General features: G+C 42.1%; 1 protein-coding gene and 1 long non-coding RNA gene across 2 annotated transcripts; both read left to right on the top strand.

The window, feature by feature from the left end:
• The first annotated feature begins 38,656 nt into the window (after nucleotides 1–38,656).
• LOC133052214 (uncharacterized) lies at nucleotides 38,657–48,199 on the top strand. Its single transcript, XR_009692000.1, has 4 exons — nucleotides 38,657–38,734; nucleotides 45,707–45,851; nucleotides 46,437–46,564; nucleotides 46,774–48,199. It is a non-coding gene; the product is annotated as an uncharacterized LOC133052214 (long non-coding RNA).
• A 521-nt stretch (nucleotides 48,200–48,720) lies between these two features.
• Nucleotides 48,721–98,070, top strand: SMS (spermine synthase). Its single transcript, XM_061137448.1, has 11 exons — nucleotides 48,721–48,889; nucleotides 68,627–68,747; nucleotides 72,375–72,465; nucleotides 73,019–73,083; nucleotides 78,718–78,893; nucleotides 79,738–79,892; nucleotides 80,328–80,417; nucleotides 88,500–88,614; nucleotides 89,585–89,664; nucleotides 96,174–96,289; nucleotides 97,556–98,070. The coding sequence occupies exons 1-11, from the start codon at nucleotides 48,841–48,843 to the stop codon at nucleotides 97,593–97,595; spliced, it is 1,098 nt and encodes a 365-aa protein (XP_060993431.1). The 5' UTR covers nucleotides 48,721–48,840; the 3' UTR covers nucleotides 97,596–98,070.
• Nucleotides 98,071–103,422: the final 5,352 nt, after the last annotated feature.

The following is a 103,422-nucleotide window of genomic DNA, read 5'->3' as shown; positions in this document are numbered from 1 at the left end:
GTAATCTAAACATAGCCGTTGGGAGTGTTATCCGAAAAACTGGATTTGCTTCTTGGTTAGGGTCAAGCCAAAAGACAAAACCAAGCCAAAGAGCAGAGAAAGGAAGGATTTATTTGTTCTGCCCGTAGTCCGAGTCCCCGGTCGGGAAAGAAGACTCCTCGAAACAATGCAACTTGCAATAGGGGAATTTATTACTGACCAAGTGTGTGAGGACGAAAGGCCCCGAGCCCCAGTTCTCTCAGGTATTTATTAGGTCAAAAAAGCAGCAGGTAGTTGGTGCAAGCGGATTGGTTACACAGTTGCAAGGTAATTTTTGTTGGCCCAACGTGGGGCTTTCAGCTTTCCCTTGATAGGTTCCCTTTTTTCTTGCTAGGCATATGTTGATTGGCTAGCTCCAGGAGGCCTGATAATTATGTTACCCCGGGAAACCAGGCCTACTCCTAATCTAGGCTGCCTGTCATGGCATTAGCCGTGACAGCCTCACATTATTACTTGCAGCAAGTAAGGGTGCAGGCATATTCGTGAAGGGGCTTGAGTCAAGGAGAATTCAGCATAGAACTGGGACAGAAGTTGACAGAGTCCAAGCTTTATAGGTGGTTGAAGTCATGAAGGTCAGTAAAGGTCAATTATCATCATCCCGTAGGTTCCATTTGATCCAGTGGTTGAGTGCTTCAGGGTAGTCTTTACCATTGAAGCAGAACTGGGAGTCTTCACAATCAATTTTTATCTTTGCTATTTTTATTTCTCTTCTCTGTTAACAGCTTGTTCTTCTATTCTCTTAAGATCATTGTTCCTGAGACCTATTCAAGAACAAGCATTGTGAATGACTCAAGCAAAACTGGCTTCTCTTTTGTCAAGGAAGCCATGCCTGGTTTTCTTTCTCTGTGGACTCCATACCCTATCTGCTTAGAGAAGTAAATGATTTAAGTAAATGTAAGTAGGATAAGTTTATAGTTAAACTTTTTAGAAACAATTATATTTTAAGTATACTTAAAAATAACATCCAAAATCTTTTTGGTAACTTGAAGCTTTTGCATTGTGTTAAATTAACTGATAGAAGTTTATTAATTATCTAGATTATTTCCAAATAAAATAATGAAACTTTAATTACTGAACATAGATTTATCTACTTTTGGCTTTCTGTTGCTGAAAAACTAAAGATAAAAATTGAATCTCTTTGTAAACATATTTGGTGCCAAGCTGAGAAATTTTCTATGAGAAAGTGCATGTTTCAAGAAATTATAAAAAGTGTTTATGTAAGTTTACCTATCTTCAGAATGCTAATATAAAGGATAGTTCATACTTGCTTACTTATTTTTTGGTAGAAATCAAGATTTCTAAGGGTTAAGAATTCTAATTAATATACATAATAAAACTATTAGAAATAATAAAGGAAACAACTCTTTATGCAAGGAAAGTACTGTGTGTTTTTGGTTTTAAAAAAAGGTATGAGGAATAAATTTGTTAAGGGAAATGAGAATTTTGTTTAAACTAGAACTTCTGGTTATGAAGGACAAACTAAATGTATGCAGAAAGTTGAAGAGAGGAAAGGAGAAAATTTTGCCTTCTGTAATCAAGCTGGCTAAAACAATAAATATTGTAAGAATGCTAAAAGTAAGATTTAGTATCAATAGTATACTTATATAAAACTAAAACCAGGCTTTCTTTCATCTGCTAAAAGGACAAAGTGTTATTGGACCACTGGTGTGCTCTTGATAAGAAATTGTAAAAAAAAAAAATTGTTACCTTTTCAGTGATCTGCCTAGAAAACAAAAATTCTGTTTTATCAGAATGATTTGCTGTTTCCTGTGTTCATCAGCTTTTTGATTACTTATGAAAACCAAGTCCTAAGTTTTGCTAATAGGTAATTAAGTATTAAGTTTCAAAATAATCTGTTAAGGCAAGTATTCTAAAACTGTTTTTAAAATATTTTTTATAAACTTCCCAAAATCAAATTCCAAATGAAGTCTTTTGACCACAAACCAACTTTGAAAATTTCCAGAGGGCCCTTAGGACATTCCAAAATTTTGTTAAACTCCCAAGTTGGCTTCAGTCGTGTCCAACTCTTTGCAACCCCATGGACTGTAGCCTGCCAGGCTCCTCTGTCTACGGGATTCTCTAGGCAAGAATACTGGAGTGGGCTGCCATTTCCTTCTCTGGGGGATCTTCCCAACCCAGGGATCTAACCCACATCTCTTACATCTCCTGCATTGACAGGAGGGTTCTTTACCACTTCAGTTCAGTTCAGTTCAGTCACTCAGTTGTGTCCGACTCTTTGCGACCCCACAAATCGCAACACGCCAGGCCTCCCTCTCCATCACCAACTCCTGGAGTTTACTCAAACTCATGTCCATCGAGTTGGTGATGCCATCCAGCCATCTTTACCACTAGTGCCAACTAATTAGGCTTATTTCATATATTAAACTGCATGGAAAGCATTGTCAAGTAAGAAGTAGTACTGAGCTTTCTTTATGTTGTACAGGGATATCAGTGTTCTAGAAATTTTGTGAGATCCCTAGAAATCTGATATATCCTGGTATAAAGTAACTTTTAATCATAGTCATTATCTTAAAATATTGTATGATGTCCTCTGCGACCCCAATCAAAAATGGACAAGTGAGAGATCTTATTGCTGTTCTCTTACCTCCTGATATTGCTGCTGTCAAAATTGAGGCTAACACTAAAAGGACTGAACCTCATTACCAGAGCATTGCGATAACTGACTTTCATGCAAAGGTAGCAGCAACAGAATCTAAAAAGATTTTGGCACATGTGGATGCAGTCCAATCTTCTGCAAAAAATGATCCCTCATTGCCATATTTTTGTCATTCTGATGTCCTCGTAACAGCAGCAGTCTGCTCCTGAATCAGAGAAACTAATATGAGTAAACAATAGCTGTGAATTAAACAAACAATCAAGGTTATGGGAAAACAAAGACAGCCACTTGCTTCCTCCTGGCTCCTGGCAAACCAGATTTTTTGGTTTTTGCATTCTTTCACCCACCATAGTGCATGTAAGAAAAACTATTTTTGTACTACAAGCCTCAGACCTCCTCCCACTAGACCTTTTAAACACCTGCAAGGGGACGTTTTTCAACTGTCACTTATTGTGGGTTACCAATATGTTCTTGTTATTGTATGTCTGTTTTCTGGATGGTCGAAGCTTCTCACTTGCTCTTAGGGAAATGCTCTGACAGTGGCAAAGAAACTATTAGAAAATGTGTTTACCACTTGGGGTATACCTTCCACAGTCTCCAGTGATAAAGGCACTGGGCAAATCATACAGGCCTTAACAAAACTTAGCAAGCTTCTTGGAATTATCCCTTTCCCTATCACTTGAAATTATCAGGCACGGTTGACAGAACTAATGGAAAGCTGGATTCAAGCAGAATAAGAATTAATAACATGAAACTTAACTGATGGGGATAGTTATAATTTTTATGACTGTGTTAAAATATTGCTGGTCCTGTAATGTGTTTTCCAGCTTTAAAGATATATTAAAAAAAAAAAGATATATTTTCTCTTAAGCTACTCAACAATTAGGTAAGATATACTTTTCTAAGCAAATATGAAACACTTACGTTTTCTCCCTCCCCAGTCCCTCCTCTCAAAGAGTATTATTTTCATACAAGATGACACAATAGCGCACAATTGGAAACACTACCTAGACTTTGACTATAATAGTATTACAGGTGAAGTGTGAGACTTCTTACAAAAAATTCCAGCAAAGTCATCTTAAAAAGAACTTAAATATCAGTCACTTTTTTTGCTCACTTTACTTACATAAATAACCAGGCAAAGTTTATTACAAGCAGGTTAGTTTTACTGTGATGATCTTTGGGGGAAAAATGGGGGTAATTGTAGGAAGAAAAATCATGTTTATATCTATGTATAAATTAGATTTCAGTCCTGTTAGTTGTCTTTGAGATTTTGTTATATATCTGTAAACTGAACTGGATCCTGAATTCTTCTGATTTCCTCAAATATCTGGCTACAACTCACCAAACTAGCTTTTCCAGGTTTCTCTTGCCCTTCTAATTTAGAATCACTAAGAACAAAGACTGCCCTTGAATCTGCTTGGAAGGGACTATATCATATCTGCTTCACTACTCAGCTGGCAGCCAAACTTCAGGGACTTGAGCCTTGGACACATCTCACAGCTGAAGAACACCGTACCTGATCCTCTGCAAATGTTGGAGACCTCCAAGTGAGATCTATGAGGTTGAGAAGTAGCTGACATTGATGTGGACTGCTTCTTCCCAAGATGCCAGGTGAAGACTTCATGCTTTAACTAAACATGAAAGTGTTCTTTTCTTTCTTCCCTTTACTCTGGCATTGGCCTGGAAAGATAATGTCCTCATCTGTATCTCCCAGGTCATTGTTAAGGGAAGAGTGAACCTCTGGAATTTAAGGCTAGGAGATTCTTTTCCCACATGAGTTAAAAACCTGAGTGACCTCTGAATCTAACAGCTAAATGCAGAAGTCCCTGTGAATGAATCCATTAAGGGTATTTTCTTAACAAGAATGGTTTGTGCCCACAAGTCTCATCTTGGTCTGTGATAGTTATCATCCTTGGGCCTATGAATACCTGAATGGTTGTACACAGCTGGGCTATGCCTCTGGGTTATCTAACTGTGCCTTTGTCTTTGCTTAAAAGGACCTATCTTTAACTCTTAAAAGTATTGTAGAATTCACTGCTAAAACACTGGCTGCTTAACAAATTCCTTAGGTTCACTGTCCAAGATTGTTTTTGATAATAGAAAAACCCTTGATTATCTTTTAGCTAAGCAAGGAGGTGTCTGTGCTGCGGCCAGTATTGTTATTCCCAAACTGAGTTCACCTCTTGGTGAGTGTCGTCCAAAAAAACCCAAAAATCCAGAAGAAGGAAGTGATGCCGAAAACTCAGCCTCTGTGCACCAGTGCCAAATCAAATCTCGGAGACGAGGTTTTGGGTGAAGTAGAAAAGAACAGCTTCATTGCTTTGCCAGGCAAAGGGGGTCACAGTGGGCTGATGCCCTCAGAACTATGTCCCAGGGAGCTCCCAGGCACTCCAGTGGTTAGGACTTGGCGTTTTCACTGCTCTGGGCCCAGGTTCAGTCCCTGGTCAGGGGAACTGTAATCAAACAAACTGTGCAGCATGACCAAACAGAAAAAATTTTAAAACAAAACTGTGTCCTAACAAGGGAGTATTTGGTGAGGCATTTATAGCCATGGTTCAAGGGTAGGATTGCTGATAAGGAGCAGTGTGTGTGAAGAGCCTGCATTTCTTTACTCTGGCCTCAGGTAGTCTCCCGATGAGCATCTGCATATCCTACTCTCTGGATGAGGAGTGTTTCATCACGTAGTGGATTTCTTACAGGTTTTCATTCTGTAGAAAAGCTCAAATATATTGTTATGTGTATCGCTTGAGGTGCAACCGGGACTCTGCACTATTTTTTCTTGACTGCTCCTCCCTTGTCTCTGCATTCCCTCACTTACCTGATTAGCAACTGTTTGACCCTGCCCTTCGGCCTCAGGGAAGGTCAAAGATGCTGAAGTCTATTCTGTACAAATGAGAAGTGGGGGACACAGAAAAGGCTTCCCTGGCCAGGAGCCCTACCAGGTCCTGCTCAGTTTTAGAAGGAGTTGTTACTTGCACCAAATAAGCAGAACCCTGGGGATCTTTTCCAAAGCAGTGTCTCCACAAACACCAAAATTGGAGAAGTTTAAAGCTAAGGGTACATGCATACTCATGAAGTGGCTTGAGCAGAGGAAAATTTAGCATAATATTAGAGCAAAGGTTGACAGTCAAAGCTTTAGTTGATTGACATTCTGAGGGTCAAAAAATATCACATCCTCATTCCATCCTTCACCTGGCTGGGGGCGTTTGTTCCCACAGAACTCAAAGATATGTATCAGGTTGTTATGTATATCCCTTAAGGCAAAACTAGTACTCCGTTTTATCTCTGAACTATTTATTTATTTTTTTGGCTGCACCAGGTCTGGGTCTTAGTTACAGCACTCGAGATTTTCTATCTTTGTTTTGGCATGTAGGGTCTTTAGTTACGGCATGAGGGATCTTTAATTGCAGCTTGCAAGCTCTTGTTTGAGGCATGTGGGATCTAGTTCCTGACCAGAGATAGAACCCAGGCTTCCTGCATTGGGAGCTTGAATTCTTAGCCACTGGACCACCAGGGAAGTCTATGAACTCTTGTTTCTTGACTATTTTTCCTTTGTTCCTGCATTCCCTTACTTTCCCTTGAGATCATTAATTACTGAGGTCTGTTCAAGGGCAAGCTTTGTAGCCAGGCTTAGGTCACAAAATGGTTTAGGCCAAAAATGGCTTCTCTTATGTCAAGAAAGCCATGCCTGATTCTCTTTCTCTGGGGACTGCCTACCCTATCTACATGTACCTTGTCCACTTTAATGAAATAAAATGCACAGTCTGTAAGTTGAGAATTAAGTTTTATCCTGTGGACTTTCTGAACTTAAGCTCGGAAAACAGCCTCTCAGCACTGAAGGACTGCTCTGAAGAGTAAGGGAGCAGCCAGAATATATAGGAGTTTTTGCAACAAAAAAACAGGTAGTCAGAATATCAAAAGATTACTGTTTATTAAAGAAAACGAGACATCCCAAGTTAACAAATTTAGCATTTTTCTATGTAGGAGAAGATGAACGAGTCTAGGCTCTTTGAAATCATTCCTTTGGTATGCACCTTAACTATCTAGGGCCAGTATCTTGCTTTTCTCCCTCCTGAATCCCCTCAGGGTGCAGAGTCCGAGGGGCTGCAGTGGCAGTTGTTGCCTGGGTGGCCTCAACATCCTTTATTTACTGATAAGGCAGGCAACATTCTTTTTTGTTTTTTCGTCTGTTTGTTTTTTGGAATGATAATAACTGTTTAATCCAGGAACTGGGTGTATGGGTTCATTATATTTAGTTCATTCTTCTTTTCTGCGAGAATTTGACATTTTTCACAATAAAAACTTTGGGAAGTTCAAAAGCACTGTGATATCCTAAATTGAATCCTGGAATTAAAAAAAGGTGCATAAGTGGAAAAACTGATGAACTCTGAGAAAAGTCTGAGATTTAATTCATGGCAATGTACCAGCGTGGGGTTTCCCAGGTCACTCAGTGGTAAAGAATCCACCTACCAAGCAGGAGATGGGGGTTTGATCCCTGGGTTGAGAAGGTCCCCTGCAGAAGGAAATGGCAACCCACTCCAGTATTCTTTCTTAGAGAATCCCATGGACAGAGGAACCTGGTGGGCTATAGTACATGGGCTCGCAAAAGAGTTAGACATGACTGAAGCGACTGAGCACACACCAGTGCTCATCTCCGAGTTTTAACAGATGTACCTTGGATAGGAAGTGTTCAGAGGAAATTGTGCAAAGGGTATATGGGAACTCTCTGTGCTAGCTTTGCTACTTCTCCGCAAACCTAAGATTATTCCAAGGTCAAAAGGTTAATTTTTTAAGTTAGGTAAGAAACAACCAAGGGAAAAAAAAGGCAAAAAATGCAAAGCACCCAAACATACTTGTAAAAGTCTTCATAGAATCACCCCTTGTGATCCTGCCTAATTGAGGCTCAGTTTATTTCAGGAAATTCATCAAGAGATTTTGCACCATAAAAAGCCCTAGAAAACAGAACCACTGCTACCTCATGATTGCAGTTCTTCTCCTTCCACTTGGTAAAGAGATCAGCAAGGAAACCATTCACAGCTTTCTCAAAATACAGATCTCCATAAATACCAAAATCCCACATTTCACAGCTCATCTGAATAAATATGTAAACCGTAGCTGACATAGAATGGGACACCACCCTGGTATCTTCGCTTATATAACCACACATGACCTTCTCATTCTTGACCCACAGCTCACCAGCCTGTGCCCTGATGCCAGCAAATTCTACTTTCTGAGTGACATAGGCACATGTGCTGACCAAACTTTTCTTTAGTCGTCACATATCCCCACGGTCAATATATTGATCCTTAAAGGTTAATTCCACAAGGTCAAAGGTCACATCTTTAGGATCTCCAACATTCACATACACATCTTGATTAGGTCTTAACCGGAACACATAAGTCATGGTCTGGTCCACACTAATAGTTTCTTTCTGCAAATCCTCCTTAAGTGACTTGACCTGCAAAAGCAGAGGGCTGTACTCATCGTTGGGGTGGGCAATCTCCACAATGTCTCCAAGCTTGATGTGCAGAAATACTTTGGGGTTCACAACCAGCTCATCGTCACTGCCCCCGAAGCCCTTCTTGGTGATGATGAGTTTGTAGACCTTTGTTGTTCTCAAGCTGTTCCAAATTTGGGGAAGAGAAGTCATCTTGCCTCCCCACAACTCCGGAGCCCCTTCCCTCTTGAGGACGGGGTTCTGATGACCGGACTCTGGCCGGGTCCCCGCACCTCCTCCGGACGCCCCTCCTGCGCCCGCAGAGTCCGCGAGGACCCGGTGCCAGATCTCCAGGAGCTGGCCGGCCGGCCCCGGCCACAGAGCGCTCACCTGGGAACCCGTGCCACTCCGGTGACCGCAGGCAACATTTTTTATGCACAACCTGCATCACTATTTCTGGGAAAGTTGAAATTCAGTTATGTAAGATCACTGAAGAAACCATGTATCTTAAAATGGGGTCTTTCAATGGAGGCTTTCTTTGGTTTGGGTCTTGGGGATGTCAGTGAAAAACGTTGCCTCAAGCCATCAGCTATTTCCGCTGCCCCTGAATATGAGTGAGCCTGAGGAAACTCAGGATGGAGACAAATGGGTTGCCCACTGCCAAGCCGTCAGCCATTGCAGCCACCCCCAGTGGTGCACCCTGAAGGGATTCAGATTGGAAAAGAACAGGGTACTGGCCCTAGAGAGCTGAGGTGCATATCAAAGGAAAAAATTCAAAGAGCCCAGGCTCTTGCATCATCCCATATATAAAAGCACTAAAATAAAATGCATTAACTTAAAATTTCTGATTTTCTTCAATAGTAATCTTTTGATGTCCTAACTACCTGGTTTTTGTTGCAAAAACTCCCACACATCCTGGCTGCTCCCTTACCTCTTGGGAGCAGTCCCTCAGAGCTACCTGACAGGCTGCCTCTAGGGCTTGGGGCCCTCAGAAAATCAGCCATATAAAACGTTAATTCTCAGCTTTTAGGCTGTGCATTCCACCACCACCCCCGCCCCCCACTCAACAGGGACTATGGCTCCAAAGTAAACTTCAAATATTGGGAATTATCCTGCTTATGGTTAACTTCCCTCATAGCTCTGTAAGTAAAGAATCTGCCTGCAGTGCAGGAGACCCTGGTTCAATTCCTGGGTCAGGAAGATCCCCTGGAGAAGGAAATGGCAACCCACTCCAGTATTATTGCCTAGAGAATTCCACGGACAGAGGAGCCTGGCAGGCTACATACAGTCCATGGGGTCAAAAGAGTCGGACTCGACTTAGCAACTAAACAACCAACAACCAACAACCAATGGTTATCATAATGATTTCCTTGGCATTGTGTCCTCACAAAAGCTTCAAATGCATGTTCGCAGCCACAGACCACCAGGCAAATGATCCCCCTATGGTAGGACTGTCAAATAGGAGATGAAAAGAATGACCAGTTAAAGGATTATGACCTGTGACTGTCATGGGGATTAAACAGAAAGTCACGACCTATGGGTCATCAAGGATCAACAAAGCTGTGGGAACTACAGAGCGGAAGCTGAGAATGGTGCTGATGCCTTAAATTTTGATCACTGTTAGGGTGAGTTTGATGAAAAGGGAATTGTTAAAAAGAAATAACTAGACCCAAATGGAATCATTTGTCGCCAGGGACGACAGCAGACCACGTTTTACTTGCAGTTTCAACCTCTCCCAGGAATGTGACCAGATGATCTGAAATTTCCTGATCAATAGTAGTGAGGTAATCTTCATGATAAAGGCCCGTGCTGTTCCCTCCCCACCCCCAAAAAAGACGTTGGCCCCGCCTGAAACAATCCTTTCTTTTCTTTTGTTAATACCTTCCTGTCCCACCCTCCTTCTACCTATAAAAACCTTCCATTTTGTACAACCCTTCAGATTGCCCTTCTGTTTATTAGATTCGATGCTGCCAGATTCATGAATCATTGAGTACAGTCAATTAGATCTTCAAATTTACTCAGTTGAATTTAGTTACTTAACAGAGCTTAGATGAAGCCTTCCTTCCTGGAACTCCCTCTTTAAAAATATTGTTGTTTATCTAGTTTTTCTGGATATGAACCTGAACTTTACTAGGATTGTAAAAATTCCTCCCCACAGTGTGGAATATAGATGTGCATTTGATGTAAATTATGTGGCTATTAAAAAAAAACTACCCAACAACCAAAATAGTGGAATGGATAGATTAAATTATGTTCACATAAGGCTATTAAAAATTGTTTTTATAGAACATGTGGTAACATAGGGAAGTATTTCATTAAAAAAGAGAACAGGATATGTGGCCACTTAAAAACTCTTTGGTGCCTCAGTGTTTTCCTACACATAGAATAAGCACCTACTTTGCTTGTAGAGATAATGTGAAAACATTTCACTTGGAAAGAAAGTTACTACCCAAATCTAAGATCTGATTTAAGAGAGAAGGTAAAGAACACCAAGTTCATGTTAACCTTCCTGGTGCTTATAATTTAAATGTCTTTTTTTTAAATTGAAAGTTAGCAACCCTTTCTTATGTCTTTGAAAGTCTGACCTAGAACACAGATAAGGAAATTTGTTTCCTTTTTAAGAACTGACTCATTGGAAAAGACCCTGATGCTGGGAAAGATTGAAGGCAGGAGGAGAAGGGGACAACGGAGGATGAGATGGTTGGATAGCATCACTGTCTCTATGGACATGAATTTGAGCAAGCTCCAGGAGTTGGTGATAGATAGGAAAGCCTGGCATGCTGTGGTCCATAGGGTCATGAAGAGTCAGACACGTGGTAATAAGGGGAAGTATTTCATTAAAAAAGAGAACAGGATATGAAACTTTGTTCACTGCATGACTATATTTAGCATAAGAAAAGAAAGCAAGCAAAATCCTATAAAAATGATATAATTAAAGCTGCTTACCCAGAAATTCTACTACTACTTCTTTTTTTTTTTAACATTTATTTATTTGGTTACACCCAGTCTTAGATGTAGCACTTGTGATCTTTGATCTTCATTGCAGCATGTGGGATCTTTAGTTGTAGCATGTGGGATCTAGTTCCTGGACCAGGGATCAAACCCAGGCCCCCTGCATTGGAAGCATGGAGGGGAGCCATTATAGGACCATTGGAAATCCTAGAAATTTTACTTCTAAGAGACAATCCTAGGGAAATGATTGGCTGTAACAAAATTAATCACCGTGCAAAAAAAGAAACAACTTTAATGGTTGTTTAGTGAAAAAGTAGAAACAACACACATGTCCAACAACTCAAACATAAAGGATTAGTGAAGTTAATTATGATACAAATGTATAATAGAAAAATGAGCAACCGATAAAATGATAGAATCATATTTGTTGACTTAACAGTATGTTCACAATGTATTAAGTGAAAAAATGCTGGTTAAAAGGACTGCATACATTAAAAGTCCCTTAAAAGAATAGGAAGAGATAAGAATGCTTGTATGCATAAATACAAGTCTACAAGAATATTTTCCCCAAAGATGGCTGGTTATCTTTGAATGGTGGGATTATAGTATGGTTTTCTGAAAACTTTGCTTATAGAGATTTTTCATATTCCTATAGTTAATTTATAATCATGGTGGTTGTACGTCTGGCACCTTCTACTGGAGTCTGTGGCCAACTTGGTCTTGTTAAGATAGAAGCATTGTAGAAAGTGCACAGATGTGTCAGGTGGAAGCCAGAAATCGCAAGAGAATAGGACATGCTCTTTGTAAAATCAAAAAATAGTAATGCATTTGTTAATTGTGTATCGCAGAAGGAGGATAGAAAGCATGCCATACATATACAGGAGGCAACCTTTCAGATTTACTCAAGAGCACTCAGCTAGGTTATAAATGTAGTGTATTCCTCTAAGTCTGCTCTGATTTACTGTACAAGCTCCCCTCTTGTAGGTAGAAGAGGGGAAGGAGGGACAAGATCAAGTCCAATTCATTAACCTCAGTTCAATCCCGTAATTGAAAATGTCTTTGTAGGTAAAAGCCTCTACTTGGATAATTTAGCTAAGTGCTCAGCTGGTCAGTTACGCCCCTCCCTCTGCTCCTCTCCTAGAAGGCATCTGGGTGTTTGAGGGAGGGTCGTGGCTTTCTTGACCTTAATGCGGCAAAGGGTAGATGTTAATCCCGCCAAGGAAGAGCAGGCTCCAGACCCCGCACCTCTTCATGTCCTCTGCTTGCCCAGCAACCTTGCTAACAGACCTCCCGCCCTAGTGCTTCAACCTGGAACAAGGAGATCAAGACAATCGCGCCATGCCCTGTGATCTCTCTCCCAGACTGCACTGCCCCTTTCTTTTCCCTACAAGTAAGCCCAGAAGGACTGGGGGCATACTTTTTCCCCTTCTCTTCTTTACAGCCTGGGAAGTCTTCCTTCTATTCTGCACACAGAGCCTATGCATTGAAAAGGAGGCTTTGTTATTTAGAAATCCCCTTCTCCAAAAAGCCTGGGGTTTCTGTATATGTCTTACTAAAAAGAGGTCAAGAAAATCAGCTTTGAAATTCAAAGCTGATGAATGGCCACTCTGTTCTGGGCAGCACCTGTCTGTCCTGTCTTTCCTGGGACAATAAGCTTGATGACTTTGTCAGAAGGCTACTACAAAATAGGATTTAAATGGGGGAATCAAAATGCATTGGTTTAATTCTTATAAAATGTGTCAAAACTGAAAAACTAGTCACAACCTGAAAGTAGAGAGTTATTTTATTTGGTGGGAATGTTAAGGACTCCAAGCCCGGGAGGCAGCATGTCAGTTGCCCTGACAAAGGGAGTCAGGCTATATACAAGTTTGCAACAAAGGGGGCAGGCAGTCTGAACATCAAAGATTATTGTTAAGTAGTAGGGAAAATCAAATATCAAGCTAAGGAATTTAATATTCTTCTATGTATGGGGAGATGCAAGTCTCTGGGCTCACTGAATTCATTCATTTTATAAGCACCTCAGCTATCTGAGGCCAAATCCTGGTTCTGTACCATCTGAGCCACCAGGGAAGCCCCTAAATCCTGTTTCTTGATTGTTTACATCCTTAATTCCTTGTTCACCATAAGGAGTGGCAAGTGTGGCAGTTGGCTACTTCTTGCGTTCCCCACTTCCCCAGCTCCTCAGTAATCACTTTGCGGGTGGGAGTGGCAGCATCTGCTGGATCGTAGACATTGTGTTCCTATTTGGGAGTCCTCATTCACATCTGGAGACCTGACATCGCTGATGGCTGTGACATTTCTTGCCCATCGATATGGCAGGAAATATTTCATTTCACAAATGCGATCGCTTGAGAGGTGAAATTAGATGAGCTAAAGTAATGAGATTCATTTTCTTGGATGTCTTGTGAGATGCACCTCTTTTCACCATAGAGACAAAGTGTAATTTTAAAAGACATGACCCTGATGAAAATATAGAGTGAATACTTGTCACAGGGTTATGCATTAATGGAAAAACCAGCAGGATAGTAAATCTGGTACAAAAGAGAATTCAGAACAGAGAGATGTATATGTTCAAAAATGAAAAGAATGCTAAAATAAGTTTTCTAAACTAGAAGCAAAACAGGACAATAGAACCATAATCTTTGGGACTGTCACTTCTGCACAGAAATCTTTTGTATCTCTACTGCACAAAAATCTACAAGTTAACTGCGTCTGAGCCTTAATCAAGCCACAGGGCATTCCCATGGAAAACTGAATCCTTGGGTGGGCCTGTTAGAGAAAGAACTTTAAATGAAGCTTCAGTCCCACGTTGAAAGGACAAGCAGTCATCCTTTTGCCTTGTTTTCAAGTGTTAGGTAATTTTTTCTTAACACGGTCAAATATATCCTGTCATATACATATATCTCACCCTCCTTAACAGACACGAATCCAGTCTGGTGAGAGCTACTGGAACAAACAGCCTTGAATGAATTTATAAAGAGCCTACAAAAATAAAAGATAGGTGTTTAAGAAGTCTAGGTTCTGCTTCAGAGACACAAGTGAGTAGGTATCTTTAAGAACCTAGAATTGTGATATTGCTCCAAACCTACAGTTTTACAGATATTTTATTACAAAGTACCCTTTCTGTTTTTAGATTCATATCTAGATTTAATTAGGCCTAAATGATTCCATTACCAAAGCAGATTAATCTGGTTAAATGAAACCATAAGGGCACGTGATAATTTTTTAGTCATCTTGCTTTATGTATGTCACCACAGCCCATGAAATGTATGCTGGTCTATTAGGTTACTGAACCGACAAACATTATTTCATGGATAAGGGATATTCAGAGTTGGCTTAACTTTAAGAAATTTAGCCCAGTTCACATTTAAACCACTCTCCAGCTGATAATAGTTTCCAAAACATTCCTGATTTTTTTTTAACATTTCTGATTTTTAAGAAGCTCATAACAGCTCGTTTGTATACCATCCTCCATATCCAGATGGTTTTTGAAGCAGAAAAATAAAAGAAAACAAATATTATAAACAAACAAAGCCAGCTCTGAGTAGCAGTTTCCCCATGGGATTTCATTTTCTGAGAGTAAGATCATCTGATTAAAAAGCTCAAATTCTCTGAAACTTTCTATTGAAGTCTATGGTGTGTAATGTGAGCACATTTCAATAGCAAGGTTATTCAGCTCTGGAAAACACAATAACTCACTTAGCGCTTTTCCTTTAAAAGTTGATGAAAGCTAAGACACTACATGTTGGTGCAGAAATGAGAAATATAAAGGTGTTTGTCACTAGCTGCTTGGCTGTGTTGTTTTTTATTTTTTTTTCCCACTGCAAGAAAGCAAAAACAAACATTTGGGAAGGCATTGGAACTCAAAAGCATGACCAAAGCTAAGAAACTTAAGTAACTGTGTCACAGAAACATGGGAACACAGATTCTGTTGGCTTATCCAAATAGATAATTAATCATGTTCTTGACAGTGTGGAATGCAGATTTGCCTGCTATTTGCAGAGACTTTAGCAATCAGGCTCTCTTGAATACTGGTGCCTGGAGTGGTTGAGAAATTCTAAGTCAGTGATTCCAAAATCTGCAGATTCTGGGACCAGTAAACTTTGAAAATGACATTGAAAGCTAACATGGTGTTAACTTCTTATTTTGCCAAAAAAATAATACTTGGGGGAGGGGAAACCTTTTTATTTACAATTGCTGTCATTTCATGGAAGATAGGGCTTCACAGGCTACTTCATAATTGGATTCATCAGTGGATTTGGGGTCCAGATATCTTTGGGTAACTTGTTTCTCAAACCTTTCATTAGCGACTAACAGGCACATTGGAGTACGTGTCATCCATGACTGATCAAAACGAATCCTACTCAAAATGATCAAAATGAGACAGGTGATTGTGACAGGATTAGACTTTTTCTCCAGATAAGGACTTGGTTCTTGAGAGTTTTTCTTTAGGATCCTCTTGTCTTAAGCAGGAGTTTTTCAAAAGGTGAGGAGGTAGGAGATTTAAACATTGACCAAAATCTGCCCTGCCTAACATTTATTTATTTATTTATTCATGAAAGAAACGGGAAATTTTATTCAAGCCAAATTTGTTTGAGGATTATAACCCAGGAAGAGCATATCAGAAAGTTCTGAGAACTGTTCCCTTCACCTGCCTACTAAATAAGAATCAAATCAATTCCTTGAATGCCTGTTACTAAGAATGTTGGGTTAAACGTTGGGGCAAAGTTTCTCAAACTTAAATCTACATAATTACAGCCTGAGAACCTATCAAAACAGCAGATTTCTAGGTTTTAGTGTCATAGGCTGTGAATGACATCGATACGGCAGCACCGAAATCTCAATTTTTAGCAAGCAGAATGTAATTCTGATGCACATACTCCATGGACCCCCGCTTCTTGAGAAACATTGTTCTAGGAGCTATAGGGAAGTAACACTTCCAGTTTCAGTAATGTCACACTAGCTAATTCAGATCAACCTTCTTGCTGAACATAATTTATTAAACATTATTTTAAAAGCATCAAAAAGCTAACAAAATACTGATAAATTAACTGAGGTGAGATCCAGAAGAGAATAGAAATTGAGGCATGAACTTGGCTAATTTTGAACTTTTTTCCCTTAGGGTCATGAGCTGATTTTGAAAAGACAGTTGAGAGGGTGAGCTGTCTTTGTAACAATCTAATGGGACTAAGGGGACCAAAGTTGGATCAGGAGCTGTCAAGGTGGAGATCAGTAATACGTTCCCCATGACACACACACACATCCCAGGAGTAAAGGTGAATTGGAAGTGGCTTGCTTAGAAAATCTCAAATCTTGAACTAAGCCGGACCTGGAAAAAGCAAATGAATGTCCTCTCTAGAGGAAGATAACATCAACCTGGGTATCAAATTATCTCTACAGATAATTTGTACACAATCAAAGATAACTAAAGCCTTAGTAGACAGAAAACCATAAGCAGGAACCAGGAGGAAAAATGAACAACAAAACAGATACAAAGGGATTCCACTAGGTAAATCAAAATGATCATTGACTCTGTGAAACAATTATTATAATGTCCTGTGGGATAGATAGATGGATATTTAAAGTGCATGACAATAATACCATAAAGGTTCAGGAGGGCTTTAAGTGGTATTAAATGTTCTAAATTTCTCACATTTGGAGGAGAGGAAAGATACCAGTGAATATTAGGTACTTATGAGTAAAGAATACATGCTGGAATTCTGGAATAACTACCCAAAAGAATAGAAGAAGAGTACATGATTTGTAAGCTAAAAGAGATTTTTTAAAATGAATGATAAAGGGACTTCCCTGGCAGTTGAGTGGTTAGGACTTCACCTTCCACTGCAGAGGATGCAAGTCCAATCCCTGGTTGGGGGACTAAGATCCTGCATGCCTCTCATCCAAAATAACAAAACATAAAACAGAAACAATATTGCAACAAACTCAATAAAAAAACTTTAAAAATGGTCCACATAAAAAAACTTTTAAAAAGTGAGTGATAAAAATGATCAACCCAAGAGAAGGTATAGAAAAAAATGAAAAAGGAACACAGGACAGACAGGAAAAGAGATATATGTAATAAGATGGTAGATTTAAACAAAAATATATCAGTAATTACATTGAATGTAAATGAACTCAATTTTCTCCCCCCCTTTTTTTGATCCATATATCTATTTGTTTTCAGATTCTTTTCCCATATAGATCATAACCGAATATTGAGTAGAGTTCCCAGTGCTATACAGTCGGTCCAGGAGCTACCCCTCGCCCAAGGTCAGGGGCGGCAACCGAGAGTGCCAGGCTGCAACGGCACAGGAGCGGCCGAGAGGAGCTACCCCACGTCGGAGGTCAGGGGCGGTGGCTGAGAGGAGCTACCCCACGTCCGAGGTCAGGAGGAGCTACCCCACGTCGGAGGTCAGGGGCGGTGGCTGAGAGGAGCTACCCCACGTCCGAGGTCAGGAGGAGCTACCCCACGTCGGAGGTCAGGGGCAGTGGCTGAGAGGAACTACCCCACGACCAAGGAGCGGCAGCTGCACGGGCTCAGGAGGGCCGAGAGGAGCTACTCCATGTTCAAGGTCAGGAGGGGCAGCCTGAAGAGATACCCCACATCCAAGGCAAGAGAAACCCAAGTAAGACGGTAGGTGTTGCGAGAGGGCATCAAAGGGCAGGCACACTGAAACCATAATCACAGAAAACTAGCCAATCTGATCACAGGACCACAGCCTTGTCTAACTCAGTGAAACTATGAGCCATGCCATGTAGGGCCACCCAAGACAGACGGGTCCTGGTGGAGAGGTCTGACGGAATGTGGTCCACTGGAGAAGGGAATGGCAAACCACTTCAGTATTCTTGCCTTGAGAACCCCATGAACAGTATGAGAAGGCAAAATGATAGGATACTGAAAGAGGAACTCCCCAGGTCAGTAGGTGCCCAATATGCTACTGGAGATCAGTGGAGAAATAACTCCAGAAAGAATGAAGGGATGGAGCCAAAACAAAAACAATACCCAGTTGTGGATGTGACTGGTGATAGAAGCAAGGTCCGATGCTGTAAAGAGCAATATTGCATAGGAACCTGGAATGTTAGGTCCATGAATCAAGGCAAATTGGAAGTGGTCAAACAGGAGATGGCAAGAGTGACCATCGACATTCTAGGAATCAGCGAACTAAAGTGGACTGGAATGGGTGAATTTAACTCAGATGACCATTATATCCACTGCTGTGGGCAGGAATCCCTTAGAAGAAATGGAGTAGCCATCATGGTCAACAAAAGAGTCCGAAATGCAGTACTCGGATGCAATCTCAAAAATGACAGAATGATCTCTGTTCGTTTCCAAGGCAAACCATTCAATATCACGGTAATACAAGCCTATGCCCCAACCAGTAACGCTGAAGAAGCTGAAGTTGAATGGTTCTATGAACACCTACAAGACCTTTTAGAACTAACACCCAAAAAAGATGTCCTTTTCCTTATAGGGGACTGGAATGCAAAAGTAGGAAGTCAAGAAACACCTGGAGTAACAGGCAAATTTGGCCTTGGAACACGGAATGAAGCAGGGCAAAGGCTAATAGAGTTTTGCCAAGAGAACACACTGGTCATAGCAAACACCCTCTTCCAACAACACAAGAGAAGACTCTACACATGGACATCACCAGATGGTCAACACTGAAATCAGACTGATTATATTCTTAGCAGCCAAAGTTGGAGAAGCTCTATACAGTCAGCAAAAACAAGACCAGGAGCTGACTGTGGCTCAGATCATGAACTCCTTATTGCCAAATTCACACTTAAATTGAAGAAAGTAGGGAAAACCACTAGACCATTCAGGTATGACCTAAATCAAATCCCTTATGACTATACAGTGGAAGTGAGAAATAGATTTAAGGGACTAGATCTGATAGACAGAGTGCCTGATGAACTATGGATGGAGGTTCGTGACATTGTACAGGAGACAGGGATCAAGACCATCCCCATGGAAAAGAAATGCAAAAAGGCAAAATGGTTGTCTGAGGAGGCCTTACAAATAGCTGAGAAAAGAAGAGAAGCGAAAAGCAAAGGAGAAAAGGAAAGATATTCCCATTTGAATGCAGAGTTCCAAAGAATAGCAAGGAGAGATAAGAAAGCCTTCCTCAGCAATCAATGCAAAGAAATAGAGGAAAACAACAGAATGGGAAAGACTAGAGATCTCTTCAAGAAAATTAGAGATACCAAGGGAACATTTCATGCAAAGATGGGTTCGATAAAGGACAGAAATGGTATGGACCTAACAGAAGCAGAAGATATTAAGAAGAGGTGGCAAGAATACATAGAAGAACTGTACAAGAAAGATCTTCATGATCCAGATAATCACTATGGTGTGATCACTCACCTAGAGCCAGACATCCTGGAATGTGAAGTCAAGTGGGCCTTAGAAAGCATCACTATGAACAAAGCTAGCGGAGGTGATGGAATTCCAGTTGAACTATTTCAAATCCTGAAAGATGATGCTGTGAAAGTGCTGCACTCAATATGCCAGCAAATTTGGAAAACTCAGCAGTGGCCACAGGACTGGAAAAGCTCAGTTTTCATTCTAATCCCAAAGAAAGGCAATCCCAAAGAATGCTCAAACTACTGCACAACTGCACTCATCTCACACACTAGTAAAGTAATGCTCAAAATTCTCCAAGCCAGACTTCAGCAATACATGAACCGTGAACTTCCAGATGTTCAAGCTGGTTTTCGAAAAGGCAGAGGAACCAGAGATCAAATTGCCAACATCTGCTGGATCATCGAAAAAGCAAGAGATTTCCAGAAAAACATCTATTTCTGCTTTATTGACTATGCCAAAGCCTTTGACTGTGTGGATCACAATAAACTGTGGAAAATTCTGAAAGAGATGGGAATACCAGACCACCTGACCCACCTCTTGAGAAACCTATATGCAGGTCAGGAAGCAACAGTTAGAACTGGACATGGAACAACAGACTGGTTCCAAATAGGAAAAGGAGTACATCAATGCTGTATATTGTCACCCTGCTTATTTAACTTATATGCAGAGCACATCATGAGAAATGCTGGGCTGAAGGAAGCACAAGCTAGAATCAAGATTGCCGGGAGAAATATCAATAACCTCAGATGTGCATATCACACCACCCTTATGGCAGAAAGTGAAGAGGAACTAAAAAGCCTCTTGAGGAAATTGAAAGAGGAGAGTGGAAAAGTTGGCTTAAAGCTCAACATTCAGGAAACTAAGATCATGGCATCTGGTCCCATCACTTCATGGGAAAGAGATGGGGAAACAGTGGAAGCAGTGTCAGACGTTATTTTTTGGGGCTCCACAATCACTGCAGATGGTGATTGCCACCATGAAATTAAAAGACGCTTGCTCCTTGGAAGGAAAGTTATGACCAACCTAGATAGCATATTAAAAAGCAGAGATATTACTTTGCCAACCATCTAGTCAAGGCTATGGTTTTTCCAGTGGTCATGTATGGATGTGAGAATTGGACTGTGAAGAAAGCTGAGTGCCAAAAAATTGATGCTTTTGAACTGTGGTGTTGGAGAAGACTCTTGAGAGCCCCTTGGACTGCAAGGAGATCCAACCAGTCCATCCTAGAGGAGATCAGTCCCGGATGTTCATTGGAAGGACTGATGCTGAAGCTGAAACTCCAATACTTTGGCCACCTCATGCGAAGAGTTGACTCATTGGAAAAGACCCTGATGCTGGGAGGGATTGGGGGCAGGAGGAGAAGGGGACGACAGAGGATGAGATGGCTGAATGGCATCACCGATGCCACTCGATGGACATGAGTTTGAGTAAACTCTGGGCGTTGGTGATGGACAGGGAGGCCTGGCATGCTGCAATTCATGGGGTCTCAAAGAGTCGGACACAACTGAGCGACTGAACTGAACTGAAAGTTTATATGTTAATCCCACCCTAATTTATCCCCCCCATACCTTTCACGTTTGGTAACCATAAATTTGTTTTCTAAGTCTGTGAGTCTGATTCTGTTTTGTAAATAAGTTAATTAGTATCATTCTTTTAGATTCCATACATAAGTGATATCATATGATATCTGTCTGATTTACTCAATTTTCTAGTGAAAAAAACAAAGGTTGTGAGATGGAAAATAAGCAAACAAAACTCAGCTATATGTTATTTAAGAGATACATTTAAAACGTAAGAATAAAAACAGGTAGAAAGAAAAGAAATGACATGTACCCCACAATTGCTGACTAAAAGAAAGCTGATATAGGTATTAATCTCACCAAGGTACTCTGTACATCCCACTTTAGGTATGATCGTGGAAAACATTGGACAAGGACAAAGCCAGAGTTCAGAGAGGACCAGGTACAGACCCTTCTTCCAAGAGAACAGACCCAAGTCCTGACGTGAGAACTTCCTTCACTCAGAGGCAGGGAATGTGTACTTCTTGTCCAACATGGTTCATTTTTTCTATGCACCAATGACTGCTAAGTGATTTCCTTTCTTCTCTTTTCCAAATGGAAGTTTTCACTGTAGATAATTTGTTTTGTTCCACATTGCATACTGAAAGTTGAGTAGTAGTGGGGGGATAACGTCCTGTTATTAGATAGATAGCTGAAGTTAGACTCGATGGAGAAGGCTGCCCATTACCCAGAGATATTAGGCTTTATTTTGTACTCAGTAAGTGGATTGTACCTTGGATTATTTTCTGAGGGAAGGGATAAATGTATTTTATGCCTGGAAATAAGGGTGTGCATGGATTTAGGCGGCCAGGGGTTTAGAAGTGTCAGAGTTTGCTAATTATTTGTGGTGTCCATTTTCCCTTTCTGCATTTCAGTAATAGAGCCTTTCTGAGTGTGAGCTTACCACACAACTGCCCAGCAACTGCTACATTTCCCATCTCCCTCAAAGGTAGTTGTGGCATGTGATCAAGTTTGGGCCAACGGGATGTGAGCAGAAGTGATGTGTATTATCTCTATAAAGATGAAGCTGCCCTGATTTTTTTCCCTCCACCAATTGGGAAATGGCGGTGATTGGAACAATCACTTCAGTGGTAACAGAGATGCTGAAAGGGACAGAACTGCCCACCAGCTTAGGTTCCTGTATGTTGTGAAATAGAGCTGTCCTGCAGCCCTGGACTGTTATGTAAGAAAGAATGCAACGCCTATCATATGTAAGCTATTGTACTTTGGGGTTCCTTTGCTACAGCAACTTTACCTATACCCTAACTAATACAGAGTTGTGTTATGAAGTAAGAAAGGGGAGTTAGAAAGGTGGGAGTGAGGAGGAAGCAATTGTTTTGAGTCTTAAAAACAAGCCCAGGCATCCTGATTGGAGAGGCTTGGAAAGGTCTCTCTCCCTGAAGAGAGACCAGGCAGATGGTGGTGCCATGGTGTAGCTTCCTTGTGTGATGTTTATAATTCTGTATAATTCTCTATCTCTAGACATACCTTTCCCCAGAATTCCATGACCACGTTTCTGAGAGCTGGCCAGAATTTCTCCCTGGAGGTCACATAGGCTCTTCAAACTCAGCCTTTCAAAGCTTCATTTTTTCCCACAGAGAGCCTTTTCTTCCTCTCGTGTTCCCTATTCTGGTTAAGTTGGGAAATAAAGATCTTGCATGCCACAGGGCACAGCCAAAAAGAGTATGTGTATGTGTGTGTGTATATATATATATACATGCTAAGTCACTTCAGTCATGTCTGACTCTGAGCAACCCCATGGACTATAGCCTGCCAGGCTCCTCTGTCCATGGGATTCTCCAGGGAAGAATATTGGAGTGGGCTGCCATTTCCTTCTCCAGGGGATCCTCCCGACCCAGGGATCGAACCTTCGTCTCTTACATCTCCTGCACTGGTAGGCAGGTTCTTTACCACTATGGCCACCTGGGAAGCCCATATATATATATATATATATATATATATATATAGACTGAACTGATATGTATATGTACATACATATCAGTTCAGTTCAGTCGCTCAGTCGTGTCCAACTCTTTGTGACCCCAAGGACTGCAGCACGCCAGGCCTCCCTGTCCATCACCAACTCCTGGAGTCCACCCAAACCCATGTCCATTGACTCGGTGATGCCATCCAACCATTTCATCTTCTGTTGTCCCTTTCTCCTCCTGCCCTCAATCTTTCCCAGCATCAGGGTCTTTTCCAGTGAGTCAGCTCTTCGCATGAGGTGGCCAAAGTATTGGAGTTTCAGCTTCAACATCAGTCCTACCAGGGAACACCCAGGGCTGATCTCCTTTAGGATGGAGTGGTTGGATCTCCTTGCAATCCAAGGGGCTCTCAAGAGTCTTCTCCAACACCACAGTTCAAAAGCATCAATTCTTCGGTGCTCATCTTTCTTTATAGTCCAACTCTCACATCCATACATGACCACTGGAAAAACCATAGTCTTGACTAGACGGACCTTTGTTGGCAAAATAATGTCTCTGCTTTTTAATATGCTATCTAGGTTGGTTATAACTTTCCTTCCAAGGAGTAAGCGTCTTTTAATAAAATAAAAGTTACACATATATGTATGTTAAGAAAGTTTTATATATATATGTTAAAGAAGTTTTATATATATGTTAGAATTTTATTTATATATATATATATCTCCTGTGATAAACTATAATGGAAAAGAATATCAAAAGAATTTATATATGTATAACTGAATCACTTTGTTGTACAGTGGAAGTTACCACAACATTGTAAATCAACTATACTTCTATAAAATAAAATTTTTAAAAAAGAGCTATACTTTTCAACATCATCCTTCAGCAGGTTGTCCTCACTGGAAACTAGGGTTACCCTTGATTCCTCCTTTGCCACCACACCCAGTTTCTCATAAAGATCTGCTACTTCCATTCTTTGCTTTCATTTTTATATTCCCATGGCCAGTGCCTTGATTCAGATCTCCATGATCTCTTACCTCAAATGTTGCAGTAGCCTTGTTTATAACTTATCTCTCTGATTTTGATTTCTCCCACGCTTCACATTCAGGGCTGTTTTTCTAAAACACATACCTGACTATGTCATATCACCTGTATATACACTTTCCTTCCACCTTTTCCCCAGACTTGCTACAAATCTGGTCTCATCTGAACTCCTAGCAAGCCCCTCAGTGTGCTGTGGATCTGAGCACACTGGGTATTGGCAGTGTCCTCTCTGCCTGTAATGTCCTAGTCTTCTCTTCACAGACTCCTACTCAACCTTTGATGCTCAGCTTAAATGTGACTCATGAGAAAATTTTCCCAGAATTCTCTTGCTTAGTTGCTTAGTTATCCCCCCCACAATATTTGATAAGTGAATGAATGAATTAAAGTTTGAATACTAAGAAGTAAATCCCAAAGAATACACCCTGAAGAAAGGCAGAAAATTTCAGAAGTATAGAATTTTACTGTATTTTATACACATAGTAAAAGGAACTTAAAGATTTTTTAAATTAATTTTTATTGGAGTATAGTTGACTTACAATGTTGTGATACTTTCTACTGTACAGCAAAGTGAGTCAGTTATACCTATATCCACTCCTTTTTTTTTCTTTTTGGTCACACTGTGTGGCATGCAGGATCTTAGTTCCCTAACCAGGGATCAAACTCATGCCCCCTGCAATGGAAGCACAGAGTCTTAGCCTCTGAACTGCCAGGAAAGTCCTATCCACTTTTTTGTAGATTCTATTCCCATGTACGTCAGTACAGAGTATTGAGTAGAGTTCCCTGTGCTGTACAGTAAGTCCTTATTAGTTATTTGTTTTATATATAGTATTGTGTATATGTCAATTCCAATCTCCCAATTTATCCCTCCTCCTCACCCCTGTGAATTTATAGATTGTAAAGCTCATCTAAATGTGTTTATAGATGAGGTTCAGAGAACTTAAATGGCTTTCCTAGGATCAGACAGCAGAACTGGGAATAAGACATGGATTTCTGGTTCTGTTTCTGGTGGTGTTTTCCTACATTTTGCCATGAAAGTCCTAAAGAATAATTTTAAGAGAAAGGTTTGTCTGGAAGGTTGAATTTAACCTGTAGAAGTTTTAGCCTGAGGTTGCACTTCAAATCACATATGGAATGATCAAAATGTCACTGTAATTTTGTCATAGCAATGATTATCTAAGTTGTGAGTCATTTTCAGTAGAGATCTTGCATATGTACCAATGTGCATGTTGAAAGCCAGAGAACATTCAGTCCAGGGGCTCTACATGTTTTTTTTTTTTTTTGGTGACCCAGGGGCCCTTTCAGTCTAACTTCTCAGAATAATGTTTCTGAATGCATAAAACTTTGTACACAGGAATACAAAGGAAAACTACATAAAAAATGTGATTATCAAGTTATTAAATATCATACATGTGTGATAGATGTACTTCTTTATTTAATCTATTAAATAACAAGATCTAGGAGCAGTCTAAGAACTACCCATGATTTTGAAGTGGCCATGAGTGTAAGTGATATTTCAAGGCATCTGTGACAACTGTCATGTGATAGGAAAATACTTGTGCTATCTATTGGTGACAAGTCACAGGTCCTTCCAACACAACTGTGCTTTAGTACTTATAACCGTAGTTGACGGAAACCCTTAACTTTTGTTGGAGATCACTGAAAGTGAATCTTTCTCTCTTTCAAGTTTACTGATCTGCTAAACCCCAAGTTGAGAATGCCTGGGTTAATACACTCTCTTCATTTTAAAGGTGAGGAATCTTTTATGTGAAATATGTAAGATAGGTTCAAATAAAATTAATTCAAAGAAAATCACTGATTGTGTCTATGCAGTTGGCCTCCCTCTACTTAGCATTTCTCCCTCAGGGAGCGTGGGCTTAAAAGCAAACTTGGAAAAGGGAAGTTGCTTTCAAACCATTTCTGCCTTCTGCTCGTGGTTCCTAGTCCCTAGTCTTGGTGCAAAGGCCCTTGGGGAGGGGAGATATGAGAACCACAGGCAAATTAGTATCTCAATAAATTATCCTGCCACTGTGCTAAGAACAGGAAGAAAGGTGACATAATTAATTTTTGAATGAATGCCAATGATATGTATCCAAGTAATATGTACAAATATGGGAATCGAGTTGTAAACTGAAATTCGTCTAATGTTATATGTCAATTATGCTTCAATACTTAAAAGAGAAGGATGTGACTGTAGGTTTAGGATACAACTTCATCTGAATTATATTATTTTCTGTTTTTTTTTTGTTTTGTTTTGTTATTTGCTTATTTTCCAATTTGTGTTACTGACACGTGGATGCTCAGGCCTTGACCCTGCTGGAAGTACTTGTACAGACTTTGCTTCTGCTGCTGCTTCTTGTTTTCAGGTCTTCTTTGTGCTTGTTGAGCCGTCCGCACATGCCACGTGTTTTCTTGGGCTGAAGATCCAGGGGCTTGTTCCTCTTGTCCGTATAGAATTTCCTGAGGTTCACGTTCTGAGTCTGATTAATGACGGTGAGTACAAGGCAATGGATTTGCCAACAACTTGAATCTTACAGAGTTTGGAAACTGTGCCACCTGTCACTTTAGCCACCCACTTCTGGGACAGCTCTACTTTCAACTCCATCCTCAACTGTTTCGGTAAATCCTTCTTTTTGCCAGGAAGGTCTCAAGCCTTAATCTTGGCCAGGGCTGTACAGTCTGCCTCCACCACTTTCCCAGAGGGAAAGAGTTCCGTTTTTGTTTTTATTTCTTTTTTTTAATTTTGGCCATGCTGCCTGGCATGTGGGATCCTAGTTCCCCAATCAGGGAATCAAACCTGCACCCCTGCATTGGAGGAGTGGAGTTGTAACCTCTTGACTGCCAGGGAAGCCCCTATTCTGGTTGTTTTTAATTTGACTTTTAAAAAACATACATTTTGTAGGGTGTGGAGTAAGGCTCTAAAATATTTTGAAACCAAATAATTAACTAAATATGTCAAAAATTTACTGAATTCATGTCACTACCATTGATTTATGGTGCCTCCTTTATCATGTATCAGATTATTACATGCACTAGTGTCTACTTCTTGAGCATATAAATTTTTAATTCTTGTGCCACTCCACTCACGGGCTATACTGGCTCATTTAATTACATCTCTGAAATTTGTAGTATTTGAAAAACAGTAACAATAGCAAAAAAGCAATAATACAAAAAAGTATTCAAAAATGCCTGTTATAGAATAGAATGCCCAACCTTGAATTGAACCGATATTGTCCAGTGGTCCTGAGCAGCTGAATCTTTCAAACCTTTCTAAGTGTGACCCATGATAAGAAATAGATTCTTTTTATTTGAATTCATCACAAAAATGCATGTATACACATATATGCAATTCAAACAAAAATTTCTCCAGACAGACATCTCTTAGTAAGTGATGGGGCCCACTGATATTTCTTATTCTATGCCATTCCAGTCCATTCAAAGAAATGCTGGCCAGTGATCTGCTATTTATGATGAAGGAACGAGTTGAAACAGTTTGATAAACATTGGACTGGATGAATTCCAAGGACTCTTGAATTCTGAGATTCTATGATTTATTTGTGGATCATATAAATAAGTACAGTATTAGGGCAGATGTTTTCAAGAAATGCTCTTATTTTATTTTTAACTCCAACTCTTATTTTGGGAAATTTCAAAACTACAGAAAAGCTGAAAGAATAGTTCAACCAATGCCCTTTACCATTTACCAAGATTGGCAGTTTTTTTTAACCACATTTGCTCCTCTGTCCAAACACATACACACACAAACATACACATATTTGAAGTCTGTTCTTTTTTCGTTTTCCCTGAACTTTTTATTTCTTCAGTCATTTCTATTTATTGATTTATTTTTGGCCTCCTTGAGTCTTCGTTGCTGCACACAGGCTTTCTCTAGTTGCAGGGAGTGAGGGCTACTCTCTAGTTGTGGGTGCACGGGCTTCTTGTGGTGCTTCTTTTGTTGTGGAGCACAGGCTCTAGGGCTCGTGGCATGTGGAATCCTCCTGGACCAGGGATTGAACCCATATCACCTGCATTGGAATGTGGGTGCTTAAACCACTGGACCACCAGGGAAGTCCTGTTCTTTTTTTAATTTGAATTATAGTTGATTTACAATATTGTGCTAGTTTTAGATGTACAGCATAGTGATTTTTTTTCAGATTATATCCCATTATAGGTTTTTGCAAGATATTGGATGTAATTCCCTATGCTGTACAGTAAATCTTTGTTGCTTATCTATTTTATATATAGCAGTTTTTAATCTGTTAATCCCATTCTCCTAATTTATAAGTTTATGGGTTTCCCAGGAGGCTTAATGGAGAAGGAAATGGCAACCCACTCCAGTATTCTTGCCTGGGAAATCCCATGGACAGAGGAGCCTGGCAGGCTGCAATCCATGGGGTTGCAATGAGTCAGACATGACTTAGCTACTAAACAACAACATAAATGTGTTCTTCTTACTTTTGCTGAACCATTTGAAAATAAGTTGCAGACATTCTGATACCATGGCTGCACTGAGTCTTCATTGCTATGTGCAGGCTTTTTCTCTAGTTGTGGCGAGCGGGGGCTACTCTCTAGCTGCAGTGCACAGACTTCTCATTACGATGGCTTCTCATACTACAGAGCTCGGGCTCTAGAGTGTGGACTCAGTAGTTGTGGGGTACAGACTTAGTTGTGCATGTGGGATCTCCTGGACCAGGGCTTAAACCTGTGTTTCCTGCATTGGTAGGTGGATTCTTAACCACTGGACCACCAGGGAAGTCCCTTCCCAGATGTCACTTTTATAGCTATTTTTCTCCCAGGATCCAATCAAGGACCATGCAGTGACTCTTCCATATGAGACCCTAAGAAAGAACTACTCAGCTGAGCCCCGTCAAACTACAAGACAACTAAAGATAATAATGTACTTAAAATTTTTTATTGACCTACTTTCAGATTTACAGAAAAGTTTCAAGAATAGTACAAAGAATTCCTAGCTATCAAGTCTCCAAATGCTTTACTATATTTACTTAATTCTTCTCTCAATATCTATCATCTATCACTCTCTATATTTCTCTCCCTAGTTTTTTTTCCTCAACTGTGTAAGAGTAAGTAGCAGTATGATGCTCCTTTATCCTTAAATATTTCAGTGTTTCCTAAAAATAAATTATCTTATGTAATCATGTTGTTCATTGTTTTGTTTTGTTTTTGTTGTTGTTGTTGTTCATTGTTAAGTCGCTAAGTTGTGCCCTACTCTTTGCGACCCCATGGACTGTAGCACACCAGGTGCCTCTGTCCTTCACTATTTCCTAGAGTTTGCTCAAACGCATGTCCATTAAGTTGGTGATGCTAACTAACCATCTCATCCCCTGTAATCATATAAAACTGTAAAAAGCAGTTAATTAACATTGATGCAATAACACAGCCTGATCTATATACCTGATTAAGATTTCACCAATTGTCTCCAAGATTATTTTATAGCAAAAAACAAACAAAAAAAAACCCCAGAAAATTCCAAGATAATGTGCTGTTTTCAGCTATCATGTATAGTTAGTCCTCTTTAATCTGGAAGACTTCCTGAGATTCTCTGTATTTTGTAACACTGACATTTTTTAAAGAACACAGTCCGGTTATTTTGCAGATGCTCCTTCACTTGGAGTTTGTGCACTGTTCCTCATTATTAGATTCAGATCATGCATTTGGGGCCAGAATCCTGCAGGAGTGATACTGAGTTCTTCTCAGGGCATCCTACCTGGAGGCACATCCTATCAACTAGACCTGTTACTGAGAATGTTAATTTTGATTGGGTTAAGCTGGTACCTGTCAGTAACTATAAAGTTATTGCTTTCCTCCTTGTAATAAATATATTTCTTCTGAAGAGATGCTTTAAGACTCCGTAACTATCCTGTTACTACTTCAAATTTCACCTACTGGGTTTAGCATACATTGATAATTCTTGTCTGAATCAGCTATTATTATGATAGTGGCCAAATGGTGATTTTTATATTTTCATCATTCCTTCTACATTTATTATCTGACTTTCTACTGTAAGAATGATCTTTCTCTTATTTATTTACTTGTTTGTTTGCTCATTCAGTTAAGTGTGGACTCATGGATCCTTACTTTATTCAATAAATTATAACTTTTAATGCTATTATTTACTTTTATGCTCAAATCGTTCCAGAGTTAACCAGTAGAAGTTCTTCAGGCTGGCTTCTGTGAACTTTTAACATGTCCCCATCATTTTTTGAGCTCTCCTTTACTTTTTAGCACAGATAATCTGCATTCAGTTTGTATTCTCCTTACTCCAGTCATTTCTCCAAGGATTCCTTGTTCCTTTTAGTGGAGAATACTATTTGGAAACTATGATCTAGGTCCTAGGTATGTTTATTGTTACTGGAATCATTACTTCTAGACCATCTCAGCAGACAGAGCTGAGAAATAGATCTATAAATGTAATGAATACATATACACAGTCACACACAACTATATCCATTTCTGTATCGATCTATCTGATATCTCTACTTCCAATCCAACACAGCAGTGTTCAGTCTACTTCTCCCTCTTTTCCATAATTGTGGAAACAGAAAAACCTGGATCCCATTATGCAGAATATATTTATTTATTGGCTTAATCCTAGAATGCATAGAAAGTAGTTTCAGAATTGTGAACTTTTGCCTATCTAAAAGAAAAACTTTCTTACTAGAGAGTTCAGTATTTGTTTAGAGTTTTTTCTCTTTAGCCTGAGGGCATGTGGTGCAAATTCTGTGCCTCAAAGTTACTAGGATTAATACTCCCTCCCCAATGTTATTATGTTATTTACTTGAAAAACGCTTTAGTTCATTGGTTTCTGTTTGTATTCAATTTTAAGGTCCCCCTCAATCGTTATTTTAAGCCACTAACTTCTGAGGTGGTTTACCAGGTAGCAATGGATAACCCAGACACCCATGGCATCATATCATAGGCATATGATGTCGGTTTGCCCTATTAACAGTGATGAAAAGTTGTATCATTGGGCTAAAATCTTGTCTACCCAATTGCTTCATTATAATTAATAAGTAATCTGTGGTGGTGTCTCATCTTCTTTCTTCAATAACACTTGCTACATGGATTTAAGACCACCATAACAGTAATAATCAAGGGACTCTACTTCAGAGTTACATTTTTCTCTGTGGAAATACCTGCCTTAATGCCATTGGAATACAGACAGAAGGTGAGCTCTGGTCACTGATTACCCAGCGAGTGGACTCCACAGCCATCATAAAAAGGTAGAAATCCAGCTGTGATGAAAACATTCGAGTCTATTTGTAGTTCAACAGAGTCTGTGCTTAGAACAAACTCTGTGTAGGTTTGCCAACTGGTGATTCTGACCCTAAATCATGAGATTTGGAGAAAGAAGAAAAGCAAAGAGCAGTCTTTTTATTTTAAGCTGTCTAAGTAGAGTTAGGATCCGGTGCCCACTGAGAGAAAGTCTATTAAGGACCTTGCTTCTCTGTTTCACAGCAATGCAGGTATTTCCTAGTCAGGATGAACAACCCACTGTATAGAACTAGCTGGGCCTACATTGCCTTCTTGGTTCCATGTCTCTTAATTTCTGCTTTTGTGTGCTAAGCTGCTTCAGTCGTGTCCAGCTCTTTGTGACCCTCTGGGCCGTAGCCCACAAGGCTTCTCTGTCCATGGGTTTCTCCAGGCAAGAATACTGGAGTAGATTGCCATGCCCTCCTCCAGAGGATCTTCCCGACCCAGGTGTCGAACCCATGTCTCTTAATTCTCCTGCATCGGCAGGTGGATTCTTTACCACAAGCACCACCTGGAGAGCCCCTGATGTAAGTGTAAATGTGTTAGTAGTTGTATTTATTTTATAAGGCATTGTCAAAATATTCACAATTTAGGTACACTGAATAGGGAAGGGCAAAAAAAGCACAGCATGTCAGTAAGCAGCCAAAAGAACCTAACACAGTTATAGAAAACTCAGAGAATTAATTGCACAGGCTCAGTGTCATTGCCATCATCGTCATTTTTATTTTTTTATTTTTTATTTACTTATTTTACTTTACAATATTGTACTGGTTTTGCCATACATTGACTTGAATCCTCCATGTGTGTACATGTGTTCCCCCTCCTGAACCCCCTCCCAACCTCCCTCCCCATCCCATCCCTCTGGGTCATCCCAGTGCACCAGCCCTGAGCACCCTGTCTCATGCATCGAACCTGGTCATTTTTCAAAGTAGCCCTTGAATTGGGACTTCCCTGGTGGTCCAGTGCTTAAGAATCCACCTGCTAATGCAGGGAACATGGATTCGATTCGATTCCACGTGGAACAGGAAGATTCCACATGCCACAGGGCAACCGAGCTCATGTGCCACAGCTATTGAAACCCCTGCTCCACAAGAGGCAAACCACCACAGTGAGAAGTCCACACACTGCAACTAGAGAGTAACCCCTGCTCACCACAGTTAGAGAAAGTGGGAGCAAAATAACGAAGACCAAGCGCAGCCAAAACTAAATAAATATATTTTTTAAAAAAGGTGGTACTTGGGACTTCCCTGGTGGTCCCATGGCTAAGACTCTGCCCTCCTAATACAGGGCACCCAGGTTTGTTCCTTGGTCAGGAAATTAGATCCCACATGCAACTAAGACCTGGTGCAGCTAAATAAATAAATAAATAAATGAATAAACAAATAAATAAATAAAGAAATAAATTTTTTAAAAAGTGATACTTGAATTAACAGACAAGTACCTGGGATTACCAGTGTTAATAAATAAATAAATAAATTTTTTTTAAAGTGATACTTGAATTAACAGACAAGTACCTGGGATTACCAGTGTTGCTAAACCGTGGTAAGAAAAGGCCTCCTGCAGTGAAACTGTGTTAAAATTATGAAATACTTTGAAATTTCTCTTTGTATAAACTGTAGTTTAAAAAAAAAGACAAAAATATTTTATTTTCTATTATTACAATTTTTTTGGCCTTGCTGCATGTGGGATCCTGGGTCCTAGATCAGGGATCAAACCACACCCCCTGCAGTGAAAGTGTGTAGTCTTAACCACTGGACCACCAGGGAAGTCCAAGAAAAAATGTTTTATTTTTTTTTATTTTTAATTTTTTTTAGTTCTACCATTTTATTGCTACCAACCCATTTCCCTCCACCCTCGTGCACACATGCTCAGTCATGTAATCCCATGGACTTCAGCCCGCCAGACTCCTCTGTCCATGGACTTTTCCAGGCAAGAATACTGGAGTGGGTTGCCATTTCCTTCTCCAAGAAAAAACATTTTAAAATCATGTATAAGTCCACCCATAGGTAATGGTAAACATCTTTGTTTACATCTTTACTCTTTTTCTAGAATGTATATACTTAAAAATATATGAAAATAGGACTGATCTATATTTTCTTTTGTAACCTTTTTTTTCTCACTTAACAGTACTTTATGATCATCTTTCTACATCATCACATATTCTCCCAGGATATAAAATTAAAAGGTAGCACTATATGTAAAGAACGTTGGAATAAAATTGCTGACTAAACTACAAAGTTACATATAAATGCAACTATTAAGGTTATTTTTATTGGGCAGAAATTCTTTGCAATTGTACTGGACCAAAATATATACAGTTTACTCACAAAGGTGGCACTAGTGGTAAAGAACCCACCTGCCAAAGCAGGAGATATAAGAGACGCAGGTTTGATCCCTGGGTCAGGGAAGATCTTCTTGAGGAGGGCATGGCACCCCACTCCAGTATTCTTGCCTGGAGAATCCCATGGACAGAGGAGCCTGGCGGGCTATAGTCCATGGGGTTGCAAAGAGGCAGACATGACTAAAGTGACTTAACACGCACACATCACAATCTTACCAATCTTTTCTTCAAGTTAACATGTAAATATGTAACTTCATAGAGTCTGGACCCTAATCAATAGTAATTAATAAGTTAAAATCACACTTTTTCTTGGCTACACTAACCAATACGTAGCTACTAGCCACACATGGCTACCGAGCACCCGACAGGGTAGTGTGACTGACCAAGAAACTGAAGTTTTAGGTTTTTAAAAAAAATTTTACTCAGCTTTAATTTATATTTAACACTGAAGCAATGTAAAATATTTTTCCATTAAATTCAACTTTGTTTCAGTAGGACTACATTTCACTTTGTTACATCAGGTGAATGTTACTGTACTGAATTCTGAGAATCGTCTCCAATATTGCATGTAAACTCATCATATAACTAGTTAGTGTCAATGAATGTAATCCATTTAAATTATTTTTTCTATATATTAGGTTTACACTGAAATGTGTTTATTTGAACATTTTATATAGACAGCACCGTTTACAGTGACGCCTTTGTGAAATACTTTAGATGATAATTAAGCTATTTTTAAATAAAAAAAATATTATGGACTAATTTTTAAATTTAAAACAAAGATATACTACTGAGGCAGAATTTAATGGGGACATGGATACTAGCATTAATATCAGAAGAGGAAAAAAAAAACAGATTAGAAGAGGATATGTTGTAAATTTCATGTAATTTGCTGCAGCAGACCAAGATTTAAAAGCTGTTTATTATGTAAAAATTGTTTAAAGATAGTAAAGTGGATAATATTAAGAGACATTTTCAGTAAGTACAGAGTGAGTTTGATGAGAGCAGTCCATAGTCCAAAAAAAGTCAATAAAATTAGTTGCCTGCATTCAAAATGAGTGTCCAATAAAAACTGTTTAAAAAAATGATCACAGGCTCTGAACTTGTAACTTTGGCCAGCTATTTTTTTTTTAATGTTGGCTAGGTTTATAATGGGTTGGATTCTTACACATGAAAGAAAACAGTTTTAGATAGTGATAGTAAAGTAAATTATTTCTGTTATGGAAATTCTGTTTTAAAAATATAAAGGGAAGACTGAAAAAGATATTCTGAAAAAAAGAGAATGATCTTCAATTAAACTGTAAAATAATTGTCTGTAGAATACAAGAGCTTTCTAACAGTATCCAAGATTAGTTTATTCAAAAGTTGGAAATATTTCAAGTACTTTTCTTTAGTTTTCGATGATTCATGTGATACAGGACACTGTCTTATTAATACTTTGGGTGTGTTTTGTCTCACAGTGCTGTTGTGTTTGTAAAAAAATACCAATCCGTCACCTAAAAAATTATGGCACAGATATTTTTGAATCTTTTACATTTGTCAAAGAAGAAATTCAGTTAAATATGAAAAAAAAATATCAGTACTCCAGCTGTTAGGTCAAAATTTTGGATCTCTTGGAATTTTAAAAACAAGAGACTGATGTTTTTCTGGTGACTTCATATCAGTGTATGATACATACTGAAAATATTTGTGCTCCATTCTCTGAAACAGACTCTATGAAAAGCGTCATGGATACAGTTGTTACAACTGTTCAGCATATACATGCAAATGCTGTGACTCACCAGTTCATGGAAGTGTTGAAAGAAGTAGACAGTAAATTTAATGGTCTTGTATTTATTACCAACGCTTCTTGCTTAGCCACAAAGAGTTTTACAAAGTTTTACTGTGCTGTTAAATCCAATTCAAGATTTTCTTGAAACAAAAGTAGTTCTTGCCAAATATTCATTAATAATAATTAAGAAAAGGCAATGTGTCTTATATGTTTTCTCATGGATTTCACACTGCATATGAACAAGATAAATTTGAAAGTCCAAGGAAAAGCTTCTGATTTAGCTAGACAAGTATAAGAATTTATGTTAAAGTGGAAATTTTTTCACGGTTCTAAGCATTAACAGTAATTTTATACACTTTTCTAACATGAATCAATGTATAGAAGATTTTAATTGTAATAGCATTCTGTAAATAGACTGTAAATACTGGAAGAAAATTTGAAGAATGCCTCATTTATGTTGACGAATGTAGAATTGCTTCTCAAAAAGCACAGTACCCCTTGGGTTTAACTTGGGTTAAGAATACTAAGTTTAAAAAAAAAGAATACCAAGTTGACACAAATTAGTGCATTTGCTTAACTTGGACAGATGTGGTTTTGAAAGTGACATGCTTTAAAGTCAAATCAATTCTTAAATAAACTAGTTTTATCAGGGCAGATGCAAATGTTGAAGGAAAATGCTTTTTGGTACTCTTTTCTAATATATTGAAAGGATAATATCTTGTATATATTGGGTAAAGTGATATGCATTATTAACATCTATTTTTCTAGTTTCTTTTTATTTATTTTTTATTATGGCTACTAGCAAATTTTAAATTGCATATGTGGCTCCACTGGACAGCACTGCTCTGCATCAGGTAACACAATCATACTTATCTGACATCCTCCAGTATGACATTGAAACAGCAAAGGATAGTTATTTTATTATTTGATAAATAATCTTATTCTCAAATTTTGGATAATTTTTCTTAACATTATTGGGTCATGAAAGACCTTGACATGTCTGAGACTTGCAGTAACTCACCAGGTTTTGAGCCTGTGTCTCTGGAAGAATGATAGCAGTTGAGTCAAAAAAGGAAGTCTACAGCCAGACTGTAAGAAGTCCTTTTTTTTTTCTTTAAATTTATTTGGCTGTGCCAGTTGTGGCATGTGGGATCTAGTTCCACTAACCAGGAAGTGAACCCGAGCTTCCTGCATTGGGAGCGCAGAGTCTTAGCCACTGGACCACCAAGGAAGTCCCTGTGAGAAATATTTAAGCATTTGATCTTTAGTCTGTAGGCAATTGGCAGCCATTGAAGAGTTTTAGCAAAAGGGTTTTTTTTCATCATTAGATATGTATTCCAGAAAGGTAACTGTTGAAACCTGTGGGGCACGAATTGCAGGAAGCCAATTATTACTATGCCAAATAGAAAGAATAAAGACTCAAATGTAGGTAACTGGGAATAAAGGGTAGGGGAAATGATGAGATCAATTTAAGAAAAATTTGAAGATTTGTAGAGTGTGGGAAGTGAAGGTAAAGAATCAAGAATGAGTCTGAAGTTTTTGATGTGCTCAGCTCAGTGAATGGTGATGGTACAGACCATCACTATTTTCTGACATGTAAATATCTCAAGATTGAGATTGCTTGAGAAAGATCAAGTTGGGGATGAAGGTCAAGAGTTCAGTTTGGTCATTTGACTTTGACTCTGTAAGGTGTGAACATAACCAGTAGACATGTCCAAAGTTCGAGGGAAAAGGTGGGAGCTAGGAATGGAGATTTAGCAATTTTCTGCATCTACGTGGCTAGAATTGTAGGAGTAGATGAGATAACCTTGATAAAGAAGTTCTCCACCTTGGCTGCACCTTGCAATCACTTAGAGGGACTGAAAAATCCCAATGCCCAGGCCATACCACCAACCAATCAAATCAGGGATGAAACCCAGGCATGATAACTTTTTTTAATTTCCCAGGTGGTTCTGTTCCCAGTGAAAGGCTCTTGTCTCAGAAAAAAATCAGAAATGATACAGGGAGGTCAGGTAAGTAAGTAAAGTAAGGATTTAATTGATAGTACACTCTGGAGATGAAAGTGGGCAGTTTCAGGTGAATAGCTGCCCTGAGTTTCTTTGGCAAGCTGGTTATGTGGGGTGTACAAATGAAGGGGTGGAATATTCATTGGGGAGGGTGAGTTTGGGGGGGTTATAGTCCCTGATTTTCATCCCATTGCCACCTTCCCAAAGGGAGGAGGGGTTTTTGTCCTTATTTTGCTTTGATTGGAAGTGTCATGGCCTCGGTGCATGATAGGTACTTCTTATCTGCGAGGTTAAGTATATTGTAATGACAACATAAGGGCAAAGGTCAACATTCAGATGCTGGAGATTCTCACCTTTGCCCACCTTTCTTTGTCTGCCTCCAGGACACCCCGAAATGTGTGCTTTCCTAGTCTGGAGGTCCTGCTTTTCTTTTCTGCCCATGGACCCCTGCTGTTTACAAGCCGTGTCGTTTCCTGCCATCTGGCTCATACACCCCTTTCTCTGCTCATACCTAGCTACCTGTAACAATTCTCATATGCAGCCAGGTTTGAGAACCAACTTCAGGGTAAGGAAAGAAGACATGCCAAGGTAGAACCCTGAAGAAACTCAACATGTAGAGAGGCAACAGAGAGCGGGGCAAAGAAGCAGTGGAAACCCAAAGAGAGTAATGTCATGGAAACTATGGGAAAAGGAAGTTTCAACAATATGGAATAATTTCAAGGAATAAAAGAATCAAGAGGAACATCCCTGGTGGTCCACTGGCTAAGTCTCCACGCTCCCAATGCAGGGGGCCCAGTGTTTGATTCCTGGTCAGGGAACTAGATCCCACATGCCACAAATAAGAGCCAACACAGCCAAATAAATAAATATTAAAAAACAAACAAAGGTGAGAAAAGATTGCTAAATAAGGTGGAAGCCCAATCATGTTGGGGGAAACACTCCCATAATCATATACACGTGTGTGCAGGCACATACCAGTCAGCACCAACATGAGCTTTTTCCCATTATCCTGAGCAACAAGTGGGAAGGACCAGAAGAGGCAAAAGGCTAGACTGATTCAGGGTTGGGAGTTTGCAGGGACAAAGTACAAGGGCTTAAGAGGTTGAGGATGTGATGACTAACCATAAAGAGAAGAAGGTGAGTGATACAGTGAAGGGAAATTGGGTGGTTTGGGGACTGAAGGTCTTGATATGATCAAAGAATGGGTGCAGCACACATATTCCGAGTGGCCAATGGCCTTTCCAAGAAGCTGCTTCCTCCTCCTGCCCCGCCCCAAGTATCCGGAATTACTGGAGTTGAGATTAAGGAACTGAGGCAGGGCGTTGGCTGAATCTTCCACAGAGAAGCCACCCAGGATGAGGCAGCATGGCATTGAGGTCACAGAGGTGTCAAAGTTGTCAGTGAAGGTGAGCTGAGGCCTGGAGGCCTGGTAGAGAGTGACTGGGTTAGATGAGGCATGTACCTCTTGGGTGGTGGTTGTTTTTTCATTAACTCTGTGAACAATGGGTTGTAAGTATCAAAAAGGCCCCCTTCCTGTTTTCCTCAACCCTGCACTTTAAAAGGCAGACTGTTTCCCTGAAGTCAAGCTTGTCTATTACTGAGAGATTTAAACGTCTTGGATGCTGTGTCATATATAATTCAGGAGCATTGCTTTTCTCTTTTCCTTCTTTGTATATTCTTACATTATCTACACATTCGATGTTTTTGGTAACTTTTCATTTTGATATAATTTTTTTTATATAATTTTAAATGCATGCACTAAAAAGCTGTAAAAAGAGTACAAGGAATTCTTTTATACCCTTTATCCAGATTCGACCATTGTTGATATTTTGCTCCATTTATTTATCAGTCACTCTTCTTTTCTTTATTTTTATGTTCATTTTTTTTTGTTTTCCTGCAAACCACTGGTTAGGTGGAGATCTTATAGCCCTTTACTCAAAATGGTTCAGTCTGTAATTCCTAAGAACAAGGACATTCTCTTATGCAACCACGGTATGCTGATCAAAGTCAGGAAATTTACCACTGTGATAAAGCTGTTGTTCAATCCACAGTCCTTGTTTCACTTTTGTCAGTTGTCCCAATAGTGTCTCCTATTTCTATTTTTCTTTCCTGGTCCAAGATCTAGTCCAGACTAACAAATTGTGATTTAGTGGTCTGGTCTTCTTAGTTTCTTTTCATGTGGAACTGTTCCTCAACTTGATTTTGTATTTCTTGACCTTGACATTTTTTTGAAGAATATAAGTCATTCATTTTGTGAAAGGTCCCTTAGTTTTAGTTTATCTGATGTTTCTTCATGATTAGATTATTGGAAAATAATAATATGGTCATTTGTGGCAAAAATATGGTCATTTTTGGCAAAAAAGACCATAGTAAGGATGTTGAGTTCTTCTCAGTACATCCCAGTGGGAGGCATATGATGTTGGTTTGGCCCGATTGGAGATCTTACCATTGCTTTATAACAGCAATGGAACGTTTTTTGAGCTTTGTTTTTCCCATTTGGCAGGCATCTCGTATTGCAGTATGATTTTCTATTTCGCACAAGCATGATAATTGAAGTTTCTGAATTAGTTTTGATTAATTGCAAATAACCAAAGTGCAATAACCTGTTTTTTTTTTAAAGGAAGCAAGTTTAAAATAATACCCATTCATTTTTACTTGTGAAGTTTTAATGACAACTGGTATACTTAGATCAAAACAAAATATACTTAGACCCAGCAGGCAGGAGTAGGAGTAAAATATATACATATATACCATTTCAGACAAAAATGAGAAAACTATATATTTGTAAATCTATTTTTAAAATATTAATTTATCCTTAAAGTCCAAGACCTTTATGATTAACATGGTGCTACACCATGTAATATACTGTAAAACCAGAAGAAACCCCTATGGCATACTGGAGAGAAGTGAGTTATTTTTGTAGCATGGATCTTAACAGTAACTGCTGCATAATGATTTTAGGCAGATTCTCAGAGCCTGACAGAGGGGAGTCATGGGACTGGTTGTGCCAAGGGAAAGAAGCTGAAAACTGAGCCAAAGAAGATTTTAAAATAAGAGCTGTGTCAACATGCATAAATTCACTTGCTTTGAAGAAGCTGTAATGGGATCCAGGAACAGGAAAAAAGAATATTTATTGTTTTGCCTTTGCATGCCAAACTGTAATCTCTCCTTTTCTTCTCTCCTTTCCTTAAAACAACACTTATCTGCATGTAGAATGAGTGAGTTTTAAATGAACCATTCAGTGCTCTTTCCTGCTCTCACTTCCAGTACTGAGAGGCAACATCATAAACTAGAAGTCTCCTGACTTTGGAGTCAGACTGACCCCTGCATGCACTTGGCCTCAGTGTCTATGTCTTTCTTTTTCATTTTTATATTTTAATAACAATCCCTTTTATTTATTTATGTATTGGCCATACCACAGGGAATGTGAAACTTCCCCGACCAAGGATCAAACCCATGCCCGTTGAAGTAAGCCAGAAAGATAAAGAACATTACAGCATACTAACACATATATATGGAATTTAGAAAGATGGTAATGATAACCCTATATGCAGTGGAAGCACAGAGTCTTAACCACTGGATCACGAGGGAAGTCCCAGTGTCTCTGTCTTTAAATAGGGGCTAAACCTTGTTGGGTTGCAAGGATTAGAAATGACATATGCTTCCCTGGTAGCTCAGATGATAAAGAATCTGCCTGCAGTACAGGAGACCTGGGTTTTATCCCTGGGTTGGGAAGATCCCCTGGAGAAGGGAATGGCAACCCGCTCCAGTATTCTTGCCTGGAGAATCCCATGGACAGAGGAGCCTGGCAGGCTACAGTCCATGGGGTTGCAAAGAGTCGGACATGACTGAGCGATCCAAACTTGAGTCAGAAAGAACCCACAGTACTTTACAAATACTATGGTCCATAGTGGACATTCAATAATGAAAGCTGCACACAAGGAAAATGGAGTTTAAAGAAAAGAACTCTGGCCTGTGAACTGGGGCACCAGAGTCCTGTTACCCAAAAACTAGTTCATCTCTTGGTGGGTGTCGAGTCAAAAGACATAGCCAAGTCAGAGATTGATCAGGAGGAGGAAGGAGTCATTACTTGGAGCAAGTAAGGAGAACACCCACTGGGGATCTTTCCCAAAGCAGTATCTCCCCAAAGAGCAAAACTGGGGAAGTTTGAAGCTAAGGGTACATGCATATTTGTGAACTGGGCAGAGAAGAATTCAGGATAGCATTGGGGCAAGGGTTGACAGAGTTCAAGCTTTAGGTGACTGAAGTCTTAAGGATCAGAAAAGGTCAATATCTTCATTCCATCCTCCACCTGGCTGCGGGCCTTAGTTCCCAAAGAACTCAAAGATAATGTATCAGATTGTTGTGTATATCCCTTAAGGAGGAACTAGGACTCTGTTTTATTGCTGAGCTATTGTTTCTTGACTGATTTTCCTTTGTTCCTGTATCCCCTCACTTCCCTTGCAATCATTAATTACTGAGGACTGTTCAAGGGTAAGCTTTGTGGCCAGGCTTAGATCATAAAACAGCTTAGGCCAAAAATGGCTTCTCTTCTTTCAAGAAAGCCATGCCTGGCTGGTTCTCTTTCTCTGGGGACCCCCCCTACCCTATCTGCTTCCAGTCCTGTCCCCGAGCCTTCATTTCACTAACAAGCATCTACACTTGGGCTGTGCTTTTTTTGGATCGCTGTCTCATTTGAGAAGTGATGGCTGGAGAGAAACACAGGTCTAGTTGGAGGAGCACTAGCATGCTGCCACTAATGCAAGATGGAAAGTTCTTCACTGGAGGGCTGACTGATGAGCTGTGGGAACACAGGTGAACAAGCAAACGAGCAATCAGCTCTGCCTAGATCGGGGTGGCGTTTGAGCTGGCCCTTGAATGCTCATGTGTGGGCTTTTCCACTGGAGAAGGGAGGTGTTTCAGGTGAGGACAAAGACTCAAACGCCCAGCAGGTGAAAGGGCATGGTGCTGCAAAATGGTGGCTTATGTCCAATCCCAGTGCAGTCAGCTTCTGAGACTACCTCTGACTGCTGAGTTGTAGCAAATACATTTAAGATAAGTGGACCCTCTGTGAGCTTTGCAAATCTTTTGCCTCTCCTCTAGGGAAATGGTAACTGAAATGGGAGTTGCCCTCTAAACCCCCAGGTACTCACCGTTTGGACTGGGGCGAAGGAAACTCCCCAGTTAAACATTAGCCTTAACTCACTAATAACTGATCATTGCATGGGGTGTTCTATGTGCCAGGCACTGTTGAAGTGCTATTATACTTCTACTAATTTATTTAATCCTCAGAACAATCATGTGAAAGAGATGCTGTTGTGATACCTCCTTCATAGTTGAAGAAACTTAGAAAGATTAGATCATTTGCCCAAGGTCACCTGCAAGCAAATGGAAGAATCAAAATTAGGATCCAGGGTGGTTGACAAAGGCTTTGATCCTAACCATTCTGCAAGGTACCTCCCTAGAGACAGAGGAAGCAAGGAATCAATGTTATAGAAAAGTATGTATCTGTTGTTTATCACAATTTTTTTATTGAAGTATAGTTGTTTTACAACAGAAATGTACTATATATATGTAACTAGTGCTAATAGTGGAGAATTTAGTTACATCTTTGAATATAGCTGTGTGGAGGAGGAAATGGCAACCCACTCCAGTACTCTTGCCTGGGAAATCCCATGGACAGAGGAGCCTGGAGGGCTCATAGTCCATGGGGTCGCAAGAGTCGGACACGACTGAGCAACTGAGCAGGCACTGAGTATAGCTGTAGTAAATGCTGCATTCAGATGAGAAGCCAGGGCATTACTTTTGGGACCAAAACATGTTCTATTATTTTCTTGGTAACAATTTTGATTGTGTCATTATTTGAGCATCGGCACTTAGGTATTGCCTTACAACAGTTTAATCTCCCCTCCCCATAAGGCATCATTCTTTGCTGGAAATGAGAGGAAAGGAGGAAATGGAAAAAAAAAAGGAGGAAATGGGATGGGTTGGACAGCATTTCTTCTTTTTTTTTTTTCCCAGATGGTAATTTAAGTATTTATTTATGGCTACACCAGCAAGGCATGCAGGATCTTAGTTCTCTGACAAGGGGTTGAACCCATGCCTCCTTCAGTGGAAACGCAGAGTCTTAACAGCTGGACCACCAGGGAAGTCCCTGGATAGCATTTCACTTGGAGCAATGAGCACTTTGTAAAGAGTCTCAAGGAGGTTCTCTTTAAAAAGTCTGGTCCTGTGTGTCTTCTCCAGGCTGAGCGACGGAGCCTCAGGCTTCCAATTTTCCCTCTAAGTCAGGCTTTCTCAAACTGGAGTAACGCTGTGGGGTGGTGGAGGGGAAGAGGAGGCAGAGAGAGAGAGGTTGATGAACCTGTCCACTGTCACACAGCTAGTAGGAGGTTTGGTAGGAATTCACCCCAGAAATTGTTTTGTAGAGATAGGCGATGGCTCCAGAGAGGAGGGAGACAGGACACCTTCTCCAATTGCATACTCTGTAATGGAGAGGGAGCGCCTGCTGGTGGGAGGTGGGCAGACTTATGCCCCTCAGCTTTGGGGAGTTGTAAGAAAAATGGGGATGCTTTGAGACAACTGGCAGGATGATCAAAGCCAGCACCATAAAGGGCTGAATAGCCAGACTCTGGAGCCACCTGCCTGGGTTCAAGTCTTGGCCCTAGCACTTACAGCTACATAACCTCTTTGTGCCTCAGTTAATCCATCAGTAAAATGGGGATAATTGTACCTATCCCTTAAGGCTGTTGTAAAGATTCAATAACTTAGCCTTTGAGGCTGAAGGATGCTCTTCTCTGGGAAAACCACACCCGTGAGGCTGGTTTCACAGCAGCCTTCAATTCGGCTCCATTCTGCAAACATCTCACTTTCTCACTTCGAGTCCACTCCATTGGGCATTTACTTAAAATTTGCTATGGGTGATGTAGTTCACTTAATAAAAATTTCTATAGAGCTTTACCTTACAAATTTGGTTTAGTCTTTTTTTTTTCCAAAATTGAAGTAAAATGTACATAACATGGAATTAGCCATTTTACAGTGAAAAACTCACTGGCATTTAATACATTTACAATTTGGGCACCTGTATGTAATTGCAAGACATTTTCATCCCTCACCAAAGGAAACCCTGCACCCATTAAACAGGCACTTCACTTCCCACCTTTCCCCAGCCCTTGGCAAGTGCTAGCCCTGTTTCTGTCTGTATGGATTTACCTATGCTGGACATCTCAAGTGGAATCATACAGTGTTTGTCTTTTTGTGACTGGCATCTTCCACTTAGCATAATGTTTTCAAGGTTAATTTGTATTGTGCCATGTATCAGTACTTCATTCCTTTTGTATGGCTGAATAGTATTTTGTTTATCCATTCATCTGTTGATGGAAATTTGGTCGTTTCCACCTTTTGGCTATTGTAAATAGTGCTGTTGTAAACATTCGTGTACATGTTTCTGTTTGAACACCTGTTTTTCCATTCTCTTGGGTATATATACCAAGAGTGGAATTGCTGGGTTGCATGGTAACTGTATGTGTAGTGTTTTGAGAAATTGCCCAACTGTCTTCAACAATGGCTCTGCCATTTTACACTCCCACCAGCAATTCCTCCACATCCTTGTCAACACTTGCTATTTTCTGGCTTTTGAATGTCTTTATTTACTTGTATCAGAGCCATCCTTGTGGGTTTATCTATTGGGGTTCACAATGCTTTGGGATCTGGCAGTGTCACACTTCACTTTACATTAGAATCTCCTGGGTTTTTATATATTTATTTTAATAACCCAATGCCTGAGCTGCAGGCTCAGGGAACAGCAAGAGCTTCTAAAGTCCCCTAGGTGATTCCAGTGTACAGCCCAAGTTGAGAATCATTGTATCAAGGATTCCAGACCCCTCTCGGATAATATACTCTTTTTAATCAGAAATTTAAATAAAAAACAACAACAACAACAAAAGAAATTTAAATCATGTTTAACTAGCTAGGCGAGGCCCACATTCATCTGAGAAATGGTGGGGGAGTGATCCAGATTTCTGTCAGCCATTGTAACCCTAACAGCTAAGGCCAGTTCTTCTTTTTTATTTTTAAGAAAGGAAGTGATTTCACCACAGCTGTACACAGGAGGGAGGGAGGCAGAATGTCTCCAAGGGTCCCAAGTGAACTGGTGAAAAAGCAGAAAACAAAACAGTAAAACAAAGGGCTACTGGGGAGCGCTCCCCGCTGGTCCCCTACCTCTCTTCACAAGGAAGGTTTGGACTGTAAGCCCAATAGGTGGCCTCTGGGTTCTTACAGCCCCAGGAGGTGTCCAGTTAGCACCCCCACTTCCCTGCCACCACCACTGCCTTCTTTTTAACACAGTTCTTTTCTGTTTTCCATTTTCTTCTTCCCAGAAGGTAGCTACTGTTATTAACTGTGCAGGATAGTGTGGTTCTTCTGAGTTTTTTAAAAACTGTTGTGGACGTGCAAGTTCGCATCACTGCCAATAAGCAGATGGGCCCCTGCAACATGAATTTTGGATGAGAGAAGTATCTCACAGTAAGTAGCATTTTGCTAAGAGGGTCACCTGCAGTTTTTCCCCCCTACGTACTAACTTAATCTTATTGTCACCATCTTCCACCCACTACCACTGCGCCCCCTCCCCGCCCCGCCCCGCAGCAACACCTGCAGTGGAATAGCCGTGCAGCGTGGGGATCCACGGGGCATCACAGAGAGAAGGCTCAGGAAGGACCCCATGTAGCAGTGGGTTCTCTGGGGAACGCTGAAGGAAGCTGGGCATTGCTCTGGATTGGGTGCTGTCAAGAAGCAGGGGTGAGTCCTGATGGGGTATCTTAGTAACCTTACAGAGAAGGGGGAAGACCAGACTAAGGCTGGGAGTGGTGAAGAAGCCAAAGCCACTCCTAGGAGCCAGGACCCACGGATGTTGGGTGATTTTGGTGGTTTGGACAAGTTCCTGCTCCGTATTCTCACAAGATTCCTGAGTGGTCCTGTTTTTGTTCAGTCCCATCTTGAACTCAGAGTGGCCTTGTCTGATGTTGGAGTTCTGGGGAATTGTTTGTGTTCAACAGGAGAGTGCCTGGCCAGCTTTTGTCAGATACCAGGCGCTGCTTTTCTCTGTCTCAGGCCTCCTTTGGGCCAAGAATAGATGAGGGCAGTCAAGAGGACATTAATCCATGATGTCTACATTTTCACCATTGCCAAGATTTTGTTGATGATGAGGATGTTGCTTCGAAAATTCAGGCTGGAGTTGGGTAAGTCTCTTCTGCTTTTTAAAAATTTATTTATTTAAAATGGCTGTACTGGGTCAGATTTTTGCAGTATGTGGGATCTTTAGTCATGGCATGTGGGATCTAGTTCCCCAACCAGGGACTGAACCCAGGTCCCCTGCATTGGGGAACTAGATTCCACACCCCAGCCACTGGACCACCATGGAAATCCCTCTTCTGCTTTTTTGTTGCAGGATAAGTTGCTGAATTCTCTGATGTGACCATAGTTTCACAGAAGACACCAGTCAACTCTAACACAAACAGTTCCCACAAACAAAGTGATTATTCGTCCTCTAACAGACCTTGAAGTGAGGGACCTAGATTATAAAACCCAGGCAAGGAGAACACCTTCCAGAATCCAGATAGGTACTCACAGCCCAGTTGGAGGTATTTAAAAAGGCCTCAAGACTTTGATTCTTGTCCATGTCCTACTTTTAACAATCTTGCCAGGATCCTGTCGTTGGTAGGTGATACAGGCATTGTAAACATGCTTAAAATTACCCCAACAATGCTGGCTCCATTTCAAGGCCCATTTATCTCTGATGCTATGCTAACAGTATGAAGCATTTCTGTTAAACTCTGCTTTTGTTGTGGCTGTCTGATGAGTTAATGGCACAACATCTTGATTTTCCTCTCTGTCTGGTTTGCACCTGCAGAGGCAAGGCCGGGCACTAGCTCTGGCCGCTGTCAGCTGTCCTGCCAAGACACAAGCTGCTAAGCAGGACTGGCTTCATAATTTGCAGGCCCAGTGCGAAATGAAAACAAGGGGCCCCTCGTTCAAGATTTATTAACAATTTCAAGACAGTGAGAGCAGAAAGTTAAACCAAGTACAGGACCCTTCTGAGCCTGAGGAGGCCTGTCAGAGCCCTGCTGCCCCTGCAACATGGCAGACAAGACAACTGGGTTCCCAGAGCCCTAACTCCAGAGGAATGGCCAGAACTGGAGAACATTCCAGGAAGCAAACAGGAGCTGCAGTCTGAAGATTAGAGACTGAAGGCCAAGATAGCAGAATAGCTACTGAAACTGAGGACCCTGGGATCCACAGAAGAAAGCAAACTGTTCAGGGCAACAAACAGGTGGCCTGGGCAGGAGAAAATCAATGTGGGGGCTGAAAGCAGATCCAGTTCTTAACAGGATGGTCTATTGGAGGCCACTGATGAAGAAATTGGCCCAGTTCTTGAAGAAAGGTGAAGGGCTCGGCAAAACAGCCAATAAGGAGTGTCTGCAGAAGAGATAAGTTTAATATCTAGGTTCGCCCTGGGCTTGTAACAAGGAGGTAGAGTTCACTGATCTAGACTTTGTCCAGCCATTTCAGCAATTTCTGAGGAACTTGGGAACGCAGGGAGAGGCACAAAGGACTGATGGGATGATGGAGGCCTTTGCCCAGGGACAGTGTCATCAAGAACGCTTTAGTGCCCAGATGCTGATATCCTCTCCTTTGCACATCTTGTTGAATACCAGCTAGAAGCCCGAAGTCATAGAGAAGCCCGCAGGAGAAAGGTTCACTGCCATGAACAGAGCCATCAGTGATGGACGAGCAACTCTAGAAGCTGTCATTTCTCAAATTAACATTAACCACGTTTGCCTCTCACTTGCTTCTTCCCAGTTCCCATTTTTCACACACACAAAAAACGTAGGTAACTAACATGTAATACCCAAGAGCTTTCTATTCGGTGCTGAAACGCAGAGCCGGCCCTGGCTGATGATAATGGCAATGACAATTCTAATGGATTAAATTGTAGCATTGGAAGAGTTAAGAAAAAGGCGGCAGTACTTTTAGACTCCAGGGTGGATCCAAGCATTTCATTTTTTTGGCTTGGCCAGGAAATCAGAGGGGCCTGGGCTTGGGGGCCGGTCTGGGGGAAGTGCGGGGGGTGGTCCCCCCGGAAGTCGTGCTGCGCGGTTTAAACCTAAGGTGACCTAACGGACGGCGGGAGCGCCCGCCCGATCCTCGGCGCGGGGCGCGGCCATTGGTGACGCACGCCGGGGAGCACGGCGCCCACGTTTCCACCATTGCCTTCGCGCGGCCTCACACCCGGCGCTCCGAGTCGGGGCTGCGGGCGTCCTCTCCTCTTCCCTCCCAGAGGCGGGCCCGGCCCCGCCCCCGGCGCCCCGGGTGGCTCCCGGCGGCCCCTCCCACCTCCTACCCTCGGCCTCCCCGGCGCGGCGCACTCCCCGCCGGCCGCAGCCTGACACGCCGCGCGGCCCCCCCAGTCTCCCCGGCCGTCTCCCCCAGGCATGGCCCAGGGCTTCGCCTCACTATGGCAGCAGCACGGCACAGCACCCTCGACTTCATGCTCGGCGCCAAAGGTGAGGGCGCGCGCCCGCCACCTGCCCTGTCGCTGCCGCGGCCGAGCCGACTGGGGCCGGCGAGGCCGGGCGGGGCGCGCGCCGCGGGCCGAACAATGCGGACGGCCGCGCGGCCCCGGCTCCGGCGCGGGCGTCTCCCCGGCTGCCGCGTGCACCGGCGCCCGCGCGGAGGCCGCGCTCCTCCTCCCGCCGCGCTCGGTCCCGGCGAGGGCGCGGGGCCCGGAGGGGCCGCGCCGGCTCCCTCCTCGACCCGGACCGAGCCGCCCTCCGGGGCCCGGGTCGTCCACCCGCGTCCCACGCGGGATCAGCCGCCCCCGTCGGGGTCCCCTGGCGTCCCCCGCGCGGGAGGAAGACTCCCGGGGGGCCGCGTCCCCCCCGGGGGCGGGGGCCGTGCGCGGGGGCCGGCCGGTGGGACTGTTCCCCCTTCCCAGTTCCCCGAGGCGCGTAAATTCCCCGGGGGCGGGGGCTCCCCTCGTGGGAGCCGGCCTGGGGCAGTACCGCGCCGCGCTCGCAGAATTCTCAGACAACTGCGTAGGAGACAGATTCCCCCGGAAAGGAACGGGGCAGGGGAAAAGGAAACGATGATTATATTATTATTGGGGGGGGGGGGGTGAGGTCCGAGCGCGGGAACTAAGTCTCGGGGTCAGGGAGGCTTTGAAGACCGCGAGCCGGCCAGAACAGAGGGCTGGGAAAGTCCGGACCGACTGCGGGAATCGTGGAGACGAAGGGTATTCTGCACGCTTTTTTCTGGTGCTTCTAAGACGGGGTGGGGGGGGGGAGGGGTAGGGGTAGGGCTGCTGGTCTTTTTTCTGGTGGTTTTTAAACCTGTGAGTGCCGCAGACTTGGATCTGCGCTTCCCGTCCGTCCCACTTGGAGCGTCTCACCCAGGTCTTGCTTTTTCACTGTCTTCCTCCCTATTGGTTAGAGCCACCTTTTCTGTTACTGTTGAAAACATTACTTTCACACTTTCTCTCCCCCCCCCCCCGCTTTTTTTTTTTTTTTTAAACTTCTGAGTACTCACTTAGCATTTTCTCCCCCAATGTAAATGTTTTCCAAAGGCATAAGATGAGAGGGGGAAAATAAGACTTTAGGGACAGAAGGAAGACCTACGTTTGCGTCGTGTCTTGAATGGCTCTGCTTGTGACTTTCTCGACCTTTCTGAGCCTTGGAACAATGGAGGACAGTGCACACTTCGTAGGGCTCCCCCGCCCCGGACTTTGAATGGAGTTTCCGTAAAACATTGCAAGGTAGTTAGGTAGTATCAGTTTATTTGGGTGGTGGGGAAGTGACAAGGAGAAAAAAAGCATTTCTTAGTTCGCTCCTTTCTGATGTGAGGCTGGAGATGGCTGCGGAGAATCAGGAGATGAAATGGTGATTGCAGATAGCTAAAAAGGTTTTGTTGAGTAATTAGCCTGCTAGCTCTAGGGCTTAGTGAAGCTTCTAGTATACACAACTGAGAGGTGAGGAGAGTGAGGCTTGAAGAAGAAATAGTGGTTCAAGGTCACTTAGCTGCTAGGTTGAGTTTTTGGTGACAAGCATGTATGAACACTCACCTGTTAGCATTGAGCGTGGGTTTTCTAGGCTCTCAGGAGGGTAGCGAGAGGCTGGAAGATTTTGGCACTTCCCTCAATCTGAGTGTCTTTGCTTGAAGCCTTAAACACTTTTCAGCTTAATTCAGGTCGTTCCCAGTGGCCTTCTGTGTTCCTTTGTAGAAGCCAGGGGAAAATCGAGAGAACTTGTACATTTGGGGCAGTCACTGGCTAGAGAGGGAGAGAGAACTCTGGACCTGCAGTTTGGAAGGGAGCAGGAGAATCTGGCAAGTTCGAAGTTGGTGAGGTGTGGAAGTAGCATCTAAATAATTTAGTTGTGTGCAGAGAAAGTTAAAAAAAAAAAAAGATTGAGAATTCCCAGCCAGTTACTCTTAATTCCCAGATTGTTAATCTTCAACATGAAAAAGTTTTGATGGCAAGGTGAAGAAAGAGATACTAAGGGGACATGTTGAGTATGCATCTGTGTTAGATCTTGAGTCCCTGCAGAACTGTTTTGGGAGAACGAGAGCCCTGATTCTTACTGTATTCCCCCATCACTTGATTTTGGGGGGAGGCATGTCACCCTTGCTGTCCTTAGGTGTCCACCCTTGTAAAATAAAGGGATCTGGCTAAACTAGGATCAAAGTTTTTGGTTCTCATTAAGGGGCACTTGGTGAGAAGTCTACCACCTGTGAGGTCTCCAAAAACATTTATTTTAATTGATAATAATGAGTCAAAAGATACTACTCTTGGCATGTGAGTATTGGATGTGACTCAAGGGTGAGTCAAATGCCTGTGGAGCCTGGAATCATGTTCTTTTTCCCGTTTGTCAGTAATCCTTCCTAATGCTCCAGTTCCATGATGTGATTTTAATGGAATTAAACTTGAACCACTTAGTTATTTTACTGTGTTGCGATTTTGTATAACTTAGTTACCAGTGCAAGCCAGCTAGTCTAGTACCCAGCAGGTACTGGGCCATTGCAGCCATTTATAGGTTGGGCCTGGTGGTGCCTGTTTAGTTCTGGTTGATGAGGTAACTCAGGAAATTTTAGTTTCTGCTGGGAAAAAAAAATCTCATCTTTGATCTTGTAAGTGAAGTATTCGACTTTGAAGACCCTTGAGCGGGGAAAACACTTTGTGATTTCTCAGCCTGAGGCTAACAAGAATAAACATGTCCCACATTGGTATAGCTTAAGCATCTCTGGGCAGGTGGAGGACATGTGGTTCGTTTACATCAGGCAGCCAGCAAGTGTGCTTTATAGATAGAGGAGAGTGAGGTACACATAACCTCCGCCTGCCCTGGAAAGGTAGCAGTCTTTTTCGTGTCCATTTCGTCCCTGGACTGGGAGTATCTTTGAAAGCTGACCTTCATGATCTGGGATACAGACCTGTTGATTCTTACAGATGTTTGAGAAGTACTGGTTAAATACAATACCTGATTGGTGTTATGTAAAAGGTGGAAAGCTAGTTCAAGTCCACTAGAGGAAAACCAGGCACACATTTACCTTTAGAATGTGGAGAATGGGTCCTGAGTGGGGAAATGTGGCCAATGCTATTGGGTCCGCCTTTTGGACCACTGATCTATAGTTTACGTAGGGAAACAAAGTGACTTGTGTCATTCAAATGAACAAATTAGTTTCATAACAAAAATCTTATTTAATAAATTAAGAACATGGATGTTCGCTGATGGCTTTGTGGTAAGGATTCTGGGCTTTCACTGCCATGGCTTAGGTTCAATCCCTGGTTGGGGCCTGAGATCCTGCAAGAGGGTGCCACTGCCAAAAACAAACACAAAAACAACATAAGTCTCCTTGGGAATTAAGGGCTTAGCCAAAAAAGGTGTAGGATAGAGGTTCTTAAATTGTATTGCCTTTAACTGTCATTGGGAAAGCCTGTGGAACGTTTCTCAGCATAAGAATTTTAAATGTGTAAAATAACCCATTTTTTTAAAAAAAGAACATTTCAAAATAAATCCTCTAATATGTGGCATAGTAAATAGTAATATATGCTTCTTTAGTAATGCATTAAAATATAGTCTAGCTTTGGGCCTCATAATTTCCATAATTTTGAAGTAGAGCCATGAAAATTGGTATTTCAGCTGTTATTTGATAAGGAAAAACGGTGCTTCTGTTGTGACAATGGCCAGGTAGTTGGTAATGTGTGGTTTTACAAGCAGCAATGAATAAAATGTTACGTTTCAGTTAGTGAAAATAAGGATGTATATTTTTCTCATCTGTGTTCACAGAGCCCCTGATTTTTGTCCAGTGGCCCTTTGGGAGTCCATCAACCCATAGATCCTAGGAGCTAGAGAGAGGACCGGGACTGTCATTTCTCTGTATTGTTCCTTTTGGGAGGAGGTTAGGACTTCCTTGGTAGCTCAGACTGTAAAGTGTCTGCCTACAATGAGGGAGACCTAGGTTCGATCCCTGGATCGGGGAGATCCTCTGGAGAAGGAAATGGCAACCCCCTCCAGTACTCTTGCCTGGAAAATCCCATGGATGGAGGAGCCTGGTGGGCTACAGTCCATGGGGTCACAAAGAGTCAGACACGACTGAGCGACTTCACTGCGCTTCACTTCCACCAAAGCCAAAGCTGTAAGCAAATATCCCTGCTGCTTCAAAACATCTTTTTGAAAACATGAAAGCCAATGTTTACTAATTGTCTCCTGGGCTAGGCACTGCCCTAAGCTCAGAAGATATTATTTTACGTAATCCTCACAACAGCCCTGTCTGGTGGGTTCCCTTATCCCCATTTTAAAGGTGAATACATAAGCACATTGAAGTTTTTTCTCCTAAGTGGGGTATCTGTGATTCAGAGCCCTGTCTCTCTGATTCCAAGGCCTTTTTGTTCATTCCACAGCTGTGAAGCCTCTGAGTTAAGGCAGTGCTTCTCAGTGGCCGTGTCCCCTGCTTTCCCCTCCACCCATTTATCACTATGTTTCCTCAGTTCGGTGAGGTGCTATCAGCATCTAGTAGGCCAAGGATGCTGCTAAACATACTACAGTGCACAGCATTGCCAAGCCGTCATATCTGTGGTGCTGAGGTAGAGAATCCCCAGTGTAAGTTCTAACCAAGTTGTGATCTGGGTGGCAAATCATTAGCAAAATTTCCCTGGTTCTTTTTGGAAGTCTCCACGGGGCCGGCGGGGTGGAGGATGGGCCTTACCTTCCCCTGAGGTTTGCACTGAGGTCGGTTAGCACTTGGTACCCAGCAAAGCCTGTGGCTTCAGGTGACCCTCCCTCCCTGAGTTCCTGAACCATCGACCTCCACCAAGCTCCTGCTCTTGCATGTGTTTACTGAGCTGCTTTCTGGTGGAAACATATCATCTTTGTGTATTTTCAGTAGCTATAACTATAAGCATAAAACTTAAACCAGTTTTGATTGCATCTGGCTTTTTTGTTCTTTTTTGTTCAAGAGTAGAAAAAGCTTTCTCCCTACCCCTTCAGCATTATCATTATCTTTGTCCCATTACACTTTATCCGCCACCATGACACCACCCACACCCACACCCCTGCTTTAACAATGAAACTTGGGGCGGCTGCTGAGTGGGGAAAAGGCATTCACAGGCCCCACGCTAGACTGACATGAATCACAGTCTTTGAGGGCTGGGTAGTACCTGGAAATTTACATTTTTAACCAGCTTTCCTCCCAGCAATTCTGATGCTGATTAAGTATGAGAACCATCACACAGTAATAGGATCCTCACTAAAAACAAAAAACCCCTTGTACCAGAAACCGTGCCCATCCACGTCTTTAAGTCCTGTGGATTGTACCTGCTACCCTCTCAAATTCCTTGCTCACCTTTTCCCTGGCTACTGTTCTTGGCCACAATCTCTCAACTTGTCTCCCTTGTTGGGAAAGGGCTCGGTCGACAGATCCCTGTCCCTTTTCCCATTTCAAAGCCCTCCTTTGACTCCTCATCACGCTACAGAATGACTTGAGACTCCTTATCAGCACTTGCAGGGTCCCTGAAGGTCCGTTTCTACCCATTCTGTATCCTCACCCAACACACACTTGAGTCTCACACTCCTTGTGCTTCCACATAGCACCTGGACTGAGAATTAATTTTCTAACAGCCCCAGGGAAGGTATTTTCTGTGTTACGTAGGTATTCTCTCATACCTTAATTGTCTTTGTGAATGTTTTCTAGTCTGCCTGGGGAGGTCTCTCCTCGGAGTCAGCCTTCGTTTGGCATGCTCTTCACTCCCAACTCTGCAAGACTCTTAAGAGCTCTGATGGTGCTCTATTTGACCCCAGGCTGAATAATTGCACATTGCTCGGAATTCATCTTGTGAGCTTGCCATGTAAAGATTGTGTAAACCTTAATGGTTTTTTCAAGTACAGTTCTGAAACTATACCCATATCTTTATGCCTCCAGAGGTAGCATATGGTAAAATTGCTAATACTTTTGCTTTATATAAAAAAATCCTCATCTAGTTCTTACTTGGTAGTTCTCTAGTTGTTTTAGATGCTTTGGAAAGGATGATAGCTGTTGAAGAAATTGACTCCATAATCCAGGTATTAGGAATAATCCCCACCCCAGCTAACAAGAGGTTTTTTTTTTTCCCAAGTAATCTGAAGCTCTGCAGGTGGTGGTTTCTTAAAAAGTGTTTTACAGTTTGATAACCAACTGGTAGATGGTTTGTCTTGTGGGTTTTTTGTTTTATTTTTGTGGGGGAAAGCTGGTTTCATTTTGCAGTGGAGGAGTTACCACTTTGGAATCTTCTTTGTCTTCTATTTGTTTTTATGTTTGTTTGGTTTTTTTGGCTAACCTATGCAGCACGTGGGATCTTAGTTTCCTGACTGGGGATCGAACCCCCACCCCCTGCAATGGAAGTGCAGGGTCTTAAGCATTGGCCTGCCAGGGAAGTCCCTCTTTGTATCCTCTTAATTGTATAATGCAGATGGTTTTCTTTGAAGGCCTTCCCTACCTTCTTGGGAGGTAGCCTGAAGTGCTGTGGTCTCTGAAAACTTTGAAAAGTTAGAGCTTTTGGTGTTGAACTTGGGACCATGGAAAGATTTGGAATTATGGACTTTGTAATTTGAATTGAGACCACCGTGGTTATAGTAACCCTTGGCAGGTAGGGATTAGTTTGAAAGTTACTGGATTGTGGTTGAGCATCTGTTTAGAAACGTGTTCAAGAAAGCTATTATTGAGTTTAGTTTTTGGAGTCACGCATATTCGGGCGTTTTAATCCACCATTTCACTGCAGTTGTAACCTAAACCTGCTGGTGTGCGCTGTGGCTCCAACCACCATTTCATGGTAGTTTAATTACAGGCTCAGTTCTTTTGAAAAGTCGGGAAACCTCCTCAATTGAATTCTGCAAACCAAGTATGTAAACCATTGCACAAATGCTCTTTTAAACCCTTACAGCTAGGCACTTTTCCAGACCCCAGGAAAAAGACAACTCTGCAGCCCTAAGTTGTGGTGGGCTTGCATTTCGTTAAACTGACGATGTCGCTTGTGTTCTGGAAAGAGCCCCTGAACTAGTGGCTGTACTTGTGATGAAAGATATTTATGCACTAAGTTGCAGAGTCAAAAGGAGCTGGTAAGATCCAGTAGCATATTCTGGGATCCTGAGCTGACTTGACCCTCTGGGTAGTTTCCCATGTACCTTAATTTCACCCTTTGCATAAAGGCACCAATGATACCAGAATCCCACACATTGTGTTGTTGGATGGGATGTCCAGTAAAATATTTGGAAGAGTGTCAAGCGATACATAAAACACTTCACACTAATTGCAATACTTAGCGCTGAGCACTTTGAAATTCTGCCAGTGGGTAAAGAAGATCAGTTATAAAGAGGTGTGAATTTCACTTACTGAAAGATAAGGAAAGTTTTGCTGGCAAAAGAATAGGCAGAAAATAAAGGGTTGGCATGTGATTTGAAGGTTGGTCTGCTTAAAGGACCGCTCTAAGTTACTAAAGCAGAAGTTTAAGAAGCCATTTTGATTTTTAAGATAACACTTCCATGGGTTTCTGTTGCATGACTCTCTTTTCCCCTGGAATGGAAATTTCTCCTGTGAGACTCCTGAGTAGTTTCTAGGCTACTGTTACATTTAACACCAAATGCAGATCACAGTGGTCAAGCAGTACTGATAGGATAATGGGCATTCTGAATTTCTAGAAAATATTAAAAGAGATCTCAAACTGGGTTCAACATGGGGCCCTTTCTCTTTTTTTATTGAGGTGTGTTGACACATAGCATTGTATTCGTTGCAGTGTACAGCGTCATAATCTGATATGTGTATGTATTGCAAAATGATCACTGCAGTGAGTCTAGTTAACATCTGGCACCATACATAATTTGAAAATTATTTTTTCCTCTGGTGAGAACTTTAACATCTCTTCTTGGTAACTTGCAAATATGCGGTATGGTGTTAACTCTAGTCACCAATGCATAGTCACCATGCTGTGCATTACATCCTGTGACTGACTAATGGGACCCCTTTTCTTAGACCCAGTGCCGTGGATCACACTTGGGAAAACAGTAGGGGTTTAACACTGACTTTTTGAACTGTTTAATGCTATAGCTAAGTGGCCCAGTTAGTTCTAGGGTTGTAGGAAGAGTGGTGGGCCTGTCAGTCCCAAGTGTTTGATGTTCCTAAATGGGGTCTGTCTAGGTTGGAGAGAAAAAGAGCTTAACATCAATTTTTCTGTTTGGAATATGATAGGTCATTTAAAAAGAAAGCATTTTGCGAATGTTAAATTATTAATAGAGTTTGCATGCATATTTTTTTTTTCTTTGCATAGAGGATATGGCTTTCCTTGAAGAAACTGCCAAAGCTGTTCAAGTAATGGTTTATACATTTGTCTTTTTAGGTGTTTTCGTTTTAAGTTATGTGCTCATTTTAGACTACCTACAAGGTGTAGGGAAAATGGGGAAAAACCCAGATCTCTGATCTTATGACAAGTAGATAACCACTGTTGATGTGTTGGTATGTGAGGCAAATGGCTTATTCTCGTCCCATATATAACTAAAGGGGACAACACTGGGCTGAGATTAAAGGCACTGGATCTTTGGAGCCCAGTTGCTTGACTTTGGATCCCAGCTTTACCACTTAACTTAATAGCTCTGTCACTGTGAGTCCATCTTGATGCCTTGGCCTTATTGAGCTGGCTGCACTTTCGGTACTTTGTTGAATGGCAGCAGTGAGAGCTGACATTCTTGCCTCCTTCCTGATAGCATTCTGTCCATTAACGTTAACTACGATGCCAGTTGTAGGTTTTTTGTAGATTACTCCTTATCAAGTTGTGGACATGCCCCTCTGTTCTTATTTTCTGGGAGCTTTTATTTTGAATGGGTGTTGAAGTATATCATACTTTTCCTCATCAGTTAATACCATGTGTTTTTATTGTCTTCCTTAGTTTATTAATATGGTACATCAAATTGATTTTTTAAAAAAGTATTGAACTTGTATACCTGGAGTAAACCACATTTGGTCATGGTACATAATAATTTTCCTATATTGTTAAATTAATTAAGGAATTAAAGAATTTGTTAAAGATTTTTGTGTTTCTATTCACGAGGGGTATTGGTCTGGTCTGTAGGTTTCTCTTTTGGGGCTAACTTTGTCTTGTTTTGCTGTTAGGATAATGGCTTCATAAAATGAATTTGGAAGTGTTTTCTCCTTTTTTATTTTCAGTAAGAGATTATGTAGAATTGCTGTTTAATTCTTTAAATGTGTAGTAGAATTCTCTAGTGAAACTATCTGGGCCTCAAGATTTCTTTTATTTGGAATTTTAAAATTTCAAGTTCAATTTCCTTAAGTTATAGGGCTGTTCAGATTACCTGTTTCATATTGGTTGTGGTTTGTGTTTTTTGAGGAATTAGTTCATTTCCTTAAATTGTCAAATTTATGTGTTTATAGTTGTTTGTAGGAGTCCCTTATTATCCTTCTGGTATTTGCAGCATTTGGAATGATAGTTCTTTGGTTCCTAATACTGGTAATCTGTTTTTTTTTCCCATCAGTCTTGTTAGAGTTTGTCAATTTTATTGACCTTTTCAAAGAAGCAGTTTTTTGCTTCACTGATTTCTCTATAGTTTTTTGCTTTCAGTTTCATCGATTTCTGCTGTTATCCTGTTCCCTTCCTCTGCTTGCTTTGGGTTTTTTTAATTTATTTTTAACTGAAGGATAATCACAATATTGTGTTGGTTTCTGCCATACATCAACATGGTTGCTTTGGGTTTATTTTTTGCTTTTTCTAAGTTCTTGAAGTGGGAGCATAGCTTCGTGATTTGAGACTTTAAAATGAAGGCTGGTACTTTCAAATATTCTTAACTCTCTAGTGTGAGGCTATTCCTATTAGTTACTAATGTAACTTTTATGTTTTCCTTAAAATGCAGGGTTCTTAGTTATGCAGGTTATTAGCTGTTATTTTTTTTCCATATTTAGTAAGTTGCTAAGTTAAATGTAGAAAATGTCCCTCAGATTATTCCAGTCTCTAATTCTAGAATGTCATTTCTGGAAATTCAGCTTGTTGAATTACAGCTGAGCATCCCCATGCTTGTTGTTTAAGAATTTAGAGTTGGAAAAAATCTCAGACTTGGGGTCAGCAAACTAAGGCCCTTGGAGCAAATCCTGCCCTTCTGGCATCTTTTTGTACCAAACTCCAACTCAGAATGATTTCTGCCTTTTTATTTTTTTAATTTCCAGCAACGCTGCAAAGGCTTGTGGGATCTTAGTTCCCAAACCAGGGATTGAACCCAGGCCTTTGGCAGTGAAAGTGCCTAGTCCTAACCACTGGACTACCAGGGAGTTTCCTCTGCCGTTTTAAAGGGCAGTAAATCAGTCGCATACAGGTGTTTGTGACAGGACCCAACTCAGCCTGCAGAGCCTGTCGTCATTTCTGTGTGGCCCTTCACAGAGCAAGCCTGCTCACCGCTGCCTTTAGACATCTAAGCCAGCTTCAGAGGCGTCTGGAAAATGTGCACGTACAGGTCCCAGGTGCCTCGCCATCTGTCGTAGCACGTGCCCCTCCCCGTGCCCTCTTTGTTGTTGTGCCATTCTCCAGCCGCACTCACTTTGCAGGCACCTCCTGGGCCCTTCTGAGGCGGGCAGACTTGGGTGTCGACTTGGCTGAGTGTGGCCTAGCCAAAGCCAGAGCAAGGGGGGGTGCCCGGGCTGCCTCGGGGCATTTCTGACATGAATGTGATTTTTGACATCCGAGTTCACAAAGTCCAAACTGCTTTATCTCCGGAAATCGTATTTCATGGTTGATTTGCAGCCTAGCATAGAAACTCTGGCAGAAACCGTAGCATTTTTTTTATAGCAACATACATGTTTTTCATAATAGGTCTGAGCTGAGAGAGAGCCTGCCCACCTAAAGTTAGTGGGAAGAAAGCTGGATATTCATATTGTTTAAGTGATTGGAAAACTTACTTCATCCTTCCTGGACTTAAAAAAAAAGTCCTAGCTTTTCTACTTTGGGAAAGAAATCTTGTTCTCCTTCTGAGTGGAGCCGAAGGCCATGCCTCCTTGGGTCAGCCTGTCATGTGCCCTCCTGCCGCTCTGGGAGGTGAGGGGGAGGTGGCAGGCGGTGGCTGAACCCCTCCATGCCCCGCGGTGGACAGCAGTGTTGAACTAAAGTATCGTAGGAGCTGCTCTGTCCTCCTGGGGCAGGTGCCTCGGGTCTTCTGTCCTCTAAACTCCTTCCCCTCTTGCCACCTGCTTGTCCTTTTGGGGGTGCTGCTGGGCCTGCTTTAGCTCCCTTGAACTTCCCCTTCCTGTCTGTCAGGGTGAGCCTGGCCCTCCGAGAGGGTTTATTGTGCCCGAGTCCTCTGAGCTGATGATCTTCCCTTAGTCTCCTCCACACCTCCAGGCCGGTTGCCTTCCTTCTCCCCTGAAAGCCAGGGCCATAGCGTTTCTCCAGCGGCTCCCAGGAGAGGGCAAGCGGCTTGATGTTCAGCACCTCGTGGCCATGAACAAAAAGTGTCAGCTCCCCCACCACCCAAGGAAAGCCAGGCTTTGGCCTAATCTCCCTTTTCTCTGCTTCATTTTATAAGTCTTGGTTTTAGCCTCCCACGTGGGCTCAGTCAGGATGTGAGGACGGGAGAGTCGGAGCCACGTGCCACCTCTGGGGCGGGAGGTCCCCCTCCCTTTGCCCACTGAGGCTTGTGGGTGTTGGCTGTGCTTTGAGAAGTCTCCTAGTCTTCAGGGAAACGGCCGTGCCAGGAAGAAGAGCTACACTCTGGTATTACTATTAGTGTTCTGGTTCCAGAGTGTAGAGGGATGACAGTTGTGTCTCATAGATTACTCTTTTTTTAAATCCTCCTCTAGCTTCTTAAGGAGATTGTTTCTGAGTTGCTGTTATTTTAAAGTAGAGCCAGGCTCCTGCCACCTCCCCAGTAGGTGCTGGGGGCCCACACGGCTGTGGGAGGTGCCCTTTTCACTGCTCCTGCGGTGGGAAAGGGGAGGCCGGGTGGTGAAGCAATTAGCAACGCGTTGACAGTATCCTGAGTGCACCACAGTGTGAGTTTTAAGAAATAGTCATTGTGGCTGGGACTGTAAACAGTCCCATATGGTTTTCCTTAACATACGTTTGCATGAAAAGAGCTAGGGTGTTATTTCTGTGTTGTATGGCTGTCAGTTCAACTTCAATAGGTCCTTTGCTTACTGTCATGAGTAATTTTTTCCTGATGTAGTTTTTCTTCTCTGTGTATATCCGAAACTGTGCTCTGAAAATATGCCCAAAGTGTTGATGTCATTGTCCCTTTCAGAATTCTGCAGCCCCACCCTGATGCTGGGATTTATTTATTTTTTTATTGAGGCAGTTATAATTGACAGAACATTTCAGGTAATGATTCAATAAGTGGAAATATTGCAAAATGATTGCCCAATATCTGCTTAACATCCATAAGCACACATAATTACAGATTACTTCCCTTGTGATGAGAACTTTTCAGGTCCACTCTCCCAGCAGCTTTCAAATATACAGTACAGTATTCATAACTGAACTTCAATGCTGTGATCAAACCCAAGGCACTGACGTGGGCTGCAGACACGTGTTAGTGGCAGGAAACCATCTCCAAGGACTCAGACAGCATCTACATGAGGCAGCCCTTCAAACACATGCTAAATGATGAGGTTGGGGATTGGTGGGGATGGGTACAGAAGACCACCCCTTGCGACCCCTTTGAACTGGTGCCTGTTTTTTTTCTTTTTCTTTTCCTTTGGCTGAGTGGCTTGCAGGATCTTAATTCCCTGACCAGGGATTGATCCGGCACCCCCTGTAGTGGAAGCTTGAAGTCTTAACCAGTGGACTGCCAGGGAAGTCTCTGGGGCCTGTCTTACGGTTGATTGAAGGGTAGAAACTGGCTTCTGGAAGTTTGCTGCCTTGATTACTCCCCAGTAACTGAGAGGATAAAATTGCTGTTTGTTTGTTTGAATGTTTTTGGACCACTTTACTGAGAGATATGACTCATACAATTGCTTAATTAAAGTTCAGTGGTTTTTTTATTATATTCCAAGTTGTGCGACCATAACCACAATTTTAGAACATTCTCGTCACTCCAGGAAGAAACCCTATGCCCCTTTGCCATCACTCCATTCATTCCTTCTAGATCCATATATGCCAGGGCCTGGCAGCCACGAATTTGCTTTTTGTCTCTAGGGATTTGCTTTTTCTGGCCATTTCATATAAATGGAATCATACAATGTGTGGTCCTTTGTGCCTGGCCTCTTCCGCTTAGCATGTGTTGTAGCTTATGTCAATATTGCATTCCTTCTGTGGCAAAATAATTGTCCACGGTGTAGATAGTATCACACTTTGCTTATTCATTTATAACTTGATGGGCTGTTGGGTGTTTTCACTTTTTGACTGTGAGTCATGCTGCTTTGAACATTCCTGTTGGCGTGGGTTTTGTGTGATGAGATTAATCATCCTGCAGCTGTTACAAAGGGGGACTATATGACCAAGTTGTTGAACCTCAGACAGACCGAGGAAGCACCTGCTTGACCTTCACTTTAATCCCTGGAAATGAATTAGGTTTTTTAATGTCTGAGATGTCTTCTGATACACAGACCCATTGTTAAAATTAAATTTTTGAAAAATATAACTTTAAGTGTGTTTTTGATAAACTTATGAAGACATCTGTTTATCGTTTAATTTCAGTAATGTGGCCTTGTTGCTTCTGCCTCACAATATTCTTTTTTTTTAAATCTAGCATATTCAGTGTGTGTTCAAAGGATGTTGTTCTTGACCCCTTAGGCTGTCAGCTGGGGTGGAACGGGGCCCATGAGGAATGCTCATGCTATTTTGTTGTTCTCAGAGTGGTTATGCCAGTGGGGTTGGTAACTCTGGAAGATTTTTTTTTTAACATGGTATATTTTACATAGAGTAAACTTTAGTGTCCAGTTTTGAGTTGTGACCAAAGCATATGGTCCTGCGAACACACCACTGTGAAGATGAGGATACTTTTAAAGCAGATACTTGACTGATTTCCAACCGTATTTGGAGTCCCTTTTCCTTTGCTCCCTCTTTTAGGGGTCTGTCAAGAAGACCAGAAAGCTGGTCAACTGCACAGCCCAAGCCTGGCTCTTAGGTTCTCTGACACATCAGAGTCTCGGGTTTGGAAAGGATACCTGCCTTTATGCTTCCTCTTGTGGGGAGCTGCAAACAGATCTGCCAACAGCTTCAGGGCCATCTTCCCACAGAGAGAGTGCAGATGTCTGAAAAGAGGAGGTGGGAGTAGGGGTGGGCTCTCTGACCTGGATGTGTGTGGAGGAGGTTGATCAGAGGGCGCCTGATACCAGGTATCAGGGAGGGAAGGGAGCTCTGGAAATTCCAGAGTCTGGGGAGTGGGAGGTGGAAAGGAAGGAGGCTGGGTTTGGGGCCTCACCTCTTGGGCATGGTGCAACCATGGAAATAATTAACAACCTCTTGAAGCTTAAATTACTCGAGCTTTGTGGGAGAGATCTAGGAGACAATAAAGTTGGGGGGCGGGGCGGTCCTGATTTTTATAAACCAGGTGCTGCTTAAATGTGGGCGAGCAGAAAGGAATGCAGCCTAATTATGCAGAGGGGACTAGTGGGGTTGTGGCAGGGTGGTGGCCCCACAGAGGCAGAGACTGGGCGTTGTGCAGCTTAAAGCCCTCACACTTGAGGTCCAGAATTTTCTTAGTTGAAGTATTTGAAGTCAGAAAAGACTTAAAGGTGCAAGTCACGGTCACGGGGTAGAGTCCAGAGTTTTCCTAAACGTGTGAGAATTGCTTATTTTCTGAGGCCAGCCTCTCTAATGGAATTCACTTAGTTAAGGAGGTTACCGTATCTTAGCCTCTTAAAGCTGAAGAAGTGGAACTCTAACCAGAGCATATTTCCCTGCCTTTTTGCCAGGGCACCAAGTGTCGTAGGATTTCGTTGGCAGGACTCTCTCTTCTATTTAGGCTAGTAAGCTTGGCTGATGTAAGTACATGGCTGATGTACTTAACTTATGTCCACAGGCCTGCCCACCTTATGGATCAATGATTAAATGGCAGTGCCTGATTTTGAGGGATCGAACATCGGTGCAGGGTCCTTATAGGGACCCTGTGAAGGGTCGTCTCCTTTTTTAACATTTGAAGAAATGAGGTGTGTAAGTGAGGGCTGTCCTGACCAGTGAGTTTGAGTGGTGCAGAGAGGCTCTGGTGGGGGACTTGGGGGAGAAGCTGGGGGGTTGGTTCAGGCAATCTTAAGTGGCAGGGTTATTAACCATTGGTGGGAAGGAGTAGGGAAGTCTGAGCTGGGTTTTGATTCCAGATCAGGACAGTGTGGTGAGCATTCGGGTGGGAAGAAGGTTCCAGCTGGATATACAGATTTGGGATTCGGTCAGGGTAAGAGTAGTGAGGTTCATTCTCCCGAGAGAGGCCTATAAATGGGTCTCTGGGACAAAATGAGGCAGGGAGATGAAACCTACTCTTCCCTGGCCTTCTTTTGATAGTGGTGTATTTAATTTGGACCAGACCTCCAAGTTGATTCCTCTTAAGTTCTTGTTGAATAAACACACACAAAGTGGGCAGTGGTCTGGAAATGAGGACATTGAGTTGCCCGTTGGACAAAGGACACATTTTGCCCTGGGACAGGTCGCTGTGTTGCTGAGCACTGTGGAAGGCTCTGTCTGAGTGCTTCGCTAGTTACACATCATTCTTGCTTGGGCAGAGTTTTCTAAGAACTTGTGCCAAACAACATTTTTATTAGCCTAGTTTGGATTACCATGTCGACTTGAGTCTGGTGTGCTTATATTTCTTTTATCATTGAATCTATTTTTGCATTTTCTGATTTGTAGGCATTTATGACATTGCTGTCTTGTATTCCCAAATTTGGGTAATCATTCACATCATATTTTCAACCCAAGTTGAGTAACTCTGTTACAGCAAGTACATTTTGTTTGGTCATGTTACATGTTCCTTACTAGACAGGCATAGAGGTTGAAATTGGATAATTAATTACAGAGCATTGGCTGTAGCTATAACCTGTGGCTATAGCTAGCAGGGAGTTTGGACTTTTTTCAGGCCCCCTGTTATTGTTGAGGATTTATTTCTATCTGATAGAACCTTTTGGTGACTTGAGTGTGGTTAGTTTGGAGATAGTGGGGAGTTTGGTTTTCCTTTTTGTATCTAGTGGTTTAGATCAGTGGTTGTCAAATATGGCCGCACATTGGAATTTCCCAGGGAGCTTTAAAAGTGTGATGCCTGGGTCCCACCCTCAAAGTTTTCTATAATCGGTGTAGGATGTGGCATCAGAAGTTTTATAATTCCCCTGGTGGTTATAATGCACAGCTAGGATTATGGAAACTACTGGTCTGGGTGTTCCAACAAGATACAAAAATAGGATGATTAATTTAGCCAAATGAATTTTTCATTTGACCCACAAAACATTTATTGAGCACTTGAGATCAAGAGGACCAAGGAGGCCACCTCGTTAAGGCTATTGGAACTCATTTCTTTGACTTCCAGTTTTCATTCTAAGAACTTGGCTCTGGAAAAGAGATCCTAGGTAGGTGTTTCAGCTCCAGCTCTGCTTTCTGGAGTCTTCTCCAAGGGCTGGGAGCATCTTGGCTGACAAGGGAGCCCCCAGGTCTGGAGGAAGGTGAATATGACATGAGGTGAACAGTGGACAAAATGGCCTGATCCCCGTGTCCCTGGCAAGGCCAGCACACTTGATGGCCACAGGATCTAGGCAGCGGCGACTGTCAGGTCATTCAGACCTAGGGTATTTTTACTGAATTGGGAAATAAGCCCACAGTATAGAAATACAAGAACACTAAATTGGATCTCTTTTGTAATGTGTTTTCTTCAATTTGCAACCTGGCTGGAGGTTAGCCCCCTCTGCCTTTCTGCTAGGATGGTCGCCACGCTGGGCTTGGCTAGCAGTCAAGGGCTTTGTGTGTACCAGACAAAGACACCCCCTTTTCCTACCCAGGGGATAGAGTTTGCTCCAACTCAGCCCCGGGACTCTTGTTCAGCACACAGCCTGGCCAGTGACCCGCAGGCTGGCCCTGCCGGCGTGGCCCCCTCCACCATCATGGGGGGTTTGGGTTCAGTTGTGGAATGTGCCAACTGAATTTGGGCCTGAGGCCGTTTACAGGGAGTGATGATTTGTTTTATACACTTTCAAAACAGAAAACATCTGTTCTGGCCAAGGAGGGATTGAATAATTGCATAGTGGCTTTCCTAGTCACAGTTCAAGTACTGCCGGGCGCACTTGTCTTCACCACCCCACAGCTCGGTCACTTCCACGGTGGCCTGACCCCCCACCCCCGGCTTCTCAGACCCCAAAAGAACAGGATCACATGTTTGCATCAAGTTTGAAATTGAATTTTTTTTTCCAGGGGCCAAATTCAGTCTTAAAACCATGGTTCTGGGGGATAAAATTCAAGCTTTCCTCTTTTAACTTCCTGAAGCCACTTTCAGAATAGTAAAGCCAGCTAGATTATTTTTTTGTCAAATGAGTTTCCCAAACACAGTTTTGCTGGGAATGAGGGAGCCTTACATGGGCTAGGAGGTCGCCTCTCGCATCGGCCAGTGCTTGTGCTCGGGTGGGGCAGTGTGGATGCCGCTCCAGGGGTCCCTTCCTGATGTGGGAGCCAAGGCCCCTTCCCGAAGGGACCTCAGGTCATTTGGCTGAGCCCAGGGCTCGGCTACCCCCACACTCCCTGACCCGACCCCGGGCCCCATGGCCTGCCAGGCGGCACCCTCTGAAAGCAGGGGGCCCCTCCCTTTGGGGTGAACTCCTGTTGGTATTTTTATGAGGGGTTTGCAGTCCCTTTGCTGTGCCCACTTGCTCCTCTCACACTTATTGGTATCGTACAGGTTTTTGGGCGGGGATTGCTTGTCTCTCCCTACTCACGGTGTGCTATCTAGGCATACACACAGCCTGTCGTTCAGTTTTGTTCTAAATGTTGTCCGTGAGGTTTGGCAGTCCTACCCTAATTGTTCTGTGTTTGGAAATGGAGAAGATGAAAGAAATCACTCCTTTGCTGCCATCTTTGCTACTGCATTTGCTTTTGTTTTTTTAAGCAAAGTTAAAATCTGTATTTTGGTGGGTGTATTAGTTGGCCAGGGCTGTTGTAACAAAGTACTACAAACTGGTAACTTCAAGCTAGAGAAGCCTATTCTCTCCCAAGTTTGGAGGCTAGAGTCTGAAAGCAGAGCATCAGCAGGGCCACGCTCCCCTAAGGGGTCTAGGGGTGAGTCCTCACTGGCCTCTTGCAACTTCTGGTGCTCTGCATGTTCTTGGCTGGTGGCCATCACATTGCCAGTCTCTCCCAGACTTCACCTGCTCCTGCTCCTCCTCCCTGTGTCTTCCAGGCTTCAGTCTCTGATAAGGACTTACTGGAATTAGGAGCTCCCTGGATACTTGAAGATCATCCATCTCGGCATCTTTAAATTAACTACTACATCTGCAAAAACCCTTTTCCAGATCAGGTTGCACTCCCAAGTTCTGAGGGTTAGAATGTGGCCACATATTTTGGGAGGCCACTTTTCTACCCCCAACAGTGGGAATAGATGAAATCACCTGGTTTTCAGACGCCAGTTAACTTAAAAATGTCTGCATAGGCCAGAATAAGACATATCTGCTGCCCAGTGTGGGCTCTGAACCTAGTTTGTAGCCCTTATTCTGACTGTGTGCTGGAAGGTGTTGGGGGGCCTAGTTCCAAATGTCATTGGAGATCAACTCTGTGTAGATTGAAGGAATTCTTCCAGTCCATTTTGGCACTCCTTGGTTTATGGAAGGAATTCTAGTGTAATTTTCTTGTGAAACCACACTGTGGTCAACTGTGGATTTTCCGTTTTTTTTTTTTTTTTTTCTTTTTGCTCTTGGTTTAAGTCACAGGGGTGCTTTGTTTTGACGCTTCTCAGCCTGCCCTCTTTTCCTTCATGTGGAAAAAGCATCAGCCTGTGGTGGGCTCATGGGACAGTACAGAGTAATTCCTTTTGTCTTATTGTGGTTCTTTATCCTTAACCTTCTCAAGGAATGAGTACTTTGGCAGATACAACTAGAGAATTCATTGCATTTTGCTTTTCATCTAAGTATCATACTGTTGGATGTTTGTGAAGATTCTGGATTCAAGTAAACCTGCAGAGGTTAATGCAATTTCTATAACCTTGACCTCAGTCCTTGACCTGAGCTCCTCTTTGGTGGGGGTTGGGGGATAGCGGGTGGGATGGGAGAGAGGGGCATCAGAATGCCTAGCAGGTTGTAGCATATTGAATTTTTCAGTTTCTACCAATTAAAAATAGGTTACTGAGTGGTGCTATTTCTTTTTTTCCCCCAATAATAAAAAACAAGGCATCCTTATTGCAGAACACCTGGAATACAGAGTCAGAAGTTTTGAAGTCATGTATGATACCCATCAACAGTGGATGGAAACCCTTTTCTAGTACTCTAGATCCTCATTAAGTTTATTTCACCTAAAGTGGAATGTCTTTTATCGTGTTTTTGTTTGATTTCTGGCTAGGCTGAATATTTTGTTATGCTATTTCTAGTTGGCTGAATTATCTGTCTGCATTTTTGGCACAGCTGTTCTGTGGTTGGTGTTGCCATTCTTACTGTGTTACCTGGTAATCTGCAGCCTCTCCCTATGGGGTTGAGCAAGTTCTAGCTCATGACAAAGGGGATAAGTGATGCCCATAGCTCTGTTCGGGGTTTCTCAAAAGTTGGTTCATCAAACTGTGCTTTGCTTCTCAATGTTTCAGCTGACCATCTTGCCTTCTCCCCCTGTTCTCCAGCTGATGGTGAGACCATTCTGAAAGGCCTCCAGTCCATTTTCCAGGAGCAGGGGATGACAGAGTCAGTGCACACCTGGCAGGACCATGGCTATTTGGCGACATACATAAACAAAAATGGCAGGTGAGGTGACCGTGATTGCTCCTATTCGGATCTGAGTGCTTCAGCTGTGTGTGTATGTAAAGACTGGTGGTGGGGGACATCCAGATTGAGCGCTTTAGCTGTGTGTGTGTGTTTGTGTGTGTGTGTGTGTGTGTATGTGTGTGTGTGTGTGTGTGTGTAAAGAGTGGTGGTGGGAGGCATCCAGAATTTTTTTCTTTTCCTCCTTTGACATCTTTGAGGAGGAGACTAGAATCCAGTGCTTCTAGCTTCCCAATAGAATCATCATCATAGAATCCCACGCCCAGGCACTCCCCCCAGAGATTAAGGCCACTGGGTGTTGCTGTTTCTCTAAAGACCCTCAGGTGATTCTGTGTGCCCGACTCAGAAGCCTCCAGCAGCATAAGCAGTGTGAACCAGCAGGCCATGATCCAGATATGCTGTGCTCCACTCTGAGAGTTTCTGCTGCAGCAGGTCTGGGGCCGCACCCCAAATAGTATTTCTGACAAGCTCCTCTCAGAGGATGTTGATGCTGTGGGTCAGTTGACCCCACTGTGAGTAGCAGTGTAATAAGTGGTTATCAGTTAATGCAGACTGTAGTCAAATGCAGGATGAAAAACTCTGCAAAGAGCTTGATAGGAAGCTGGGGGCGTCTAGGAGTTTAAGATTTTGGGTTTTGTTTTCTCCTTAAGACTTTATAGATGATCTATCTAGACTTTTTCTCTGATCAGTATGGAAATGAAAGTCAACCTGAGACTAGGGAAGGAAACCTAAATTAAGAAATGACTGAGAACAGGGGACTTCCCTGGTGGTCCAGCGGTTGGGACACTGTGCTCCCAATGTGGGGCTGCCCGGGTTCCATCCCTGGTCGGGTAACTGGATCCTGCATGCTGTACCTAAGAGCCTGTATGCTGCGGCTAAAAAGATCCTGCTTGCTGCAACTAAGACCCGGCACAGCCAAGTTAAAAAGAAAAAAGAAATGACTGATAACAGAAGATACTGGTGCAGTGAGTTCTGTGTATTTCCCTAAGTCTATGTAGTATCTTCTAGAGTCTAAAACTGTTAAGAGTCTTAGTAATTTGCACTGTTAATTTTAAAACATGAACTCCTGTGTATTTTTGATGGCTTTCGTTCTTTTCTCCCAATGGAAACTAAGTCCTAGAATTCTACAAGGTTTCATTAATGTCCCACATTCTTCCCCTTGTTTTTCTAACTAAAAGAACCCCCCGCCCCATCTTACAGAGGCTCCAAAGGAGGTGAAGGAAATTTGTACTTTTGAGCTCCATTATTCTTTTTGTAAGTCTACATAGTTCTTCCCTGTGAACTTATCTACACCTCTCAAAGAAACCTTAACCCCTGTGCCCTCAAGCCCCAAGTATTTCTGACTGCATAGCAAATCCCTATATATGCACAGAGTAGTCCCTCCAATGTATCTAAAGTGATTTCCTCTCAAGGGTGACCCAGACCCTCCATTGCCTCCGTCCTCGCCCAGTTACTGGCAAGTCTCCTGGAAGCAGAGGTCTGCAGCTGGCCTTACACCCTCTAGCCTCTCTTCTCCTTTCTCCCTGCCCCCCTCTCTCCCTGTCCTAGCTCTGGTCTGTAACTTGGGGACTGCAGCAAGTCAGACCTTACCTCTCTGCCACCTTGTCAGGTTCCTCCTCTAATCCAGCTGAAGCCTTGAATCTCCTGTTGTTGTGTAGTCGCTCAGTTGTGCGCCTCTTTGCAACCCCGTGGACTGTATGTAGCCTGCCAGGCTCCCCTGTCCATGAAATTTCCCAGGCAAGAATACTAGAGTGGGTTGCTGTTTCCTTCTCTAGGGCATCTTTCCAATCGGGGGATGGAACCTGCATTTCCCACATTGGCAGGCAGATTCTTTTCTGCAAAGCCACCAGGGAAGCCCCTTGCATCTCCTACCACCTCCTAAGGAGGACCTTTGGGGTTGGACAGGGCCAACAATTCTACTTCAGTTCTTGAATCTTCTACCCTAGACACCAATCCCAGTTTTCTAGAAGACTTAGAATTCTTCCTGGAAGGGAGTTTTTGAGTGATAAGAGCTGTTGGAAATTGCTTCTGAAAACAGAGAAAAGAGAAATTAACATGCTTAGTTTACTTTTTTCCTTGGCCTTGCCATGCAGCTTGCCGGCTCTTAGTTCCCTGACCAGGGATGGACCCTGGACCCCCTGCAGTGGGAGCACAGAGTCCCAACCACTAGACCATCAGGGAAGTCACTAACGTGCTTAAAGACTTGTTTCCACATTGATCTTCCTCTTCTGTCACTTGCTCAGCTGGGACCCATCCCCATGCTGCCAAAGGTCTTGGTCCTCAGTCACCTTTTTTTTGGTCTCCATTTCCCCCCCACCCCCTTGCAACTTTTCCTCTTTCATTATTTTTGCTTTTAATCAGATGAGGTCAGTGCTTGTCCCCACCTTCCAGCATCTCCATGTTCCTGTGGTTCTCTGGTGGAGGATTCTGTGCTAGAACCACCTAGCTGGTTAAGAGGTGGCATTTCTCTATCGTTCTTTGACTCCTAGCTCCTCTCCTTTGTGTGGCAGATTGGGAGGGGGCGTGATCAGCTAGTTCAGGTGTACATGAGTTAGTGGTGCCCCTGGCCTGAACTTGATTTTGAGGCCATTTAAGGACTGAAGGTGAAAATTAACTAGTTGTGTTTATCTTTTTTAATCCAAGCACACTGCTTGTATTCTCTGAACAGAATTCTTCATCTTATTTAGTATTATTATTCAAATGTTTCTTTAACCACATCTTATAGGAAGATAAGTGATTTTAGAACTTCCCTGATGGTTCTATGGCTAAGACTCCTTGCTCCCAATGCAGGGAGCCGATTTGATCACCAGTCAGGGAACTAGATCCCTCATGCCCCAACTAAGACTGGCGTAACCAAATAAATATTTTAAAAAAGAAGTGATTTTATATCAGATGTGCACATACATATCTGCATATATACAAATATACATGTCTAATTGAAGGAAAAGTTTATTCAGATAATTCTTATACATGTGTGATACACTATTTTTATTTCACGAAAAAGCTGGTCAGACACACTGAATTAGAGGTTAAAGCTTTTCCCGTAAGGAGCTACATAAGGTCCCTGTCACATACTCCTTTTTTTTCTTAAACAACTCTTTAAAAATGTAAGAACCATATTTAATCTGCATGCTTTACAAAACATGCCAAGGGCTGGATCTGACTTGTAGGCCACTAACTTAATGAATGTAGCCACCACCTGTGTGCAGTCAGAAAAACACGGCTCTGTTTTGGCTCTGTTTTGAACTCCGAGGGTAATTGGGAGACCTGAGTTTGCTCTGCCCCACCCTCCCATCCTTTTAAGGAGGGATCAGTCACTGCTGAGGAACCTTCTTAAAAATCAGATTCACAGGACTTCCTGCTGAATCACTTTCTGGGCCCAATAACCTGTTTGAAAACCTTAGCACTTGATGATTCTGTCTAAAATGTTGCCTAAATGTTTGTCCTCCCTGCCCCCATGAAGAGGCTTCTAATAAGAAAGCCACAGGGTTAATTATGTTATTTAGGGGAAAAAGAGCAGTGGTTTTGCCTTTTAATTGGGTTGGTGCCTTTTTTCTTTTGAGTGCCATGATACAGTTCCTAACCTTATAATTATGCTCTCCTCTGTAGCTTTGCCAATTTGAGAATTTACCCGCATGGATTGGTGTTGCTGGATCTTCAGAGTTACGACGGCGATGCACAAGGCAAAGAAGTCGATAGTGTCAGTTTTCCACTTTTATTTACTCAAGCATTTAAGGATCACAAAAACGGCTCAGTTCAAAGATAAAATCATTTTCACCTAATTGTTGACTTCCCAGTTAATTTTAAACTTGGCTGCCTTCAGATAAGTGATTTTAGAAGAAAAATAATTATTCCTGAAGTGATTTTTAGGACCCTGGTTCTCATCTTTCCCTTGGCCACTTGAGTACTGAGTAATGACTTGACTTTGCACTGGAGGGAATGTAAACCTTTAACCAGGATATTATAGCTGCAGTATCCTTGAGCCTTCCCCTTTCCTATTACTTAGGATGCCTTTTGATACTGTTGATACCATAGACTGAAGTGAGGTTGGCACTGGGAGGGGAAGATGACAGGGGAGTATGGAGTTGGGCCAGGCCTGCAGGCTGCTGGAGAGTTGAGGGGAGGACAAGTGTATCTGGACATCTGCCAGAGTAGCAGCTCTGTCAACATGACACTGACCTTCTGGCCTGTAATTTAGCTCTTCTACCCAGCTTGTTCGATAAGCCCATCGATTTCTTTTCTTGTCATTGCAGCTTTTGAACAAAGTAGAAGAAAGAATGAAAGAATTGAGTCAGGACAGTACTGAGCGGGTAAAGCGGTAAGTCCACTCCTGAATGTTCTTTTATATTGGGTTAATTGATAAAATGGGCTTCCTTTGTGGCTCAGATGATAAAGAATCTACCTGCCAATGCAGGAAATGTGGGTTTGATCCCTGGGTGGGGAAGATTCCCTGAAGGGCATGACAGCCCACTCCAGTATCCTTGCCTGGAGAATCCTGTGGACAGAGGAGCCTGGCAGTATGTGAGGCTGCAGAGAGTTGGACATGACTGAATGACTAAACAACAATAAAAACAATCAATAACATAATCGCAGTGTGCTGTTGTCCCTGAGCAGTGTCTGTGTAAGATGTGGAAGAGATCAGTCAACTTCTGCTTCTGGCCACTTGATAGGCTAATGTAGATGGCCCTGATGGCAGAAGACTTTGTGTGTGTGTGTGTGTGTGTGTGTGTGTGTGTGTGTGAGATAAAATGGAACAGGGGCAGAAAGGAGTGTACAGTGATCCTGAGGGGTGAAACTGTAATGCAGAGAATCAGATGGGACTGGCACCTCAAAGAGGAGCTGGAAAACTCCTCCTTGACTGTGTCCAGTGAAGAGAAAAAAATCATCTATCTTTCCTCAGAGCTCTGGGCCCCACAGTAGAATTAAGCAGTTTTAAGAGATTTTGACAGGATGGGATAGAAAATTTGCCTCAGTGCTTTCAGGTAGGATGATATTGACATTGTAAGAACATCAGAGGCAACCCACCTTGAGCACCCCCAGTAGGTCCTTTTCAGTTGATGACAAAGACGATTAAGCTTTCGTTGAGGAGTGCAGCTACTATGCCACCTGTGTCTGTTTAAAACTAAGTTAATAAAAAGAACGAAAACAGTTCATTTCCTTACTCACCTTTTGTCACTGGCTAATGGCTAGTGACTGCCATGTTGGACAGCACAGAGAAATGTTCTGCTGGACGGCACAGACGTATGTGCTAGTGGGGTCAGATGTTAGAAGAGCTCTGATAGAACTGCAGTTTTGGCATTCTTTGGGAGGAGTAGAGTCTGACAGGTCCTGGGAATGAAGAATGTGAATGAATCATGGCTCCACAATAAGTTATTCTGAGCGGTTTGGCCTTGCTCTCCCTGGGTGATTCCTTATCAGACCCCCCAAATGGGTCTGTCCCTGGACAGCAAGGAGTTCAAACCAGTCAGTCCTGGTAATCAGTCCTGAATATTCATTGGAAGGACTGATGTTCCTGAAGCTCCAGTACTTTGGCCACCTGATGTGAAGAGCCGGCTCATTGGAAAAGACCCTGATGCTGGGAAAGATTGAAGGCAGGAGGAGAAGGGGACGACAGAGGATGAGATGGTTGGATGTCATTACCGACTTGATGGACATGAGTTTGAGCAAGCTCTGGGAGATGATGATGACAGGGAAGTCTGGCATGCTGCAGTCCATGGGGTTGCAAAGAGCCAGACAGGACTTTAGCAACTGAACAACAATAACAGCTTGCTCATAAAGGCAAATACATAGATGCAATAACACAGAGAGACTTGATTAAGGTCAGACCATCACTATTGGAAGTGACCAGAACACAGACTTCTCCAGTTCAGGGCATTTTCTACAAGAAGGAATCCTTACTGGCTATTTAAGGATGTTTAAGTACTTATTGGTTCATCTTGCTAAATTTGATCAGCCTAGAGGAAAGCCCCTGGAGAAGGCAATGGCACCCCACTCCAGTACTCTTGCCTGGAAAATCCCATGGACAGAGGAGCCTGGTAGGCTGCAGTCTATGGAGTCACTAGTGAGTCAGACACAACTGAGCGACTTCACTTTCACTTTTCACTTTCACACATTGGAGAAGGAAATGGCAACCCACTTCAGTGTTCTTGCTGGAGAATCCCAGGGACGGGGGAGCCTGGTGGGCTGCAGTCTATGGGATCACACAGAGTCGGACACGACTGAAGTGACTTAGCAGCGGCAGCAGCAGCAGAGGAAAGCCCCAGGGTAGGTGTAGAATAATTAGAAATTTGTTTAACCTCCAACTTGAATACAAGGCAGGGAACTGCATGTGAAGAGAGCAGGACGTAGTATAGAACTTGGCTGCTTGATTGAAATTTGTCAGAGGAGCCAGACTTATTTATCCCCCAAGTTCAGTTTACGTATCCTCAGGCCCTTCGTCATCCTCAAGTAACTTGTCCACACCCACAATCTTTTCTGAAATTTCCCTCTTTTCCTGTTTGCAAAGTTTTCCTAATCTTTCCTGAATTGATCCATCTGAATTGAATGGGTTCCCACTGTGTCTTTAGTTTGGTGATAATGAATTGGCCAACATCAAAATGCCAGATTTTTTTTTATTAGTGTGGTCTTTATTGGGGTTACTTCTAGGAGTGAATGAATAGATGAAATGCGTTTATGGGCCTCAGCACTCATGAAATCTGGTTCCTATGTGGTTGTGGTGTGGGAGTTTTTGAAGTGAGAGTGCAGTTACACTTCTGATTTCAGTTCAAAACACAGCATAGGCCTTGTTCTTCTTGTCACTGTTTTTACATCTTTTTATAAAATCAGGGTGGAGGGGGCAGGAAGCTATTGGGAATACTTTGTTGTAGGCCCTTTGTTTTTGGCCTCAAAAGGACAAGAATGGTGCCACTTTGCTGTCTGAGGAATGACACTGTTAGAGACTGAATCATTAAGGAATGACTCAGGAACATCTGAAATGATTACTCCCCTGTGGGCAGCGTACCTTTAATTTCTCCTACCTGGTGAGAATTTCAGTCTTTGCAAACTTCTCAAAGATGTCTTGTGTGTATCCCTTGATGGGAACCGAGACTCTACCCCAAGGCTGCCCTATTGTTTCTTCTGACTATTCTACCTTTGTGTCAGTATCCCCTCCCTTCTCTGATTAGCATGTGTTTGAACCTGCTCCCTGGAACTCAGGGAAGATCCTAGAGGCTGAAGGAAGCTTATTTCCTATAGTCAAGAAATGGAGGGACACAGAAAGACTTTTGTGCCTAGGAGCCCCCAGGGTCCTGCTGGTATCATAGAATGAGTAATTCATCAAGGTGAAGCCATCCTTTAGATCCTTGTTTCTTTGGATCTCTTTAAAAAGGACTGTGTTGCAATAAAGAGCTCTACCTGCACCTAAGGCACCATTGATGCAATTGAGAATGGACGTTGTTTACATTGGTTTTGTGCAAGAGTTCAGGAACTGCCTATAGCTGGCTGTCAATCCCCAGGGGTAGGTTTCCTCCCCCGAAAGCCCTTGAGTTGATGTTTGGTGCTTTCATCCTGTGTCACGGGCTCATGCCCCCACCACTCATCAGCCAAGGCTTCTCCCAAGTCCTGTTTGCCTGCTCTCGGGGGTTGTCCTGCCGGGGCAATGACGTTTTACAAGAAAAATTCCTTAGCTGCCTAATTCCAACAGCTGCATTTGTTCTAGAATGTGAAGAAGTGGTTAAATCAGGAGGAGTTGGGATTAAATGATAGTTTATGGAAACTTGCTTTGTAAATTCAGTGCCCTTGACAGATATTAGTATTTCCTCATGGGGCTTCCCAGATGGCGCTAGTGGTAAAGAACCTGCCTGCCAGTGCAGGAGATGTGAGATGATGGGTTCGATCCCTGGGTCAGGAAGATCCCCTAGAGAAGGGAATGGCAACCCACTCCAGGATTCTTTCCTGGAAAATTCCGTGGACAGAGGAGCCTGGTGGGCTACAGTCCATGAGGTCGCACAGAGTAGGACATGACTGATGAGACTTAGCACACACGCAGTTATTTCTTCATTGAAAGCCTTGTTAACCTGTAACAGGTTCAGACTGTATTCTTGGAAACAAGTGAGCAGGGAGAGCAAAGACTTTGGAGAGCAAGTCGGAGGTAGCCCAGCACTTTAGGTCCCTGGGGATTGCTTACTGCGAACCCCACTGTATTTGCGGACTTAGAACTCACGCGTGGTTGTGTTGTGTGTGCGGTGAGCTCACCTTGTTTGTGTTCCTCTTCGTTGGCCAAGCCTCCTTTCTAAGTCTGGTTTTCCCTGTCATGTAGTGTCCTCTGCTGGCAGTTTCTAGTATACTCTGTGTAAGACACTTAGGAATTACAAAAAGGACTGACTGAGACAATCATTAGTTGACAGACATTCTCATAATAATTGGTTCAGGCAAGAATCTTCTAGATGCCACTGGTGAAGGTGTGTCAAGAGATCAGGAACTTGACCCTGTTTTCTTGACCTGGATTTCATGGACTTCCCCCTCCAGCTCCGCACACACCCTGCTTCATAATTACCAAGGGACAGAAGGTACCTTTGCAAATGGAGGGATCTTGGGGGCGTTGGCTTTAACCACATGGTCACACTTAGCATCACCAATTAGGACAGGTGTACCTCTCAGCGTCCCTGATGTGATGGGTGCATAATGTGCCAATGTGACCCTACTGAAGAGATCTTCAGGCAACCCCCCCTGAGGGATTTTCTGCAGAACACCTGGTCTGGACTTTGCTGAGATGTGAAAGTCATGAAACACGGGGAAGGGATGACAGCGACAACTGTCTTATTTTAGATGAAATGAGGGTAAAAAAGCAAAATACAGTATGTGATTCTTATTCAAAAGTAGAATAGTTATGAAGGAGATAGTTGGGGCAGTTGGGAACACTTAAACATGGATTCTCAGCTAGGTGATGGTATTACATGTGTGTGCACTTGGATGCATGTGCTAGTGACAAAGTGGTGACGCAGACATTCTTGGGGAGTCCTTCCTGCTGGAGTATTTGGGCATGAAGCGTGATGTCTCTAGTGGCCATTTTCTCCTTCAACTATTTTTTCCATTTTTTAGGGAAAATTTAAAGTATTACAGAAAGGTCTTTTTAAAAAGTAAATTCTTGGGACTTTCCTGGTGGTCCAGTGGCTGAGATTCCAAGCTCCCTATGCAGTGGGCCCAGGTTTGATCCCTGGTCAGGGAACTGGATCCCACATGCTGCAATTAAGAGTTTGCATGCTGCAACTAAGACCTGGCACAGCCAAATAAATTAATTTTTTTTGCAGAAGTGCTTTTAAAATTATTTTTTGTTTATTTTTGGCATGCCTGGTCTTTGTTGCTGCCTGGACTTTTCTCTAGTTGTGGCAAGTGGGGGGTACTCTCTAGTTGTGGTGTGAGGGCTTCTCATTCTCTTCTTGTGGAGCATGGACTGCAGTAGTTGCTACAAGTATGTGGGCTCAATAGTTATGGTTCCTGGGCTCTAAAGCTCAGGCTCCAGTATTCTTGCCTGGAAAATCCCATGGACAGGGGAGCCTGCTGGGCTGCAGCCCATGGAGTCACAAAGAGTTGGATGTGGGTTGACAACTGAGCACATACACAGAACACAGGCTCAGTAGTTGTCATGCATGGGCTTAGTTGCTCTGTGGCTTGTGGCATCTTCCTGGACCAGGGATCGAACCTGTGTCTTCTCTGTTGGCAGGCGGATTCTAACCAGGGAAGCCCCAAGTTAATTCTTAATGTACAGAAGTGTTGAAATTTGGTGGTGGCCGTTCTTACATAGCCCTCAAAGTTCAAGTTTTTGGTTGGTTGTGTACTATTTAGGAGTCTGCCTGAGGCTGTGTAGCTCCATGTGGAACATTGTTGTTCCTAGGTCTTCTTTTAAGGCAGCCTCACCTAAGCAAACTGTGTCGTAAGGCTCATTCCTATTTTCCTTCTTTCCCCTTTTTTCCAGATTACCACCCATAGTCCGAGGAGGGGCCATCGACAGATACTGGCCCACTGCGGATGGCCGCCTGGTTGAGTACGACATAGATAAAGTGGTGTATGATGAAGACTCACCTTACCAGAACATTAAAATTTTACACTCAAAGCAATTTGGGAATATTCTCATCCTCAGTGGGGATGTTAGTAAGTATTCCATCTCTACCCCAATCACATAACAAAGTGACAATTTTAGATTGTGTTTTCGTGACCCACCATTGTGGGTTTGTCCAGGTGTGTCATTGGGCACTGCTGGTTATTTTTGTGTGTGTTTGGTTTTTGAGATGAATATTTACATTAGATTTACCTCTGGCTTGTCTGGGTTTTCATATTTTATAGTAGAGCCATGAAAACTTTGTCTTGATACTCTTTTTTTATGTTATACATAGATATAAAATACATATTTATTAACATTCTGTTATAGGTTATTGTTAAGATATTGAGTCTAGTTCCCTGTGCTATACAGTAGGTCCTTGTTGGTTATTTTATATTAATTGCTTGTTTATTTGGAAGTCTTTTTGTTGTGGAAAATTTCAAACCAAAGTAGACACAACAGTTAGATGAACCCACGTATACTCACCATTGAGTGTCAACAATGATAAACTCCTGGCCAGTCTTGTTTCCCTTAAACTCCAGTCACTTTTCTCCCTCTCATATTCTTTTGAAGCAACTCTGCTGTTATATTTCATCTAGAAATATGTGATTGCTTTTTAATTATCATATCTGAACAGGCTAAAGACTGAATTTTCTTCTAAACTATATGTGTGTATAATCTATGTAGGTAACATGTTGGGGGGTTAGTCAAGTAGGGATGAAGAAAAGTCCACAATCCAAAAGGAAAAAAAAAGCACTAAAACCTTCCATATGCTGAGTTTTAAAGACTGAAAAGGAAAACGTCTGAATTTTCTAGATTCTAGCAATTTCTGGAATGATAAATCAGGTGCTCTGAGACTTTGGTTAAGTCACTGTTTTGGATGTTTCTCCTCCCTAGATTTGGCGGAAAGTGATTTGGCGTATACCCGGGCCATCATGGGCAGTGGCAAAGAAGATTACAGTGGCAAAGATGTACTGATTCTGGGAGGTGGAGATGGGGGCATATTATGTGAAATAGTCAAACTGAAACCAAAGATGGTGACTATGGTAGAGATATCCTTTGTTGTATAAGAGATTAAGTTTGGTGGACATTGTTCTCTTCCTCCTTTTTTATCTTAGTACTACAGTTAATGTTATAAGATTACTTTGAACAAAGATTTCAACTTAGTACCAGTAGCCTTTTTATATGGCTACCAGCAGGCCACCAGCAAAGAAGCAGAGTTGAGAATTAAAGAGCAGGCAACCTTTGCATCGTGTCAGCTGCCCAGCAGTTGCTGAGACAGCTTCTCCATTAGAAGGAAATTCAGTGCCTTTTGAGTGTCCTTGGTGCGCAAATGAAGTCATCGTCTCATCCATCATTTTTTTAAACTTTATAGTACCAAATTAGTGTGAAAAATGTTATGTTCATCTTTACCTTTTAAAAAAGTATTTCAGAATCCTTTGACATGTTCAAATCCAGGGGAAATTTCTCCTTAACCTATTTTGAACATTGACCAAATGGTGATTGACGGATGTAAGAAATACATGCGAAAAACGTGTGGTGATGTCTTAGACAATCTTAAAGGAGACTGCTATCAGGTAATTATTTTTACCAGATAAGTGTTTTTTATTAAGTCAGGTGATAATATGATGTTATTGATCACAACTGTGCCTTCTTAAAACAGCTTTAAGTGTAATTGGTTAAGAAGACAAGTAATCGGGACTTCCTTGGTGGTCCAGTGGCTAAGGATTTCAAACTCCCAATGCAGGGGGCCCTGGTGTGATCCCTGGTCAGGGAACTAGATCCCACATGCCCCAACTAAGACCCATTGCAGCCAAATAAATTAATAGATAATATATTTTTTTAAAAAGAAGAAGATAATCAAGATGATGGATGATCTTGTAGGGGAGAAAAAGTTTCCTTCTACCCTTCCAATGCTTGCCCTAGACCCCTTGTGATGAGACTAACAAGAGGAAAAACAAGATTCATTAACGTTTTACACTCATGTATACATGGAAGATACACAGGAAGATGAGCCACTCAGAGGTGGCTTTAGAATTTAGGCTTAAGTATGATCCTTACAGGGAAAGGGGGACGTAGGTGTCTTCAGTTCAGTTCAGTTCAGTTGCTCAGTCGTGTCCTACTCTTTGGACCCCATGAATCGCAGCACACCAGATCTCCCTGTCCATCACCAACTCCTGGAGTTTACTCAAACACATGCCCATCGAGTCGGTGATGCCATCCAGCCATCTCATCCTCTGTCGTCCCCTTCTCCTCCTGCCCCCAATCCCTCCCAGCATCAGGGTCTTTTCCAATGAGTCAACTCTTCGCATGAGGTGGCCAAAGTATTGGAGTTTCAGCTTTAACATCAGTCCTTCCAATGAACACCCAGGACTGATCTCCTTTAGGATGGACTGGTTGGATCTCCTTGCAGTCCAAGGGACTCTCAAGAGTCTTCTCCAACACCATAGTTCAAAGGTGTCTTAGGTGAGAGTAAATGACTTAGGAAAAATGAACCAGGACCCTTAGAAGAGTAGAAAAAGAGGTGTGATACTTTGTGAAAAAGTTTGGGTGTGGTGTCAGCCTCTTCTGCCCTGATAAGAGGCCATCTTCCCTGGTTGAATCCCTCGGGGAGGGATCTTTGATACTTTAGTTCCTTTTGGGGGCTCTGTCTTTAGGTAGATAAAGGGGAGGTCAGAGAAGGCCTCTCTACATTTGCTGTTTTGAGATAGTCTGTTCTGCTGCCCTTTATTCTCTTATGTGAGTTCTATATATATTTATATCCAGGGAAAGTGTGTACATCTAATAAAGAAAAGAAATTGCCAATTCCAGATGCTTTGAATTTAATAACATGAATACATTCTTGTATAAAAGATGTCATGTACCTTTTACAAATTATTTATTTTTGGCTATGCTGGGTCTTTGTCGCTTTGAGTGGGCTTTCTCTCACTGCAGTGAGCAGGGGCTACTCTGTAGTTGGGGAGCATGGGTTTTCCATTGCGGTGGCTTCTCTTGTGGAGCAGAGGTTCTAGGCGCATGGGCTCAGTAGTTGTGGCTTGTGCACAGGCTTATTTGCTCCATGGCATGTGGAATCTTGCCGGACCAGGGATCGAGCATGTATCCCCTGCATTGACAGGCAGATTCTTACCCATTGCACCACCAGGGAAGTCCTCATGTACCTTTTTATGACCTGGCAATCACTACCTTTTGTCTATTTTAGCCTGAGTCCATTTCTGAGTCCTCAAGAAGGGATTTACTAATTTAATTATAGAGAGTATAGATGATTAAAATGTTTGGCATAGGAATATTTGCTTCTTGTTAAGTAAAGTGAAAGTGAAAGTCACTCAGTTGTGTCTGACTCTTTGTGACCCCATGGACTATACAGTCCATGGAATTCTCCAGGCCAGAATACTGGAGTGGGTAGCCTTTCCTTTCTCCAGGGGATCTTTCGAACCCAGGGATCGAACCCAAGTCTCCCTCACTGTAGGCGGATTCTTTACCAGCTGAGCCACCAGGGAAGCCAAGTTCCTAAATTCTACTGTGCTTGTAAGTTGACCAATCATTACAGTTTGTAGGATACATTTTGTATTTTGGGTATCCAAATATTAGTGCCCATACCCACATTATTTGATAGAGCAAGATAGCTAAGCTAATGCATATTTTTATTTGACTAGAATCTTAAATATGTATCTCTAGTTTTATAAACAGTTTAGATGAGTGCTTTAATTTGTTACATAAATTACTTACTCCTACCCATGTTCTTTGAGGTGTGTGTGTCCAATTTGATTTCATGACACACTCATATTAATATTTTTAAGCCAAGAGAGAAATTATATTTGAGTTAAAATGCACTTGTGATAGTTTTATGGGCAAAAGGGAAAGATACATATTTCACTTACACTATTGTAAAGTTTAAAAAGGGAGGGATGATGCAGCAGTTCTAATCCTGGGTGTTTATTTGAAGGAAAGGGAAACACTAATTCGAAAAGATATGTGCACCTCCATATTTATTGCAGCATTATTTATAATAGCCAAGATATGGAAGCAACCTAACTGTCCATTAACAGATGAATGGATAAAGAAGATGTGGTGTATATTACACAGTGGAATCTTACTCAACCATAAAAATAAAAGAATGAAATCTTGATATTTGTGACAACTTGGATGGACCTTGATGGTATTATTTTCACTTAGCATAAAGTCCAGAGAAAGAAAAATACTGTATGATTTCACTCATGTGGAGTATAAAAATTTTTTTAATAAAGGAAGAAACCAAACCAAATAATACATAGATCCAGGGAACAGAGTAGTACTTCCCAGAAGGGCAAGGAGTGGGGGAGGCTGAAATGTGTAAAGGGGACCAACTGTCTGGTAATGGATGGAAATGATACTTTTGGGGGTGAGCACACTGTAGTACACACAAAAGTTAAAATAGAATGCTGTACCCATGAAAAGGAAGAAGGAGGATTTAGGTTCTTCAGAGCATGACAGCCTTTTCACAGTGACTAAAATATCTGCAAGTTTTATCATTTGTTTACAAATATTTGCCTTGTGAGCCAGACCCTTTGCTTAAGTGTTTTAAAATTTAATCCTCAAAGTGTTATGTGGCTGCTGCTTTCTGTTTTGGAGATGAAGACAGTAAGTTAAAGAGTCCAAAGGGCAGTTTATTCAGGATTCTAGGGTAACTTTAGAGGAATGTTTCAAATTCATGTCTCCCTGACTCCTTAGGTTAACTTACTTATGTGGATTAAGAAAAAAATACAAGAACAGCACATCTAAACCTGCAGTACTGTAGAGTCATAGACTGTTGTGATTGGAGGCAGGATATGGATGTAAGTGGGAAGATTTACTAATGGCCCCAGAAAAAAACTTCTCGACTTGCAAGTCCAAGCTCTGAGGACAGAGCCCCAAAGGCAGATGGTGACATAGACAGGGGGACCTTTTAGAGAAGGAAAAATATTTTAAATAGGTTGGCTCTTGAGGAAGTTTAGTGCCCCAGTGCATCCCCCTCCCCATTTTGGGAACAGAATAGCCACCAAGGGGAGTCTGACAAACTCTTCTGATGCTAAGAATTTTCCCGAAGCTCTAAAGGGGAGAGGGTTCCTGATCTGTGGGACAGCAGTAGGCAAGCCCCTTAGCCCTTAAAATACAACCAAAAAAAAAAAAAGACAGGTTCTTGGTTGTACCTTAAATGACTATAATGTTGTATGTCAGTTATATCTCAATAAAACTGAAAGAAAATCATTTTGGAAAAAGCATTAAAAAAAAAACAAACCAGGTCCTTGCAACTGTTTGTCATTAGAAAACACAATTACTGTTAACCGTTTTTAGAAAATGTTCCAGTGCACCCCCCATTCCTTTTATGATGGAATAATTTTAATCTTAAGGTAGTACAGAAAGAAAAATGAAAGATTTTTTTTGTATATATATATATAAGATTTGCAAGCAGTGAATCTAGCAGTTTTAAGGAATTTTTGTCCCCTAAATCTTGTCCCCAAAAGATTTAGTTAAATGTAAAGACATGAATCTTAAATCTCTTATCAACACAATGCATTATATATATAAACTAAAATAACATTAAAAACTCATTTATTCTTGGTCGTGCTGGCTCTGGTTGCTGTGCGCTAACTTCCTCTAGTTGCAGCGAGCAGGGGCCACTCTCTAGCTGGGCGCACAGGCTCCTCACTTGGTCCTTCTCTTGTTATAGAGCACTGGCCCTGGGGCATGCAGGCGTCTGTAGTTGCAGCGTGTGGGCCAGTAGTTGTGCTGCACCGGGGCTTAGTTGACCTGAAGCATGTGGAATCTGCCCGAACTAGGGATTGAACCCGTGTCCCCTGCATTGTCAGGCGGATTCTTATCCACAGTACCACTAAGGGAAGTCCGTAGTACTCTTTTTTTTGGTTAACATTTTTTATGAAGCCACCAGGTTTTCCTTTTAGGATTCTTTACTTGCTTACCCAGTTCATGGGTATGATTTGAAATCTATTAGAAACTAGGGCATGTCAAAAAGCCTTTCCTATGAATCTTCTTGAAGATGAAGCACTTTTGCAAAAGCAGTAAGACAGTAATTGAGTGACAAGACTTAAATAAGGTACAGTGAAACAACTGATCTCAATGTCACTGACAGACTTGGTTGTAATAACTAGAATTATAGGTACCATTTTGTTAGGACACACCAGAATTTTAGAAATTCCATGTTATTTTATTATTAATTATTTGGCCACACCCTGTGGCATGTGGAGATCTTAGTTCCCCGACCAGGGATCAAATGCCAGCCCCATAGAGTGGGAGCATGGAGACTGAACCAGTGGACTGCTCGTGAAGTCCCTATATAATTTTCTATAAATTATTATTGGAGTATAGTTGATTCACAACATTGTATTCCATATAATTTTAAGAATGTAAAAACATTTGCCCACACAATATAACCTGAGGAGGCTTATCTCTCATTTGGCAATGTTTCCCACGTAATTTAACATACTGAATTGTCCTAGTTAATTTTATCTCTGAGATGCCTCAAGGGTTCCTCTGAAGCACCCCAGAGTTAGCTGGAGGACAAAAAGAACTTCAGATCAAATTTGATATTTGGGGCACTTGTCAGAAATACTAAAAAGTCAAAGAAGATGATAAGTCACTGTGAAACAATAACCATTCACCCAACCAAAGTGACAATAAAAGATCTCAAAGGTAAATAAATACATGAAGTTAAAATCTGATCTCTCAAAAAGGCAAAAGCAGCTTAGCACTCTAAGGAAACTTTATCTTCTGCTGTGAAAGCAGAGAGAGGAAACCAAAAATCCAAATTCTAGTCTTGCATTATCAGCCTGTTCTTGACGATAAAATTTATTTACTTAAATTCAGTCTAATCATAGCCAATATTGACCAGGCACATACATGAACTTTTCTAAGTGTTCCTTTTTCACAAACTTTCTAAAATTTTCTATACCTATATTATTTTGTCCCTGAGTTTCTTTACCATTCAGAAACAACCAACTCTAGGACAGAATTACCTTTTTTTCCATTTAACAAAATGGATTTCCATTCTTCATACATGCTTTTACTGCAGACAGTAAAAGCTTTACTTGTGTGTTGAAATATGTCTCTTTTTTTAAACATTTGAAAAAATGTTTTACCTAGAAATCCTCTTGAAAGTGACAGTGTTAGTTGCTTAGTCATGTCTGACTCTTTGTGACCCCATGGACTGTAGCCCACCAGGCTCCTCTGTCCATGGAATTCTCCAGGCAAGAATACTGAAGTGGGTTGCCAAGCCCTCCTCCAGGGAGTCTTCCTGACCCAGCGATTGAACCTGGGTCTTCTGCATTGCAGGTGGATTCTTTACCGTCTGAGCCACCAGGGAAGCTCTTACATTTAATTTACTCAAATGTTTTATCATAGTTTTTCTTGTTGACAAATTTTATAACAATATGAGCTTTATTGACTTTCTTAGATGCAATAAAAGTAATATACTTAATACTGATGACTCTAGAAACATGTCTGTATTAAACCAGCACATTTACAAGCTAGATTTAATACCAAATATCAGTTTAATAGTGAATATTTCCTAGATCATATGAACCTGAAATTCATTCTGACTAGTTTTTTACATTTCTGAGAATTTACATAAGCACTTAAGTTCTTTTAAGTTAAACAGAGCTCATCCACAAACCAAGCTTAGCAATGCAATTTGGAGATGGAGGCACATCGTATTTATAATGTATGCATAAACATGCATATGTCTGTACAGACACAGATCTAAAACTTTACCTGTTTGAGTTTAAAAAGCACCCCCCACCCCACCCCAGGATCACAGGTGATTAAAGTTTCTGCGAGTCCAGGTAGATCATTTTCATCTTGAAGGCACAAAGATCTGCTTGTTTCTCCTAGAAAGCTAGCTTAATACTGATGGCACACACAAAAACCAGTTTCAGAATGTCAAAAGAGCCCCATCTTGGCTGTTTTCAGGGTGAGATTTCCTTCAGTTTCTACATACCTGTCACTCACTCATATTCACTTGCTTCTCTTACAAAAGAACTTGAATCAGCATTCAAGTTCCCAAGACCCCCTTAGTGAGGGTCAAAACCGGAAGAGGGAACAGTATTAGGACTCATGTACCCAGACACTTGGGCACACACACCAAATAAAAGCCAAACCAATTCCAAAAGGCTCCCTTAGATACCATAGTATAAAAGCCTATGCATAAGGAACTCTATCCCATTTCCCTTCCCTTTTACAAAACAGTTCTAGTTGAAGGATGTTCTAATTTGGAGGCTGTCCAAGGGGTACTGAGGCCAAGCAGTACAGTTAAATTTTTTCTTTCATTCATGGGAGCAAAGCTGATCTCCCTGTTTTGTAAAATGTACCCTAGTGGACTACAAGATGGAACAGAATTGTCATCACCCGTACCTGTTCACGGCTGCTGCTGTCAAATACCAAGCAAACGGCACACCAGTGCAATGCAGAATGGTCTCTCGAGGTCACAGCTCCCTTGCCCTAGAGATGAGATACCCAGTCAGTTCCCCATTAGAGATGAAGGCAAGTGACCAAGCTGTACTCTGAAAGGGAAAACCCCTTGCTGTAAATGAAGCCAGTGAAGTTGGGAAGAATACCTTGGTGTCAGCATGAGCTCCATTACCAGCGATATCTCAACAGGCCAATGCAAGTACTAATACACAAAGACAAAAATACAAATATGGTCGCAGAGACAAGATCAGGTGAAGTATAGTTCAAAATTGCACTCCCATTCCCACATGGAGGCCCCCGAACAGATTGGCCTGGGTCCCAGGAGAGAATTAGGGTGACTCACAGTGTGCCCTGAGTGGCTTGCTTTCCGAAAGGGGGTGAACTCAGAAGGAGCAGGTAGAATTCCTAGGTTATGTATGTGGGGGAGAGACCCCAAACCCATACCTGAGGTGGGTGGGCTGTAGGTCACATTTGTTTCCAAACAACCTCATTCCAAAAGGGCAGGTATCACCTGTCCCTCCTAGTTCTCTTGAGTGGAACGAACTCTGGGGACGGTTGGAGACGCAAGGAAAAGGGCTGCTCTTGGCCAGGGCCGACCTGCCACGGGCACCAGCCCTTGGGTGGCTCAGCAGATGTGGTGAAACCCAGTCCGTGTGCCTGGTGCACAGTGAGGCCAAACAAAGTCAGAGTTTGGAGCAGAGCAAGGTTTCTTGCAAGGGCCAACCAAGGAGAGGACGTTCCTGGTGGATCAGTGGTGAAGAATCTGCCTGTGATGCAGGAGACGCAGGAGATGTGAGTTCATTCCCTGGGTCGGGAAGATCCCCTGGAGGAGGACATGGCAACCTGCTCCAGTCTTCTTGCTGGAGAATCCCCATGGACGGTGGAGCCTGGCAGACCCCAGTCCACGGGGTCGCAAAGAGGCAGACACAACAGCATGCATGCAAGAGCAGACTTGGTGACCTCGCTTGTTTGTTTTCTCTATTTGTAAAATGGCGATGATAGTAATTCCTAAGAGGAGTTGTTCTACTTAATTGAAAGGCATGTAAGGCATCTGGTAAGCCCTGAACTTATAGCAATCCTGGCAGGTATGGGTGGAAGTGGCTTTTGTTCCTCCGGCAGATGCTGTAGCCCCTGTGTGCATTTCCCCCTTCCTTTTACAAGTGTTTAACCACTTTCACGTATGTTGGCTCACCTGCATCTATGCTTGTTCTCTCTGGAAGGTTCTAATAGAAGACTGTATTCCAGTACTGAAGAGGTACGCCAAAGAAGGGAGAGAGTTTGATTACGTGATTAATGATTTGACAGCTGTTCCAATCTCCACATCTCCAGAAGAAGGTAGATTCTGTTTGTCCTTTTATTTTAAACTTTTTATTTTGTATTGGAATATAGCCAATTAACAATATTGTGACAGTTTCAGGTCAACAGTGACGGGACCCAGGCAGACATATACACATATCCATTATTCCCCAAACCCCTCTCCCAGCCAGGCTGCCCCAACCAAGATAATGTTCACAGAAATATGGAAATGTTTTTCTTAATACCATGTGAGAATGAAAAGATCTTGAGACATTGCCTAGTGAAGTTCCTTCATTTATTAAAGGTAGTAAACTGAGGCCAGTGGTGGGAAGATGGCTAGATTTGGCTTTGGTCAGATTCTGTTTTGCCACTAAACGAGCAAAATTAACGCAGTTGTTTGAAACAAGTATAGAAATAAAATGACTCATAATCATACCATTGAGATATCAGCTTGTTTATAATTTACATACCGGGATTTTTTTAACATGTACTGGGACAATTTGGTGACCTTTCTGAGCAATACCAGAGACAAGGCCCCTTTTCATGCCACGCAGTCAAAATCACTGCTCACTTAGGATTTCAGTGTTCATGTTTTTTTCCGTTACCTTGTCTTCCTGCTGAATTTCCAGACTCAGGTTCCCACCCTCACTCTTGCAGTTTCTCTCCTGCTTTTCCCCTTGCTTAAAGGTGTTCTCTTTCAGATTTCAGCCACTGCTTTTTTGTCAAATCTTTATGGGTATGGTGAGAGCAATGTTATGTACATCCGCATTTGCTTTTGATTTTGCTTGTATATAGGTGTATGTGCACATGTGTCCAAGATACAAAATATATGACAGTATGTTCTTGTTCACAGGCCCTTGAATATTGAATAGCCCTCATGGCTATTTCTCTTTTTTTTCTTTTTGTTTTTTTTGAATCATTGAATATTAATGTGAATGTTTGACTTTAGATGTTGTTTCTCATGCATGCAAACCGATATTTATAAAACTTAATTTTTTTTAACATCCAGATTCCACATGGGAGTTTCTCAGACTGATTCTTGACCTCTCAATGAAAGTACTGAAACAGGATGGGAAATATTTTACACAGGTATAGACTTTAAACTGTTTTTTTTTACCCCAAAAAATTCTCAATAAAAATTTTACATTTTGTGCTTCACACACCAAAATACTTAGACATTGACATAAAGACTAATTATAGCACTAACTATTTAGTTACTTGTAAAATGAAGACTAAATAAAGGTTTAAAGGGACTGGGTATAGTACGACAATATGCTCTTCCAATGCTGGGACAGTACAACTACTGGAAACAACGGTGAGTGGGAGAGACTGGGATAAGTATGTGCAAAAATTTTACATATTTTCAGTAATCATATTGGTGGTGATGGCATTAGTATTGCTTTTCTTAGTTGTATTTGCAATGTGGCATAAAGCCATTGAGCATTTATACAATATTTTACTTTTATCCTCAGCATTCTCAATGTGGAAGTAGGTAGTTGAAGATGTTATATAGAAGTGGATAAATGAAACTGTTGTACTGAAAAAATTTTTTATATTTATGTCTGTCTGTGTTCTCAAGCAGTAAGTTTGTAAATAGCTGACCTGTCCCTTTTAGGGAATTAATGAGTTCTGTCCTGTCCTGTTGCGAGTTTCCCTCATGGCTCAGTGGTAAAGAGTCCACCTGTAATGCAGGAGACATGGGTTCCATCCCTGGGTTGGGAATATCCCCTGGAGAAGGAAATGGCAACCCACTCCAGTATTCTTGCCTGGGAAATCCCATGGACAGAGGAGCCTGGTGGGCAACAGTCCATTGGGTCACAGAGAGTCAGACATGGCTGAGCAACTAAGCAGGCATGCGCCTTGTTCTGTTCTGTCCTGTTAGCATAACCTTCCGATTTATTAAATTTGGGCTTTGGCTGTAGTATGAGCTGCTGCCACCAGATGAAGACACAGACCGTGATTTCCACCCCCTTCCCCCTCTTCACCCTCCTGAGAGTGTTTAGTAGAAAAACCATCATAAACTGCTTTGGCTGCAGTATGAGCTTTTGCCACCAGAGAGAGACACAGACCGTGATATATATGTATCTCCCCTCCCCGGCCCCCCTTTTCTGGAGAGTCTTTTAGTGGGAAGAAACCGTCATAAACTGCACTAGCTGCAGTATCAGCTGCTGCCACCAGAGGGAGACACAGACCGTGATTTTCTTTTCTTGTTTTGTTTTGCCTTTGCGCCTCATCCTCTAGGAAAAGTCATCAATATAATTTCATAAACTGCTCTGGCTGCAGTATGAACTGGTGCCACCAGATGGAAGCAAATTGTATTTTCCTCATTTTCTAGGGGATTCTTAATTTTAAAAGAAGGTTTGAAGTCAGTATTTTCTGATACATAAAAATACATATATATATCCTACTTAAGTCCTTAACATTTTGGAAATGACAGCAAAAGCAAGCTAGTTGATGATCAGTCTTTTTACTTGGTTGAAAAAGCCCTTGATTTATAAGCAGAGTATAAACAATATTGTACTCTGGTCCCTGTAATTAGTTCTTAAGCATTTTCAGGAGAACTCTACCCCCCCCCCCCCCGCCCCCGCCAACTTTTTTTTTTTAAGCACTAGTATATTTAATGGACTTTTATTTTTTATCTTCCCTACCCAGGGATTGAACCTGGGTCTCCTACATTGCAGGCAGATTCTTTACCATCTGAGCCACCAGGGAAGCCCAAGTATATTTAAAAAAAAAACAAGAACTATGGGAAAATTCCTGATTTTATTCTTCTGAGGAGGCTTTTTTAAAGTAAGCCCTGGGGAGTTTATGAGGTCTGAGATTCATAATGCTGAAAACAAATCAACAACTCCTTGAATTTATTTCCATCCGATCCTGTTTTCTTCCTCTTCCCCCTGCACAGAACACCCCTACAGGTGGCAATTAATCCTTGATCATCTCATACTTGCTGAAAGTGTTGGCAAGCTTCAAGGGGAACAGACAACTGTCTACAAGTGGACTTTTAATTTTTTTTAACCCCTGATGCTTAGGAATGATTTTTAAAAACACATTCTAATATTGACTTTTTAAAAGCCAGGGGTCCATAAACCACGGGCCGTTTCTCACCCCTTGCTTGTTTTTTGCAGTTTTCTTGACACACAGCCACGCCCATTCATTACACAGTGTCTGTGGCTGCTTTTGCACTGCAGCAACAGCTTGGAGCAGTTGTGGTGAAGACTATATGATCTGCAAAGCCTAAAATATTTTCTCTCTGGCCCTTTGCAGAAATTTGCTCACCCCTGCTTTACAGGAACTCTACAATGAAACCTGCTCAAACCAAGTGGCCTAATTCCTGTAAAAGCAACCCAAATTCAATGATTCGGGTTTTCATAAGTGAATATTTCTCAAGCAGAGCATGTATTGATAGAACTGGATTCTTTTTATGTTTCTGCAAATAGAAATCCCGTGGGGCTTAAGTTGGGAAAGAAAGTGAGGCTCTGGCATCTTTACTCAAAAGAGACTGAGAACAATTTGGATCTAATGCAAACCAGTCAGTTTGCAGTAGACAACAGGTGCTCTTAGGAAGAAAGTGTGAGTGGTGTCTTTTGTTGCAAATATTTGCCTGGTAGACTGCTTTCTCAGTGTGGACAACTAATAGAAGCACTTGTTTGACAAATCGTCACCACACATTTGTTAACACTAAAGACCCAGGCTTTGATCACCTGGTCTTTGCCAACCAACTTTTACTAAAAACCACCTTAAATACTCAAGGCTGTGCTGGTTTCCAAGAGTTATCCAAAAGATGTGTCAGGACGTGCTTCCCACCCCTGCATTCAGTGCAGTTGGAAACTCAAGGCGATCTCATTTTATGATACCTGGGAATCCCATAGTATGTCGGGTGGTTCAACATGTCATATGGACCCCAGGGGCATAGGCCTGTGAAGAAGCAGTAGTCGGGTCAAGAGCCACAGCATGCTGTGACTGAGGACGCACCGATGGTATTGCCACGGTGGAACACTTCCCTCACGTAGCACGTGGTGTGCTCAGGAAATGCCCTTAATACGCTCACATCTCCCTTCCCTTAGCCTGTAGCTTAGAAACAGAGGAAGGGTTAAAGATGGGACAAAAATGGTGTTTGGCTTGTTAACTTGGTAACTGACAAAAACTAAACATCCCTGCCTAAAATTGCTTGCATCATCATGGACATTTTATGATGTCACTAATTTCACTGTGGCTTCTTGAAGACAGCCTTGTCTGTGGGCCACAAAGCTGGGGAAGTCCTCCTGGAATGTGCTGATCCATGGAGCCACGTCTGGTGGGCCAGGGGGCAGAGAGTTGCTTTTGTGGAACTAACAGGCAGATCCTGGGACTTGACCTCCGCCCCTCCACTCCCCATTAAAAAAGCTTTAGTTATTTGGAAGTACAAATGTGTGTGTGACATTCGTGTTAGTTACGATACAAAGATATGAACCCCCCTCCCCCCCACCTCCCACAGACCTGGATGTTACCAGTACAACTTGACACATCTATGTTTCTCCATCAACCCCTCCCACCTTCTGGAAGCAACTCAGAGTTTTTTTCCCCTCTGTTTTTGAGGTATTTCACATATGTGTGATTTCCTAAATCATCATGTTATTTTTGCTTGTTTTAGAAGAGTTAAAAATGGTGTCATTAAGTAAATAGTCTTCCAGACTTTTTTATATTACAGATATGACATAAACTCTTTGAAAGATATAAACATGGAGAAGGAAATGGCAACCCACTCCAGTATTATTGCCTGGAGAATCCCAGGGATAGGGGAGCCTGGTGGGCTGCCGTCTATGGGGTCGCACAGAGTATGACATGACTGAAGTGACTTAGCAGCAGCAGCAGAAACGTCCTCTTGGAGATGCAGCCAAGAAAGCCATCAGCAAATTGACAACCAGAACAGTGAAAAAGGGTGATAAGGAAACAGACCCACACTTCGATCATTGTGCAGCCTGCATAGAAAGCTAAAAACAGAATGATGTTGTCTGGATTCTGCCCTGCAAGTTCTTGCACAGCACCAAGAGGCTGCAGAGCTGTGAAAACAACTCGCCTTCAATGTAGACGCCTCACCCTACCCCCAGCCATTGTTCTGATCACTCCAGCTTCCAGTGTGTTGGGAAGTAGGAAAGTGGGAAGGCATTGTTTCAGTGTTACTGGTTTTGTTCCCTTTTATGTTCTATACTTCCACATATCCCCAAGTATTTCTGTATCCCAAAGTATTTCTAATAGGAATAAAGGACTTTTCTGGAAAAAAAAGATACAAACAATATTAAAATCTATAAGGTAAAAAAGCAGGTGTCACCCAGAGCTAACATGGGGCAACAAGAACCTTGTAGAATGGAAGACGCTATATTGTGGTTTACCTCCCAGGTGTGCCCTGCCTTGCCACATTATTCTCTTCCTCTCCTCCTTAATAGGTGCTGAATTTTTTGCTGTTGGATTGTTGTTATGTATCTCCTATATGTCTTAAGAAAAGAACAGTGTAGTTTAAATACACAGAAAGGTGAAATGTATCATGGTACTTTTTTTGGGTAGGCATCTATTTGTGGGGATTTTTCTTTTTTAAACTGCTTTTTGACAATTTGGGGGAAGAATAAATTGAAACTGTTCTGTTTACTTACTACAGTCTTTGTAAGGAGGTCTTCCTGTATTCCGTCTATAAAGAGAGAGTATGGTGTCATTTTTAAGATGGCAAGGAAAAGCTTAAACTGTGAACCTTGGTGGCATTTCCATTCTATAGCTTCCGTAGTAGTGAGGTGTTCTAAAAACAACTGGGAGTGTTTTCTATTTGTGAATCTTAAATTACACATGTGGTGTTTATATACTCTCATGGTGAACTTACTGTTGAAACCAAATTATATGCTGGTCAAAGGCACTTGGGCCAATTCCCACTGCAGGACCCTAGATGATGGGTTACTAAACAGGTTGGCACTGAAGTATGACGACATGCTGATCGAATGTGCTCAGTTAAAACTGCCCAGGCCAGCTCTCAGAATAGTCCTGTCTACCCCTTTCCCCATAGCTGGCTGGTTTTTTTGATTTTGAAATGCCATCCTTAGGAATGCTTGTATCACAGGATGCTTTATTTGTGAATAATTTTCATCTTGGCTGTTTTGAGGCAAATTGATAAAGAAGTTCTTATGAAGAAATGTTATCAGCATGTATACTCTAGTTGTTCCAAATGTTTAGAACTTCAGAGGTTAAAAGGAAATAGTTGATATTAAATGCTCATCTTGTTTTCTAAATCCATTATGAGAAAATTGGGGGGAAATTGTGCTCAAATGATAAACCCTACCCCAGACCTACTTAATGAAAATCTATAATATAACAAGACCCCATGTGATTCATATACACATTAAAAATTGAGAATTGCAGCTCTAGAATTAGGCAGATTCTGTATCCATTCACCAGCTCTCCTGGGTCTTGGCCACCAGCAATTCTGATTCTCTTCACCATTTTTTTTAATAGTCATAGAGTGGCTGCTGCAGCTCCACATATCACATCTAAGTCACAGGCTGGAAGAAAGTTGAAGGAGCAAGGTCATTGTGTTTATCCTAGATTTGTCTACAGTCAAATATCACTTATATGTGGAATCTAAAAAATAGTACAAATGAATCTGTAAGAAACAGACTCACAGACACAGAAAACAAACGTATAGTTACCAAAGGTGAAAGGGGACCAGAGGGAGAAATGAGAAGGTCGGGATTGATAGATACAAACTACTGTACATAAAACAGATAAACAACAAGGACCTCCTATATAGCAGAAGGAACTATATTCAATATCTTTTAATAACCTACAATGGAAAATGATCTGAAAAGATGTGTATATGTAGGTGTATATCTATGTAGCTGAATCACTTTGGTGTACGCTGAAACTAACACAATGTTGTAAACCAACTATACTTCAATAATTAAGAAAAAGAATACATTTCAAAAAAAATCTTTTCCAGCAGATTTATACTATATTTCATTGACCACTCCTACCAGCTGGGGAGACAATAAAGAAATGGCAATAAACGGAGAAAAATTAGAACAATGAAGTCAAGACAAAATGTTTGATAAAGAGTAAACTAGGGAATACCTTTAGTGTATGTATATGGAATTGACTTTTGTTGGATAATGCACAAGGGTGTGAAATAGTTCTGTGTCAACATCTTAGACTCTTAAGAGGGTTGTAGTTTAAGCCATTCTGGAAATCAAGAGCATTATGTTTCTCATACTTCATCCTCAATACTGTAGTGACTTTAGGGAAAACTAATTTTGAATGGGTTATGTGTATGAATCTTCGCTAATTGCATGGTGTTGATACAATGACTGTGTCACTAATGAGAAATTGGTCTCACTGCTTTCTGTTGCTTCATCCTCGAATAATTTGAAATGGCTTGGTAAATGAAGTAGAAGGATAATGAGCTAATGGATCTATAAATAGAATGCAATGCAATTTGTGAAAGTACAGAAACCTTATCTCATTTTCAGAGATGAACTTTTATCTAAAGCTAGAATTGTTCTCATTTATTAGAAACCTTCCAATGAGTGGGACCCTCCTAGGACTTAAGATTCCTGTTGTTTGCTTTTCTCTCTTTGATTTAGGGGAACTGTGTCAATCTGACAGAAGCCCTGTCACTCTATGAAGAACAGCTGGGGCGCCTGTATTGTCCTGTGGAATTCTCGAAGGAGATCGTCTGTGTCCCTTCGTACTTGGAATTATATCCTTTGACCACATCATTGTGTTGCCCAGTCAGAACCCCCATGTAAATACCATGCCCATTTACCAGTTTCAAGAAACAGAATTAGTTCTGTAGTATACAGAAGGCCCTGGTTTTCAAACTTGGCTATACGTTGTAATCCCCTGGGAGCTTGAAAACAATACAGATTCCTGGGTCCCAGCCTCAGGTGCTGGGATGTGGCCTGACAGCCTCCCAGGTGGTTTGGATGATATGGTACCACTGTTCTCACAGGACCACCAGACCTGTGACATCACCTGGGAGCTAGTTAAACAGGCTCATTCTTAAGCCCCACCCCAGCCTGCTGTCCAATCAGAAACACTGGAGGCTGGGGCCACGTGACTTGTCTCAACCAGCCCGCCAGGGGATTGGTGTGCACTTGAGAGCTTCAGAAAGCCACCCTAGCTGGAGCAGGCTGGCTGAAGAAGCTCATTGTCCTTTTACACTTATATTATTCTACTTTAATATTAATTTCTACACTTGGCTTGATGCCGCTTTGCAGTAGAGATAGAGCTAAAAATAATGCCAGGCATCACAAAGTCAATGTTGGTATTCTCCATTTAGTTCCACTTAGTAAAGTTGGTCCAGAGAAATAAGAGAAGAACCCAGAGAAAAGGCAAAGGAGAGCATTGTCATTGGGCTTTCAGAGTGCATTTCTTCCTCCTAAAAACCGGACAGTGTTCTGCAGTCCAAAGCTTCCTCTCCCTGCCTGGCCCCTTCATCAGGGTTGCTCTCCAGAGCATTCCATGACAGTCAGATCTTTGTCTACATGCTCAAAGACTTTTGAAAGCAGTTGATGACATCTGGAGAAAAGGTTTCCACCCTCTGGCTCCTCTCTGGTCCCTCATCCTTCACCATTTTTTCCTTCTCTTCCTAGGTCCCTCTCCTCTCACCTCCGCCACCCCCTCCCCCACCAGCTCCCTCTGGTCTTTCTCTCTCCTTCCCACCCTTCCTTCTCATATTCATTCCCTAAAACATTTTAGAGTCTTTGGAAGCACAAGTGTTCCCTGAGAGAATATTTGTGTGCCTTTAACCTTTTCTCTGCTAAGCTCCCCCCCAGCCTCGCCCTAATGTCACAGATGGTGGGCATCCAGGCTGTGAAGTGACCTTGTCTCAGAGGCCTTTGCTCTCATTACCACAGTGCTGTAAGCTGTGACGTGCGCATCCATCTTCCAATCTGTAGGCCAGTAAACAAATTTGAAGTGATGCCTTCAATTACCTACTCTTATTCCTTGACTCCTTCTCCAGGTGGGTATTTTACACTGTTTGGAAGAAAGCTAAACCTTGAAAATCAGTGTCCCCGAGTCACGTGTGCTGCAAATAGCCTTCCTGACCTTTCTATGCTGTGCGTGAAATTGAAACAAGTCAGGCAATTGATTGTGAATTCCTTCACGTTTCCTCTTTTTAATTATTTTTTTAATTTAAAAAATCAAATGGAAAAAATGTATATTTTGATGAACTAGGATGATTAGACAGCACAGTGAAGGCTGCTAAATGCACTGAACCCCTAGAATGTGATTTTTGTTTTTGTTTCTGTTTTTCTGTGTGGGCTTTTTTTTTTGTTTTGTTTTGTTTTGTTTTCATTTTGGTAGACTTTGAATTTGGTCGTTTGGAGGAGTGCACATCATTGTTTTCTTCTGGAGGGGAGTTCTTCATGGAGTTTCTTTCCCCCCCAAATTGATATAGATATTAAAATTTGGTGCTTATGAGGAAAGACTTTAAAAATGAATAGCAACGCTTCGATTAAAATTACAAATGAGAAATTTCATGTGTCTGTCGTTTTATTTCAGCCAGGTCCTCTCTTGCTCACTTCTGATCTTACAGAACAAAGGTGTCTCCTTGGTCTTTTTTTGGTTCTGTCCTATCAGTTCGTGCCATTTATCTCTTTATAATAGGATGGCCTTAGGGCCTTTATTGAACAGTAGTAATGACTTCATTTACCACCGTGGTAAATGATACACAGCCTATTACATTCACCACTTCATTATAAAATTGACCTGGAGGATGGGAAAAGATCTGGCCTTACTGTAAAGTTGAAAGTCAAAAGCTTATTTCTCTTAATAAGAGTTTCTCTTCCAACTCTTTAACGGTATATTAGATGTGAAAATAAAGATCACTGTGGATGGCTGCTGTGAACTTGTCTGAGTTTTTTAGATGCACAGATAGGGCATAGTTTATGCAGAGGCCCACAGCCACAGGAGCAACTTCAACTCACCTAAGGAAGTGCATGTAACAGCTGGGTAGTGTATGTGTGGGTCACAATTCACATCAAAGGTAAGTTTATATTGACTCAGACTGTTAGACATCACTGGGTTATCTTGTTGTTTTTAAAAAGGTTTATGTTTTATCGATGAAATGAGTTCATTTGTGATGAATTTGTAGGAAGAAAACCATTAAAAATACCCACTGTCTGTTCTAAGATAAAATTCGTGTCAGCCCATAATATTCTTCTGAGATAGGTTCATGGTATGAAACATATAATCTTTCAAAATGAATATATGCCCACTTACTCTCTTCTGTGGGATTGGCATGAGAGAAAAAATAATGAACAAAAGCAGACTCATGTGGTAGCTAGATTGGCTTTTAGCACATATTTTTCTTGTGCATAGAGGTTAAAAATGGCATTGATAGATAGACACTAGGAACCCTACTCACCGCCCTGCCTCCCCACCACCAACTTCCTCAGTCTTTCAAAGTCTCTGTATACTGTGTAAGATTAAAAAATATGGTACTGTTAGAACACAGAGTGGGTAAACAGAAGTGGAGGTTTTGGGGTGTTTTTCTTCTTTCCATTTGAAAAATGAAAGCAAGTGTATCTGCTGTCTGGATATGGTGTTATAATATGTGATATAACTTTATACTTGAAGTCTAGCTTGAGGCTGAAGCTAAATCTGCTGATGTAGCAGGTCCTGCCAAGAGCTGAGAGTTAGGAACGAGATGCATCGGGTTGGGACAGACCATGGAAGATGTGTTCAGGAGAGACTAAGGGGTATGGTATAGGAGGAAGAAGGAAATGGAAAGAAAATTTTTGTTCTAGGTGATAATCATGAATTCTGAGCACAATCATTTCTTTCTAGTAGGGAAAGGATATCTAGTGTTTTTTGAACATCTTTGTAACAGCTAAACGTATGCAAACTGAACTCTTGATAACTATCAACGACCTTCAGTTCTGCTGCATTTTAAGGAAATGTAAAATCTCAGCATTGCTGCATTACTCTAATGGCTGTAGTGTTACTTACTGTTGTAGTCTCCTTTATCATCTAAAATAGAATATACTGTAATATATAGCTGCTTTTTAATTAAAGCCAAGTGTGGCTGTAGTTTAAATTCTATTCAGCACATCAGCAGTTACCAAGAATTTGCTTATTAAAAGAAGAAATGCTGCCTTCTGACCGTGTGATTGGCTGTTTTAAAAACCTGATTAATGGTGATCCGACTGGGCTAGAGGGAGGCTGGGTTGACACTGTTCCTACTGTGCAGAAGATAAATGTGCTGCTCTTCCTCTGCAGTCGAATAGACGCCTTCTTGCTTAACTATTGCTGCCATAAGAGTTTGCATTTGTCTCAATAAATTGATCAATTTCATTGTTCTCGTGACTCCTGGGATAGGGTAAGGGGTGTGTGTGTGTGTGTGTGTGTGTGTGTGTGTGTGTAGGGTAAGGTGTGTGTGTGTGTGTAGGGTAAGGTGTGTGTGTGTGTGTGTGTGTGTGTGTGTGTAGGGTAAGGTGTGTGTGTGTGTGTGTGTGTAGGGTAAGGTGTGTGTGTGTGTGTGTGTGTAGGGTAAGGTGTGTGTGTGTGTGTGTGTGTGTGTAGGGTAAGGTGTGTGTGTGTGTGTGTGTGTGTGTGTGTGTGATGTATCATTGCTCTGTGCCCAAGACACTAGAGCAGTATTAATTGGTGTGGTCCTTCAGCAGGCCATTATGTTCTATGCACATTGTTTCCTTTGCTTCAGCTGAAGTTCTTTCATTCCCAGCAAGACCACCTCAGTGCCCGAAGCAGCATGTTGGTCCCCACGGCAGGCTGGTCCTTCCCCAGTCTTGGACTAGCACTGTGAGTAGTGCTGTTCTTGAGGCCAGGTGCGCAGCATTATTTGAGCCAAGCTGCTACGTGGCTTTGAGATAACACTTCACCTCCTTCTTTTTTTTTTTTGTTTTTACTTCACCTCCTACATCACCCCGTTGCTGAATGTCTTTCTACCACACCATCTTTTACGGTGCTGTGCTTTGGGTCGGTACACAACTTTCCTTTACATTCTCTTGCTCAGTCTTAAAAATAGTTTTGTGAGCTTTGTGAATTGTGAATATCACTGAGTAGGCCAGCAGTCAAAATTTGAAATATGCCTAGGGGTCTCGTGTCCAGTAACAATCTGAATTTAGGTTCCAGTGTTCTGAATTTGCTGTTGCAAGCCTCATATTAGGGGTCCTTAACCTTCCCGGTACCATGGATTCCTTAGGCAGCATGGTGAACATGTGAACCCCTCCTCAGAAGCAAGTTTTCTAATACATCAAGGAGATATGATTACAAGGAAATAGGTTACAATGTTTTTCAAAGATGTCTGATTTCATATTTCTGCTTTAATAACGTGTTACAAAGCTGGATCTAGTTGTGGGTCACATATTATCATTTTGAAGCATAATGAGCATAAATAGAAGATCTGTGGCAACTGAAATGTGCAAAGAACGCATCTGACTTGTTGACAAAGTCATAGGTACTGTCAGTGCTAACATGGATTGTCACCTGTGCTCATGCTTAAAGGAAATGCTCGAATTCAGTAGGAGGTTAGTGAAAATAGAGATAGGTTTTCCCACCAAGTTTAGAGCCGCAAAGAATTCCATCCATAAATGCCAGGTTAAGAACCCCTGACCCATAGTTTTGGCTTCTACTGTCTGACTGTGTTTAGGCGGTGGGGAAAGGTAGCTGGGTCCCTTCACCCTGCTGTCCCAACCTCAGATCAACAGTGGCAGATCAGTTGTCCTCAGCCAGAACCATTTACAATCTCAATTACCCAGGGCAGTCATTCCACTGATTTCTGCTTTACTCGTTATTTAAAAAATGAGAAATAGAACATGGGGAAGAAATAGCCCAGTGCTCTTGGAAGGCTATTTGAGTACTCTTGATGGGGTCTCCCTGGGAAATAAGATGATAAATGTGACTGGACAGGGAAGCTTATCTCCTGGATCTGGGGGTCCCAGCGATGCCCTGGCCAGTTTGCTAATGTAGAGCACATCCCTGGGGAACAACCAGTCACATGGTGGTCATTTCGATGAGTGATTCCTTTCAGATGACATATTGGGGAGCAGGGAACGTAACAATAGAGTCACGGGGTCTCCTGTTTGGACAGGAGCCCTCCAATATCCAGAGGGAGGCCTGGGGGGGTTGCCCCACCTCACAGCCTAGAGATGGAGGCCCAAGATTGTAAAGATGGGCAAGGGGCTGTTGTCTGTAGATGTGGGCTTTGACAATGGACTTGTGAGAGATCATTCCTGGCTCTGCCTATGAGGAAATCCTTTTCTTGTTTTGGGCTTCCCATGTGGCTCAGCTGGTAAAGAATCTGCCTGCAATGTGGGAGACCTGGGTTCAGTCCCTGGGTTGGGACGATCCCCTGGAGAAGGGAAAGGCTACCCACTTCAGTACTCTGGCCTGAAGAATTCCATGGACTATATAGTCCATGGGGTCGCAAAGAGTCAGACACGACTGAGTGACTTTTTTTTTCTTGTTTTAGGGCTAAAATAGTCTTACATACTGGTTGATGATTACCTGGTAACTCAGGTTCTCAGTAAGGGATTCTGACAGCGCCGAGTTCACTGCAGAGGGATGGAAATGCTCCTGGGATGATATCCCATGTGCTCTATTTTCTAGACAAGTCCGCCTTTGCCTGCTTTCAGATGTCTGAGTTCAATTTGATGCAGGAAATTACCCCTTTGTCCTTCCTCCCAGCATTAAGGGGAGCCTCTGTCAACATATCCTGCATCCGCTGCATGGTCCCTTCACACTCGGTATTTCTACTTTTTCTGCTCAGTCTTATTTAAGTCTTTATCCCTTATCTATTGTCCACGTATATTTAAATGTTTAACGTCTGAAGGGACGGTGAGTCCCGCTGGGAAAGAACACAGCTAAGCAGTGGTTTCTGACTCTGTCATGTGAGAGCTGGAGGCGTGGAACTGAAATGCAGTGGGGACAGGGGATGCGAGGCCTTCAGCCCAAGTCCAGGTGACAGATGGCTACAGTATAAGCTCCCAAGGCCGTCACCCGGTACCTCTTGCTCAGCTTGTCTAATGCTTCATGCATATGGTTACAGTGCACTGTGAAGGGAGCTCTTAGAAGTGCATTTTCCCAGGGGAGCATAGAAGAAGCCGTGTGAAGAAGTTACACAGGTGGGCATGTTCAGGAAGAGCAGCCGTGATGATAGAGGGAGAACGCTCTGCACCTTCATGCATAGCAGGAGCCATGGCCAGTCTTCTCTGGCAGGGTGTGGTCTCAGCGTGGGTACAGGTGCTGTGTGGGTGAAGGGTCCTTTCACCAGGGCTTGTGTCTTCGGGGTTCCTTCTTGGCGCTCCCACAGACTGAAGACAAACAGGACTCGGAAAGGCATAGAGCACTCAGGCCCGAAAACCTGAACACTACATAGGACCTGCAGCTGTTTGGATGTCAGGCTTTGCTGTGAGTCTCTTTATTTCCTGTCTGTCCTCCACCGTCAACTCTGTCCCTCTTGAACATCTCTATCCTTGGTGACTCCCTACCCAGCGGGTGGAATTCTTACTCCAGCCCTCCACTTTGGTCCGGATCAGCCTATAGGGGCCTGTGGCCTGGGTTCCAGGGCCCCAGTCAGCCAGACCACTAGACTCTGATCCTGGCTGCTTATGTGTAGTTTGAACCTGAACTTTGGCTCCCACTGGATAAATCCAGAAGGGTTTGTGCCCTAAAATAATTAAGCAGAACAATAAATTATGAACTGTCAGAAAAAACTGAAAGTCATGAAGGGTATATGGAAAATAAATATTCAAGTAAGTGGAGGTCACAAATATACTAACAGATGAGGCACTTAGCATAGAAAGCTGGGAGTCAGCTAGTTAAGGGAGAGGGAATGCTGGAATTGAAAAGAGTGTTTTGTAGTCA

The sequence above is a fragment of the Dama dama genome, chromosome X (assembly GCF_033118175.1).
Source record: "Dama dama isolate Ldn47 chromosome X, ASM3311817v1, whole genome shotgun sequence".
Lineage (NCBI taxonomy): Eukaryota > Metazoa > Chordata > Mammalia > Artiodactyla > Cervidae > Dama > Dama dama.
The sequence above is the reverse complement of the archived record's forward strand: the minus strand, read 5'-3'. Positions and strand labels throughout refer to the sequence as shown.

Excerpts from the sequence above, each read along its gene's own strand:
- SMS (XM_061137448.1), top strand. The coding sequence starts at position 48,841 with ATGGCAGCAGCACGGCACAGCACCCTCGACTTCATGCTCGGCGCCAAA. Across the intron at positions 78,894-79,737 it reads CATCCTCAGTGGGGATGTTA|ATTTGGCGGAAAGTGATTTG; the intron begins GTAAGTATTCCA and ends TCTCCTCCCTAG. Across the intron at positions 89,665-96,173 it reads ATGGGAAATATTTTACACAG|GGGAACTGTGTCAATCTGAC; the intron begins GTATAGACTTTA and ends TCTTTGATTTAG.